At 38.0% G+C, this 136,068-nt stretch overlaps 11 protein-coding genes across 19 annotated transcripts; 9 read left to right on the plus strand and 2 right to left on the minus strand.

Annotated features, from left to right (window-relative positions):
- Positions 1-7,219: 7,219 nt before the first annotated feature.
- Positions 7,220-22,796, minus strand: LOC117147709 (ras-related protein Rap-2b). 7 transcript variants are annotated; one of them, XM_033314705.1, is made up of 7 exons: positions 17,636-17,891; positions 13,508-13,566; positions 13,206-13,341; positions 12,076-12,307; positions 10,206-10,403; positions 9,247-9,339; positions 7,220-9,189 (listed from the first exon to the last, which is right to left on the minus strand). In XM_033314705.1, the coding sequence occupies exons 3-7, from the start codon at positions 13,292-13,294 to the stop codon at positions 8,878-8,880; spliced, it is 924 nt and encodes a 307-aa protein (XP_033170596.1). In that variant the 5' UTR covers positions 13,295-13,341; positions 13,508-13,566; positions 17,636-17,891; the 3' UTR covers positions 7,220-8,877. The 7 variants fall into 7 exon arrangements, with proteins under 7 accessions (XP_033170596.1, XP_033170597.1, XP_033170595.1 ...); XM_033314706.1 differs by having other exon boundaries at positions 13,206-13,338; positions 13,433-13,566; XM_033314704.1 differs by having other exon boundaries at positions 13,433-13,566.
- A 417-nt stretch (positions 22,797-23,213) lies between these two features.
- LOC117147712 lies at positions 23,214-24,604 on the plus strand. Its single transcript, XM_033314709.1, has 2 exons — positions 23,214-23,440; positions 23,640-24,604. The coding sequence occupies exon 2, from the start codon at positions 23,717-23,719 to the stop codon at positions 24,302-24,304; it is 588 nt and encodes a 195-aa protein (XP_033170600.1). The 5' UTR covers positions 23,214-23,440; positions 23,640-23,716; the 3' UTR covers positions 24,305-24,604.
- Positions 24,605-30,924: 6,320 nt separating this feature from the next.
- LOC117148325 (odorant receptor 1a) lies at positions 30,925-32,396 on the plus strand. The gene is made up of 3 exons (XM_033315658.1): positions 30,925-31,430; positions 31,583-32,186; positions 32,300-32,396. Exons 1-3 carry the CDS (start codon positions 30,925-30,927, stop codon positions 32,366-32,368), a joined length of 1,179 nt encoding a protein of 392 aa, XP_033171549.1. The 3' UTR covers positions 32,369-32,396.
- Positions 32,397-32,644: 248 nt separating this feature from the next.
- LOC117148326 lies at positions 32,645-45,439 on the minus strand. 2 transcript variants are annotated; one of them, XM_033315659.1, is made up of 3 exons: positions 45,339-45,439; positions 44,199-44,501; positions 32,645-33,879 (listed from the first exon to the last, which is right to left on the minus strand). In XM_033315659.1, the coding sequence occupies exons 2-3, from the start codon at positions 44,413-44,415 to the stop codon at positions 32,966-32,968; spliced, it is 1,131 nt and encodes a 376-aa protein (XP_033171550.1). In that variant the 5' UTR covers positions 44,416-44,501; positions 45,339-45,439; the 3' UTR covers positions 32,645-32,965. The 2 variants fall into 2 exon arrangements, with proteins under 2 accessions (XP_033171550.1, XP_033171551.1); XM_033315660.1 differs by having other exon boundaries at positions 45,293-45,431.
- A 9,021-nt stretch (positions 45,440-54,460) lies between these two features.
- On the plus strand, positions 54,461-61,533 carry LOC117147562 (flocculation protein FLO11). 2 transcript variants are annotated; one of them, XM_033314503.1, is made up of 6 exons: positions 54,461-54,581; positions 55,110-55,251; positions 57,766-59,324; positions 59,628-59,786; positions 60,166-60,843; positions 60,958-61,533. In XM_033314503.1, the coding sequence occupies exons 2-6, from the start codon at positions 55,238-55,240 to the stop codon at positions 61,185-61,187; spliced, it is 2,640 nt and encodes an 879-aa protein (XP_033170394.1). In that variant the 5' UTR covers positions 54,461-54,581; positions 55,110-55,237; the 3' UTR covers positions 61,188-61,533. The 2 variants fall into 2 exon arrangements, with proteins under 2 accessions (XP_033170394.1, XP_033170395.1); XM_033314504.1 differs by having other exon boundaries at positions 54,461-54,555.
- Positions 61,534-61,954: 421 nt separating this feature from the next.
- On the plus strand, positions 61,955-62,600 carry LOC117148001. The gene has a single exon (XM_033315158.1). The coding sequence runs from the start codon at positions 62,106-62,108 to the stop codon at positions 62,490-62,492; it is 387 nt and encodes a 128-aa protein (XP_033171049.1). The 5' UTR covers positions 61,955-62,105; the 3' UTR covers positions 62,493-62,600.
- Positions 62,601-64,567: 1,967 nt separating this feature from the next.
- Positions 64,568-64,824, plus strand: LOC117148480. Its single transcript, XM_033315856.1, has one exon. The coding sequence runs from the start codon at positions 64,568-64,570 to the stop codon at positions 64,781-64,783; it is 216 nt and encodes a 71-aa protein (XP_033171747.1). The 3' UTR covers positions 64,784-64,824.
- A 3,314-nt stretch (positions 64,825-68,138) lies between these two features.
- On the plus strand, positions 68,139-72,518 carry LOC117148380 (protein yellow). The gene is made up of 2 exons (XM_033315737.1): positions 68,139-68,539; positions 70,943-72,518. The coding sequence occupies exons 1-2, from the start codon at positions 68,302-68,304 to the stop codon at positions 72,328-72,330; spliced, it is 1,626 nt and encodes a 541-aa protein (XP_033171628.1). The 5' UTR covers positions 68,139-68,301; the 3' UTR covers positions 72,331-72,518.
- Positions 72,519-81,271: 8,753 nt separating this feature from the next.
- Positions 81,272-82,194, plus strand: LOC117148413 (achaete-scute complex protein T5). Its single transcript, XM_033315783.1, has one exon. It carries the CDS (start codon positions 81,352-81,354, stop codon positions 81,949-81,951), a length of 600 nt encoding a protein of 199 aa, XP_033171674.1. The 5' UTR covers positions 81,272-81,351; the 3' UTR covers positions 81,952-82,194.
- A 24,914-nt stretch (positions 82,195-107,108) lies between these two features.
- Positions 107,109-108,471, plus strand: LOC117148289 (achaete-scute complex protein T4). Its single transcript, XM_033315610.1, has one exon. It carries the CDS (start codon positions 107,214-107,216, stop codon positions 108,252-108,254), a length of 1,041 nt encoding a protein of 346 aa, XP_033171501.1. The 5' UTR covers positions 107,109-107,213; the 3' UTR covers positions 108,255-108,471.
- Positions 108,472-120,738: 12,267 nt separating this feature from the next.
- LOC117147250 (achaete-scute complex protein T3) lies at positions 120,739-121,806 on the plus strand. The gene has a single exon (XM_033314068.1). The coding sequence runs from the start codon at positions 120,796-120,798 to the stop codon at positions 121,567-121,569; it is 774 nt and encodes a 257-aa protein (XP_033169959.1). The 5' UTR covers positions 120,739-120,795; the 3' UTR covers positions 121,570-121,806.
- The last annotated feature ends 14,262 nt before the right edge of the window (positions 121,807-136,068 follow it).

Consider the following 136,068-nt stretch of genomic DNA (forward strand, 5'->3'; position numbering starts at 1 on the left):
ACTTTCAATTTCCCACAATCTAATTTTCTTGGTACTGATGTTTCTCTCTCTCCCTCTCTTAATTTTCTACCATACTCTTTTTTCTGTACTTGACAGCACAGCTCTACAAAAATGAAATGATAACAGCAAAAAATCAAACGGGAGGCAAGAAAGAATAAGTTACGCATGCGAAGGTTGTCGCGGCAGTGGAGTCGGCGCAAAGACCACCACTGTTCATAGCAATGCATTGACAGAAATATGTACGAACCAGCGTAAGAGTTCGTAGGAGGGGAGGGTATAGTCGAGGAAACAGGAAAATACCAGCAAAAAAAAAAAAAATCTTCTTGTTATGTCTAAATTTTTATATTTTTTTGTCCTTTTAAATGTTTCTGACTATCTTACATTCATCTTGAGTAGAAACTATTTTTGTTAGGCATGTGTTTAAATCGGCCATACAATAAATAAAATACTCTTATTCCTTAAATTTAACTTAAGAATGTAACAATTATAATCTGTAATTGTAGGCTGGCCGTTGCCCTGTTCCAATTGGAACTGTACTTTTATAGCCCACCCCAATACAACCTATAACAGTGGCGTCTTTCACTATTGGAACTGGAAAAAACCAATGAAGGTTGCTGTGAGCTAGCCATCCCGCTCTGTTTATCCATGTGTGTATCTACAAATTTTTCGTCTCTAGGGGGTGGTTTGGGTGTTTTTCGCAACCCCAAAAACGTCAGAATCACACAGACACAGATGCATTAAAAACACGCATACCTTCCAATGCAAATGGGAAATGCGTGTGCTGTCGTGCTCACAATTGGAAGTGATACCTGTTTCGCGTTTCTATTCTACAACCCTACTTGGCATATCCTCCTTTCTATCGGTGTTTCCTATTTTTGTGTTAACTTTAGGCTGAAGCGCATGGTTAAGTTACGGACACTCGCAGTTGGATTTTCATTTACGGCGCCGATGTAACGGTAACACAAAACAAATACACCAGCACACATATGTATATGTATGGATAACCTAATACATACACACAATCTTGCCAGAACCGTTAGCTCAGAAACTCGGAAACTTTTGGGCATTCACTTATGTATACCACTACAAATCTCTATATACACATATAAAGCATAGACTGTCGCAGTGGAAAATCGGAAAATTTGTCGACCCCTACTACTAGTTTACACCCACGTACGCACCTGTGTATTTTTGTTGTTTTTCCAGCTCCTTTATGATAACACACATATACACTCACAAAGAAAAAAAAGGCGCACGCACACGAACGCGCCGCCGCTATTGTGCATTGGTGTGTTTGCCCCTGCGCCGAAAATTTTCTTTGGCGTTTATTTATTATCACACTGCACATGCGAATATTCCGTGCATTTTACATTTGCGCACTGCCGTTTCTAGGTTGTAACTCCAAAACTTCCCGCTCGCAAAGTTCCGCTGTTTTCCCTCACGATGCTTTTCCGTTAGCTTAGTTTTCAGCTGCCTCTCCCAGCACTTTTCCCCAAGTTTCGACGCAATTTTGCGATTTAATTTAGTCGAGGAATGGTATTTAGTACATGACAAGCTATCGATATACAGCACGCGTGATTTTTTCAGACGTCGATAATGTACACGCAATACATATCGCAGTCGATGGAAAGCGGTCACTCTAAAAGGCATAGGAGAAACGAGAATTTGGCGGTCCAACTAATTGTGCTACTTTAATTTAAAATTTACGTTTAAATTCAATTCAGAGATTTTCAGTGTCCCCCTAGCGGACTTTTAATAGTTAAAAAATTGCTTGTATATTTTTGAGTAAGCATATAATAATCGCACTTATATTTGTTTAATATAAGAACTTTAAGTTTTCTTGTGCCGAAAATATGTTAGTATTACTATGCAGGGAAATTTTTTTCCATGGGGTTGCCACGTCCGCTATTACTCCCACATATTTAAAATGGTTTTATATTTATTTAGTTTGTTATTTTTTTGAAGAGTTTTTAAATTTCTCCCTAGCACTCCACCATCTCCGTATCTGGTAAGAAATAGACGATGCGTACTTTCATATTTTAATTACAAATTTTTATGTTTATATTATGCATGCTACAAGTAATATACAACATTTAATCCACCATTTAATCAAACGTAGTTATTAATATAACTAAACTTTCAGGATAACCCAAAATAATTAATACCGACATGGTGAACAGTATTTCTTAAAATAAAAATAAAAAAATATATTATTTGGCAGTTGAACTGCAATTACACGTAAGCCCTTCACAAGGCAGCTAGCAATATTAAAAAAGTAGTGAGCTAGCCACGCCAAATGAAAAACTGACATACAATCAACTTCGTATTTCACACGCGGGAAATTTAACAAAAAAAAAAAATGTTTTAGGGATATGAAATTCTGAAGGACCGGTAAACTAGAACGACCGAAGACGACTAACTGCTTCCTACCAAAAATGTTGGGTTTTTATGTCCGTCGTCGGCACCCACACAATAAAATTCAGTATTAGGATGTATATAGTGATAAAAGGAATTGTTTTTTTTAACACAGATTGCCCTTATGTAAAAACCAAAGAATTCATATTATATAAAAAGAAACCACAAGTTGCTTATCGCTGTGAAATGAGGCTGGTAGTGCGCTTGCACTATGGGGAATTTGAGATGTTTTTTTTGGCATAAATTAATGTATCGTAAACTATTTATAATACGCATACCTTTAGAATTATTTTGTCAAAGTGGTTAAACAACGATCTCGCAATTCTCAATTTTTTATACCGATTTTATATCCAACATAAAGTACAAACCAAAAAAATGCAATCCAGCAATGTGGTGGAGTTACACCATGTTTTAGGTTGTCCACAATCGGTATAAATTTAAGGCTCTTAAAATTTTTATTGAGCAAAAAATCTTTCGGAGTCTCTTTCACGAGCTACAAATTGCGTGCGCCACACTTCCATAAGGGCCGCATTGCTGATTGAGAGGTTGCTACCTAAAAATTTAATTTTCGCGAAAAGTCGCAAGTTAACCCTATATGTTCTAAATAGGGAGTTAATCATTCTAGAACAGACTTACTTAACAAATTTCAACAATTTTTTTGAAACCCTATTTAAAGTTGAAATTTTGTTTAGAAAGTTGGGCGAGGACTTCACTTGCTAAATACACAAATTGTTAAGTTTATACGCACAAATTAAGCAACATATTGGAAAAAACACTTAGTACACACCTGAAGAATGAAAATTAATTTAAAATTTGATGGGCTTAGGCCTTTTGGTTGAAAAGATACTAATTTTCGTAAGCCCTAAAAAAGAAGGTCACCGATGGCGCATTTCTGGTACATAACATAAACCTTTGATCAATTCTTAATCCGTTAAGAAACAAATTTTCAAGATTTGTAACATTTTTAAAAACACAATTATGCCAAAAAAACGGATCATATTTCCCATAGTGGCTTGTTCAGGCTTTGAATTTATCCGAAACTTGGCCCTACTTATCCTTATCGGCAATTCTTCCGGAATGCTACACTGGCCTTATCGGTTCTGCATAATCACAACTGGCAGTGATCTTGAATTCAGTATTTAATCCAGCTTGGCAACTTAAAACAGAATTGGGTCAAAGGGGTCGAGGCGTTTACTATTTCCGTTTACTTCACGATTGGCAATAATATTCTTCTATATCATTATGACAAATTTTGTGGAAATTTGTGGGTAGGATTTTGTATACAAATAAATTGTTTTTACTTTACTACTAATATTTAACTGAAACCAATAAATATTCACGAAATAATTTATGTTGCAATTCATTGCTTCCACACCAATATGTTGAAGGTCCTCTGATGCTAACAGCCCCCACCGAGACGCTTCATAACTGCTTTTAAACGAAGGTCACGCGTTCCATATACTGTGTGACAGTGGAAAAGTAGATTAAGGTCCCAAACGTAGTTTCCAAGGTACGGTTGTTTTTGCAATATGCTATGGGCGAATAGGATTATCCAAATGTTTTGTGAAAATGCCGGCAGGTGTTGCTTGGCTGAGCCTGTGTTTTGTTGGTGCTGGTGGGATTGCCGTGTGCCACTGCCAGTCAACTGTCGGCGACGTTTGCCGTCAATTAAACCTCCAAGCTGTCATCCACGAAACCCACTAACACACCACCCATTGATCCACCACCTACCGACCCACCGCAAGGAGGAAAAGCTCGAGTTAATTGAAAAAAACCTACATTTAAAGTACTGATAGTACGGTAGTACTACGGCTCACACGTACAACCTCCTGTTATAATGTCTACTGTTGGCTGTTCATATTGCGAATACGCCACGTGGACCAGAGTGCGCATGCGTCTGTTTTGATATAAAAAACAAGAGAGAAGTCGAGTTTCCCGACTATCATGTACCCGTTACACAGCTAGTGTGAATTCGAACGCAAAATTTGATCATTTTTTTGGGACATCGATAGAAATTGGGGAACAAAATGAGAAAAAATTTAAAAATTGTTCAAAAGTTTTTAAAATTTTTTATAGATCCTAAAATCTTGACGTTCATACGGAAATGGCTAGATCGACTCTATATAGTCGGAAACGCTTCCTTCTGTCTGTTACATACTTTGAATACTTTATCGCGTTTTACAGCTTCACAAGAGGGATTGGGCTCAATGCGTTTATAGATAAGCCCGCGAGGTCAAATCATTTTTAGACTTATAAAATGTTTAGGGCTGTCTGGAAAAATATACACGTTTAAGCAGATTTATACTTAAAGAATTATACATATAGAATGTCAGCGTTGCAAGTTTCGGATGATTAAGGCCACATTTCTTGAAGTTTTGTCATCAAATATGGCTCGTGAATCACATGAACACAAATTTCGTGGAATTCAATTACGAATTCAACTTATTTATTATATGAATGTAATTAGCAGTATGTTTTGAATGCATGAAAAATACTGATTTAATAATTCTTTTAAGTTCCTGTTTACTTCAATAAATAATTATTAAGATTAATTTATGTGTTTGCAATTCTGTATTACGTTTTTAATACATTTGAAGTAATAGTGCTTACCTTACTTTAACATTTCAATGCTATATTCACAGGGAAAAGAGAATAATCAACTTTTATGAGGTTTTAATGAAAACTACAAATTTAAAAACAAATGAACAAAATATAATTTAATTCCCTTATGCTTCCTTATTCTTGCATTTTTTACGATTAATTGTTTGGCTTTGAATGCAAATTCTATTGTAGACACTATTGATTATTTGCGTCATAACCCCCCCACCCCCCACCCAACACACCACGACCGCTAAACCGACAGATCCTTCGTCATTAAATTGTACAGGATATTGGCCAAGTACAGTAAACATTCCAAGGTCAAAAATTCGGTATGGCAACAGTTGCAATAGAAGCTTTAAGCTCACGATGTGTCAAACTTTCGTTAGGTGGAAAACACTATAGGAAATTTTAGGAACAAAAATTAATCGCCCTTGCATTTATTTCCGGTTCTGTTTTTTTTTTTCATTTATCAATTACATTTATAATTATACACAATGTATATATATATATGTTTATATACTATATGCGTACATGTATTTCCGTATGTAAATATTGATAATAATATATATTTATTTGTGAGACATTCAAATAGAGAGGTTGTGAACCAGGAACCAAAACAATTCCCATTTAAAGGAGGTTTACAAAATGTTTAGGGAGCTATGCACTTGCTTTATGTTTAAATGGAACAGTCGGGAATACAAATTAAGATAGGATCATTAAAAGGAGTCGATTATGATTGCAAATTTTGTTTAAATTTATTACTTAAGAAAGGGGTAAAACTAAATCAATATTAATCCAAATTAGTATACGCAATGCTCACACTTATACCCGTATTTCTTGGTATCAATTTGACAGGTCAACTCGCTTAGATACTCTTTATTTGACTAATTAGATTCTCCTTAAACAATGAAACTATTGGTACTAAACATATGTAAACAACCAGAAAAACAACCGTAAAGAAACAAATTATTTAGCGACTTCGGACAGCCAAAGAGCGGGCTTGTATTATAGATAAAGAACCACTGCGATACACCGATTTACATATACTCAGATTTATGTATGTTAAATTGATATTTTTTAATTTGCTGTATATAAATAATGAAATACATTTTCGAAGTTTGAGTAACACCTCTATATTGGTACTTTCTCAAAATTTCAGTACTTCTCATACTTGCTTAACGATTCGGTATATAAGCATTTACAAATATGTATTGTATAAATATAACGCTCTGTTTAGGTTTTTGTTATCTGTGATTCGAGTGCGGGTGTATATATGTGTGTATATATTTTATTGTTGGAAAACCAAATTACAGTGAAAATATTAGTTCCATTTCACTTGGGACTGTTTTGGTTCTACATCTCAAAAGTAATCTTAATAAACGACTATTGTATATCATACCATAATATTATCATATATATTTTACCAATCTATACACGTATTCATAATTTGCAATTGCTTTTGTCCTTGTCATATTCTTTGGTGTTTCCATTTCGTTTTCAATCTTAACCATTTGTTTCAATCTTCTTCTTTGACCCATATAATAGCTAGCCGTAAAGTGAGAAATAAAAGTCAAATATACACTCATTACGTTTCTAGGTATTGGATTTCTCTTGCCAATTAAAGCTACTTTTTTTAACTACGCATTTGCTTTTGGTTTCGGTCTTAACTTCCACATTCACTTTTCAACACTGACTTCCCACCATTGGTAAAGGGGTCAATTGACGCCTAAGGAAAATTCCGAAATCGGCCTATTTTCCGTATTACTCAGAACATAATAATTTATTCTAAGATAGGATGAAAATCGAACATAAGTTTTTATTAATATAATAATATGAAGTATTGGCATAATGCGCAATAGTATAAAATGTGAATTGCATTTACTCGGCCATTACCTCATGTGTAATGTGTAATTTTATAACCTTGCAGTATGAATCTGTTTTTGTTCGCCACTCACATAGTATAAAATTATTTCTATCGTAGTTCTTTTTATCAATCTTATTACCATTTCTTTATAGTTTTGTATGTGGTATAACACTGTGCTGCAAAATGGAACTATTAATAAATAACTAGGCGGGATCCAACAGATTTTGTAAGTTACGATGCACACATTCCGAATATAGCTACGGAAAGAGTAGCTGAAGTAAGAGTTCCAAAACAATCCTATTTATGGCCATTTTTGAACGCCCACAACAGGCAAGTGCATTCTTCGTTATTTAATTATTTAATACAGTCTTTTTTTTTGCCATCCTTTCATCCTCTCCATTTTCGTGACCATATTTGGAATTTGTTCATAGTAATCATCTGCATTTGTTGTGTCCCATTAATGTAATTTTAAGAAATTTAACAATTAAATTTTGACAATAAGAACAACTCAATGTAGTTTGAGAATCTAATCACTAATCATTGCACAATTTGAAACAAAAGAGAATGCCATAGTCGAGTCTATCGACTATCAGATACCCGTCACTCAGTGCGAGGGAGAAATGTAAATATTCTTTTGCCATAACGAAGGTTGGTGTGCGTGACAATTTTGGGCGGTGTTAGAGAAGTCGTAAGAATCTTCTAGAAGAAACTAACGCTGCGTCTACCTATATAAAATCTGCATTGCTAATCTTAGCTTTCAAACATTTTAAGTTCCTGAGATCACAGGTTTTACTCGGACAGACTGATCTGGCCGATCGGCTAGTGATACTGACTAAAAATCGTAGCGTTCACACGGACGGACGAACAGACAGATCAAAACAAGGTTAGCAAACGATTACTTGAACCTCTTAAATACTTTTCAACGAACCTAATAACGAATATCCTTTAACTCTACGAGTCCCAAAAAATTTTTAAAACTACATATTTAAAATAAATCACTCTTTCCAAAATTGATATAATGACACCACTTGCCAAAGTAAGAAAAGTTTGTATATACAGGTTATAAATAATCTTTAAGTCTTCCCTTTAAAAAATGTTTGATTTCTAATTGCATCTCTGAGTTAACATTTGCGTTTTGTAACTTAAGATAGTGTTCCGTAAAAGAAATGTAAGAACCAGAAACTTGTAGAAAGAACATTTATGCAAAAAAAATTTATTGTGTACAGTGTAATCTATACACAAATAATGAACAAATAATTTTATATATTCCTGTTAAATCAGATAAGACAAATACTCAACTAAGTACTTGTAGAAATTAATTTGTCTTGGGTTATTGTATATGTTTATCTCAGTGATTTGTATATTTTTTTGACGATTTAATTTTTGGTCACACATTTAAGTATTCTAAAAGCTGAGTTTAGGAAACCAGAGGCTTGTGATGTAGGTACTTACGTTATTGGAGCAATAATAGTAAGATGGAGGTACATTTGAGTAGAGATTGCTCTACAATATTGAGGATTTCATTTGTTTAGATTGATAAAATTGGAAATCCTAGGGAGACAACTTTAAAAATACCCCGCTTAGTTATCTGATCCTTCTTCTTTCTATACTTGCTAAATACAATTTTAGAGTGCTAAATCTGCCTAAAACGATTTCGAAATACATTTGAGTCATTGAAAATGATAACGTCAAGCTCGTGGACAAAAATATATTAGAATATACTTTCAGATATCAAGCGATTTTAAACGTTTTAATATCCTTTGCGAACAAAAAAAAATCTGTTTAATGTAACGACATGTAATGTTTTTAAGAAAATGTATTCTAGCTCACCCAGAAAGTTGTCTTCCCTTACAAGACTAGAATGAATAGAATGAATCTACCTCTTGTGTTAATATTAGTTCTGTTGTTTGAGTTTAGAAATACGACCCATGTTGTTATTGACTATTGAAAAGGTGTTGAAAACCATTATGTATTAGACCTCTTTTAGTTTGCCCTGTTTAGGAAATGATGCACGAATTGCGTTTGGCGCCCAAACTTCGCTCCTGGATTCTTTGGAGGTGCTGCAGCTGGGCAGGTGTAGGAGCATGGGATCCGGATCCCCCGGAAGTCGACGCAGCTGCGGCTGCAGAGGAGGTAGAAGCGGAGGTACCACCTCCAGAATTGTGGTGCTGGGTGTGGTGCTGGTGGTGGTGTAACGGGGTGCCGGGTCCATTGTTACCAATCTGCTGCGGCAACGACTGACGACGACGACGGAGGGCCGGACTCAGATTGTAAGTTATTTTTGCCTGGGCCAGCAGTTCCTTGAACACCTAGGGTCGAGGGCATTATATAATCGCTAGGTTGGGTTGACAAATGATTGGGCTCACCTGGGTAATGTTTTCATTACTGGAAGCTGAAGCCTCTACAAATCCATTCTCCCAGTCCACAGTAACTACCGATTCTGTGGTGGCGTACTCAACCTACGAAAAGGCAAATTAACATTAAATGGGGAAAGCAATTGGGTGGCCGAAATTATAGTGTTTTTGTGATTTGATTTCGTTCAAATTCTCAGGACTCTTTTCTACTACTTTGAAGTTCCAATACAAATTTGAAGAAAATTTCGTCGGCAGTAGAGAAATCCTTAAAAACTTAACATGTTGATTGGATTAATTAGTAAGAAAGAAGGCGTCTGACAGCTTTTTTTCTTGTGGGCGTTATAATGAGTATGGCAGTTTTAAAAACACACATGAGCGTAGGCCTCAATAGGATCTATATGCTTAGGAGCAATTTTCTAGCTGTCTTGGTTTTCGATATCTCGAACTGTTTCTAAATTTTTGCAATAAATGAAAATACAAAATTCTATGGTTTGAAGCAGTGCTGGCGATTTTGAATAAAGACAGATTATCATGCTTCTTAGCGAATACAAACATACCCTTATACTCTACGACTAACATATATGATAAGTAAGCTGTAAATATATTTAATATTGTTTAATGAAAGGAATAAGGAGCTATTTTTATCTAACGAATTAAATTCAGCAGTGAAACCAAAAGTGATGGTACTTTATTTTGTGAGACTTTCGCAAAGGGTGTTTTTAGCTTTTAGTCAGCTATGTCACCCAATTTCACATTTAAGATGTTACATTTTTTTGTTTGAAAAACTTTACATAATTGTCGACTTTTCTTTGCCAAATAGACAACATTAACAAGATGAAGGGAGGTGCCAAATGGCAAGTCGAGAAACATAGCAGTGCACTTAAATATGAAAATCATTACGCGGTTTCATTTGACAGGAAATTAATTTGGGCTCGGTGTAATGAAAATAAGGAAATAAAGTTAGAACGCACCTCTCGCTCGGTTTCTCCATCTGCTAAGAGATCGATCTTGTTCCCGACAACCACAATTGGAACCGCGGTAGTGGCCTTAGTCTCGTGGATCTGATCGCGAATTGTGCGCACCTCCTCAAAAGTGGTGGCATCGGTTACGTCGTAGACCAAAATAAAAGCATCCGCCGAGGATATGGAAAGAGCTCGCATCGCCGGGAACTGAAGAAAAGGAAAATACAAATTTTGATCTTATTTAGACGCGTTAATAATATTTAATATTATTATTTAATTTTTACGATAATTTCCATTTATTTTAAATGTAAGGAAAGAAGCTTTTGAAAACGATGCATTTTAAGTGAGGATTACTTTAACAGTTGTTGTTTACCGTTTAAAAAAATGTATTTGAATATTAATGTTCCGTTTTGAAAACCTTATCATAGATTTTATTACCGGTAGATAATGCATATTTAACTACATTCACATAATATAATTTCATTAATATAGCTAAATTGCTAGAAAATACCAGCTTAAATATTAATATACAGAATAATAGAAGCATATAATTATATTTTGTTAACCCATACCATGTTAAAATACTTAAGGAAAATAGCAAGCAGGAAAATCACTTACCAATTAATTCATATAGCTATCGTACTTTGCCAATTCCTGAATTAATATTTACACAAAAGTACTCCCCTGTGTGTCTCTGGTCTAATTAGAGGTAGTTGGTGGCTCCGTAGAAATGACCTTCATCTCTGATATGTGCCCCCTTGCATTTACCCTAATGCATGTTCACAATTGTGGCAGAATTCCCCACCAAAAACTGAGTTCCTATGTGTATAATTTATGAATTGTGTTTGGAACCTTTCCAAGCCCCAGGACAAGGCAAGTTCTGTGCCGATTATGGAAATCTCAGCACTGATAAAGAATGTAAAGAATTATGATTTTTTTTAAAACATTAGAATCTTATATATGTGTACGATTTTAATTAAGTTATTAAAATTTTTTTATTTAAAGGTAAATATAGCCATTAAGTTGATAACACCGAATGCAAATCTTGTAACGCCAACTTTACCATATTTCTTTATATACTGCAATAGTTATACCCGTTACTCGGAGAGTAAAAGGCCGCCTCACCAGTCACGCCCACACTTGCGAAGAATTTTTAAATGTCGCATTGACAGTCTCAGTTCATTTAGTTTTGTTCGGTCAGTCTCTGCTTGATTGACTCTATTTGCAGCATATATATCCAGCATATAGCCAGCAATTATATGTTCGGTATGTAAACTATGTAGAAAGTGCACTACACCATGTAGTCGTAAACGACCGCCCTCTGATGTTCGCTTACATGAATAAGACAATTTCAACACGCAAATTGAATCGTAAGGTTGTAACTTACGCGCAGCCTGTTGAACGGGGATAAAATAATGACGAAGATGGGAGACTTTTCTGTAAAATCAGCCGATTTGTATTAAGGAATCGGATTCGGAAAACTGAATCCAGGTCAAAAGATCAAATATCGCTCTGCGAAATTATTACACAGAAACTAAATCAATGCTGCTGGGACCGGTACAGTCCTTTTAGAGTATTTAAAAACGCTGCTGCAGAGCGATTACGGGGACTTTAGTAGAACTACCAAATTTTCTGGCACAGAATAAGTCAGCATGAATACCAGCTTTTGAACCTTTTGGCTGTCCACATGCAATTTATATGTAGAGTGAGTCTGGATGTACAGAGGATACCCTTCATACCAGTAACTGTAAATTCAATTCAATCAAGTTCACTTTTAATGACTACAAATGATTTTATAACCGTTAATAAAAATCAACAAATTCAAGAAACCCTTGCGGCACTTAAATCAAGGGAAACGTTGAACGTAATTTTTGCTCACCTCGTATGAGCCGGCAGTGTCCAGAATATCAAGGGTAAGGCTCACGCCGGCGATGGAAAAGTTGCCTTGGTGCATTTCCTCAATGGTCCGCTTGTATTTGGTGCTAAATGTGTTGTACAGAAACTGGGTGATTATTGACGTTTTTCCCACTTTTGCAGAGCCCATGACGACGATTTTGTGGCGTGCGTTGGCCGGTCCAATGGCATCATCTACTGCGTTGTTTCTACCAACCCTGCGATTGCGTGATTTTCGGTTGGCATTGAGGTAGGTTAAGAAAGACGAACATGAAACATTTAGTTAGTGCACAGCATTATGAAAGGCTTTGCTCTTCATTATTATATACCCTTTGAGAGGATATATTGAATTCAGTCAAAACTTAGCAAAGCATGGCTAAAGAAATATGTTACTCTGTAACAAGAACTCTTTAAGTCAACGGTACAATCAAGTGCCAAATTTGGTTGGACAATACGTAGAATCCATGATTTTATATTACTCTGCTTTCTTGGTACCTTAGGTGTTTTATTAATATTTGTTTTTTTTAAAGGGACAAAGCAAGAAAACACAAGGAAAAATGTAATCAGAAGCAGTAAGAACTTGAAATATTTGTCCTGACAGGCGAAACAAATGAAAAGTATGCAAACTACGAACATCAGTGACTGCGTTTTTCGTTCCCTTTTATGTCGTCTTTTGAACCCAGTCGAATAATAAGAATGCTGCCTTGGTGCTGAAAAAATAATGCCAGTTTAAGTAAAATGAGAATCTTACAAATGTTCGCGACAATTTTCTGATACAGTTCGCCGAATCATTTTCAGTTTTTTTTTCTTATAACCATTTTATGAAAAAAGTAGTTTGCTATAAGTTGTTAGTTTGGTGGGCTGCAACCAAGGTATGAGTATACTCTGCTTATTTTGATCACGAAATGCTTTAAGTACTATTTTCTAAATTTTTGTTATGATATTCCTTGCTTTCGCTCTCATAAATATGTTAATGTTGGTATAATTTAACTTCGCTTTATCATTCATACATGGCATAAGTGAATATGTTTCTATATTTCGATAGAAATTCAAGTCACCGAGATCATCAACGATTCGAATATGAATTTTTAACGAATATCTGCTGTAATGACTTACTTATCACGCTTTGGCTTATCCTCGGCATTGTCGTCCTTCATAAACGAGGGCTGCAAGCTGAATCGGCGGCGTAAGTGGCGGCCACGCATATTGTAATCCTTGGAATACCTGTGTGGTCTCCCTGATTGTTGAGCTACTAATAAATCAACGACCCTCGCTTAAGACTTAATGTTCATGCTTCGTATGCAGTTTTATATTTGCAGCTTAGCTGGCAATGTAGCGCTCACCGGCAAACTGTTAGTCCATCGTACTTAGCTTATTCTTAGCCTATTTAGCGTTTATTCCTTTGCTTTTCGTCTTACCATTAGAATTTGCTAATATATTGAGAATGCAAATTTTTGCGTTGTATTCCTGTGTTCACCTGCAAATGAAGGGATTGTGGATCAGAGACAAAACAATAACAACACACCTTCCTAGTTTTCTGCTGCTCGAAAAAAGTATTGTTGAAGAAAGACGGAAAATATCAAGCCAACAAAGGGGAGAGATTGACTCCAAAGATCTGTCAAAGATTTAAATACCATGTTGAAAAATATATATATATCAGATACCCCTTACTCAGCTAGTGGATATACGAACTCTAAACTATATAATTTTTCTGGAATATTGATAAATATTGGTAAATAAAATAAGGAAAACTTGAAAAATTGTTCAAAAGTGCGGGCGGTGCAGTTTTGGGCGGCTTGTCGGCATAAGAGTGGGCGTGGAAATAAGTTTTTCGCAAATCAATAGTAATTTACAAAACTAATAAAAAAAAGAAAAAATATCAAAATATTTTGCAAAAGTGTGGACTTGGCAGTTATGGGTAGTTTGTGGGCGTTAGAGTGGGCTTGGCAACAAGAAGCTTTTTGCTTCTATAGTTCCTAAGATCTCGACGTTCATACGGACGGACATGGCCAGATCTTCTCGGTTATTGATCCTGATCAAAAATATTTTTACTTTATATTGTCTAAAACGCTTTCTATTGTCTGTTACACACTTTTCAAATAATCTAATATACCCTTTTACTCTACGAGTAACGGGTACAAATAACGGGTATATACAAAGATGAAATTGAGTACTGGTTGATAAACATGACACTATCGTCACTTTATACTTTTTACTTTTTTTATATAAAACATTTATTTGAATGAATGAATGAATTTGAATGAATCGGCCTGTCAGCTATTAAAATGTCAGATGAATTACCAAAGAATGAGAAAGGGTGGCATAAAAAAATTATTAAAGGGGCGGACTTTCCTTGCCACACTGACAGAAAGTCCTTAGTCAGGAGAAGAAAATGCTGCCTTTTAATTGTTCTTAAACAATTCGAAAAAACTGTTAATGCAATGGGTGAAATGTGAAGATTTATACACAGAAATGGGGAACCTTGTAACGTATTTGCGAATAGACATATGTACGTATTAATGCAGTTGGCTATAGCGAATATTGTGCTTAAATAATATACATTAATTGAATTGCAATGTAGTGAAAGAAATGACGGGAAGAACTGACAAAGCAACAGACAGAAGTAACAATGGTCACAACAAACAAAAACACACAAAGATACTTCTCAGGGCTCCCCTTGATACATTTTTCTTCTGATTTTTGGGCTCACGTTCGGTGAGGAATGGTAATGAATTTGGGCCTTTCACAAGGAATGAAGTCAGATGAAACACAAATAAACAATCAGAACAAGGACAAGCTGAGCTAAATTAAGTGTCACAAAAAATGAATAAGAATGCTACTTTTCGGATGAGGGTGAACACCATTAGACAAAATAATAACGAAATGATTATCACCTATATGAACGAATCCGAAATATAAATATACAATGAATATTTTTATTGTTTAAGTCAGCTCTGAAAATGTTCTTCTCTAAACTCCTAATGATCTTACCCATTATAAGAGAGCATTAACTATTAAAGTGTAAGAGTTTCATTACCCACAGAGTAATTGATGATTTAAATAATTATAAAAGGTGTTGGGTCTACCGATACACAACGTCACCATATGCTTGTTTAAGTATTTCTAAAAGTTTTATAGAGTATCCGGCAGGTGGTTTTTAGGGCTTTAAACAAGGGCTCATGTATAATTACATCCCAGTGTGCGTCATGAAGAGATAAGAAAACGATTTCTGGGTGACTGTGTTAGTGGGGTCAGTGGAACATGCATATAGGTATTCAGCAATGTAGGCGCGACTTGGTGTCTGCCCAATATATGACAAGAAAAAGGCAATTGAAATAAACCCACACATTCATAAACAAAATAAAAGGGATAAAATGGTTGGCAATTCACCGAATGTAATACGACCTTTACTAACACTTAGAAAAACATTTAAATAAAATAAGAACAAACTTTATAATCGAGTCACTTGACTAAAGTACCCATTCACTCGAAAGAGAAGATCTGTTGATAGCTTTTATTACATGAAATATAAAACTGTACCGCTCTTTAAGCTTCCCATCTCTTCGAATTCCCCAACACAAAATTAAGTAAAATTAATTACTGTTACTGTTGGTAACATGTATCTGGCAACAACCGAGTAAACAAACACGTACTTAACTTAAAATGTCACTTGTTACAAGGAGGTGATACTGCTGCGACCTAAGATTAAAAGAAATATCTCGATTTAGAAACCGCGTTGCCATCTAAACAGTGATTTATTAATTATTAATTGCTTTAAATAGATTATCGCAAACATTTTTCTTTATGTGCAGGCAACAAAAGTCTGAGTTGTGAATTCTGAGTCAACGAGCAAAAGCCAATAACCCAAAGCAGCCAAATGACATGCTGGTACACAAGAGCTTCTTATCAGCCATGGGCCATGTGGCCATGTGTGTAGTATGAAAGAGCTTTTTTAGCTCGCCACAGTGGGGCAAACATACAATTTTTGTTGAATGGTTCTTAAAGTCTCCCTACTAACTTTTGCTGTTTACTGAGCAATAACATAATATATTAGATAAGAGCCTTCGTAATTAATAATTAATATCGTATACTTATACTATTTACAATTACTTTTTTCTTTCGAAGCTATGTCTTCGGTTGCTTAGGGACACAGTTGCGGAAAAATTGTCTTTTGTTAACGTAATAGTTGTTGCTCCACTTTCCCTTTACCTAAGCGGTCAGTACGCCGGTCTTTAAAGGTACGCCCTAAGCTGCAGATTTAGCTCAAAGATACAACGAACTACAAAAAACAACTACAACAGTTGAACAACTTTACTTTTTTCAAATAATTGAGTTTTTACTCTCCTTACTCCCAGCGGACTGGAGATCTATGTCCTGCAAGGCTTAAGTTTCCAATTGTTCTCGTTTTAATTGGTGTTTTATGTTGAGTACTAGGGATAAAAAGAAATTAGATTCAGAATTGGGGTGTCAATGAAAAACTTTATTTGCCATAAACGAAATAGTGATATAGCAATCACATCAATCACCTACAGCAAAATATCGATAACTTTAATTGATACAAGTAGTAATATATAAAATTTGTATTTCTTTAAATGATATATCGTATAGAAATTGTGAAATAAATATTAATTTTCCCTGAATCCAACCAATTCCAAATGCTTGAGAATATCCTTGAAGTGGAATTTAATGGAGCTACAAATTTAATGAGAGGTAATCTGCATGGCAGTCATACCAGTCAGTGAGCGATTTAACACGAAACAGATAAGTGTTAATTACGTTTGTTTTATAGTTGGCCTTAATAGGAATTGTATCCGTGTCGAATACGAAATCCATTAAAATGGGGGAATATAGGTCTTAAAGCTGGCAATTTTCAATGAAAAGGGGATAAAACGATAGGGATAATATGAGATGGAACCCTGGCATTGATGAGTAATATGGGTAATAATCGACACTGGCCATGACAATGATTGCGTTCAATGCCAATAGAGCTGTTTATCTGTGCGTAAAATAAACATTTTATCTGATTATCGATTACGGTAACTGAGTTAATGAAATAATGAATACATCGAACATATATAGGGAAATCCTTTGGTTCAGTTAGGAAAAATAATGCCATAATGACCCCTGAGGCAAAAAAAAGAAGGATTTTGAAAATTTGCAAAAGTATAATTAAGGAAAAATCTGAAAATGCTAGTTAGCTAGTAGCATATAATTTTTGGTAAAACAAGTTACTTCATCGATTTAGATATCACCAGTAATATGCTTATTAAATTTTAATTTAGATTAAAAATAAATTATCGTTTGCCAAATTACATTTTTGAAGATGTTAGGTATGAAAAGGTTGTATTTTAGTAAGTCAACTATCATCTATTTCAAGTTTTAATGTGTGCATTATGATACGGTAGAAGAGGCACTACACGTCATATTAATTAGCAACATTCATATCTGGACTTGGAAATGGCATAAGTGAAGTTCATCATAAAGCGCAAGATTTAAAATATTGTACGCATGATTTAACACTCAAATTTAACCGACTCTTTTAGTACCTGTTCTCCGAGGTGGCTTTGACTTTGAAACTTGTAAATTAATTACTTCTTTGGTGTGTTAAATTTTTCAAACACTCAAATCACAGAAACACAAGTAAAAAAAGAATCTTTGCCATGTACGAAAGGAATAACAAATTTTCCCTTTAGTTTTTATCTAGGGTGGTATTTAATTTTCTGCTAAGAGTGGACTGTTTTTGTAGCTGTTGAGATGAAAATTGTTTTGGGGCAGATGCGATGGAACAACACGCTGCGTCGAGTTCCCGGGAAAAACTGACAGGGAACCGAGTGTTACACTTGATGCATGCCCGAATTGAAAGTCAGGTACCGAAGGTCGACACGAAGCTGAATACGGCCAACCTATGGGTGGTGAAAAGGAGTAAAGAAGTTTTTGGGTGTAAAAGCGCCACAAGTGCATGCCAAAAACGAAGAAAAGGCACACGCACAACAAAGCTGAAATATGTGAATTTTACATCCTACCGAAGATGAAGATTTCTTTGACCGGAGGTCATGCGAAAAAATCGGGTTAAAAGGGGGGCAGAGGAGCATGGCGAAGCTTTAGCTGAATGCTGAGCTTTTTCCTAATGAGCTTTCGAGCTAAGTAGATGCAACCGCTACGGGATACACATGGCAAAAGATACATTCAAATATTGCGAAAATGGCTTTATTAATTTTCATAAAGTTTAGGTTCCACAGAAAATTATGACAAAATCATTTAATAAAATCATTAAACTATTAGCCTGGATGAATTTTGCATCCACCATCGACATGGCAGGACCCACACTGAACAAGTTTTTAATTTTTATATTAATATAAATTAAAAGTTATGTAAATAAATTGCTTATATTGCTTTACATGTCTCATAATTTTTTTGTTCTAATGTAAAGCATTTAAATCTTCGCTGTGAAAATTTATTAGATTTTTGCTTTGTTCTTGTGAGTTCCTGAATTTTTTGATTCTATTATTGATTGTGAGACAGACAATGACAACGACAATTGTATGAAACCGCAGCGAAAAAACTTCTGCACACAAAGTTACGGCTGCAGTTGGAAATTTGGCGCACAAAAGGGATAAACAGTAAACAAGCAAAATATTGTTAATGGAAGCAAATTTATTTGAAATTTACCATTGTGTCATGGCAATTTTCTTTGGTGCAATTAGTTTGCTTCGGAGTCATATGCTGATGTGTACTAATGTCGTGCGGGTACCTCATGCCTCCACCTGAAAACAGTTCAATCATAATAAGCCCCCAGTGAGTTTTTAATGATTCAAAAAAACAAATGACAGCTTTGTTCAGCTATGCGGGTCAAAGGCCATAAAAGTCGATATACATTGGTGTATATACATGTATATATATATACATGTGTATATACCTGAGCGCTGACTCTGACGGCTCTTTAATTTACATATTTCTCTGGATGTGTAAACTGTGTCAACTGATGTGTGTTTTGCTGCCTTTACTTCATTATACCCGTGCTGATGTATATATGTGTTATAGTGAGCCTTTAGAAACATGCAAAGCGCAGGCGTCACGGAATCGGCATGCTTTCATCCTAACTTTTTAGTTTTTATAATACTCGAAATTATGCAGACAGGCAGTCGTAGGGACATGGCCAGCTTGACTCGATCAGTTATCCTTATAGAATCGGAATGGCTTCCTTTTATCATTTTAATACTTTTCGACGAATCTAATATACCCTTTTTTTCTCTACAAGTAACTTACTTGGCGATTATAATTATTATGTAACTCAAAATACAAAATGCAATAAAAGGATGGAAGAGAGCAGGAATTTGGTGGCTTGTGTGATGTTTCAATAGTTGGCAGACGTAACTGACAATATCAGAATTACGAGCCGAGTCTCTTTAAGTAAAGAGCTTGGACGTATGTATATGAATCAGAAACATTACAAGGTACAGGATTAGGTACAATCCAGAGCAGACAAAAGCCCTACATGGTTGTTCAATACTTAGACACGGCGTCCTCATTGTATTTTACTATTTTCACCCCCTCGATTTTTCTTTTATTTTCTGCTCTGGGCCTGTGTATTCTCTTGGGCGCATTTGGAAAATATCAGCCTTGCGCTTTGTTGGTTTTCAATCAGATTTTGTTTATCAATGTTTTGCTGGCAACAAAAGCTAATGATTAATAACAAGCTGGCAGCAATAATCCTTGATTCCCCTGGAAATATGTTGCAATTATCGTGCATCGCAAGCAATAAAGTTCATCGGAACCTGTAACCCTAATCTTGAGTTAACCTCTAAAAATCGATGTAATATATTGATCGCTGTTCATATATAACTTTTGATGAAAACTTCATTATTTTATAAATACCAACATATATACACAATGCACATTGTTATATCTTTTGACTATATGAACTATTTAGTTGTCATATTGAGTAACTGTGTTTTTTCTGTTTTTAAGCACTTACCCAGCCCAGTAAAATAGCTCATGGAAAATTTAAAGCAAATCTATTTCTTTTAAAATGGAATAGGCGAGGTTCTTAAAAATAGAGTACCCTCATAAGCTTACTTTTTTAGTTTAAAAGTTTAAATTACTACAGTTAACTTTTCTGATATAAAAAACTAACATATAAGATTTAAAATTTATTGAAGTTGTTCAAGATGCCATAATAATAGGATAAGCCATGGGGCGTTGTAAAAAAAATGTTTGGAAAGGTAATGCTAAGAATTTAAAACGAATTTAGTCAACAAAGAGTAATGTCCATACTTACATATGTAAGTATGCCCAGGTTTCGTTAGATGTTGGAAAACCATCGGTCTTTACCATATGAAAATTTAAAAGCTCTGCATGCAGTGCAATGCAAAATAAAATAGATCGCGGACTAATGAGCGTGACAAGGACAACTTGACAGAGGCGGAAGCAGTCAAAGAGCCGGCGACATGTCGTCACCGTCATCACAAGTTTAACAGGAAGCCACGCCCACTCAACAGGTGCCCAGGTGAATTTACTGAAAGCGGCAACAACAAGAGCATAGAAAATAACATCGCAAGAATATAGATTTAAAGGGTCAGAAACGCTCCTTTATTCATTATTTTTCCTGATCTTATAAGTTTTTACGTGAAAAAAATTATAGAAAGATAATAATTCCGGGAAAGATTTATTATTAGTTCTAGTGTTTTCTTATTTTCAACGAGAGCAGTTTTTTTCGGATCATGTCTTTAGAGGGTGTATAAGAAAAGGTCTGGCACACATGTTATAAATATGCAATTAATTATTTAGGAGCGTGGAATGCTGAAGACAGCGATTTCTATGAACGAGCAGATTAGGTCTCTTTAGGGACTTTGCCGTCGTCGTCCCGTGGTCTAGCCCAATCGATTCGTCATTAGTCATCTGGCCAGCGGGTAGGAGGGACAACTATGTGAAAATCACCATTTGGCCGGATGTGAACTAGCGCTTTGATTTATGTTAATTCTTGTAGTGCCCTGCACTCGAGAACTGTAACAGAACTGTCACAGATTTTTCCCGTTTGTTTTCTCGCTTTTTATTTACACGTAGAATAAAATTGTATACTAGATTCGTTGTAGCATTACCGTATTATGTTTGTATATACATGTACCTTCCTCAGGATCACTAGCCCAGATCTGGGCATGTCCCTTCGTCCGTATGAACGCAGTTTTTTAATTTAATTTAGTTTTTTGTATTGTCAATTTCTATCCATATGCCAAACAAATTTTGGCCATACCTAAAACATAATTCTGAATTTTATTTATGTTATCATAACGGGTATTGGATAGTCGAGTTTCTTGTCTATAGCGTTCTCCCTTCTTGCTACTTCTTTTTTTTTATTTGGCTTGTGACCCAATGACTTGGTTCTCGTTCTTATTTTTGGCTTGCCCCAGACACTTTGGCGTCGACTTTTAGGTTGTTGCACTTTGGTACCCCAGTTATCAAAACTTTGATTGCTCTCTGTATTTTATTTTGACCGATACGACTGCAGGATAGGTCAGGTGTCAACAATCAGCAAACCATTTGTTATTTTCCTGCAGTCAATGAAGATTGATTTCAGTCATAAGAAAGGAACGGAGGGCTACCGGAGAGGTGCTAAATAACTCTGCTCTCTGAGATAAATTATGCGCAATTTCACCTCCTCAAAAAAATCAGCATGAACTTATTCAGCACTTTAAAGCTTAAGTAATACAAACTAAGCTTTCGCTGCTTAAAGCTAAAAATCTATATTTTATGACAAAAAGCTCAATTTTATGAGCATGTACTTTGAAACGTTTTTAACATGCCGTTACTTTTAAAGAAAGACTTGGGCATCTGCATAAGGCGACATATCCTTGTGAATTTACAAGGAAAGAACGATGCAGTCGATCGCGTCGACTTACAGGTACGTGTTATTCCCGCTAGAGGAAGTGCGTTGGAGATGTGTATAGATATGGATGGGTATATTTATAGAACATATACTGATAGAAATTTACGAAACTAATACAAATTCAAATAATATCAAAAAATTTTGAAATGTGTGGGTGTGGCAGTTTTGGGAGGTTTGTAGGCCTTATAGTGGGCGTGGTAATGTTTCAAAAAACTTGCGTCGATTTCGTCTCTAGAATATGTATCCTTAATCTCAACATTCCAGCTTTTATAATTCCTTAGATCTCGACGATGGACAGACGGACAGGGCCAGATCGACTGGGCTATTGATCCTGATCAAGAATATATAAGCTTTATATGGTCGGAAACGCTTCCTTCTTCTTCTTAGATACTTTTCAACGAATCTAGTATATACTTTAAGTCTTCGAGTAACGGGTATAAGAAGTATAATTTGAACAGTATATTGTTTTTTATAAAGAACTAAAGAGGTTAAAGTACTTGACCGGTAAATGAATCTTACTTCTAGTACTTACCAAATCATCCCACATTAAAGCAACTGATTAAATAATGATATTGAAGATTGCACACATTTGTATATAGAGAGTGGGAGAGAGCGATATCTTCCTCCATATGGCTGTCCTAAACCTGCCGACTCACGTTTGCCGGCATGACAGGTTGGGTTGCCCCATTAGCCGAGAGTTTCTTTTGATGAAGCAAACTCGTAGAAGTGTGTTCCTCTGGAGACGTATTCGTTTGATACCACTGCCATGAAATGTAACCCATTGGGTTAGTATGGTTGCGTTTGTAAAGCTGATGTCATCATCATTTAGCCAAAAAACCTGAGACTTATTCCACTGGTCCATCCATAAATAGCCATCATTTGAAAAGATAAAGTGTAATTAAGAAATAGTGTAATTAAGAAATACGTGTTATTCGTATTTCAATGGTCCTTTTATCAAATCAGATTTTTTTTTTAATATTTACATATTTTCCTTCTTCCATGACAAACCGTAAAAGGCAGCGTTTTTAAGTGCAGATAAAGGAAAGTAGTGGATTTAGACAGCGTTTGAAACTCCCTTAGGTTGTGATAAAACAATAATTGAATAAACTAAGAACTGACGATTATATATGTATGCATTAAGCTGTTTACGAGTACCTAGCATAGCCTACTCTGCGTTGGTTTAGTAAATACAATGGCTTTCTTACTTTTTTTTAGATCACGTTGCCTTGCTGAAACTGTCAGTGTTTGGACTTGCCTATCACAAGCCAGATGGCAAAACATTAGAAGTAAAATTGTCTGTGAACACACAAAATCACACGAACAAATCTCGGAAAAAAAAACTGTACAAAATTTTACCGATTCGCTCTCGACCAGATTTAAAATTTTGTTTCGGCCGAACTTCAAATTAGGAATACAAAAGAACGGTGTGTCGAGTGTGTACCAAAATCAAATCGTGTTTAGCTAGCTGGTGAGTCTTATTGGAAGCTCTACATATTCCGAATATTAGTGAAATTTGTCCCCATTCCCGAATCGCATTTGGTTTTACATGACATACGCACACAAATGGAAGTCTTACTTGTAATTGCATATGTGTGGGCACGCTGTTTTCGGAGTAATCGGTTGGGATTAACTTTGAAATTAATACTTTTTTTAATTTGCCTTTTCAGACGTCTGGATATATGCTACTTTGACTAGTCGTTAACTATTTTCAAGTGATCGGAAGCAAACGTAGACTCGATTAACCATGGGTAAAAAGGGCAAAGGAAAGAAGGGCAAGAAGCCCGCGGCAGTTGTGGCTCCCATCGAGGCACCACCATGTCCTCCGTGTCCGGAACCACCAAAGCAGATGCAACCACTTGACGCTTGTCCAGAGTCTAGCGGACCCCACGATGTCCTTCGGGCTCAACCGAATCATTACCCGGCTCTTCTTCGTATTCCGGAAACGATGGCGGTAGTGGGCTCTGAGAATGGATGCTACGATAGCATTTGCAAGCTCCTGAGAGCCGGATTCCGGTGTGCCGAGCGAGTTTTCGTGATGGCCCCTTGGGGCAACTACGTGGTGTTCCGGTATCACAACAATAATGACTTTATTTACTTTCTGTTTGATGGATGCACCTGCGATGTTAATAGGTTCCGCTATCTAGACCTCAGCTGCGGAACTGCCGGATTTCTTTTCTTCGATAATATGCACGACGTCATTAGTTATATTATCCAGTCTCGAAAGACGCGTCTATATCTGGAGAATCTAAACAAGATTGCCATCGATCAGATTGTGGAGGAGTATGGCGCTGTAACGTACACCCAAAAGGCGAAATGTATGCGATTCGCTTAAATGGGTCCCATATGACTTCTAACAAAAGAGAGGAACGCAATCACACGACGAGGATAATACTGGACGCCAGGCTTTGCTTTAAACATTTAACATATTTTGGTACAATCTTTATCAATAAATAATAATCACTTTGGAAGCAAATAAGACCAATTTGCATAGCCTTAATACCAATAGCGGTGATAGCGTTAAACCAAAGCGTTTATTTTACATCTCCAAGTTAATCCTTTTGTAAAGTTTTGCTAGGCAAGTCGAGGTTAGCGTACGATCAAAAGAAGCTAAATAACAATAGTCAACTTACATTATTGCAATATTACTGTGGATAAGATACAAATTGTAAATTATGCATCTGCATAATTTTGATGTTACTCGACTTAAAAGAATAAAGCGGACGATCCCAAGTCCAAAGCCCTCAAATTATTATTGCTTGCTACAAACTGAAAGAAGAAGAAACCCAATAGAAACAAGGTGAACCTTCCAAGTAAGAGGTCAATTTTTGGAGGCCCATGAATTGTGAAAACCGCTAAGTATTCGCAACAAAGTGCCAAACAAGCAAACAAGCGCCGGCCACACGATTTTTGAATATTTATAAAATTAGTCGAATTGTTGATAGATGATGGGATGTTAATTCGAAAAATTTTATTTTTCAAACAGATTTTCAGTATTTTAGATATTATTTCAAAATTAAATATTGTTTACATTACTTGCTATAATGTATATATATTGTTATTTTTTAGTGGCTGCGATTTCTAAGCAATATATTTACTTGACATTTGTCTGGGCTAAGAGAGAAGGCTCGGCTGGTTCGGCCAATGTTTCACCGGTGTGGCAAGTGTCCGGTTTCCCTCACCATACCTCGTGTGCCCCTCCTTAACTCCCGTAAGCACCTTTTAACTATCCACACTCCTGACTAGCCATGTCCCATTTAACATTTTACAATGAGTAGCATATTTGTATGGCTGCGCGGCGTTTTAAGGCGAGATTGAGGCACCGCAAATAGAGTTAAATATATAATAATTTAATATACGAATATTTCAAATTCCATTAGTTAATATTGCACATTAAACCACAAAAAAAATGTATATTTTTTACAAACATCCGTAAAGACTTGTACTAGTACTTTTTTTTGTCCGCAGTGTAAATCGAGGGGAACATGGGGCGCAGATTGACAGACTAAGACGAAGGTATCTATTTTCCGAAAAAATATATATACTTGCCCTTTCACGTTGTCGGCAAATGTCAGCCTACTATTTACATATATAAATGCACACCTCACCCTCAACTATTTGCAGACTCAAAAACTTTGTCATCTCCCCTTTTGAAGCTCCTGCCCCGATGACCCCGCTCGAAACTTTTTACTTCTCGAATAAAAATGATTTCGTCCTTTAAATTATAAGTTTTTATTATTTATTTTTAGTTAAGAATATAATTATTATTTATTATTATTATTATTTATTTATATGTGGCCTGGACTTAGATCATCTCCAAGACTTTTTGCGCTTTGCTAAAAAACAGCAAATTCGCTTCTATTGTTTCGGTCTTGGGTTTCCGTTGATTGAATTTTTGGTTATTGCGGTTACCTTTTACCAGCTTTATGCGCTGCATGCAACATTAGTCAATGACACTCGTCGCTGGATGGTGATGTTGTTGTTGCTTAGTTGCCAGTTTGCAACATCATCTTGCGTCAGTCGCTGAAATGATTATATATATTTGGCATGAACCTCCTCTTTCTTACTATGTGAATATTTGTGTAATGTTTGTAATAGGTTTTCTAATCTATTTGGGATTTCTTCAAAACAAACCAAATAATCGTTATAGATTTTAAATCAATTAATATTCTTTACATACATATACAAACATTGTTTTATTGACAACGATTAATAAACAGTTTAAGCAGTGGTTTCCACCCTCTCTTAAGTAAAAACAAAATTGTGCAAACATTTGTTGGTCAATTTTTTGCTGTGTCAACAACAATCATTAATTAGATGCAACGAAATTACCACTCAACTGCTGCAACATAATAAAAATTCAAATGAGTTGCATATTAGCTAAATGAAATCAAATGACAGGAAGCAAACAACGTGAGCAACAACAGCAACCGCCTTAGCACCGAATATACAACATATTATCGAAGAAATTCAATAACTGCTCATTGTGAAAAATGGCTAACCAGCCACACCAATTTCAGGGGGGAGGGGTGCGCTTTACGCGCTTTTGATCAACGGGAAACTCGTTTGATGCAGTGCAATCGAATTACATTGCTATGAGATGCAGTTGCAACTCTCGCTTACGCTTTCCTTTTCGTGTTGCGCATTTCACTTCTTTCTTCTCTTCTCGCGTGCACAAAGCAGATCTTGGCACAATAAATAAATTAATCGACAAATGACGTATAGTATATGAGGACAGCTTGAAAGTTAAGAAAGACAGAGCTATAACAGAATGATCTGACGAACTAATAAGTCCGGGGTGACACATCTTTTCAATTTGCATGATTTTGTTGTTTATACAGCTCTGTACATTCAGCTTGGGCTTCTTTTCCTGTTGCACTCATAACTACGAACCGTCAAATGGACTTGGCTTGGCCAGCAAGTGAAAATGCTTTCGCTATGCAGCAAAAGCGTGTGACTTTTCGCTTTTTGGTGTCTACCGCTGTTTTTTTTTTTTTTTTTTTGTTGTATTTTCTGATTTTGGTTTTCTGCTTTCGGCCGCCGCTGCAACATTGATTTCCTCTTTCATGGCCGGTGGCCGAGATCCGCAATTGCAACTCCAAGAGCTGCAAAATGTTTCCTGCTCCGCTGCAAGACGTGCACTGCGGGGAATAGGTAACAGAAACACAGGGGCTACCAAATTGTCAACATTTCGCGAGTATTATTCAATTTGCATGAAGACAACAAGGAGAAGACAAGTTTACTTTCGCTCTCTGCAAAACCTCGTCAAGCAATTGGCACATTTCTAGCTTTTTAATGCACGATCACTTCCCTTATTCCATTAGACATCTTTGCACACATTGCACAGCAAAATTCAAAACGAAGAAAACGAATTGAATTTAAATTCTTAATCAATATAAAAAATGCATACAAAAATTACCAAAAAGTCTTTTAGACCAGGGGCGGAAGGTAACCCAAAGTTCGTCTTTCTCCTTGCGAAATTTCCTCTGTCTCGTTAAATTACAGCAAATTCCCTCGCCGAAAATCAACGGCAATAAAGCACAGCGCATCTTCAATAAATTTCATGCAGCTGCCGGCAAGATAAAGCTGTAAAAATTATACAACAAAATCAATTGGAGTTTCAGTTGCCTCCGTTTCAATGTTTTTATTTTTTCCTGATGTTTTTACTTTTTTTGTTACCTCTTTGGGGCTTTCGTCGTATGCCGACATTTGTGTTATATAATAGTTGGCAGAGTAATCATTACGATCGCTTGTTTGAACAATGACCATTAACACTTTACTGCTTTTACCTTTGCTGCACTCCAAAGAATTTCGAATTGAATTTTGCGCAATGACCGTTTACAAGGGATGGGGCTACCTTTTTTAATTTAAGAAGCATTGCGAGAAGCGGAACAATTTAAGACAAGTGAGCGAAATATACCAACTTTTCTGTCGACACGTGCTACTTACCGGCTTGGCAATTACCTGAGTATCTTATTGACTGACTGCCTGTGTACTGGCCTGAGTGACTGACTCATCGAACTATTGTATGTGAACATCTTCAGCATCCAGCGAGTCATCCGAACATCTGCGACATCTTAAATTTACAATTACGATTGCGCACGACGCAAAATATAAGAGACAAAACAGAAAACTGAAAACAAACGATGGCAAATGGCGAACAAAAAAAGAATGTGTTGCAATTCAAAATAATTGTTTATGCTTGGCATTAAAATCGTTACAAAACAAATAAAACAACCCGGTTGCGTTGGTTGTTGAAGTTTTTTGAGTTTCCTACATTAAGATTGACTATTTTCCGAAGAGAGGAAGCCGTGCACAATCCGAATGACAATACAATTTCCCTATTTCAATAGCGAATTCAATGACACGGAACATCACGGATAATAGCTCCTTAGTAGTTTCTGATTAGAATTAGTTTTATTTATAATGACAATATCAGTTTAATTCAAATACCATAAGATATAATACTGATGGAAAGTAAAATACACCTTCCCTTAAATTTAAGTTTTATTTGAAAAGATCAGAAACGGTGTATATAACAAGAGAAGTTTAACAAAATTAAATATTTTTTTAAGTGAACACAGTTTGAGGGACACAGTACAATCGCTTCCTAGGCACAAAACTGCAGTCTCCTCTAGGTTTTTCTACCACTTTGGTGGCATACAGATACAGCGAGACTGAGGGACTTGAAGAGCCAGCATGACAGGTGACTGCTTACAATTTATTTGCATATTAGTCGGAAACTGTGAAAGGCTAAAAGGCTGAACAGCCACAGACCTTAAAGTGGTTAGGCAAACAGAAGCCGCCACCGACAAGAAGACCTAAACTCCATTTTGGGCTTGTAAAAGTTCGATTGTAGATATTTGCGTAACAAAGAAATTGTATTAAAAAAACTCGAGGCGTAGTGTTCCTGATTCCCCAGTAGCGTGAGAGTTATTTCCTCACTGTACCTAAAAAGAACTTTATTTACATAAGAGAAAATGGAAATTTAGATATCTGGCTAAAGATTTGGCCCTTCTACCCATTCAACTATTAACTTTATGAACAAATAATGATTTTTAAAAATATTTTTTTCGTGCATAAGATGATTAATTGAACTCAATTAATTTAATTATATTTATAAATATAATGATCTATTCATTTATTATAATAAGAAATGTATATTAATTATTTTAAAAATGAATTATAATATGTACTTCATTTTGAATGAATTCAATGATATTAAAAATAAGGAACACCTGTTTGCACGAATTATACATCGACGGATGCCAACAAAATAAGAGCTAGAATGCCAAATTTAAAATAGCCTAAACTTATTTTGACTACGAAACTCGTGACTATGGTGGGCGCTTCGCTTTCAAAGTCATTTTGGATGTTCTCATGTTGTTCTTTCCTGTCAAGTTTTTTTAGTTAGTTTAGTTTTTATTAACAATAAATTTCAATTACGCTCACGATTTGGATATCAACAAAGTTTTCAGCGGCACGAAACGAAAAAACAAAGCAGAAAAAGGGACACAAATGGTGTTAAATGGTAATATTGAACATTTTTTTCTTCCGATTTGGCTCTAGTTATCAGAATTTTACACTTGTATCCGTGCACATATGTATGAACATATTTGTAGATAGGTTTATGTTTTCGGCAAGTTCTACTAGAGCGAAAGTAGTCTTATTTTTGAAGTTCTATCAGTTCATAAAATAAATAAAATAGTTAAATAAAACTAAACAGAATACTGTCTCGGAAATACATACAACTGGGTAATTAATCATCTAATTTTTAAATTTTAGATAAAATGTCAAATTCTGGAATGAGTAAAGAATCAAGTATTTAAAACCTACATCAGTAATATTAAACCGTGGACTGACAATGTCGATGATATATATGTATATACATATCTAAAATCAAGAGAGATGGTATTGTCGACTCCCCCGACTCAGCTAGTAGAAATCCGATAGCGATATTTCATAATGTTTCTGGAAAATCGATAGACACTGGTGAATAAAATGGGAAACATTTTAAAATTGTTCAAAACTTGTTCACGCCATTTTGGGGGGCGTGGCAAAAATTTTTTTGACAAATCAATTTCAAATTTCCAAAACTAGAAAAAATAAGAAAGAACATCAACCAATTTTTAAAAGCGTGGGCGTGGCAGTTCTGGGCGGTTTGTGGGCGTTAGAGTGGCAACATGGATCAACCAAAGAAACTAGAATAATTATTCTCAACAAACTTGCGTTGCGTCTATGTCTCTAGAATCTGTATGCTTAATCTCAACCTTCTAGCTTTTATAGTTCCTGTGATCTCGACGTTAATATGGACGAACAGACAGGTGGAGAGCCGGACAGACGGAAATGGTCATATCGACTCGGCTAATGATCCTGATCCTATGGTCGGAAACGCATCCTCTAACCTGTTACATACTTTTCAACGAGTAACAGGTATAAAAAGTAGGCAAGACCAGTAACGTTACAGTTAGCTATGACGAACAGTGTGGTGAAATTAGTAAATATACACATATATATTAAATACGTATATCTCAATAACATAAGGGAATACAAAATATTATAGAAAACTTGAAGGAAATAAGGAAGGATAACTGATAGTTATTTATGCTTTCAGTAGAGGAGAGTAACTTAAATGTGCACAATAATAATCTTGCACCAAGGTGCTAGGCATGAGGGGTACGCTTTGCCCTGGTGCTTCGTGGGTTTTTAGACAGACAGTCGCCTCGAGCGTATAATTAAACCATTTGCTGGCCAAACCAACCCGTTTTACCCCGCCAAGTTTTCCGCTTACCCGTGGCAATAAATTATCTTGTATTTTAAAGACTAATTAGACGACAACAGAGTTTTGTTCAAAGTTTTTCTAGCCAGCCCACCAAACATTTTTAAATACACTTAAATGGGTAATCATTCTTAGTTTAAATATCCTCAGTATAAATTTACTCAGTAAAGGACGAAATGTCAAAGCTAATCGAGGTGTTTCTGGGTAATCTGTGGACGCAGCGTTTTACCTTCGCCCGAATGGGTTTGGATTTACAGCCTGATGAAAAGGGCAATGTTTTGCGATCTCCGCTTCTTTATTGTATTATGTGTCTGACCACAAGCTTTGAGCTCTGTACCGTGTGCGCCTTTATGGTCCAAAATCGCAACCAAATCGTGCTTTGTTCCGAGGCCCTGATGCACGGGCTACAGATGGTCTCCTCGCTACTGAAGATGGCTATATTCTTGGCCAAATCCCACGACCTGGTGGCCCTAATTCAACAGATTCAGTCGCCTTTTAGGGAGGAGGATCTTGGGGGTAAGGAGTGGAGATCTCAAAATCGGAGGGGACAACTAATGGCTGCCATTTACTTTATGATGTGTGCCGGCACGAGTGTGTCATTTCTGTTGATGCCAGTGGCTTTGACCATGCTTAAGTATCATTCCACTGGGGAATTTGCGCCTGTCAGCTCTTTCCGTGTGCTGTGAGTAATCTTAAAAAGTATGAACATTTTAATCAATTGGTGCAATTTGGTATAATGTCATTTTATAGATTGATCTTTTCTATAATTTTCCAGCTTTTTGTAATTTATGTATATATGTATGTACTGAGATACTTTTTTTGTTCTTATCTCAGACTTCCATACGATGTGACACAACCGCATGTTTACGCCATGGACTGCTGCTTGATGGTATTTGTGTTAAGTTTCTTTTGCTGCTCCACCACTGGAGTGGATACCTTATATGGATGGTGTGCTTTAGGCGTGAGTTCACAATACAGTCGCCTTGGTCAACAACTTAAAAGGATGACCTCCTGTTTCAATCCATCTCGGTCTGACTTCGGATTAAGTGGGATTTTTATTGAGCATGCTCGTCTGCTTAAATTAGTCCAACATTTTAATTCAAGTTTTATGGAGATCGCATTTGTGGAGGTTGTTATAATCTGTGTACTCTACTGCTCAGTAATTTGCCAGTATATAATGCCACACACCAACCAAAACTTCGCCTTTCTGGGTTTCTTTTCGATGGTAGTTACCACACAGCTGTGCATCTATCTTTTCGGTGCCGAACAGGTCCGTTTGGAGGCTGAGCGATTTTCCTGGCTGCTATACGAAGTAATTCCTTGGCAAAACCTTCCTCCACAACACCGGAAGCTTTTCCTTTTTCCAATTGAGCGCGCCCAACGAGAAACTGTTCTCGGTGCTTATTTTTTCGAACTGGGCAGACCTCTTCTTGTTTGGGTAAGCACATTCCTTAATGTTGTATTAATATTTTAATTTATTTTATTCAAAAAGTTTATTATTTTACTAATTGATCAATATAAATTAAATTTGTTTGTATTATTTTCTTAAAGATATTTCGCACAGCAGGCTCTTTTACAACTTTGATGAACGCTCTCTACGCAAAATACGAAACGCATTAAAAACAATATGTTTACTGATATATTGTATGTGAAGTCAAAATTTATGACTTAATAAAGTACTTTATTAAATTAGTATTTGTGTACTATTTTTTAAATCATTTTTATTTAGGTTTAAAATTACAATTATCATAACTGGTTTTATGTACAAACACATAATAAATTTATGCTTAATTAGACGAAAAGAATTACATTATAGTTGCGTATAAAATATATATTATATATAAATGTATATATATAAATATATAATATATATGTAGTAGACTACGGGCTAATTTAAAAATTTAACAAACATTGCGAGATTAAAAGCAGACAGACAAAAAAAAACATAAAAAGTATATGTATATACTATGGTAAAGTGCTTGCATTTGTTGACATGGAAATTGGGGTGGCTATTACATTTTGTTGTGGTTTGCATTCATCTCGAAATACAGAGGTGGTCAAAAGTATTTACACAACGAGCTTTTTTTTCAATTAGTTGACAATTGAAAAAAAAGCTCGTTGTGTAAATACTTTTGACCACCTCTGTATAATAAATAAAACTAACAACGGTATTAGAAAGTTTGGGTGCGTGCTTTTTAGGCTTATTCTTTATGACGCTTAACTTAGAGCTAATAAAGGCTCTATTTCTTGAGGATCCTGGACTTTGGGAGCCGGTTTTTTTCGGTATTTCTTCTGCAACTTTGTATTAGACAATTTCGACTTTATTTTCGAAGAAGTTTTATTATCAAATTCGGTCTTTTTCGGCTCTTTTTCCCTGTCCAGCTGCTCTAACTGTTCAAATATGTTTTTGGGATGCGGATGAGAGTGTGGTGCAGTGGCATTTTTGGCCGCATAGACCACCACAAATTGCGAAAATGCCGTATCAGCGGGCGTGTTGATATCGGCAAAATCGCGAAAATTGGCAAACTGCTCCTCTGGATATGTGTACTTTTGTACAAATCCCTCGGATGGTCGACCGTGTCCATTGTTAGCGTCTCCATAGATGTAATCACTGTTATCTTCGGGGTGATAGGGCATTTCCTCCTCCGGATAGAAGGTTCCACCTCTAAGGACACCAAAATCCCCACTTCCAAGTATACTGGCATCGAAAGTCCGCTGCTGAGTTGCTGGCTGTTGTTGTTGAGTTGTCAAGAGTGGAAGGGGTAAGGATAAAGGAGTTGTCTCCGATACAGGCGGGCCGTGTCCAAAATAGGGTCTGGAGTGGCCCAGTGGAGGAGCCTCATGGTAGAAAGGTGGGTAGAAATTTTGGGCAGCCTGCGTATGAGAATCGCCAACAATCTTCGTATTTGGATTAGCAATGGGCCGGAATGGCTCCTCCCCATCAGCATTTTGTTGGGCTGCGGATTGAAATTTTCTGGGTTGAACTCTAGGATGAATTCTAGCTTGAATTTGTGGCTGAAGATGCGTTGTGGGCGGCATATGAAAGTGTTGTTCATGTGACTTTAGTACAGTGATTGGCGAAAAATCATTTGGCTCCATCAGCATGTCGCCTTCCTCTTCCGGAAATTCGTCTGAAAAATTTTAAATGAAGAGGAGAATGCAAAAATTAGTCGAAGTAATCTACTTAAAGGGTTAAAGAGACCCGGATCCTTAAAAAAGACTGTAAGAATCGTTACTTTGCATTCGCCTGTCGTTAAGGATTTTGTTAGCCTACATAATTCCAAGTTTTAATTTCTGTCTTTAAGGCAAGGCTGTCGGGACTGTTATATTCGTTTTAACATGTTTTAATTTTAATTTGAAATATTTTTTAAAACTTTCGGCCGTATGATCGTATGTACAAGTTTGGCTGGTTTAAACCATATTATATTGTTAAAATAAAATTTGAAGACATAATGACCCTGATGGCGATAATGATGTCGGTATAGATGTTTATGGAGATGTCCATGTAGATGGTTTAGTACAATAGGGCATAAGCATTAAATTGAGCGTGTCGTGCTTAAAACAAGAGTCCCGCGCGTATGTTCATTTTATATGTATGTGTATACTCATATCATCATGACATGAGCAAGTCTATTTACTCACTTACAACAAAATTGCGCATTGTGGTCGTCGTCGTTCATGTTTTTTTCCACGGCTCTTCTTAAATTTTTTTTAGTTTTCACTCTCTAGGTTGTCCCTGATTATATGTACGACTGTATTTGATGGCGTCGTGGGCGTTGGCCGTATAATTAACACATAGTTACGTGTATGTCTAAGCAACGAAGCGGTAGGATGCGTGTCTAATTGAGCATAAAATGACCGCCTTAATGCGTCCACCATAATAAATAATGATCAAAATATAGCTTTAGCATTTAAAGTGATCACAGTACGTACAGTAAAAATTGTAAAAAGACGATGACATGAAAACACTCTTCGACCAAGGCGACAGAAAAAAAGAAAATGGCGGGCTATCCGGAAAACAGGGTTAAGCAAATTTGTACAACACTGGTTTATGTGCTTCACAAAAAGTCAAGACCCATTAAAAAAACGGCAAAACGGTATAAAACTGTTCAACACTATTTAGTGAAGTAGCTGATATTAGATAGTCGAGGAACTCGACATAGCATTTATTTTTATTATTACGCTCCGTATCTCGCAAAATTTTCCCACGTACCCCCATTCGTTCCTATTTTTGAAGTACTCCCCCTATTCCGACAATCGGCTTGCTGGCATCATCTATCCCCTGGGTTCCACAAATCGCAATCTCCTGCGGCAACTCATCAGCGGCAGTGTAAGGTTTTCCGGCACATTGTTGGTACAAATAGCACCACAAGTGTGTTAACAAAGATATGATGGCTGTGGCTTGTGATCGTGTCCACTGCTTTAGCTTTTACTCGGCACCTCATGACTTTCCAAATCAAAGGTGCAAAGAGGCAAGTGTCGACACTTTCACAACAGGTTAGATGAAACTGACTTTTGCAGTTGATTATATTTCATGGGTTTTTGGAGCTTGGTGATGATCAAGTTTTAAAGTCTTCAATCACTCAAAGCTATCAAATTGACCTTTCTTCTTTATTCTACTTTCAAAACTAAATGTTTTAAACATTCAACAATTCAAGTCCTCATGCAATATCCCAACAGTCAGTTATATAGGTGTTTCACGACCTTTGGTATTTCAACAGCAACTTGCTAGATCAGGGTGCAGGATTTTCACAATGACAGCTGTAACGTCGATTATTTACGAGGTCGTTACAGCAGCTTGCATACTAAACTAAATGTTTGCAATTAGCTGCTTTTTATGTTGCATTTTAATGAGACTTTTGCCTGTGTCTTTATTTCTATTTGCCGTATTATTACTTTTTTAAGCTCACCACCTTTTTGTCAAGTTTTTCCGCATTGAGGCGAGATAAGCTCGAGGCTGCATGTCAGCCACTAAAGTTGTCTTCATTTGCAATTCGATTGCACTTGACTGGGCCAAAAAGAACCTGGCCAGCTTCGGCATGATGTTTTGTTATGCTATAATGATAATGACTCAGCTCTAAGTCGAGGTTTACCAAGTTTTTAAGCGAAGCCGGCCGGCTATACAGGCGGTCAATGTCAGTTGTTATTGGGATACATATTGCGATTGGGTGTATGAGATATTTGAGGAGGGAAAAATTGTACGTGTTAAAAAAAAACTACTTGGACGAGTCAGCGTGAATCGCTTGTCAAGACTAACCACTCAGTTAGCTTATGCCACCTATTTATTTTCAACGCTCATTTGAATAATAATAATTAATTTCGATTTTCTTGGGCTTTGAACCGCATTGTTACAAGTTTATTAAATATTATTTTACATTACATTTATTAAACTAAGTAAAAACTATTAAAAATGTAATTTTTGTTTTAATGTTCAGCTGTGTACGTAATTTCCGCTATGTTTGTAAGGCCATATAAGATCGTAACAATAATTGCGATCAAATAACGTTTTAAGGCATATGGTAAATGCCTGCTTAAATATTATCAACAAATGTTCTCATGACTGGCTGGATGAAAGGGGAGGCGCAGTTGCTCCGTTTTACAATGTAAGAATTAACAATTTCTAAGTCATGTTTTTGGAAAGCTGGCAGAGACAATGGGGTTCATACGAACAGACAGATGAAAGACCACTAGTGGTTAAGTATATACATGTATACTTTTACAGTTAGAAACACAAATATACTTTCTGCGATGCCAGCCAAAAAAATATATAAGTGCGTAGCTTCCGCACCATTAAGTCGATAATCAATGAAAAGGAAAAAATTGTTGGAAAAAATATCAATACAATTTGTTGGGCATGCCTGTTGTACACTTGAACTTTAAAGTTCAAAGCAAGCGGTTGACATTTAACTTGACCAATAAAGGCAGAAGAATTCTGCAGCGCCAAATGTCAGGCTGAAAAAAAAATCCGAAAACGAAACAAAAGACTTAAGCGCGAACGTGCCTCAAAGACAAACTTCGAAGGGGTGGCAATTGTGTGGGAGTGGTTTATTTATGCCGAGCACACAAAATCTATCGTTTCACATGCAGTTGGCAATTTTTTTATCAACCCGCATTAAACAATTGACATAGAACTCAAGACGTCGAAAAATATTAAGAATGCTATGTTTCACTGTCTTCTGTTTCGTGTCCATTTCAGCTTTTGAAATCAAGACTATAATGGCTAAGAAGAGCCGTAATTGCTCCGACTGATAAATGAGTTTGCGCCAATTTGAATTTGAAAAGCGCTCTAACTTTAGCATTGGGGCTAATTTCTACACACCACACGTCGTTCGGCAATTAGCCGTATTTCAGCCATGAGCCAAGTCAATTTTGTTTTGAACTCGGTTTCGGTTTAAGTTTCAGTTCACTTTTATTCGGCTGAAGTCTTTTGAGACTTCGAGTTACAGATATGTGCCGGGCACGCCAACATGATCGCCATTAGCTTTAGGCTTTGCTTAAATACCAACTTTATGCACACATGCAAAAATCCAATGTTCATTCAGCTGCGTGAATTTTTTTGATAAACAAATTTACCGAAAAAAGAGAGAATACTGCTCTGGCAATGAATATTTTTTTAACAATGTCATGTTGAAATAATTAAATTTTATAATCATAAAATAACTGTATATTATTGCTCTAGTTGTATTACTATAAAACAATAATTGTGTCGTACAAATTTTTGTCTGTAAATAAGTAGGTGCATTTCGAGTCCATGCCCCAACCAAATCTTCCACACATCAGTACATTGCAGTAGGTGGAAGGGTTTACTGCGCTTATTAATATTATCCATTGAGGGTAATTTCCCCGTGTTCAAATGTCCCCGGCTAACGCTTCTACCATCTCCTTCTTTTTACAAAAATAAAATTAAAATTTGATGCAATATGTCTTTTGCCTGCAATAAAGATTGTCATAATTTTACAATACGCGTTTGTGCAAATTTATAATAATTCTTTTCATTACAATTTTCAGGGTCATCATTCCGTAGAGATGTTTACATAAATTTCATGTGATATTTTATATTTTGATTATAATTGTTAATGGCATGGTAAACCTAAATTAAGCCTTTGTTTCAGAAACCATTCTTGAAATAATCTTTTCCTTCTCAAAGACTTTCGGTCCCCGCATTCTCATTAACCGCTCGACTAATGGTGTGTTATCATTATGTTTTATTTTGGCCCCGGCATTGTCATTGAAGTGATTCATTAAGCTGCAGTTTTACGCTAAGCCGAGTTTAGCTCGTAATTGGAGCCAGCCCGTATTTTCCCCACCCGGGGGCCATATTTCCGGCTCACTCAGGGCTATTGTCTTAATGGCTTACAAAGCATAAAGTATTGTAATGAGTGGAAGGGGGGTTTACACCCCAGGCTGGGAATCTTACAGGGGATTGGGAAGTGGCCCTGGAACCTGTTCTATTTCGTTCGTTGCTGAATTTGCTAACAGACATTTTCAGTCAAAGATTTCCAACTCTTTTCCGCATATTGGTCAACCGATCGATCGACTAATTGAACATGACATTTTCCAATAAACAACAATTACCTAATGTCTGACCTTAGGTTGCTGTAAAAATGGCATGATTAGCGGAGCAAAGATGTTTGTCTACATGATGAGCACCAATGTCAAACCCAAGCGAAGAATAACAATGGCAGCTCAGCTCATACACGTTTTTATAGTTAAATGTCAACCACTTGGCCATTAATTTTTTAGTCAGTATCTGAAATAAGTATGATTTGTTGAGGCTTTTCACGGACAACACAATTGCCATCGAAATGTTCATATCTAAAAGGCAATTAAATTTGTTTAAAGCCGAAAGGCTAATTGATGAGGTGTCAGCGTTAAACGCCTTAACCCTTAAGGGTAGAGTACAAAATATATTGATCGAGCTTGTCTATGGCGTTTTTTGTATAGTCTCAGCACTACTTATTAAAAAATTCAATAAGCTTGTCGTGCAATTGGTCTCAATTATAAATGTTTTTAACTATCAAATATCTAATGAAAGTGCCGACTAGTCGCTAACTCATCTAGTTGGCGGTGGCTCTATTAAGATCATTTTTTTTGGCTTTAGCTAACTTAAATAAAATATTTAAAGTTCGGATCCCAATGATTCCTGCTCCTCTTGTATAAGTTAAGATTCCTGGCCGCTAAGCAAAACCAAATTTGAATTTGTTTAGTTTGGAGGGATCATGGGCTTGAGGGCCAATGACACAGTGGTGCTCCGTCGTTGTTCGCAGAGTAATTAAATACAGAAGGTTAGTTGGGTAAATAGTTTATTAAGGCACATGATGGGGTTACAGGGCTACGATAGCGAAAACGTCGGACGGGGGCTTTTTAGTCAAAAATGCATTGCATTGTGTCTAAGATGCACAGAATTGAAGAATTAACATATACAATAAATATTGTCACCTTAACACAGGAAAATTGTGGTGTGACGTAACTTTTTTTGAATATTCCAACAAGACTTTTAGAATAATATTCTTGATTATATTTCATTAATTTTTCGTTCTGCGTACTAGTGGGTTCTCTGCAATAAATCATTGTGGGTAGAACATTGCCAGGTTTTATTGAAATTTTTTTGTCGCACACCCGCTAACGTTTTCCCTATGAAAACCATGATCACATGATGAAGAATGAGTATATATAATTATATATAATGCTAACTGGCCAAGGACAGGCAGCTAGTTAGTTGCGTTTTGTATCTGTGGTCTCTCCCATTTTCCATAATGTTGTTTTGTATTCAATGATTGACTAGCCGACTGGCTACCTGACTGACTGACAATGCATGCCTCACTGATCCGTGTGCAGTGGGTGGCCGATTCTTGGGGCATTGAATTTCATGGGTGCCCAGGCATTGTATTAATTTGGTCGTAGACATATGTATTCTTGTACTGCAAAAGCTAAGAAGCGCATTCATGCGATTCTCTACGCTTATGCAATGTTTTGAGCTACACCTTTGTCTGCTTGCTGCCAGTCAAGCGTCGCCTTTTTCTTTTATTGCGAGGTTCACGTCTGAGAAATCTAGTGGGCGCGGTTCTTTGGAAAGTGAATCTACTTGGTAATGGTATCGATATCCCTACGATTACATGTACCAGGCACTTAAGTGGTCAAAAGCGTTTGTATTATATTCACTTTAGTGACTAAAATAAGCCTTGTGCACAATGTCACGTGATGGGAATGTGTATTCGTAATCAGGACCACATGCCGAGTCCATGTGGCCATCTCTGGCTGTACGTATGAATGGGCAGAACCATAAAAGCGAGAAAGTTAAGCTAGCTTCAAATTATAGTGTTATCCAAAACCAAGTAAAAACAAGAAAGGAAGCTAGCTTCGGCAATCTAAGCTGTGTTGGTAAATTTGACAGAAGTTTATACTCTCTAAAGTGCAATCAAAGCCGAATCCAACACATATTACAATGAATTCAAAAGTATCAGACTGTCTGGGCGAAATCCATAATTGAATACCTATGCTAACTAAATCCCTAAGTCCTACCAAAATATTTTTTGGGAAAAGTCCAATTTTTTCGCATTTGTTTTATGATCAGAACGTCAACTGAATTAAAATGAAGACGAATCAAACGAAGTGGCATGAATTTTAATGGTGTTTTACGCACAAGTATATATATTTCATTTTGAGCTTTGTGTGGCTGAATGGTTAATTAGGTTGCAATTGCATACTTGGCGCATGCTTGATGTGAGCATTTGGGCATTGAACATTGGAAGCTCACTCGCTGAGTCAGCAAACGTTGCCGTACGGCAAACACGTTTTCAGATCAAAACTGGCAGGAACTATAGACCATGACACGTACACCGAACAAGTAGACAACGGACAGTTTTTCACATGAGCAACAAGCGATTTCGCACCATTCATTTCGGTTTTGTTACTCGGGCCAACAAGGTGAAGGTTGAGGGACATTAAAATGGCCCCAAAAGGATGACAATGGAAGAGAACATATAATTAATTAATTTCTGTCTTTAGATATATATATATAAAAAAATAAGTTACAACAATTCAATAATGTAAGCGTAGAATAGGTTTAAAATAAATCTTAGCTTCGTGGGCAATACCAGGATCTGCATGTTATATTATGGTACATACTTTACATATGCCATTTAGTATTCTTTAATCTTAAACGTTAACAAAACAAGTAACTTGCTAAAATATTTTCTTTATCTATAACCGATAACTCCATATAATGTTGTTGCAGTGAAACCCCTACCTACAATTCGGCATTCCTATCTGAAATCCAAAAAATTATTCAGTTGCATGGCTAACTGCTGAACTGCAAACTAAACCACAATGATTTCTGTTCACTTAAAAAGCTTGGCTCATCCTCAGACTCCAAATACATATTTAACTGCAAAACTGATTTGATTTTCTGATTGATTTTCTGTCTGTTTTGTTATGAGTGGGGGGAGGCGATTATTTCAACACTACCCACAAACCGGTCATTATGTTCATAACGCAATTTGCATTCACCTTTCCAAAAGCTGCGTATATTATGTTTGTTGTCTTTACGATTTTTTGTGTTTTGGCTTTCGGGAAATGGAACTTTGCTGTGATTTGATTGATTGCAATAGCCAGCAGTGCGTGTCGAAAATGGCCAAAATGCTCAAAACGACGTTCAAAATATTATCCTATTGGCCAACGAACCGAGCAATTACGTTATATTCGTTTATTTTGTGTTATTTTCCCTGCGAAAGCAAAGAAGACATCATTAAGTTTGAATAAGTCGATTGCCACACTATTTTTTTCAACGAATTGCGCCAAATACCTTCGACACACAAAGGCACGAAAAAACAGCTCAAGTTTACCGCTTGTAGCTCGAAAATCGCATTTGAAATGTTAGGACATAGAGCGAAAGCCGCAGCACGTAATTTATCAGCCCAGAGAATTTTTTTTAAATGAAAAGTGTATGAAACGAAAAGGAGATACTCTTGATGGTGTTGATGTATACTTCATGCGTTAGTAGCTGGAAAACAATGTTTTGCAATTTACAAATAATATCCACAATAGATTGAGTCCCTATAAATTACCTTCACATCAGGAATGTTGGGTAGCATAAGACAAGAAATCAGAACGGAATACAATTTTATCTCTATGCGTTAAAAATAGTATTTTTACAGACGTTACTTAATAAATAATACACATCCTCGACGATGATTACTTGTCAAGTCAATCTATACATAGCCGTCTGACTCCCCATATTACTTGAGTATCTTATAACCAAGGCAAACTTGAAAATTATATTGTATATACATATAGTATTTTCCAATACCATATGCACAGAGTGCCGCAAATTTTCAATTCATTTTATTTTGATGCCAAATCGATTTAAAAAAAAGGGAATGTGGTCAAATGTGACGCGTTTTTTTGTGGTTTATTGTTATATTTTAAATAATTTTGCGCCATTTTCGTTTATTGTAGATCAAAAATATTAAGCTGAGTTTGCTTCTTTAAATTTGGATTATGTAAATTGGGATAATTCGACGATCTACGATCGGTTAAAATGGTTCTACTCAGTTGTTACAACCGTTTGACGATGTCATAAGTTTCCACAAATGAGTGATGTGGCATATGTACCCGCCTTTTGTTTTAATTTTAGCCCGGACTATTGTGTTGGTTGCGATTGCTCTCATTTCCCAATAAACACGAATCTCAATCACAGTGCTCCAAAACTTAGTGTACTTTTAAGTCATTCAATCAGGTCGCCGAATTTAAAAGTTAAAACCCACCATTTAAATAAAACACAATTCGCGGACATAACAAGGACAATAACATCAACATCAAAAATAATAAATAAAATAAAACTCACAAATCGAGTAATAAATCGATTTTAAAGTCGAAGGGAACGTGGCCACGTTCTGAAACAAACTTGCACAACGTATACGTTATTAGGATGCTGTCTCAGCTTTCTTAGCTGTTGTTGTTCCCGAGATCTCGATGTTCATCCAGACAGACAGACTTGCATGTCCAGAGCGACTCGGTTATGAATTACAATTACAAACAAAATAAAATAATTTTTTTTTACCTATTATTCGTGTACTTAATATTTTTATCATAAGAGCGGCTCTCGTAAATTTAATTCATTGTTCAAATGAATGGAAATTATTGTTTGCTTCAGTTGCACTTTAACGCATAGTTTTCTCAGATTCAATGTGATCATTATATACTTGAGGGTTGAGACCTGTGGCCCAAATTGGGGGCGTCATCATCAGTGCGCCGATTGTTTAGATCTGTCCGCTCTTACATATTTTTTTGTTTTTTCACAAGCCTTATACCCATGGCTTGGGAAATTGTCACAAGGTAGTTGCGGTTGTGATGTAATCTGTGGTTTTTAAATTTGCCCCATTGAAATAAGTATTGAGCCTCACACGTAGTTTCAGAAGATTGTTCAACGCTTTTAGGACTATAAGAGACATAGTTTAGGATTGTTGTATTAAAATCAGGATCAGGTCTGTGAGAAAAATATAAATGGCGACATTTTTTTATGGCAGTTTGGCTAAAACACAAATTAAACCCATTAAGACATTTCCCAGGGGAAATATTTTTGGTTTTGAGTGGAGAAAAGTGGTACATAATTATTGGAAATTCGTACGAGACATAAGAGAGCAGACGGAAAGAGTCGCTCGCAAAATGTCAGATATAATAGAAGAAAATTACGCCAGCAAACAGAAAAAGGGAAAATCAGGCCTGCGGTACTCTTTTCCCCTTTCTTTTCTCCTTTACCCTTCTTTCAATCTTTACTATAACTCTTTCAGTATTTGGAGAAGATGTGGCAAGAGCTACGCGAGATGTCTGGGAAAACATACCCGGCATTGTTTTTCGGTGGCCACATTTTCCCATCTTCAATCCCCCTGATAACCTATTTTTGATGTATTTTTTATTACATCGTTTCTGCTGACTATTTGGTTGACTTCCTTTTCGCCTTTTTGTTATATGGCTTGCTCAACTGCAACCTAAAAATTAGCAACTCCAACTGAGATTTTTACACATTATTTAACCCAAAACTGAAATGATTGACACATTTTGTAATAATTTCTAGCGAAATGGGGCACTTGTGATTATTACCTTGAATTAAAATTTAGTCGATTCTGTGGTTGCGGTTACTGGAAATTTATTTATTTCTATTTTTTAAGATTATATGTGAGGCGAGGGTTACGCATATATAGTTTTAGTGCTGTCCCAATGTTATGTCTCTACTTTAACGAAAAACAACAAAGGCTGACTAAGTGAAAGCGCTGCTGCCACAAATCAAAGTCTTCATCAGCGGTAGCTGCTCAACTTATCACAAGTCGAGAGGCTATGGCCAATGGCCGCTGGTTGATGACTTCAAGTCTCATAATTCTCGTGGCAGTTAACAGTTTCACTTTCACAGCAACTAATTAAGTCACAGATACAAACAGATTTAAAAACATACCATTTTTGTGATGGATAGCTTCCTGATCCGGTGCTTTGGCCGTGGTTACAGATGCAATGAAGAGTACTATCAGACAGCCGTAGATAACTGAGTTACTTGATGCAAGTGCTCCGCTGATTTGGTTTGGTGTATCTGCTGATTTTTTTGATGTTTTTTCCAGAAACGTTAATATATTTTTTTGTCTGCTGCTCCGACAGATTTTCTTCGACAATGCCATATTTGTATTTTGTCTTTTTAATGCGTTTTATAAAAGCAAGTATGTTATTGGGAAATACCTTTCTATCAGTAAATTCGTCGCCGAAGCTGCAAAGCAACAACACGAGCAATGAAAACTGCAAAGTGAAATTTCACTTTCGGACTTTGAAGTGGAAACTGAGATCAGGCTTAAGATTGGTTTTTTCTCTTCAGTTCAAAAGCAACTCTGCTTCACGGAAAAAAATAACACAAATTCACGGCCCCACACAAAGGAAGACTTTTTTCTTCAATTTCACTTAATATTTTACCTCCTAAATGGAACTATAAAAACCAATGACAACTTCGATTGCCAATTTATTCGATTTACCCCAAAACATTATTAATATTTTATTGCCGTTCCTGCTTATTTGTAGCTTTGACTAAAAAAAATTATTTTGTAAGGTAGCAGCAACTGCAACAAGTATAATCTAAGTGCAGGATAGCTGTTTCTGCTTTTTCTACCACATGCAACGCTAAACTATAATGCAACTATTTCTTCGACCAGTTTGGCCAAGAGGTGTTTTTTTCGTTATTGTTATTGTAAACGCAACTGCAATTGTAGTTGTGCAGGAAACTATTAGCGCGGAACAGTCAAATACCGAAATTATTTCATTCGATTATTTGTAACTTATTTGCATTTCGTTACAGTTTTGAGTAGTGATTATTTTAATTTTGAGCAGTAATTATAAATGCGGAAATGGGGCGCCATCAAAACATTAGGCACTTGAACAAAAAATTATAAAAAAAACTACTACACACAAATGAAAATAGGTGCGATGAGTTTGTGTAGCTATTCATATTTTGTACTTTTTTTGGTATTATGGTAAATATCTGAACACCTATTAAAAGTAGACACACACATTCTTTCGGGGGTTACGGGGTTCGCAAGTGGGGTACAAAACGCACTTTGTCAACTGGCGGTTTAAATCGCGCTGGCGGCCAAGTAACGCGACGTGTGCCAAGCGGTTCCAGCGAACGCCATCAACGGTCTGAGCGGCGCTTGCGCAGTCGTAAACTTTTAAGCTGTCGTACTACAGGCGGCTTAAAAACAAAGAGTGGTAGTCAGAGAGAGCGAGCAGCACTGGGAGCGAGAGCATAGGTTTTCATGAACAACAAGATAGCTTTCGATCAGCTGAGCAATGGGGTATACTAGATATGTTGAAAATTGTAAATCAGCTAGAAGAAAGCTTTTTCGACTGCATAAAGTTTAACATGTTTTTTTTTAATTATTTGAATATTTATTTTAAGACTTGCGGTTTAAAACAAATAACAGTGCCGCCATTGTTAGTAGATACATACATGTATGCAGAATATTACCAGCCCCCATATATGTGTAACTAAACAAATATTTACTTTTAAATTTATATCTGAGTACCGGGTATCTGATAGTCGACGTGCGCAACGTTTGGGTTGCTTCTTATTTTTATTTGTCAAACTGCGTGCCCCACAAACCAGTAACTATAGTACAACTGTTTTGCCAGCTTTTGCGTTTGCGGCTACCGCTCCTCAATGACTGAACGAACAATAGCACGTGAGGTGACTACGCTCCTCCTGGGCCTTAAATCATACTGGTCCTGTATATTATTAACCTTAAAATTTTTGTAAAACAAACACACAATAAAAACAAAAAACATCAAAGGGCACGCTGGAAGGGCTGCAAAATCTATTGCATAAGATACTGGTCAATCATAGCTTAGTTGGTTAATTAATCGAAGTAATCAGATGTGCCATTGAATGCATTGTCCAAATTGGTATTAATTACCATTATCTTATGCGATAAGGTCGAAAAATTGTTGTTTCTTGGCGTAAAGTATTCACGCTGATTACAAGCTCCATATTCGACATAATTTGACTATTGCCAGTAAACTTGGATAAGATTGACTGCTAGGTTTTGGTGTGTGACTTATGAAATATATAAATAGCTTTAAATAAGTGGTTCCTTACAAAGCTAAGTCCTACATGTTAATGTGGCCACCACTTCTTTAGATAAGGTGACTTCTTGAAAACTTAACTGAATACATTTATACCCACACACGCCTATGTATATCTAATAAAAGGCACACATTTTCGCTTTCTTTACGACTCAAATTCTTTGCAAGGAAACTATTAGACGTTTTTACTCTACGAGTGACGGATAATATAAATATTTATTACGATACCAGTTAGGTGACGTTTTACTTTTCGGCATTTTATTTAGCTCAATATTACAGTCGAGAAATCTAATCCTCACTCAAACTTGTTCTCTGTTGCTAATCTCTTAGTTTTATTTATTTATTTACTTATACTTAAGGGTATGGGAATGGGTTTTATTTGCTTAATATTTTTACATACTTCCCAAGGAGAAGGAGATTTCTCTTCCGCTAAGGCTCCGTAGCCTTGCAGCTGCGAGGCTTACCTTTTAGCGTTAATAGTAAGACGTTTTTAGGAGGGGACAACCAGGGCGTACCTCACAATTCAGGCTTAAAAGCAATTACGCACTCTTTGCAGTTGTCGCCGATGTCGATGTCTCAGTTTGTGTCTGGATTTTCAGACGGAGTTGGTCTGCACCACCGACTTCCTGCTTGAGTCGCAGCAAATACGTTTCCCCTTTATCACCAGATGACTCTTATTTTTTTTTTTTTTTGCAATTTTTGGTCTGTCATTAAAAAGATAGTTTTCTCTTTTGACGCACATTTTTTTTATAAGCTGATATTTTACAGACAAGTTTCAAAATCCAGTTACAATTCTCTTCCTGTAGGACATGAACAGGGGTTGACATGAATCCGTGCATCTCGAGACAAACGGTTGATATCGAAAATCTTCATCATAACCCTTAGTTTTGTATATTTGCATTTGTCTGCCTGCACATATTTATGATAACTAGCAGTCCCGCATTGAAGATATTATTACAATTTTTTGATTCGAATTAACTGATTTGTGGGCTCCTGTTGTCTGTAAGATACTTTAGACTAATCTTACAATCCCTTTTACTCATCGGGGAGCAGGTATAAGTAATAGTAAATAAAGAAAATAACAATAAATCACTTATCCAAACAAGCGCCAATTTATGTTTTTTGTATTTTTTCGTTTGTCAACACTTAACATGGGCTTTAATAAGAAAAAGATACTGTGGCGCCATCCTTTTTAATAATTGAAGCTTAAACTAACTAATAGTGAAGACACGAAGCAACGACGCTCCAAATGTAAAAACCAAAATACATTGTAAACTTAAACTTAATTGTCTATGCTATTTTTATTCCAACTAAACTTGGGAGTCTTTACATAACTCTTAAAAAGTTATTGTAGAGTTTATGCGTTTTCATAAGTCAAGATTTTAAACGATTAATTGACTTGAAAAACATGTTAATAGTTTTGTATAACAAATGTGGATAATAAAATTGTAATTTTTTTATTTTATTTGCTGATTTCTCTTTATTATTTTAAGTTTACAAAACTCTTAGTGGAGACACGAACCAACCATTATCGTGTTTTGATTTCCACGTTATACAGTTTCGAATGTAAGAACCTAAATACATTGTAAATTTAAACATAATTTTCATTTTTATTCCAACTCAACTTCCTACTTAACTCCAACCTTATTATTATTATATCTTATTTATATTATTATATCTTATTTATATATATATATATATATATCTTATTTATTTTAAGTTTACAAAAAAAAATATGAAAGTTTGGAGTGAGCAGTGGCCAGGAACGCAATAGTTACTCCCTGGTAACAATTTAATAAGAATAGCATTTTTACTTTTACAATTAATATAACTGTAACCAAAATACACTGATAAGCGACACGCCCTTGTCGCCCCCACAACACGCAAGACGTTGTCACGCAAACAATTAAAAACAAAAACACCCAAATTTCATAATTTTTCTGGGATACGGATGAATTTTTGTTTTTTGGCAGATCAATAGAAATTTATAAAACTAATAAAAATGATTAAAAAATATCATATTTTTCAAAAGTGTAGACGTGACAGTTTGGGCCACTTTCGATGCGTCATTGTCTCTGGAAACTGTATGGTTAATTTCAACTCTATAGCTGCTATAGTTCCTGAGATCTCGACGTTTATACTGACAGACAGATAAACGGGCAGACGGACATGGCCAAATCGACTCGGTTCTATTGATCTTAATCGAGAATATACTCCATATGGTGGGAAACGATTCCTTCTGCCTGTTACATACTTTTCAAAGAATCTAGAATACTATTTTTTCTACGAGTAACGGGTATCAACATGATTTTGTTATTTAAATGTATTTTGTTATATGTTCTCATCCCAATATAAGTTGAGTATCGGGGATCTGATAGGCGAGGACCCCGACTTTTCCCCTGTTTGGCTTACAAGTTTTTGATGAAGAAGGGACAAGTGGCAATTTGTAGAAAGACACACATTAGTCAGGTAGGCTAATTGAGGATGAGAGTTGTCTTGACTTTCGGGCCCGGTCTATGGTAATTACCTGATTTCTTGGGGAAAATGAAAGCATCGCAAGACCATAAACGACTATTTGGAAATCCAACAGTTTGCTACCAACATTTATTGGTGAATTTTATTTGTATATTTTATTATTCTATTAAATATCACATTTTTTTTAGCTAATGAGGGTACTGGGTAATAATGCTTATGCCAAAACGCAAAGAAAATGGAATTTAATCAAAATGAATGTGACCCCATAACTGTGTCTTTGCGATGCACTTTCCACGCCTTATGTTTTATGAAAAGTACTAATTCGTGTTTGCAATACTCTGACACACAAAAAGTGACTTTAAATTCAGATAGAATACCTCAAAAGGTGAGTCACAATCTGGTAATTCAAAGATTTCAAGGCATGTGCTGGTTTAGACAAGTGGATCACGAACACAAACTCGATCACGATCGCCAATCCACATCAAAGGTTACTCATAGGACATTCTTGAAACTCCCTTAGAAATTACAGTCACAATACCGGATTTTATATGAAGCACGAATTAAATCGAGTTCAACTAGTTAGTTAGCATTTTAAGTCGTCTTTGGGCTTTAAGTTTAACCTTGAACGCTTTTGCGCTCTTGCCGGTGATTAAGTTTGGCAATAAAAAATAGACCAAGTTGATTGCCACGCAAATTAGCAAAATATTAAATAAAATTGTGAGGTGGTTCACTCACAGCAATAATGTCAACGTGGTAAATGTCATCGAAATACATATCGAGAAAGGTAAACAAAATACAAAAAAGAGAGAAAAAAATAGACAGAAAGGGGAACAAAAAAATGTTGTTCACCTTTCAGTTGGGTCTGCCTGTCACTTACAGCCTAAGTTTGTTACATGTTCATCTGGTCGCACCAAACAAAAACAGCCAAGGTCGTACGAATAGCTGCAAGACATTTTTTAAAATCTTTATTTTTAAAATAATTTTTATTTTTATTTAATTACCTTAAAACAAAAATTCAAAGAGAGTAGCTAAATTATTACGTTTACCATAGACATTTTAATAATTCAAGAAATTCAAGATTTTTAATTACAATTTTTTTGAATGAAAAAAAAAAATTGAATACAATAATATGGTCTTAAAAACTAAATAAATCGTGCAAAAAACTCTCAAATTGACACTATTTTAATGTATATGCTTTCTTTTTATGAAAACGTTACCTGAAAATACTTGACATAGTATTTCGTCCCTGGCTGTCTGTTGTAGACACATTTGTATGCAAATGCCAAACGGTGGTTCGTCTTGTTTTTTTCAGGTTTATTTGTTTATGTTTTATTAATTTTTTTATTTTATTTAATTTTTTTTTTTAATCTTGGGTTTAAGTTTCTTGAGATTCAAACTTCGGTCCCCCTCGTTGACTTCTCTAGTCTGCCGCCCACTCCCTTTGCGAGTCGATTACTGAATCGATTTATTGCCAATTTATGTAACTTTAGGGCATCGTTTTCAGTTCGATCTCTGTCTCTACTTTGATCTCAACACTCGCGTTGCGTCGTGACTCAATTTCAAAATAAACTGTTTAAAATTAAACAAATTTTCGTAATAAACTAAACCTTTAGAGCAGCACAAAGGCACATTAAAGTGGGTCACAAAATGAATACAACAAAGTGAAGTAAAAATTAATACTTTACAAGTCATTCATAATTAAATTAACAATATTCGATTTTGAATTTTTTTACTCATTGCTGTATATTTATGGGTGATATGTATGGCTGATTGAAAAAATGACATTCAATTTTTAAGTTTTAATTAAAAAGAAGATTAAATGAAAAGTGATTAAAGATATATATTTAAATGAAGGATATAATACATTTGCAAATCCCTGGAGCAGTATAAAAATAATCAATTATAGTGATATAAATAGTTCGGAAAACAATTTTGGTGGATAAATAGTGCCGTCGTTGACCTTTATAACTGTTCAACTCAATATCCAACCTTCACGAATGAGGAAATCTCACACGCCTACTTATATATATTTCAACTAGAAACTACTGGAAGGTCGTCAAAACTGAACACTTATTTTGATGTTCGACGAAAAAATGTTGTCCAATGATTCATTAAATGGCAGCCTACATAAAATATATTACTATGGTCCTACAACGTCGTCGTGGTTATTAAATTGTTTCTTATAACTCTCTTGACAGGCCAAGAATCGAGGTACATTGAACTCCTGGGGACACTTCCACATAATTGGGTAAGTTGGTAAAAATCTGTGGAATTATTAAATTTAATATGAAAGATCAACCAGGAACCTAAATATAAAGAAGTAACGCAAAGTTCTATGTGATCACAGGAGATTACTTCAGAGTTATAGCATTTGGGGATACTACGTGTTCAGACTTTGTAAGTGGTTTCCACAGGGAGAAGTTTATGGGCAATCCGGTATTTTTGGATTACTCTGCGAGACGAGTCCACACCATTTCCCTCTCCTCGTCCTGCAGTAGCCTCAATCCACTAATATTAAACGCCTCTCTCCCCTTATAACACACACGGCTCTTGCATAATAATTGACAGTTATAAATTTTACTTGACTTAACATGCGCGGCCAGGTTCAAAATAAAAAAAATAAAAATGAGAAAAGCCAAGTCGATAAACAGTCAGGAATGTACATATGCGTAGCATGACAAAGCAATCAAATCCAATATTTAAAAAATTATCTCGGAGCCTCTAAATAAAAGAAATGTTTTTTTTATGTTATAGAGGAAATTCAAGCAACATTTTTTTACCACCCTTCTGTTTTTAGATAAAAGAATAATTTTATTTCAAGTAAAATTCACAAAGCGAAATTTGATCTACGATTGTTTTTTGTGTAGTGTCTTGAGCAGTACCTAATTATTTTTGGCTTTTGTCCAGTTTTCCGGTCAGTTATCGCCCTCTACTCTCTTTAAAGTTCACGTAACTCTTATCGGCAGAGAGAGAGACAACAACTGAGGGAGAAAAAGATCCGGGCAATGGCTGGGTCTACGTGCCAGTGTTGTCTTTTTACATTTTTTTGAGTGGATTGGGGATTGGAGATCTCGGCGACGCCAACGGTTGCAGACCGCATTAACATTCCAAGTTGGCCACTCCTGTTTTTGTACATCTGTATGCAGATATGGCACACGTACATACACATATATATGCAAATGTATATATAAATAAACTTGTATACGTACGCTCTCATGAACACTTGAAATGTTGGATAACAGTTGTTTCTTTTCTTTTTTTTCCACCTTTGGTGCACTGGTTTTTATTACAATTTTATGAGCTTTTACACTACATAAAAAAGTCCGTACCTGTAGTGATTTAATCTTCTTGATGTGTTCCTTTGAAATGGTACCGGATGTTGGTATTTTTTTTTCACCTAAAAATAGGCTTACGAAGCATATTGTAATGCCACCGATGTTGACTATTTAAAATTTCATTGTGAGCTTTAAGTTTAAGGTTAGTCAAAAATTAAACATTTTGATTATCTTTATATTACAATAAGTCTAAAATTTAACAGCTGACTACGACTTCTTTTAGAATTTTTTTGTAATTTGTATACCCTCGCAGAGGGTATTTTGATTTAAGGCAGAACATTTAATTTTGGTTTCAAATTGATAAAAATGGAATGACTTTATACCTCCCATAGAATCAGTCGGGAATAAAATTGAAAATATTTGAAAAGATATCATAAATAGTTTTGCGTTCTTCACCACAAATTGCTTTTTCTGTTTTTTTTCTTTAATATAAAATTCCTGTAAGCTTTGGCCTTCCTGAAGATAGCTTCGATTCATAACTCTTGACCTCGAGTCGCTCCCGACAAAAAAAAATCCTGTTTACCCCAAAAAACAGGACCAGGTTTTAATTCTTAATTTTTGGTTCATTTTCTTGTTGGTTTTGAGTCGCATTTCTTATATGAATGTATGTACATATGCATGTCCTTGTCGTGGACATGTCGGGGTAACTTTATTAATCTGACCTTGGACGACGTACTTACCTATAAGACGATCACTCGAAATTCAAAAAGCTTACGAAGCTTCTGAAAAACACGATTATGGATAAACCGAGGACAACCAAAGATAGTTGATTCCTTAATAATGCATACATTGAGTTATAAGGCACAATCACTTCCTGGTTCGTTGCACTCGATGCAAAGAGGGAAGCTCTCACCTCTTCTTTTTGCCAATTTTGGTATTTGAACGCTGTAGTCTATAGTCAAGTGCCGAGACTATTAGATACCCGTTACTTAGCTACAGGAAGTGCGAAAGAGATTGAGATATGGGTGCCACTGCCTTAGTTACAACCTGGCTTTGCGCTGAGTAGTCAGCCAGTAGAATCTGCAAATTCATCACGTAGTGAGTAAACATGTACATATTCGAAAACTTTTTAGCTGTGTAACGAATATTTATGAGACGAGGCAATTCCTTTAATTTCCCTTCTCGAAAATGATAATTTTATAGATATTTTAAATTCACCAATAACCTTTACATCACACTGAACAACGAATTAATGTGTCAGTTGAATACATCCAGTTTTTTGGTCAAATGTTTTTCTGCCGCACTGTGCGGTGTCGAATATATAGCTATGAATGTACATATATACGTATCCCAAACTATGTCACATCGAGCTTGGGATTTCTCTGCTGGAATTGCATAAATACTCAGTAAGCAAATGAGCAATGGTTAATCAATAAGCCTCACGTATTAGATAATATTACAGTAGCGGAGGAGAAACTTGGGAAACCTGGGTGATGATCTGTTGGATCGCTTGCATACGAGCATGTTGCGTGCCCTGCTAATTGCAGTCGAAGCGGTTAAAAAAAGCGGCCACTGCGGCCAAAGCGGCGAATGTGTAATGCGGTTAATCAACGACGGCGACGAATAACCGTAGGAATAAATAAACGGCCTTGAGACCAGCTGCCAACCAGTTTTGGCTTATGAAATCAGCAGCAGTTAACTGAGATCGATGCGAACGTAGAGCATCCCAAAAACTGCAAGTAAATGTGGTTGGTGCACTAAGAAAAATTTTTGAATTTTTAAATATTAATATCATACTTTCTAAAAAGTTACACATATATGAAGAAAGTTTTAAATTAAATAATAACTACTACTACGTTTTGTATTGTTGTTATTTAAAATAATGTTCTAACGGGATTCATATTCTTTCAAAATGTTTCCACATATATTCACAAGCTTTACAAAATATCCGTTTTATTAAGAGTGAATGAGATGTGGTGTCGTGTTTTTTTAAAGCCAAGACCAGTGAAGCTCAAAATTTCCTAGTGCCTAGACGCCATTGAAAGCCAACAACGATCGACTGCAGGTGTAAATGATTTAGTTTTAGCATGGTCATAACAGAAAAAAGTGTACATATATGCATACATACATATGTACATACTGTATCGTCACTCCTGTCCATCGTTCTTCGCTCCTCTCTCTTTAGCGCATACAAGACCCCAGAGGCCTCCGATCTCCGATGTTACCGATATTTTGAGCCGAAGCTGAAGTCGAAGTCGCAGCCTCTGCCGCTGTCGCTGCTTCAGTCGACGGCGGCAGAATCGCAACGGCATCGGTTTTAGATGGCTGAAGCGTTCATCATTTTGCCATTTCACGTTCAGCTAGCAGCGAAATCGAAAGTGACTGCTCCCCGAAGATCCGAAGATAAAATAAATATAGAGAGGTCTTCAAAAAAAGTTCATGGTACTGCCACAAGATCCTCCCGGCAGGTGTGTTTGTGTGTGTGCGTGTGTCTGTGTGTGTTGGTTGGCGGTATATAATGAGCGTAACCAGTGGTTTAAGAAGTCAAAGCCCAATCGAAAGTTGAACACAAGAAACCGCAAAAAGCACCAGAAAGTGCATTTTGAAATATATATTTTTTTATATTTTTTTATACGTTTTGAAATGTTTTGAATGTTGGACCCTTGTTAGAATTCTTTGTCACTCAAATAATCAGCACGTCCTCATTCCATTAATTGATATACATACATTGTTGACGAAAAAAGAAATAAATGCAAACAACCAAAATAGTTGTAAAAAACGTAAAATAAAAGTGAAAAGTGAAAGTGCAACTCGAAAAAATGTCGAAAGTAAACAACAGCAACTAAGCAACAATAACAACAAGAAAATATGGCCCCGCTTAAAAACACACAAAATACAAAGTGCATTTCAATAAAAGAAAATTCAATTTCCGTCATTACATTTTTGCGCTCTTTTTGTACGCACATTTTTTACATTATTTTTTTTTTCTTTGGTAGAAGCTGAAGCACGCAGTTGACTTTCAAAAGTGTCATTAAAATCTATGAAAAATCGCAGTTAACGAAAAGGTTGCTGTAGCAGCATTGAAGTCACCTAGGAGCAACAAGAACAACAATCACGTATCACAATGCTTCTCAAGGTGTAAGTACAACCAAAATTAAAAAATATTACGAACTATCGGGGAATGGCCGAAAAACAATCTAACCGCCCAAGGTCAAGTTAACGATCTGTAGGGGCTTTAATTGGTAACATTTCATTTCATATTTTATTAGTGCGTGCCAGTGCAACAGATTTCCATATTTTTTCTATATACAGCCTAGGTCACTAGTTGAAAATATTTTGTTATACTATTTAATCGATTTACTTCTTGTGCTTACAAATATAATCTATTGGAACATTAGACTTGTAATGTTTAACGTAATGGTTAAAGTAGAAATTACTTATTCGTCTGCAGCGAGCTGCTAACCTTGGTTAAATATAGTTATGTATGCAAAAGATCGAGCCGGCGAGGTTAGCGATCTCTCTTTCAAAAAGGCCTTTTGGAATACACATCCACACAGATGTGTGGAAAAGATGGCAAAACGACAAAGACGCGGACCTTAGGTTTCATGGCTGGTATAATACGGCTAGTTTCTATTGCAACAGTAAGTGCCGATATATCAGTTTTTTATAAGTGTCTTATTACCGCTTCACTGCTTCTCGAAGACGTCAATGGCCGCCGAAGCTTAAAACACGAAATCCGAATTCCTCAATCCGAAGCTAAAGCTAAAAGCACCGGTAGACACTATATTTCCTTTCCCGTTTTTGGCGAAATGAATCGTCAAATTATAATACAAATTGCATGCCACACCCGCTAACGGCTAAGCAAAAAATAAATCAACAGCACTCCCTTTTAACGGATTTGTAATGCTGATGGAAGTTGCAGAGTCAGAGAAAAACCATGGGTTCATATTGGGAGTGGAGTAGGATTCTCAAAAGTAAGGGATTTGTCTATAAAACATTATTTATAGTACCTTGTAATAATAAGACATAATGAAATTTGTTTTAAATACCGCAAATTTTTATATTATTATCCAACAATATATACGTACGTATTTATTATTTTAATTCTACTAATTAATTATTTAATTCCTATACTTCAATATTATTATCTATTACTGAATAGAACTAATTTCACATTGCGTGACAGAGTTATGCTACACATTCTGTAAGCTTTGTTAACAGGTTATGCTTCAGCCATTTATTGAAGATAATAACCAACAGGAACTTGGAAAAGTTTCTCTTTCGTTGTTAGCTAGAACTAAGCACAAAATATTACGTATTTTTTATTGCGGCCAATGCATTTTCAAATGAATAATATGTTGCGCGCATTGTCACCTCATCCATAACGTGGGCCAACCGTCTTGTCTGAGGGAACAACCCTACACCCCCCTCTGCACAACAATAGCAATGTGGCTATAATTATAACTTTTCTTGAGTCACAGACTTATGGCTTTTGGCTATTGTTGAGCTGTCTGCTTTTGGGGCTGTTGCAATTAAAGTAAGTTGAAGTTGTCTACCTTTGCAGAAAGGTGTTGCCAGCCCAGGTTGCTGGTTGTTGCTGGTTGTTGCTTGCTAGTTGTTTGGTTGTTCGCTAGTCCCCAAAACTTGTTTGAGAAGTGAACGCCAGCAGCCAGACTTGCACACAATTCAAAATGTTAAAAGTTATCGTCAAGAGCGCTCTGTTCGCGTACACAGGAAAAAAATATTCGGGGTCAGGAAAAATTAAAAAATTGATATAGTTATAGTCCATTATAAAAAGATTCGGTCCGATTCCTTTAAATTAAGTTGGATTTATAACATTCTGTTGTTAATGTCTAATTTTAATATCTACCTAGAACCGAGTCCACACATGATTTTCTTTAAGTAGGATTAGTTTCCCTGGCTAGAAACTGAAAAACTTAACTGGCGAATTTCAATCTGGTTTTAACTGGGTTTGAATCAAAATGGGTTAACACCTTTTGTAGTGGAAAGCCGGTTCGCGATTCCTGCGTCTAGTTTCCTGATCGTTTTTGGACCATTTTGCGGTTTACCTTGAGTATCGCTTTCATTGCATTGCATCGCGGATTTAAAGAGCCCAACTATTGTGCGGTGATGCCGGTGGTGCTATATAGCCAACGATGCACGCTTTATAAGACGGCTAAGCATGATGGCCAATTCACTTTGCGTGGCTAACAATATTGTGAAAGGTTTTCATGCCAGATTGGAGATGAGGCAGCAAATCGAAGATTTCCAGCTGGGGCTGTAAAGCTGACTTGCCATCTTAAACTGGCAAGTCGTTATAGGTCACACCGATCGGAAGCCAGATAGAAAGCCTTAAGAGAATATCACTTACTAATGGATTTTATTTAAAGTCTAAATTCTGAAAACAAATTTTATAATAATATCTTTTCCTATGTTTTAATACTATATGTTCTTCCATCGTTTTTAAAAGTTTGTTTTTAGAATAACTGTACTAATGTTAGGAAGTACCACATTTCAGAAAAGCAGTGAATATAATAATTGGTTGCCTTTTTTAGTTTTGGAGGAGACACATTTCTTCAATGCATGGGGGACAGATCATTAAAATAATATGTACATTTTTTAATATTGAATTAATTTAAAATATTTTTACAGATTTTTACTGGTCTTCGTCGCCACCCACTACTTGGTAGACTCAGCGGATCCCCTTTCCAATATACCCAGCGAAAGTAAACCCAAATCGTTCGAGGAGATTTTACCTTCGGCGGTTCCCTTCGAGACCTCACACAAACATCCGGGTGCCGGGGAGAGGAAGGAGGGATTTCAAACCTCCCATAAAATAAGCATAAGGGCCACCGATTCCGCTGACTATTCGATGAATCTGCTGCCTACTAAAGAGCGACCCGAATTGAACCCCGTTTTGAGTGCAATTATCAACGAAGATGTTATGAAGAGCATCGAGGCCAAAAGAGCCATAGAAGAAGAGGAGCTGGCCGAGGTTAGGCGTGAAATTGAGCAGGCCGCCGTGTTGGAGTTGGCCCAGAAGAGGGGCTTTACCACTACCGAGACACCTGCTCTTCTGTTGACGACTTTGCCCACAGCTGGCAAGAAGCTCGATAACTTGGATGAGGACATAGTCGTGGATCCTCACGAAGATTTTATCAACCAAAATTTTGCCCTGGAGAGTGCGGGCAGTGAGAACACCAAGAAATCCCGAATAGAGATTAAAAAGGGACCCAATGGCCAGGACTACGAGTACGAGTATGTCTATTACTATGAAGAGGACGATGACTCAAGCAAGGTGGATCCATCTGCGGAGCCCGAACCGCGTGGTAAGACTAGATATACCAATATCGAGAGGAGCACGACGGCCACTCCGAGTGGAAATAGCCTACAGAGTGGCAAGGCCAAAGGAAGATCATCTGATACCTCTGAAGATATAGAGGCTGAACGCCTTCCAATGATCACTCGGTTTCCCAGCCGTGGCAAGAACATTGAAGTGCCACCAACAGCAGCTCTTGATTCTTTGGAAATCGCTGCCGAGCGCAAGAAGATTAGTGTTAAGCGCCCCAGTTTGGAGTTGGTGGATAGTGCTACATTCAACACGGATGAGAAACAGACCAAGGCAGCTCGCAAGGGTGAAAATGAATTAAAACCAGTAATTGCTATCGAACAGGAGGAGGCAGCTAGAAAGAAAATGCAACATGTTAAGGAGGAGCAGGCAAGAAAAGATAAGGAGACCGAAATGTCAATCGATCAGGAGGATTTTGAGCAGACCACGCCATCCATGGAGAAGGCCGCTCTAGATCTTTATGCCATATTGACCAATGAAAACCTTAATAACGAACAAACTACTGTAATTCCGGATACTGTGGGTTCAGAGGGTTTCACCACTTTTGCAACAGAAACTGCAAGTACTGATGAGGATGAGGCCGGTGTCATGACCACCCTGATTAATGAGATTTCATCGAGTACCAGCACCACTACGACGGCAGCAACAACCACCACGACTACAACAACAACGGAACCACCTACAACAACCTCCACCACTACAACAACCACGGCTGCTCCCTCTCTTTTTGGTGGAAGGAGAGCTGGCTTGAGTGGTTTGGGCGGACGTAATCGCTTTAAGTTAAACAGGGCTGAAGGTGGCAGCACCACCACTAGCACCACTGAGGCATCGGTGGCTACAGAAACAAACAAGACTGGTAGAAGTAAGTTTAAACAATTTAGGACCTTTTAAAATTTTTTTTTCTTATTCATGGGGAATTTGTTAAAATCATGGAACTGGAGTGCTATATCCGATCCTCGTAGAGTATATACTCGTACAAGATAAATTTAAAAGTAACGTGTTGAAGAAAGCATTTTCGACCCCATTAAGATCATTTATTCTTGATCAGGATCGCTAGCCTGGCCATCTGTCGGTACGAGTACTTGGAATTGTAATACCTAGAAAGTTGACATTTGTCAAATTTACAAACAAAAATTAAAATATGGCAAATATTTTCTTTTGCAAGATCGTTTTTCGCGCCCCTCTATAGGAGGGCGTTCTCGACCCGGAGCTCGCACCACCACAGCACCTGATGCCACATCAGTAGCCGCCCCTGCCGCCGAGGAGGGTATAGTGGTTGCTAAGGAAGTCAAGCCTGTCAGTACGTCCTTCGCACGAGGAAGACGTAAGTATTTATTTACTGTAAACTATGATTTTAACTTAAATTAACTTAAAAGTATATAAATTAATAATTTGCCAATACTTTTAGTATATAAATATTTAAAAAAGATTAGCAATTGTGTGTCAAGCACTCTTGAACCTCTTTAAAGAGACAAGATCCGGTATAAATCAAATAAAGTATCTTAATAACAGGGTTTTGGCACTTACATATCTCGACCAGTGACTTTCTAAAATTGCAAAATACTCAAGCTGAACAAGAACTATAAGGTTTTTTAATAAATTTAATAATTACAATCACATCAAATAAGACAAATACCGTTTAAATATATATTATTGTTGGGCACAAAATTTAAAAAACAATACTAAAGTAATAGAATTTTTAGCTCGCAACCGCTTTAGCTTGCGCGTCTCAACCACGACTGCGCGACCCAGCGAGGAATCTCCAGCTGAAGATGACGCCCCCGCCGAATCTTCATCAACCACTACAAGAAGCACATTGAGGGGTCGTCCCGGACTAGGATTACGTGGACGCAGTCGTACAACCACTTCAAAGGCACCCGCTAGTTTAGAGGGTGCCGAGGCGGTAGAGCCTACTGCAACTGCTAGTTCCGAGGACGTCAAGTCCGGATTAACTTCGCCTTCTACCGGGGAATCAGGGCGTCCGTCCCGTTTTAACATTCACCGCGCTGGTGGCAATCGTCTGTTGTCCCGCGGAAAACTGGGAAGATCGGGAGTAAGCACGGAAGCACCCAAGGAAACACAAACTGCCGAAGATTCCGCCGCCGAAAGCAGTAGCCATCTCAACGACGTCAAAGAGGAGCAGACGTCCGGTGACGAGTTTAGCGAAAAGACGAACGAAGCAGGTGATTCCGCCGCCGGCGTTCCAGCGGCTCCTGTATCCGGGTTAAATCGTCTTAGAACACGACCACGTCTCAACGCCCTAACGCATAAGACTGATGCGGTTAAGCCTAAGGCATCCGCAGCCCCCGCCCCCGCGCCAAGGAAGATTAATCCCCTTTTGGCAAAGCGACGACTCCACCTGGGAGCCACTTCCACCACAGGTAACGGCGTACGCTAGGAAACTAGGGCAAAATTAAAAGTTTATAGATTTCCGAATGCTGACATCCCAGTTCAAAACGTGATATATATAATCATATATCCATTTCTTCTTACAGAGTCCCCCGCTGAGGAGGAGCATTTAGCGCTGGACTCCTCCGCGGAGCAGTCCGACAAAGAGGAGTCGTTTTCCGGAGGAAGCAACGAGACGGGCGGAGAAGGCCTCGGTAAGCCGGAGCATGAAACTACGGAAGCAACGGAGGCAACAACTAAGCAGCAGGCCCGCGGTCTTGGACTTTTGGGACAGCGTCGCCGTCTGCCGCTCCGCAAACCCGGAACGATCCTGTAAAACAACAAATTGCCATCTACCCCCGTTTGAATCCTGTAATAATAACTTGCCCAGATTTGCTGCAGCATACTCCTAGAGTTGGGCTGGGTGGCCCACACAAGCGATAATAACATTTAACAATTGTTTGATATATGTACTTTTTTTAAGTTTTCTTCTCCTCGTACTTGCCTTCCAAAAACTCGTTAGCTTTGTACACATATGCCTTTAATTAAAATACTGATAGATGCGGATATTCTTTGCAAGTAAGAGTACCACTTACGTCATTAGAAAAAGTCACCAAAAGGAAAAACATGGAGCGACACAAGAACGAGGAGATCTAAGCCACTCGTAGACCACTAAGCACAAAGTACCCGAAAATTATAACTATAATATGATTGCCAACTTCCCTACGAATATGTTAAACCCAACATTCTCCCCTCCTTTTCCCTCTTATCCAAATCGACGCCGATACACTTATTATATTTTTTTTCTGAGATACAATTATAAACACAAAAACGACTTTTAACTATATATTAAATAAAAACAAAAGGAACAACATGATAATTTATTCAAACACTTTTTTGACTTGATTTGGTAGGGTGCACCATTTGAATAATATTTTTATTGATCTAGCCTAAAGACGTTTTTTTTTGAAAATGAACACCAACTTGAAATACTTCATTCTTTGTCTCAAGTATAGCCTTGATTACTCCAAAGTTATCTACATGTCTTTTAACATCAACTTATTTTGTATATGCTAGCCAAATATTTATCTGGCATTACGTTATTTGTTGATGCCATTTTCACAAAATGATGTCAAGAGTAATGAATGCAGTAAATAAATATGTACCCAATCTGCTTATATGTTCGTTAGCTTTTTATGTAGACTATAAATACGTAGGGAATTGACTAAGAACACGTTAGAGTAACTGCAGCAACATGTCGAGCCGGGTGCCTATTTTTGTTTTGGTTATCATATTGACTATACTCTTATCCGACATAAGAAGTGAACAGCAAAGCGGCGAAACTCATTTGGAGAACGCCAATCAACAGCTTCAATTTATTTTGGATACCATAAGTCAACACGAGCGTCAGAGAGCACAAGAAATTATTGATAACTCGAAATTGGATAACAGAAAACAGCGACCAAATAGCAAGAGATTAAGATGGAATCGAAAAACGACTACCCCAAATCGCAAGGATCTTGGAAAATTGGAACATAGAGCATTTGTTACCTCCTCCTCGTTATCTCAACAACAAACCAATTCGGATTACATTAATGTAAATAATTATTTGCCCACCCCTGCTCCTTGGTGGTTTAACTAACCGTTGACTTTACTTATATTTAGTTTGTATTCTTTGTAGTTCTTATTCGTTGAGAACTAAGCAATACTACCATTTTTTTTTTTGATTATTCCATACATGCTAGCTTATTGTACACGTTATTTTATTATTAAGTGAAAAGGTTTTCAACCAAATACAGCACTTATATCGGTACACAATCCATTATTTTCGGAGCTTTTATTGTGGTTTCCAAGACATTTACCATAGGTCTAAAAGCTTTTAGATCAAACTTTTACAAACGGATTAGCCAAACTTCTGTATAATTCTATCGGATAAACGATTCGGGCCCCCTTTGATTCTTGTTCATTACAACGAACCGGTACCGATCGAAACTTGGAAAACGATTTGCAATTTTAACCTTTGTTTGAGGCGAAATTTGCTTGCTTATAATCGATTCAATTCGATTAATATTAATCGATTAATATTAATCGATCGATATTAATTAATGGGATATTAAGGATAGTGTAGCCCCTTACCTATTCTCCATTGCAGTAACTGAGTTACGGGTGACTCGACGACAGCATTCCCTCTGGTTTTTATTAAAAATGTTATTTAAATTTAATTATATTGAAATATTACAATTTTGAAATATGTATTGATTTATTTTTTTTTTGGACTGCAAACATTGAGAATCTTGGGTTCTAGTTCTTTTTCTTATTAATTATAAATCCGCCTCGCAAGTGCATCACTGCGTGATGCCCGTTTTTCAAAGGTAAGGAAGCAGAGCGTGCCCAAATCACAAGGTCAGTCGTTAGTCATTAAGCTTTGCTAAAAACACCCAGCAGTTGTCCAAACACAAATAAAAAAGAACACTATAGTCAAGTTGCTCGACTAGCACATGCCTCTTACACAGCTAAACTGACTGCGACGGTGATAGTGGGAAAGCCGTTGTTTCCGAGATCTATTGCTCACTTTCGTATTCCATTACTCATCTTAAATTGCTAGGTATGCAACTCCAACGGCAGCCGAAGTGGATAGATCGGATTTGATACTACTTCGGATCAAGAATACATAAAATGTATAGTGCCAAAAACAGTTCTTAACGCATGTTACGTACTTCAAATCTAGACAACCCTTTAACTGTACGAGTGACAGGTAGTATAATTATCTGGATTAAGACGGTTCAGCTTCAGTTGTCAATTATTTTAAGATATCGATTTTACCTTTTTTTTTTAGTTTTTTGTTCATAACATAGCTCGGGTTTCAGCATAGTCCTTCACGGAAAATGATATAGTCGATTTTCTAGAGTATCAGACACCTGCTATTCAAATCTGGTATACCCTTTTACGTTACCAGTAACGGGTATAAGTAATCACTAAATTTAATACATTAATTAAACGATCGATAATTGTGGGTTTATACCATTCCCTCGATTCTTAGCCCTGGACGAGTTTCTGGACATTTTTTTGATTAAGTTTCTAAGTAATTCATTTGAATGGATAAATAACCGTAGTTTCGTGTTTCAAACTTTATACGCCGGACCACGTCAGCTTCAACTGCAGGAAGTCTCATTGTAGTCTTCCCAGAAGAGTTTCAAAATGGGTAATAATGCCATTAACCAGGAGGAAGCCAACAACAGTCGGTTTGCTGTTGCGATTTAAATAGTTTTTAATTGATAACTAATTGCAGCGAGACGAGTGCCAAAACTAGACAGTGGTCGACATGGCTGTGACGTTTTCAATGCTGCAACATGGTAAAATTGCAACTATTTAGCCAGTTAATTGACAGCAAACCGACAGCGATATTAGCAGCAGCAACAACAGCTTTTCACCAGGAAATCAATAATATGGTAGTTTGGCCAAAACAAAATAGAAAAATAAAGCCGGCGTAAAACGCATTTCTCTATTTCAGAAGTAGTTAAAAATGGCACAACTTCTAAAACAAAACAAATATGGCCCAGTTTTAATTTTTTTTCTAATTTTGCTAAATGACAAACATTGATATTTGGGAAATACCCAGCAAAACACCTGAGACTTTTGCTGCCTTTTTGTAATTTTGACTATAAAAGGGGGATTTAGATAAATTTCTCCATCTAGAAGTTCAAAGACAATTCAACAATGAAGGTGTTTTATCAAATTATTCCGGCACTGGTGCTTATCTTTGCCATACTAAGTTCTTTAACTTACGCAAATCCATTAAACGACAATAATTTGGACGAGTCCGTCCAAAGCGGAAATTCCGAATCGGATGAGTCCGGACCCAATGACATTCAACAGGATTATCTTAATGTGGCCAACTACGTCACTGCTTCTCCGCCTTGGTGGTGGAACTAGGAACGGATTCATCCTTTTTTGTACGTTTTGTTAAATTATAGTTCGACATTGTTTTATTAATAATAATATTATTATTTAATATTGTTTTTTAATATATGGCGATATGTTAATAATAATATAAAATATAAAAATAATAATCCAATTTAAGATATGTATTTTTTTATTAAAGGTTTGGATTGATAACTAAATTGAGAGTTGTTTTAACTAAATAAATAGGTAAATCAATGCTTCTACCGTTGTTGTATGAAAATTGCGAAACTGGATGCATTAAACCCGTAAGTGCTACATGTATCATATAGATTTTCATATTTTTTCCACTGCTAATGGAAATGTTTGCCTTGAAGAGATCGGTCGACTATTAAATGATTATCGCCCGATTACCACATTGAGTGGTTTAAAATAGCCATAAAATATGCAACTGACGATGGCTTAAGATAAATACGTCGCAGAGTCACTCATAAATTTCGAACGCAGCCCGCTGATTTACCTACCCCTCGAAGCGAGTCATAGTATATGTACGAGTATATCCACTAAGCTTTTTCGAGCACTGATTTCTTCGCTTGCACGAGACAAGTGCACCACCGCAATTGCAGGCAAATTATGTCTGAGGTAATGATTCCGTTTCGTGCAAGATTACACAGAAATCAAATTACGACAACCTTTATTCAGTAAGCAAACAAAGCCTTTGTTGGCATCTAATTATTCCATTTATGGTTGCTATTTCGGGAGCTAAAATCTGTTTTGGTTTAGTACATCTAGCAAGTTTCTTGGCGACATTTTATATTTACAAATAAAGTTTCAGAATTCAATGGGGACAGTGGAAATTGTCTATTTTATTTATATAAATGAACTTATTTTGTATGTGGCTTAACTTAACGTAATCACTTTACGATTACTAAGGAGGAGCACTTGCCTAATAGTTTTAGCGCAGTGCATGTCATGAGGACATGTGCAATTGTGTGTAAGCAGGAAGTAATCGCGGCCTTCCGAATCTGGCCATGCCAAATAATCCCAGCTCGAAAGGAGGGGACCCGGCGGTCAGGGCCATGGACATTGAACTTGAAAAAAAAAAACACAAAAATAAATAACACAAAACGGAAAATGCTGTGTGCCGCTAATGTGAGAGAAGTTGAGCAACGGGTTTTTCGTTTTGCAGTGAAGATGGATTTCCACACAAGTGTGTGTGTGTGTGTGTGTGTGTGTGTGTGGGGGGGGGGGGGGGGGGGGGGTGAAAGATAATGTCCAGGCTGCCATAAGTGGGAAATAAGGAAAATAAAACATGAAACACGGGTCGGGCAATGTCATGCGGTATTCGGCTTTGCTTTCCGCCCAAGTTGAAGTGATCCTGTGTGTAAATAATGTCGAATGTTGCCGGTCGGTTGCATAAGCGTTAGTCAATTATGCCAAAGAGATCCGATGCGTATTTTTTTTTTTTTTTTTTTTTGGTAGTCTGATTTGTGGCAACTTTTTTTGGCCACTTAGCGCGCTCCACTTGATAATGTTGTTTTGTTTTGTGCTGGGGCAGAAAACTTGTTTCAATTATTGGGAAAAGCGCGTATAAATCATTGCCGCAAACGCTGAAAAGCGAAAAAGAAAAACAGTAACCAAACAGACAAACACAGCATCCCCCCACACAATTAAGCCCAAAACTGAAAAACAAGTCAATTCGAAATAAATTATAGGTTCAACGGCTGCAGCGATCGCATCATTAATTGCGTTTTTAGTAGATACACTATTTCATTATGCAACACACACAATTAATTAATAAAACTGTACTGGTTATTTCAAGTGTGTCTTTTTATAAGCCTGCCGATCGCAATAAATTCGAGCAGCGTTAGCGGTAATTATGTGCAACATATTTTTCGATTGCCACACCGTGTTTTTTTTTATTTTTCTGTGGGTGAGCAAAGATTTAGAATGCGGGCAAGGGATCAAGTTGAACAACTTCTGAGTAACTTCAAATTTTTTTTTAAGAATTCTAAGAAAAAAAAGCATTGTATAAATAATATAAAATTCAAAAAGTACACAAATTCAATAACAGTGTAATTTAATGGTTACATTATTATCTTGGAAATTGTTTTTAGACATCCGAACAAATAATATTACATTTAAACGGAAATCTTTAATTGGTATTATAATATTTTGAAAGGTTTTCCTTATTTAAAGTGTAGATTATGTGATTGAGGATTAATGCAAACCACTTTATCTGCGGAGGTCGTAAAATGTATTTTTACCTATTTGCATGTTTATTATGCGTGTGGCTGGTTGTATTACTTTACTTAACTTTTGCAATTTTTTCTTTAGCAAGCAGGTGCATTTGGGCCAAGAGAGATATGCGATCGCTTTCGGTTCGAATTTTTTACATTTACTTGCGGCGATGGTCATTAGAGCATTACCCACTTAGGGCGCCCCAACATCCAGTTGATTTTCGGGGACCACACAGATAGTGGAATTACCTAAAAGCGCGTTCGTCCCTTTGGAAATCTTATGTAACACTTCATTTTATTTATGTATATGTATGCTCAAAATCACCTGCCAATAACTAGCGGAAACCAAATATTTGACCCTCAGTAAATTGTGAATCATCGGTGCCGCCCAATCGAAATCCAATCCTAAGCAATTGAAACGAGCACAAGTTCCAATTTAATAGTGTACAAGAAACACCTGCTTTAAATACTCTACATATTAAACGTTATAATTACTATTTATTTGGTATTTTTGGATTTTTGCCTGCATGTATTTCATATAATATTGATGATTTTTTTAATGAATTCAACTCAAAAATCATATTAAACAGAGCAGTTTTTGCAGGCACCGATAAAGATGAACACTGTTTACAGAACAGAACTGTCAGAACTGTGCTTTCAGATTTTCCGAAATTTTGAGAGCAATGCATTCTATGCAATTTACTTGTTTAAAATCAGAGCGTCAAATGAACTCACTAAATTTAAATAAATAGTAGTCACAACTTTAAAATAGGTCCTAATATTTAAGGGTACCGAAAGGTATTGTAAGTGATTTCGGCACAAATCAGCGCAGTTTTAAATGTCGACGAAGGCCAAAAATCATACCAAACCCAGCGAAAGGTGTTGCCTGACTCATTAAATTGGGAGATTCGAGTGTATTTATTAAACATGCGTGAAAATCAATCATGGAAGACAAAGCGCAAAGTTGGCCGATCTATGGGAACAGCATAAGCCACCTGATTACCCGAACACTGAACCACCCGAATCACTAAAACCACCGAAGTTGGCGCGCGCCTTCGTTTTCATTTTCATTGGCCTGTCTTCGTCTTTGGAGAAAAAAACTTCATATAAAACGCGGCCGACATATTATGGCCACCAGTCGTTACCGCGCCACGGTCCACAGAAGAGGATTAAAAAAATATCACACAGCCGAAGGCTAGAGAAGAAACCTCCTATAGCTGAACTTATATAAACAAATACATTTTTTTTATTGCCAACAAACACACTTTGGCTTAAGTGTTAAGAGTGATTGTCAGCTAAGAGCTAAGTGCAATGTTCCAGGACAAAGGGTGGATCCTTGTGACCCTGATCACCTTGGTGACGCCGTCGTGGGCTGCTTACAAACTCCAGGAGCGATATAGTTGGAACCAACTGGACTTTGCTTTCCCGAATACCCGATTAAAGGACCAAGCTCTGGCTAGTGGAGATTATATTCCTCAAAATGCTCTACCTGTTGGAGTCGAGCACTTTGGCAATCGGTTATTCGTCACTGTTCCCCGCTGGCGGGATGGTAAGTGGAAGTTAAATATCAAGTCCTTTGGGAGATCGTACATGTGGCATTATTACTTGGGGCATCATTACCACTAACAAATCTGTTTGTGGAGTTGCTAGTGGTTGACAGTTTTTATATATCTTGTAAAAACACCAAATTCATTTCGTTTAGGAATTCAAATAAGAGCTTGCTATTTATTTTAGAATTCGGATAAAAATAAGAACAAACGATTTTTGTCTTTCTATTCTTCTTAGAAAATAATATTATTTAACTTTGAACAAGTACAGACAAATGTATTTTTTCTCCATTTTGGCAGAGGAATAAATATGACAATATATTTTGAGAGCCCCCCTTGTAAAGGTTTTAGCGTGGCGACCTCTCATAAATCCGGTTGGTACCTGCGCGTTATTTTAACATTTTAAACGATTAAACGTTGTAAAATCGAAGCCAATAGCGTGGCATTGGCTTTATACTGTATTAAATTGTATTGTATTACCATCCGAATTGTGAAGCCTTCTTCAGGGTCGCTACATAGAAATGGAAATCCAATCACAAACAATACTCTTATGGCATTAGCTATTAACCAATGATTAGCTTTCAGTTCAACAAATGTGAGAGTGGCGAAATGTTTAAATACGACGGCATTGTTCTGTGACTCACGTTTTATTAAACACACAAATGATTTTGCTTCAAATAATTACACAATAATTACAGCAAATTTTTTATTAAATAGTTTAAACACAAAACTAGAACATTTTACAAAGCAATGAAACCTAAATAAAACTATTGCTAAGATTATATGATCCGCATAGGAATACTTCAGTACGTCTATGAATGCTTTCGATGATTGATTAGTTATTGTGCAGGGCTTATAATTGGTATTTACACAGAAAAACATGGCTGTATCGATTCAAAATGCGATGCTAAAAAATCTTGTACATATGTTCTTAAGTAGACCGAAGCACCCAAACTTGTCTAAAAGTAAAAACACGCTCTTCAAGGATATCTATATGATACTTCTAATGTAATGGCATAGTATTATAAAGTATATCAAAATATTCTGGCCCAGCCTTGAGGTCTCTTTTTAAAAAGATATCTGACTGACTGACTACCTCCAGTCAATGAAATAATAGCCCAGAAGGCCGAATCGGCAAAAAATAAACCCCAAGTTACCGCAAACAAAACATAGTGAAAGTTGTGGCAAAGTGGAACATTTAAAGGCATGCTTCAATGGCCATCGAAGCAAATCAATTAGTCAAAGCAAATCGGTGGTGGCAACAACAGGCTAAAGAATACCTGAAAGTGACAGTTATGGGCTATGATTAATTATAGATATTATCATTGACCGCTCAATTGGGAAACTATTCTATGAAGATTTGAGTAACTAAATTTACATAAGAAAATCCGATGGTTATGGCGACAACAGCTATGGTACATGATTACTGTTTAAAATCAAGTCTGAAATATCAAAATCAAAATTGGATTTCGACCGGGAGTTGTATCCGATGCTGAAACTAAAACACAGAATTGCCAACATTTATTGGTCGGATATCGACTCAGCTCACGTATTTCATACAAATTCATTAGGCCACCAGCCATTGAATAATTTACCGCAGTCAATTGGGCTACTCGATAGTTGATCAATTTTGCTTTTGTCAACGAGTGAACGCATAAGCTATTACAACGATATTTACGACCCATTCCAAGTTGAAAGTTCATCTTAACTACAATAAGATCACAAAAACGCCTACTAAGATTTTACAGAAGATTAGTCGGAAAATCGGTGAAAGCCAAATTTTCTGGTCGTGGCAATGTCACTCGCCTACTATAAAAACATTAAAAGTTCCTAGAAACAATAAGTGTCTTTAAATTCAATTAACGAAGAAATAAAGAAGGAAAAGAACTGGAGCGGAAATCGGTCGAAATACTGCCGATGGCCACATATACATTTAACAGCGATATATGGTATACATATTGATAATGATGTCAGAAAAATTGCTTCAGACGGCTAATGACATCGCCAATTGCACGCAACTTGCAATAGTGCCAATTATGACTGAAGTACATATAGCCGGAGATCTTTAAACATAAAAAAGATGTACAAGCAGAAAAAAGAGCCATTAGCACGGCAGTTACCATTGCTTATGATTCCTTTTGCCCAAAATAATGACAAATAATTATATAAATAATTAAAAGCCAAACTTAAGCGATTCTATTTTACATCTTTACATCTGCATGCATTTACATTTTATCCAGAAAACATTCAAACAGACAGCGATATTGCAAAAACTTGCAACATAGCTTAATATAATAATCCAAATAAAGAAATTAGGCAGAAATTCCAGTTAATTAAATATTCAAAACAAAATTTCGTTCGTGCTTCAAGTTTGGCGCTGCTAATGCTCCCATTTTATTTTTTAGGGATTCCGGCCACTCTGACCTATATAAACATGGACCGCAGTTTGACGGGTTCACCGGAGCTAATTCCGTATCCAGATTGGCGCTCAAATACAGCTGGAGATTGCGCCAACAGTATTACCACCGCCTATCGCATTAAAGTGGATGAGTGTGGTCGGTTGTGGGTTTTGGACACTGGAACCGTGGGCATCGGCAATACCACCACTAATCCGTGCCCCTATGCGGTAAATGTCTTTGACTTGACCACGGATACGCGAATTCGGAGATACGAGCTTCCTGGCGTGGACACAAATCCAAATACTTTCATAGCTAACATTGCCGTGGATATAGGCAAAAATTGCGATGATGCATATGCTTATTTTGCCGATGAATTAGGATACGGCTTGATTGCTTACTCCTGGGAACTGAACAAGTCCTGGAGATTCTCGGCTCATTCGTATTTTTTCCCCGATCCATTGAGGGGCGATTTCAACGTCGCTGGTATTAACTTCCAATGGGGCGAGGAGGGTATATTTGGTATGTCTCTTTCTCCCATTCGATCGGATGGTTATCGTACCCTGTACTTCAGTCCGTTAGCAAGTCATCGACAATTTGCCGTATCCACGAGGATTTTGAGGGATGAAACCAGGACGGAAGATAGCTATCATGACTTTGTTGCCTTAGATGAACGAGGTCCAAACTCCCATACCACTTCACGTGTGATGAGCGATGATGGAATTGAGCTATTCAATTTAATAGATCAAAATGCAGTGGGTTGCTGGCACTCATCAATGCCGTACTCACCACAATTTCATGGCATTGTGGATCGCGATGACGTTGGCTTAGTTTTTCCGGCCGATGTGAAAATTGATGAGAACAAAAACGTTTGGGTTCTATCAGATAGGATGCCCGTTTTCTTGCTGTCTGACTTGGATTATTCAGATACCAATTTCCGAATTTACACGGCTCCTTTGGCCACTTTGATTGAGAATACTGTGTGTGATTTAAGGAATAACGCCTATGGGCCGCCAAATACCGTTTCAATACCAAAACAAGCCGTTTTGCCAATGGGTCCACCGTTATATACGAAACAATATCGTCCTCTCTTGCCACAGAAACCTCAGACCAGCTGGGCTTCCTCGCCGCCTCCTCCAAGTCGCACTTATTTGCCCGCCAATTCAGGCAATGTAGTCTCCAGTATTAGTGTCTCTACAAATTCTGTGGGTCCTGCAGGAGTGGAGGTGCCAAAGGCCTATATTTTCAACCAGCACAACGGCATAAATTACGAGACAAGTGGTCCCCATCTATTTCCCACCCATCAACCCGCCCAACCGGGTGTGCAGGATGGTGGGTTAAAAACTTATGTGAATGCCCGCCAATCTGGGTGGTGGCATCATCAGCATCAAGGTTAACATAATCCTATACACGGTACTTGGGTATATTCTCACACACTCGATTGATGTAAAGAATATTTAAAGACAACAACATAGGGCAACAGCGGTTAAAAAACCACACGACGTATGAGCAAGTGGCAAATCAATACTTTATCTAGGTATGTTAAGCAAAAAATAATAATAAATCAACTTTTTTTGAAGGTTAAGAGTTTACGCAATTTTTTGAGCGGAAAAAGGGAAAAAAATGTAAGTATGCAAAAACTTTAAATATATTTGTACATTTTCTGGACTATTACTACCAGGCCAGAAAGTAGGATGATAGAGCTGTTCAAAAGATCTGTCATATGAGTGTCCTTTGCATCTTCTAGATCAAAGGATTTGCAGGTTCCTCATTTAAAAAACGGAGATTCCCGGTACATATGTACACCTGCTACTATCTCTACTTTCTTCTTTTGGGGTTGTCAGAGCTCTGGTTACAGTTTTTCAGTGTCAATCAGTGTTTTTTTAGAATTTTCCTAATTTTCTTACCTATATTGCCTACTTTTTTGCGAGGGGCTTCTATTGGCCAGTATATATTATGTGTTGCATACTCTTGGTCACAGCAAAAAAAAAAATGCATCGAATGGTAAAAAAATGCTTCCTTTTTTACGCACAGCGGTAGACGCAGCATTTAATTTTTACATTTCGGAAATGTTCTTAAAACAGAGCTCAGTAAATTTATACGCAATATTAGTTAGTGTATTTTAACTTTCGCCTTTCAACTTTGGTTTTTTCGAGTAGTATAAGTCATAATGTATTTTATAATAATTGATTTCGCCTTTTACAAATCTGATTGCTCAGAAATCCGATGAGTATTGCAACATTATGATTACTTGTACATTATAGATATATGCAAATTATATAACTCGACTATAGCGTTCTCTCTCATTTATGCTACGTGGAAATAATAACTCATATTGAATAGTAGTAAATGTACTTGAGAAAATATTTTATAAAGTATAAATTTAATATTTTATGACATTTGACATGTCATAATTGTCAATTTGACAATTGTTTTTGGGTGCATATTAGTTTGAAGAATGAAACATTATCCTTGAAAATATTAGTTTTAAATTGCAGCATCTACAATACATAATGTTAGCCAAAATGTTGAGCTTTTTTTCGGTGCATCGGCAATTATTTATGGTACACTACCAGGCGACCGGACGGTTTGTTTATATTCCCAGTCTCGGGGCAGGGCATTTTGTCAAACTGTCGAAAAACAAACATAGGAACAAAGAGCAGGCAGCATTTATTTACTTTGTGATTACGGACGGACAGTCCAAAAAAGCCTTCTGTGCGAAGCACTTAACGCCAAAAGTGAACAAAACAACACTTGCTCTATTAACACGCCACACTGTCTGAAGGCAGTCGGCTTAACGAGAAACAAGAATATCCTACGTGTGGCTAATTTGCGGTTAGGCCCCTTGATTTACAAAGCCCAAAAATAAAGCCAAACCGCAGCAGTTCATTCAAATTTTTTGTGGCCAAAACAAATATTAAGATAAGAGTCAGTGGGGACTATAATTTGAGTTATTCAAATGCAATAAATCCGCGGAACCAAACGAGCTGCTAATTTTACGTTAGACGCCCTTTAATTTCACGCTGCCATTTGTGGCTTCCGTTTCGTATAAGTTTGGGTCGATGATTTTTTGAATTTGCATTTTCAATTTGAATATAAAAAACCGCCGCCTCAGGTTTGCATCTTTTAAAGTGATCCGCAATCTCATTCCTAGTCAGTCAAGATGGGTAAGATAGAGTAAAGTAAAGAACAGCAGTGACTAAAAAATTTAGTAACCTAATTTTATGCCATCGTAGTTAAGTTTTTCGCGATTTCCCTTTCACGGGTTTAACTTAAAATGTATTTCGCGGAACTCGACGTTTTTTCTTGATCATATATATTTCTGTGGCAAATGCTATTTTTTAAGAGCATTTCATGTAATAAATGAGACTAATAGGAAGAGAGATCTTGTTTGGTAGCAGGGAAAGTTCAACTTAATCGCTCAATTTGAGATCGCTTGGTCCCTTGAGATTCGACTGTAATCGAAATTTTTGCTTTTGATCGGAACAAGACTTAAGACGGGGCAAACAAAAAGACTTTGTTGGTGGTAGGATCGTAAAAAGAACTCAGAACAGAACCATAAAGAAAATTCGGATAAGGATTGTGAGTCTGTAGTCGTACAAAAAAAGATAATTGTGTCTGCAGGTACCAAAAAAGGCAGATATAGTTGGCAGCTGTATAAAACTAATGCACTTGCATTCCAATCTAATCGTGTGCCAAATGTCAAACGAGTTTCATTCATCCGGCAATACCCCTTCCTCTAGATCTTCCTTTTCCTTTTTTTTTTAGTAAAATGCGAGTCAGTTCATTCATGGAGAACCGTGACGATAAGCCCGCCTCTTTATTTTCGATATGACAAACACGCGTGAATAGCGTCAAACGATTTTAGGGCTCTTATCGTCATGGTTTAATTAAAAGGTTATTCTTGTAGGCACGATAACATTGCGGCCGAAAGGATGCAATTGAGTTGTCTGTATTGGGGTAATTATTCAGTGCCTTATCTTAAAGACTTTCTGACCTTCCCATCCAAACGAAAAACCGAAAGTCGACCGCAAAGATCTGAAAAGAGGGATTTGATTTCACGAACACTCACACTCAACCACAAATATTTATTCACATGGCCAGGTGAGAATTGACAAATTTCCATTTCGTCAATTCGAACAGTAAAGCTAAAACTATAACGCAACTCCTTAAATAAAAAAACGAAGAAAAAACGAGTGGCCAAGGCCACTCAAAACCGCTTTCAATTAAATTGGAGCACACTTTTGCTTGTGGTCGGGCGCAAGCTCATCATCACGATCATTGTCGTCATAATCATTATAAGCTGATGCCTCAGGAGTGAAAACGTTGTTGCCCCTGGCGGTGTACCCAAACGTCCCCAGCTCAGCCTGCTTATGACCCCAGAAACAGAAGAGGTAATAACGACGTGTATGATGATCTACCCTGTCGATGATCTAAAATGGTAAAAATCGTAAGCGCTACCGATATTATTACTAATATAAGACTTCGTATACATCATTCTCAAAGAACGTAATATTAAAAAAGCATGTGTTAAAAATTCCTTGTTATCCTTGTTATAAATTCATAATAAATTCTCCGAGAACTAAATGTAAAAATGTATATACAAAGTATTTATTAAATATCCTTGTTCATAAACCGTACGAGCCTTTGAAAGTGTATACAAATCAAAAATAAAAACGCAAGAAATGAAAAGGAATGAAAAACTGGTAGTTGTTAGCTACTTTTACCCAACCGTTGACAGTGGCCAATATGAAGAATACCATGAGGAGCGCAGCAGGGAGAGTGGCTTTTATTAATATGGAAACTGTTGATGGAAAGGCATGGCAGCTTTATAGGACGCGTTATGATCGCGAGCCACTACATCGTGATGGCTCTAGATTATGAAGCGGTCAAACCTCGATCGATCTCATTTGATAACAAACAATAATAGCGGAGGAGCAAATGAAGCAATTTAGTGAGTGTAGAGTAGAACACTTCACGATTGGGAATTGATGACTTCCATTACTGGCGGATAGAAGTGAAAGCGACATTTTAGGTCCTTACACTCGTGGAACAAATGAGGTACATTTGAAATGTCTATTCTTCGGTAACTCTTCGTTGGTTTCACTTGTCGCTTTTATATGCACTTGAATAAATGCAAAAATTCTAGAATGAAGACCTGTAATTTAAACGAGATTAATCAGTATTCTTGCTCTTCAGGTGTCTTAAATTAAATAAGCATTTAATATTCAATTACTGTTACTATGGTCTGGGACTTTTTATCGGAAGGTGCCTCATCATTATTATTATATTATTCATCCTGTAGAATGCAACCATCGACATTCTTGTGTATGCGTAAATCTGGAAAGGGTTTCCGATTTGACGTGCATGCGGCTGTAAGACTTTATATGGACTTTCAGTTAGGGGAAGCTTGCGTGCACCGCTAAAATAAATGGGAAACAACAAAATGAGGGAGATATTCGCCGTTACTGGAGGTTGCTTGTGAGCTTTTTGCCCTCTTTGCCCTTTCTGCAACATTTTGTTAACAATTAGCGCCCATTGGAAGAAGACTCTATCCCAAAAACTCAGAGCCACTTGCCTTTAAAGGTGGTGTGTCCCATTGAGAGCTCCGTATTCCACTTCTCTGAGGTGGAACTTTGCCGGTGGTCCTCCCATATATAGCACATACATATATGTATATACTCGTATATACTATATACTTACGCGTACTTGCCCATATCCATATCAATCATGCCGTCGTTGCCGTATGCTAATGATGGCAATTAATCAATGAGAATCAGTTAAGACCTGCAGCACACGAGGCACACGCAATCGGCCCATTCCCGCAAGAGAAAATATATATAACCCAACAGAGTTGAAAAAATGAAATGAAAACGATATAGTTCAGTGTGTCGACTACCATATACCCGTTACTCTGATACGGGAATGCAAGGCAGATATACAAGTAGAAAAGCGACTGTTTCTAGGATTTATTGCTCGCTAAGTAGCAAGTAGTCGGATAAATGTTTTGAAACCAATTTGCACAGCGCAGTCATCACAAGAATCAAAATGTCTAATCTTCACTTTCAAGTTCTAGTTTATTTTTAATTTATTTTTATTTTATTTTGACCAGTCACGATGTGCATAAAAATTCATCACATTAAAAAACCCTATACTTAACATTTAAATTTCTAAATTTACAGTTCCATTAGCAAATGGCATTGTATGAAGAAATTGTGCAAATTAGTTTGGGATATAAACAAATAACATTGATCTTAAAAAATAATCATGAACATATTTTCTGTGTGCTAAGTGATATTATTGTTCGCGAGACCTAGACGTTCAAACACAAAGGCAGACGGATGGACATTGCTAAATGGACACGCTTTCCTCTACCTATTACATCCTCTCAACGAATCTAGTATACACTATACTATAATGTGTACACAAAATACCATCAAAAATGATCAAGGTCTGCACTCTAACGATGTGCTGAAGTAGCTGCGCCGCAAAAAAAAAGCCTTAATGTGGAAATACAATTGTAATTGCTTGCAGTTAATTGACCCACATACGATTTCTAGGTAGGTAAAAGATTTCATGAGATCAGGTGGAAATATTGTAATAGTTACCCACATTAAATTTGCAGACATGCGTTAACGCCTCCCTAGTTTTCTCTAACCAATACTTCTAGATAATCCAATTTTGTGTTCGCAGCGTGCGACCACTTAAAATGGAACATGAACTCTAACCCTAATTGTCCACGCCCACTTCTAAAAACTAAAACTAAACCATTCTGTAGATAGCAGTACGTAGTAGTCAAAACAAAGAGTTTAACTTTTATATGTATAAACCTGTTTTACGCATGCAAATAATATAAGTTACTGTGTCAGCGACAAAAGGCAACAGGTGAAATTGTCGCCCCAAGTCCATGCTTTTAAATCCCGATCTCTACATCTGTTTTTGTTGCAGCCAAGTCAATGTCAAGTGTTGCTTTGGCTGACTTACTACAAAAGTTAATTGCACTGCACGCACATGCCAAAAGGTAAAAAGAGTCGCGAGCCTCGGCGACAGGCTTCCAAAACCCTGTATATCCACATCACCAGACCTCAAGACCTCAACTTACGACTCTGGCTACGAGGCGCGTGTGTGCAATATCAGGTTTCCGCGTCGACTTGCATAGTGATTCCAGGATGTGCGAAAATAAGATTTAAATTAAGGGATCATCAATTTGCAACAGACTATTTGTATGCCTTCCTTTTAAGATAGTGATAGAAATGCGTAATACTAGTTAAGTCTTGTAAACAAAATACATTTTTATACTCGGGTCCATGTCATGTCAGCCACGTCCGTACGCACGTTAAGAACTTGGGAATTTTTTTGAATAATATATTATTGTCCGCTATGAGTTAAAATATTTAAATTTCGATTTTAAAAAAGTAAAAAATGGTTCAGAAAATGTGCACTCTAGTTGGATGCCGCATTGAAATTATTTGGATTTTTTGCCACAGTGCGGAGCAATTGCTACTGTAGTTGTCATTAGTTCTCCGCACTTGCTGTTGTAATTGTGACAGGAGCAACGAGCACGGATTGCTAAAGGGTCGATCTCCAGTCGAAGGTGCACTTGGTTTTCAGTACTCCCGTGGGGAAAGGGGGTTTTGGCATAACTGTCGGCTGGCGGGCTTTCTGCGATCGTGAGTGCCAGAAGCTGATGTCAGCGCGGCTACCGATAAGCAACCGCTTCCAGGTTTGACAGACGCGTTGATTGGTTTTGTTGGCTGGTGCGCAATATGCGAAACGCTCTTGATTCCATAAGACATGTAAATTACTAAGAGCTCTGCCGGAAAACACAAAAAGTGGTCAACCCTTTTTTATAATTTGTGGACCTGTTACTGTTAAATTAACAAAAGTAATATATATTCGTTTTAATAAATGCAATTTTTCGGAGAAAGCATTGTGCCGAAACACTTAAATAGCGTGACTAAGCTCATGCTCTAAATTCTGTCTTGTTAAACGTCTAAAGATTGTTAGAAAGAATAAAATATTAATAAATCCATAACTACAAATTGTCACATTAAAATGTGCTTTATTAACAATGGATCTAATGTATCGAAATATAAAATGAATTTCCTTTTTCTCAGTGTTTCGCTGCTCTCGATGTTCGAGGCCAAAACCGTGGACCATTCATAAATTTTAAGCCAACTCATAAATACGGCAGCAAAGGCTATCAAGGTGTTGGTCTTACAATATCTCGCCGTGATGATGCCAGAAACTTCTTCCTTTCTGATTTAATGCAACGCCAAAACAAATTGTTATATTGGAGCCGCTTGCCTCCAGCAATTAATCAAAGCTCTCGCACTACAATTAATCAAAAATCGCCATCTTTCTTCGTTGAATTTCAAAAGGAGCTTGGCTGTTGCTCCTGGCCATAAATATTATTGCCAGTGGCGATATAAGAAATCGACCAAATAGAATTGGCGGCGTTAAAACGCTCACCTTAGAAGTGGCATCGTTTCGTTGACATATTCGCGTTGCTCTCATAAATCAGATATTTATATGGAGTGGGAAGTTGGGGGACTCAAAACCAAAATCATCGGCGGCTTTCGTCCTTTCATCGTCCAGAGATCGGCGATCAAGCGGCAATTTGATGGCCATGAACAGCTGACAGTTGACTTTTGATTCATTCAGCAGCAAAATTTAATTCAATGACACCTAGGCGTAGGCTCTACAGTTCTAAACTCCCAATTTTGAAACATGAGTACATACTTTGTATTTGAAATGTTCATTTATCGGCTATAATCCCTGTACGATTAACATAAGTACGGAAATGTACGGAAGCTGTCCTGTAATCGAGGCCTTACTGTGTCGCAAGCATGCCGCTTTAAGAAGTGTGGAATAAATGAAACAACGTCAAGTAATCGGCAGACCGAGTCAATATTAATGACGACTTCATCTTTATTCGGTTGATACGCCATATATTCAGATCTCAGTTCTTCCCCTCTTAAGTTTATCCCGCCACGATTTTTCGGTTTGCTGTCGCAGGGTCTTAGTAGCATTTATTGTACTAGCTAGTCCCTATTAAGCAGAAAAGCAGACGACTTTTAATTCATTATCAATTCACTTGTGGCGCTAAGCGATATTCAAAGCAAAAAATAATAATAAAATTGCAAATTCATAAACCTGGTTGACACTGAACATCGTGTCTCAATGCTTCGCGGAAAATTGATATTGCATCAACACGGATTTTGCAAGGTCGACCGGATATGTTTGATTTTATTAGCCTCTGGACACCTGGTTGAAACCGTTTGTCCTGTGCTTAGATGCCCTGCGATGTCCTTTTCACATGTAATGCTATGCAATCCCCCGCGGCTACAGCAACGAAGTGTTAAACGAGGCTCAGTGTGAGTTAGTGCCAATACAAATCTATTTCGGCACGGTTTCCTAGCGTGCAACCAGAATTCTGACAATGGTTTTAAGAAATACTGGGGACCTCCTAAATGCTTTCGAAATGCTTTCGGCTGAGAGGAACAACAACTGATACGTTGGGCATAAAGGCCCCGGGGCATTAGAAGTGTTAATAGAAAAGTGCCTCCGGCTGATCAGGTTTCGTTGCAGGACCGAATGGATCGCCGCCTGAGGTGTTGACGTGGTGGCCTTGAAAATTCTTCCGACTTTGGATTCGAACGACAATGGGCCTAGTGTTTAAGACAATGTCCAAATGACCCAGGGATCGGAAGGTCATACGTAAATAAAATAAATTGAATTTAATTTAACTTAATAGATGAACATTTAGGTTTTTTAATAGTCTAATATAGCAGGCCTTGGTTATTAAAGAATATTTTTTTTATGAACACTAAAGCATCCCTTTAGTAGTGTATAAATTGTAAATGATCCTCATTTTTATAATTGTAATGACACTCTTTTTTGTTGTATTATTTTACTTATGTAGCTCAAATATTAGTTATACAAATTGGATGCCCACTTTGAATAGGAGATACAGTTTTATACTTCGGAGGTGTTTTTACTGGGGTCTGATGTCTGGACCTTGTTGCCTTTTTAAACCGGTTGGCAGCCGGCACGCGACAGGGCCAGGTTTTCGTTTGGGGACGACAGGCAGCTGGAAATGAGCAAAAACACTCAGAAACTCTTCCCACTCGACAACGGGAACACTCAGGTCACCAACAGCTGCGTTTTTCAGAGAGAACGAGAGATAATATTACTACCTCTCTATTAAAATCAGAGAAAACACTCAGCTCAAGAGACGATCCTTTAGTGGTGATGCTGTTGCACCTTTTCGAGGGGCAGGTAGGTAGTCACGCAGGTGGGATCCCTAGGCCCTGATACCTATAAATAGCCTGAACGGAACGGGGAAGGGCATCAGAACGGAGCCAGCGCTGAAGCAAGGACCATCGTCACACAATAACGTTATACCATCTCTAAAAATGGCTTTGGGCAGCGAAAATCACTCTGTTTTCAACGACGATGAGGAGTCATCTTCGGCCGTTAATGGACCCTCTGTTATCCGCAGAAATGCCCGGGAACGCAACCGCGTAAAGCAGGTCAACAATGGCTTCAGCCAACTACGACAACATATTCCTGCGGCCGTAATAGCCGATTTAAGCAATGGTCGCCGGGGAATTGGTCCCGGCGCCAATAAAAAACTGAGCAAAGTTAGCACACTGAAAATGGCAGTGGAGTACATACGGCGCTTGCAGAAAGTTCTTCATGAAAACGACCAGCAGAAGCAGTTGCATTTACAGCAGCAACATTTGCACTTTCAGCAGCAGCAACAGCATCAACACTTTTACGCCTGGCACCAAGAGTTGCAGTTGCAATCTCCCACTGGCAGCATAAGTTCCTGCAACAGCACCAGCTCCTATTGCAAGCCAGCAACATCGACGATTCCGGGAGCAACACCTCCTAACAATTTCCATACCAAGTTGGAAGCCAGTTTTGAAGACTACCGTAACAATTCCTGCAGTTCTGGTACTGAAGACGAGGACATCCTTGACTATATATCACTCTGGCAGGACGACCTGTAAACTTACCAGATATAAAATCTTCAGATATTGCTAGTCGCACCCAACCATCACACACATCGAACCATTGATTGGCCAACAAGTATTACCTCAGCCACAAAGTATTTATATTCCCTAGAACTACCTTTTTGCCTTATAAATTAGTATTTAAGGTTTTATATAGTTTCTAAGAATAGTTTCTAATGGAAGACAATTTACATTTAAGTTTTTTTTTATATAGCATACATGGAGGACATTAAACTGATATATATATAAAATTTTAAATGAGTTTTTATTATCAAAAAAATAAACGGTAATTAAAATGAAACAAATTTAGGTAAAAAAGGAGTAAGATTCAGAAAAGTTGTTAATGAAGAAATGCTTTAGGAATATGGTAATATGTTTTGATACAAACTTGATCCTGTCCTGTATACCACAGGAAAAGCTACCTTCTACCTGTTATATTGCTTTAAACGAACCTAGTTTACCCTTTATTCGGGATAAGCCGGAAAAAGTAGTCGAAACTGAAACCGTTAAGTATTTACAAGATCACCGACCACTGAAGATAAATTACAATAACATTTTGTAAGCACTTTTGATCGAAAAACGCCGATTTGCATAAATAAAGCTGGATTGAGTAGGGTGAAAAAGGCAAAATATTTACCTGCTGCATTTTTGCATATGGACCGGTCACGGTAATAAGACCCTGAGAATTCACAATTCCAAAGAGATCGATCGATCGATGAATGAACTAATTTTGAGTTATTCCTGCAATGCAGCCGAAACAAGCGAAAAAACAGCGGTCGGCAATTGTTCAGATCGCCCCCGACAACGTAAAAAAAAATTAAAATAAGATCTGCTCAGGCCTTCTGAACCGGAAGCCGCCGCGATGAAACTGCTGCAGATAAAACTTACGCAAGATACATATACTCTAAGAACAAAAGAAACACTAAACGACATTAATGGGACTTTTCTAGGAAGTTCTTCATCATATTAAATGACTACATCACACACTAATCTATTCATTAGCAACCATAAAACACTAATAGAATATGATCATTTGTATACCAAGTTTTTGTCTATACATCATAAACAATAAACTTTTAGATAAACCTTTTCTATACAGCTGAGTCGTGGAAGGTATACTTTTTAATGAACGTAAGCCCTTTTCGTGGCACATATGTCGAATTATTATTTCCGGCCTTTTCTTGTTTTTGCATTGCACATATATATACACTAAAAGGCTTGAAAGGCTGAATACCAAAAACGTAAGCTACACATAAGTGTCGCGGCTATCAGTTACCCGTTAATACATCCATTATAAACGTAATATTCCCTATTTATTTACTTATGCTACATATACATATATATTTTGTATACATCATTAAGGTAATATATATGACATATTTATATATATACTGGAAATTCACTTATTAACCACGCGCTTTGGGTCTTTGAACTTATAATTTTAACTTATTTTATGCATTATATACACGTAAGAGTCGAAAACGCATTCTTCTCCACAAATATTGCATACCCTTGAACTCTACGAGCCACGGGTATAACAAGGGAAAAGGCTGCAGGGGGCTCTCTTCCCTCCATTGGCGGTCTCAATGGGCGACATACGAACGACACAATGTCTTTGCGACAGCAAACGGTGCAAAATCGAACGCTTTTTGTGTGAAGTTAATAATACGTTTGACATGGCTTCGAAAGGGCGATCGATCGCAGAAATATATGCAGAAATATGTAGCAGATTGCTCCAGATCGTCCCGGGGTCTTTTTAAAAGACCCTTTGTGGTTTTGGCCACGTATATGGACCCTGAATTCAGCTTGAATGGGTATATAGTATATATACATACTGTAATATGCAACGTTACGAGACTTGAAAAAGAATTTATTATTATCGTCTTGAGAAAAAAAATAGTTTTTTAATGTATAGAATAGACCTCGTTCCACATTTACAACGGCTAACACGTTTTTTCACAAATATTTTTTGAGGCAGAACTCCCATTTATATGTTTCAAATATAGAGAAACCTGTAGTCGACACCCCCCACAATACTGGGTTTTCTTTATTTTGTATGTTCGATAAAAGGCACTCTTTACATGCTACGCTGGCCGAATAAATTTATGATTTATTAAGGATATTCTACTTACAACAAAAGCATGGTTTAAGACAGTCAGATTCTGACTGATGTCTCAAAAATAATTTCCAGGGAGCAACAAGTGAGTTATTTGTTTAACATGAACGCATTTTTTTGACTCGCAAATGCTGACAGGAATAATGTAATTTATGTTCGACCTTAAATTTTGCCAGATTTCTCTACACCAAAATAATAAAAAAAAATGTTATGAAGAGTTCTTCATTAAAGAGTGAAAGAATTATAATTATTTGCACAAAAAAATGGACTGAGTGGCATTATACCCAAGATAAAAAAGGCCGACAACAAGTTGTCATATAACTTCTTGCTAAGAACAAGTGCACAGCCGAATACGTGGCCGCTCCTCCATTTTCCACACAAAGGTGCACTTGCATTGTTACAGTTTTCCCGGTTTCCAGTTTCCCCTCCCAACTCAAAATGTTCATTTTCCCAACCTACGCAATTAAAAACGCCTTCAGAATTCGATTTTTAAAAAAGGATCCTGTTGCGTGCGTTCGAATTAAAGGATCAAACATCCAATTCTAAAGTTTTCATTAGTTAAGCTGATTATACTTGACAATGCAGCTGAAATGATAATAATGCATTGTGGTCCCTTTAAGTGCACCATTTAAAATAAAATCAAGAACGTTTTTCCTTTGTGCACCAGGCTATCAAAAAAAAAAAAAATCGGAAAATAAACCTATCACATTGGATTAATATTTTGTAGAGGAAAATTGTGGTGAAAGAATTTCTAAACTGTAAGAAAGCAAATTCAATATTTTATTTTTTATTTGCCCAAACTTTTAAGTTTATACTACAACATGCCTATTAGTATCCGGGTTTCGATTTTTTTTGGCTTTTTTCTGATCTGGACCGAGTCTAAGTCTTTTTAAGTCCGGAGGCTCCATAGGCATCAGAACATTTTTTAATGGAATTTACGACATTTAATTGGATGAAAACAGAGCTCAGCTCAGAACGTACATAACTACAGGCAGACGCAGAATTACAAGATCTGCGCGACTTCACGAAGTTGCGTGGTATTTGCCTGTTGAAAAAATGGGTTATATATTTAAATGCATTCGGATTGCACTCACTGCGTGACTGAGCTAATTGGTTGCGATAAAAACACACTGCCAAGTTATATTTGCTAGGTTTAAACTAGTTAAAACTCAGCAAATAATCATATTCGAACGTAATTAAAATGTAATAAGACGTTTTGAAATTGTATGCAAATTTTATTATGTAACGTGTATTTAATATAGTTTACTATAGTTTACTGACTATACTCTTTTCATCGTGCACAGAAAAAATATGGGCTTCACCGCCGGTGCTTGTATTTGTATTCACTTTTGATTTCATATTTATTTCATCAAATTGCCACTGCGCACGCGCACGCCCAAAGGCAGCGACGCAAAGGGAAGATAAGAGACCTTGGTTTGATTTGAAAATTACTCAAAAAATCAAAAAACCTGGGCATCACCCAAGTAAAATATAAAAAAGGTATATAAGCTGCAAAACAGCAAAAACTGGTTGCAGCTGATGCCAATTAAATGTGGTCCAGTCCACATCGTTGTTTCCCATATCCGTGGTCCCGCATCCTCGAACTCGTTGTCATTGCCGCCGCGGTTACTTCAAATGGGAGACGCGCGCGTCCAGCGCCAACATGGCAGTCTTTTTTAAATTTATGATGAAAAAAATGAACACTGTCGCTTTTTTGAACTTTTAATTATACACAGACAGGCGGGATATATTTTTCGGATGCTAAAAAGAATTTCGGAAGATACCATTCGGCTTAACCAGTAGCCAAATACACTTGCTGTACACTTTAATCCCCTCAATGGCAGACTTTATTTAATAAAAATATAGCCATTGAATAGGCATTAACTTCTTTGACTTTTGTTTTAAAAGTTTTCCCGCATTGATATCCAAAATTTTAGGCTGACTAAACAGTCCCCACTTTTACTTGCAGTGCAGAATAGAAACAATCGCCCTTATTCGAAATTCCAAGTTTTTAAAGCCATTTGGCGAGAAATTAATAAATTCGCAGCGCTGCCACAGGATATTTGCATAAGAAATTAAGGCAATGAAATGTTATGACTGCGTTCATGACAGCCGACTTGCATTACTCCGCTGAAAACTCTTTTTCACAGCACCAATATTGCGGCTACTTTGAAGCTCTTCCGCTGAACAGGAGATGCTGCCGCATTGCCAAAGCCAGTTGTTGGAATGTTGCCTCCAGCAGCGGTGAACCGTAGTTAAACTGTATTTCTAGTCTCCATTGTGTCACTGATATGCATATGATTTTCGGGAGGACAATTGTCCAAGACGCAGGACGCAGCGTGCGGCGTATGTCCAGAAAACAATTTGCACGAAAAACAAAGCAAACACATCCTTTTTTGCACGTGGCCCAAGAATAATGCCAGAAAACAAAATTACGTTGCCTTTGTGAACACAACAATAATAACGAACAGTAGTCAACGCAAATTGCATAAGGCTCTGACTGATAGAAGGGGACTGGCGTGAGCCGTTTGAGGCACTTCACAGGTTGCGCTCTACCGATGTGTGGTTCTCATTAACAGTGGTGAGGTCAGGACGATTGTCCGGGGTTTCTTTCTTCCAACAACATTCGGCACTTTCAAGTTAGACAGCGTATTCAAAGAAAGTTAGTGGGTAGCACACAACTATCCCTCGGTTTGAACTACAGCTCCACAACTGTCCTATCTATGTTTATCTCGAACGGGGACGTGGTCCGGTGTAAGCAATATTTCCAAAATCAAATGACGGGTCAGCAAAACCGTGCATATCCGCATTTCATGCCATGTTGCACCTAGTGGTATATGCACCGTTCAGTAAACAGACGAGACTTCCCTTGACTTCATTATTTAGGGAAACCGAAGTCCCTAGCCGACGTGCGTGTGAATTTATTAAAACATCAGCCTCCTTCGCTGATTCTTTCTCTGATCCCTTCGGTTTCCTGATTCCCTCAATCCTCCAACTGGTATACGAAAATTCAATTAAGCAAATCGAACACATTTGATGCGTTTCTACGAAAAAGTCCTTTTTAATGGCCTAGACCTTCCGTTTTGTTCCTACCCACACTTCTTTTTTTTTGAACAGGTGGATCCCTTCAGAGTGGTGTGGAACTTGGAATTAATTAAACCTAAAAAAGGACGGGGGAAGTGCGAAAAGGATTGAAAGGAGTTCATTGTTATGTTGATGAGCAGGGATTGAAATAAAAATGTGCATCGTTCGTTCGATGGGCGTCAAAATCGATTTTAAGTCGATTGCATTTATAGGGTATCTGTTTCTTGTACATATTTATTTATGTTCGTTTTGTATGGTCTACCAAAGGACTTCTCCTTTTATACAACGTGTTTGCTTAGCTATGAAAACCGATATCGATCTTTAGGAATTCCAATTTCCGGATTTCGCAAGGCTTATGTAAATATTTAAACAACGGAACCAATCGATTGTATCAACAAAATGAGTCGTGGGAATCAATTCGATGGCAATGTCGTTAGTGGCTAAAATAGTCCATAAACAAGGTTAGTAGAGGGTGCATAAAGGAATAAAGGGTCCTTACACCGGTCGTAATCATGGCCTAACAAGCATCCTTTTCACGCTTCTGCGGTCCAAGATCAAAGAATTTCAAGCACCTGATCCGCCACATAAGGTGCTAAATGGGGCGTACTAATGGGATCAATGCAGCGCGATTCGAAATCAATTAACGACAAAAAGGAGAGCACAGTAGAATTACCGCAATCGAACAAAGAAATGGATCAGAAAGCCGCAGGATAGCTGCAAAGGCTCATTGAGAACCACTCAATTGGATAATCGTGAATAATGACTTCAGGTCACAAATGTTGACTCGCGCAATAAATGATTACAATTAAAATGTCTGTGCATAAAAGAACGTAGACCAAATTGGGTCCTTAACAAATGAAAAACTTACACATTGCCGACCCGAAAAGCATTTTAAATATGATATTATGCACTTGCTTATGGATGTTAAGTGCACAAGGAAAAAAAAATTTTGAACTAAATTGCAAATTTAATTTTATCATGGTAAAGCCGAGACATATTCCTTTAAATGCATCAATTTCAACGGGAATCAAATGCACTTATTCAGCAAGCCATTACAATCCGCTCACTTGTCACCGAGAGCTCAACAGCTTTTTGGTTTGTTCAGATCGACTTGTCACCATGGCGCGCACTGTCAGTAAGCGGATTCTGCCACGGATTAATGTCGATCACTCCGGCAATCTTGTAAGCCGCCCGCTTTCGGAGGCAAGCTACAAGCAACTGGACAAGATCACCACCCAGAAATGGTGTTTTTTAAGTGCGATCCACTAAAAAAAAAATCATAGTATAGTGTTATATTTGAATATTCTTCCGTTTTTTTTTGTAGATTTAGAAGATATACTTTTAAAACGGGAATAATATAACCTGGTAGGTTTCAGAATCTCATTATTTTATAGTGCCTTGTTCAAGAATCCGAAGGTGCAAGATCGTTCAACGCCTCTTCTCGAACAAATTGCAGTTTAGCGTTTATTGGGCGAGGGTGGGGTCGCGTTGGCGGCTTGGTTCGTTAGCACACTTGCGGTTGTTGTTAAGTTAACAAGGACATGCCACTGAAACCCGAAAAATTGAAATCGAAAAACTGGCAGCCTGGCGAACCTAAAAAAAAAAACAAAAAAAACTAACCGACGCCATAGGGCGGCTGACAACAAAGAAAGGCAACGGCCACAGAACTCGCAGCACTTGTTAGCTCTCGGAATTTGAAAATGCAACATAATTGCGCTGATTATGAGCCACCATAAAATGCCATTAACAAGGCATCATCTCGGCCTTCCGAGAACGCGGTCCTTTATCCAACCGACCCCGCGACCTATGGTCCACCCTTTCGCGATGCAGGGAGAAAGTGAATTGTGATCACAGCAGGCGTTTTTGTTTAATATTGTTTACAAAACGTTTGACTCGCTTGCGGCCACAACTAGGACTCGCACTAATCTTAGGTACAAATCTGGTGTGTTTACATAGAAAATATTTTAACCAATTTCTGAGTGCATTTGCTTCCAGACCTTATTTTTAGAGGGCGGAGGTTATTTTAACCATAATAGTTCTATCGGGACTAACTCTTACCAAATAGAGCAATAAATTTTAAAATGTGTTGACTTTGATTTAGTTTTTAGAGGAGTATCCTTTTTGTCCCCAAAGTCTTAAGTGTAGAGCCAGAAGATGTATGATTTAATTATTGTTTTGGTCCGCTCCCGCTGAGTTTTAAACGCTCTAATGACCAAGTGGAAAATTGTTTAAATGCCTAAACGGTCAAGTTGCCAGATCGTGAGTATAAGTCGCAGCCAGAGCAGCGGATGCATAAATCGATATGAAAATCACCAATTATCTTATGCAATACAGCGACAGGCTCAGCGAGGGAGGAGGCCATATACACAACACAGCAGACTTACAGACATTGACAACTTGTCGCGGTTCGAAGAACCGCATCGAAACGGAACGGAATGAATCGAAGAATCGCAGGCATGATGATATACAATAATCGTCCAGCGGCAGTGATCAGTGCATTGCGCTTTACGAGCAACTAACCAGAAGAAAAACGAGTTTAAATACAATCATTTTGAAGAAATAGGTGATTAAAGAATGCTCTTTCAAGTTAGCGTGTAAAAATAGGCGTATAAAAGGAACCGTAAACACTTAGAATTAGAATATTCAGAACAAAAAACAAAATGAAAATTGGCATTTTTGTAAAGCAAACTTCATTATAACGTTATACATTCATTTGCTACATTTCATTTAAAGGGTGGTCCTATTAGTTTATCATATTTAATCCAGACATATATGTTTCTTCAATAGGTTCTTTACATTTGCTGAGCAATATGTGAGAAGTGTCATCGACCATACCCTATAAGGTCTAGAGGAGCTCGGATTTGATTTGGCTGGTCACTGATGCAAATGGTTGTGGCAGAACGATAACCGATGTCCACCAATACTTAGCTCCACAGAAAAGACGACGAGGCTCTGCCACAAAAGCCCGTTAGTAAGGAGGAGGACGACGATGATGATGATGCTCGATAGCCGGTCAGCGATCTGTCTGGAGTCCCAGAGGACTGGAGAGCAGGGGCTGGCGACCAAAGACTGGACAGAGGAGATCCAAGATCTGTGTGCATTTCCCTCTCAAATATACAATGGTATAATAAATTGAATGACATTCATAAATAAACAATATATAGCAGACTTGGTCCTCTCAATTCCCCTATATTGCTGCCTTCTTCGCTGCGTAGCGTTTAATGAAGACATTAAAAGTGCTACATCGCTTCTTTTCTCACTGTCTTGTCTTGCGATTTGGGGGAGCCATGAAATGGTTGCATTCCTTTTTTTCTTTTTTTGTGAATTTTGTCTTTAAGAATTAAATGCAAAAAAAACTACACCCCGAGAGCCCCCTTAGCATCATCATTACCAACAATAACACAAGCAAGTGCGCCCACCCATATGAGCCATGGGAACATATATAACGTATGTAGCTTGAAGAACAGAACCAATACCAACCGGTAGCCAAGTTAATCCAGTTTCCTGGGTGACGGGGGCCATTATCCCAGGGACTAAGCCAAACTGATGTCTCATTTAACTAAGCAGCGGGACACCAATAACAAAATCAGCAGCCTGGCAAAAAATAAAAACTTTTCAACCAAAATGCAATCATAATAAATGCGGTTGCTGCCTGGGTGGTGACGACATCCACAACACAACTACACAGAAAAGAATAAAATAAAAAGCATTAATAGATTGATGCATCCAATATTATTTTTATAAAATGAAATTCATGGCAATATATGGTGTGTGGTCAGAGAGAGTGGCTTTTTTCGGAGACCCTTATCAAATTAAATCTACTTCTCTTGCAAAACTGTAGCTGTATTTCTTTCTGTGCTGCGACTGCATATCCACAAGACTAAAAACAGAAGACCCTGCAGACAGCAGTCAAGGATCACAGGGCCCAGTGCCTGCTCCATTTGACTACATGCTGGTTGTATTAACATATGTTTATAAGCCCAGAGGATCGAGGTTTCGAGATTGGGATTGGGTTTTTGCCATGCAATCTTGATGAACTTAATTGACAACTTTTCGTCAGCGCTCAGTATGCGAATTATGATTGCTTTTATGCTAAATCAGAAAGTAAAAAAAAGAATGCAAAGTCAATGGAAAAAATCGACTTTATCCGCAGATTAACCCGTGCAATAGGTGAATGCATCGATTTAGTGCTTGAAACTCAAAGGGATGATTACACAAACTTCGTGCCTAAGAGCCTGGTGATTAAAAGCACGTTATCGATTTTTCCAGGATTACTTTTCATATCAGATTCAGATTCATCAGCGTGTGACACGCCCTTACAAAGTGAATTTCAAAATCGGATCAGTCAGCAGGGAGCGACGAAGTCAAATAGAGTAGAGTTACTAACAAACCAACAGGTAATCCCATTTGGTACAATTGCAATTGCTAACTAGATCGCCAAAGTTCCAAATTGTTTGCCGTAAACCGCTTTTCACACACCTTTGAGTCAAGAATTTTAATTACCTTTGACAAATTCGTCAAAGACGGACATTCTGAAGTCAAAGGTCCAGGGCGATTTCTTTTGCGCGTCCGCCTACATATCCGACTTCAATGGATTTGAGTGGTCCGAAATATAAAGACAATGAGCCAGGACACAAAGGATACAGAGCCGCTTGACAAGAGGAGATACAAAGCCATAAGTGTTTTTTCTCTGGATATTGTGACTCACGCCTGAGGCTAGCCAAAAAGTTGACCAGCTGGCAAATGGGATATTTTGAATTGGACAGCTCCTGGAATCCGGCAGGCCGAATGAAAAACAAAAGTGTAATTACCTTTGTACCGAATATATGGGAGGCGTGGTGCAGTAGTCGCCGACTGCCAAAGCCAGTGAAAGCCACAGCGCCACACGTCACAGTGGTCCCAGAACGAGGAATACATGAGTGGAAAAAGTAATTATAAAATTGTTTTAAGTCCTGGCTTTTGCCTTGATTGAAATTTAACTGTTCGTACATGTTTTATATAAGCCCTACTTTGACAATTTACGAATAAATTTTACTAAGTTCCTCGTAATGTAAAATTTATTTTTAGAAAGTATTTAATAGTAAACAAATTTGGTATGCAAACCAAAATGGCAAAACGTTGCCCATGACAACCTAAAATATGCCACAATTTTTGTGTCGTCCTCCAAGCAAATTTTGTAACTAGTAAATAGACTTTTAACATACTTCATACCCACTGTCTTGTGTGATTCGTGATGAATGTGCGATGGGTTGGACGGAATCCAAAACGAAATCACATTAAAAGAATTATGCATTTTCTCACGCTGCGCAGCATTTCGAATCTCGTATTTTAAACTGTCGCTCGCAGCCAAAGTCGTAATTAAACAAATTTCACATTCATTCCGAGAGACGTAAAAGTAAGAACAGGGAGCCACTAAAAGTTCTGCATTTTTGGAGCAATTTGCAGAATTATTTAATTGTCGGTGCAAACGACTTAATTATTTTGGCTGCCATCGCAGAATGCCTGGCGGTCATTTGGCTCTCTTATTCTTTTGATACTACTTTGAGTGCTGTTAAATGTTAAAGTTCTTTATTCTGCAGCCATGAATTTGTGGACTGACTTTTGTGGTCAAGGTTTTAGGTTTCCAACAAACTCGCCTGCACACTGTTTTGCATGCAAACAAATCTGTAGACACGCACATATCCTGGCAGTCGGGCCAAAAACGATCTGACCTGTAAAGTAAAACCCCCTGGAAAATCTACCCATCATTGTTTTCTTGTTTTCCCAGCATCCGTTTTTCCTGGTAAGCCGGTTTTGAAATTTTGCCGACAACACAGATATAGGGGATATGGATGGAGAAGAAGCCAGGCCAACCAAAACCTGAAACAGATCTTAATGAAAATCTCACGCCTAAGAACATTGTTTAAGCTGCATTTAGTTGCGGCTTAGCCGCCAGGATTTCTTGCTTAATCTTAGCGGCGATCTGTAAGGAAATTTGCATCATTTGCGGTTGCGCGTATTACAAATCTCAAAGATCCCAAGCGGATCAGACCACCAAGACACCACCAGACGCATAAAACCGCCTTGGCTTACGTTTTCAAATCACCTGGACGATTATGACAAATGCATCAAGGCATGGTTCAGTCCACGAACAGGGCCAACAATCAAAAACTGTATGGAGTTTAGTGAACTGAACGAAGTATTCTAATCTGAATTTAAATATTTATATTTATATGTACATATATTTATTGTTTATTTTGATGTTTTATTTTATACTGTCTTTCGTCATAAAACAACGAAGAACTCTGCTTTTGATTTCGTTTTTCTCTTAGTATATCAACAATTTTAATTTTTTTTGGTATTCTTTATCACATTTTTTATGCTTAGTATCAGTCTTGTACTTCCTCCCTCGTCAACTTTCTTCCCATCAGGAATCCACTGATTAACCCTCTATCTGTCTATTAAATTTATAAAACAGCTCTGTTCCGAATTCAGATTCAAATTTCTAATCGGTGCAAGCTGCAAAAATCGTTGCACATGTCGGGGCGTTTTCGTCAACTTGATTTTGATTCAGTTCTCCTGATCCCGCTGATATATAGTTCCTGCTCATTCGGATACGACTCTTATGTCACTGGGTTAAGGGTTCATATTTATTTTGCGTGCGTTCAATGCTGCAGATGCATTTTGATTTTGTCTGTCGCACCCATTCCGTTACACTTAAAAAATAAATTGTAAACTCTAAAGACCTTTAAAACATACCTAAAAATTATGGAATACGGATTGTGAATTCCGTAATTCGATTTAGAAAAGGACAATAGCTGTATTATGGAGCATTCCATTGGTACATAAATGACATTAAAAAGAAATATATCAAAACATTTTCAGGTGTATCCCTGCTATAGGTTTTATACCCTTTTATGTCAGCGAGCAGCTGACGTTCTGCCGCCTAGTGTAAATTAATATTTTTTCCATGTTCCTTGCCTGAGTGTTCCTTCACTGTGTATTTTAAGGCGTCTTATCACTCGAGACAGGCACACGCGTTGTACACGGCACGTCTTCCTGTTGCAGTTGCAGCTTGTCCAGGACACGCGTGTGTGTCCTTGGCTACCTCACGGAAACGGACCCAAAATACCGCAGCGAAAGATACAAATACTCGAATTCGTGTTTGTCTATTTGTTTGCACATCCTTGCTCTAGTCCGTATGTGTTTGCTCAGCTTTCTTCGATGGAACATATCAATCTGCGATGAAATTTGGTGGGGATCTAGCTAAAGAGATTTGAGACAGGAATTGAGAAAACATTTACGTCTTAAGGACCACATTACAATGATGATAAAAGGTTTGATTAGCTACACCTCATCTAGCATTGAATACTGCGCAAAAAATTTTGTCTGTGATAATTAAATTATTGCGGCGAATATACGAATATTGAGCTTGATTGTGCCACAATAATTGATTAATATTTTGTTAAAATTTCCGTCCGTCCAAGACACTCATTTTCCATGTTGGAAATGAATTAATGTGTAAAAATGTGCATTAAAAACAATAACATCATAAATAAGTATTTACAACGATCGATCTTGGAACTCCATATCAAAACCCATAAGAACTCGATCCGCCCGCCAATTACTTACCAATCAAACAAGCTTGACAACAATTGCCATTGAATGAAAGCGCGGTGGCCGCCTAATTGGCAACAGCAATGTGTCCTTGCGCTTGACAAATTCCATTGGGTCCGAGACAAAATAGCAATAGCAGACTGGAAGAGTAGCAAAATAGCAAAGCAGCAAAGGAGCCAGCCGACAAAAGCTATAGAATGCTTTTGTTCTCAACCGCAGATGGGTGGGACCGACAAGTGTTTAATCGTTGCTAATTATACCAACTAGACGGAGTCGCAGATCGGGCAGCGATCGAATAAGTTGCAGTCAAAATACTGAGCGAATATTTGCAAAGCGGAAGAATTTTCACCTTAAGTAAAAATGATGGGTGTTGTGTACAATTTCAAACATATAAACTTGAAAAATAATATCTTTTAAAATTTGGCTTCACATGTGAAATAAATTAGCAAACTTATAATTTAGTCCATAGAAAGTAAATGGTAGTTACTTTATTTGCTATTGATATTATTCGAGTATCGTGTTTCTTAATTTAAAAACAAATTGTAACTACCAGGAACACCATTTTTTGCTGTGTGCAGTCTGCGCGTGTCAATGTCAGTGAAGTGGACCAGAGTTGGCCTTGCTGGAATGTCAAGCGTCAATTTAATTATGCGAACAATACAAATTGCAGAGGCTGCGGAAAAATGATTATGTCGCCGGTCGCTTGGCAAGCAGCCAACAAATTACCGCAGCCCAACGGTAATGGTCACATCGGTCTGATAAGGAGCCAAACGAGCCATAATAACTAAAATAACAAAAAGGAGCTAAAGGTTTAAAAATCCTAGAAGGCAAAAATAAATCAACAGTCGGCGGAGCGACAAATTAACACATAAATTCTAGGATATCGCAGCAATGGCTATCCAATTAATAATATGTTAGTAAACTGGCACGATGACACCGCCAGATACACGTAATGCAGTCGCATACATACATGTGTATGTGTAGATATAAGCTAAAGTGAGCTCAAATCCACTGAGGTTGTTCAGATCAAGATCTGGCGACTCGTCGGTCGGCTCAGCGATCATTGATCATCGTCTGTAGTTGGGGAAACGGTTTGGGTTTGGGTTTGACCGTGGAGTACCGGAGGTGCAAGGCTTTGGCGGCAAGTCTTGCAATCACGATCAACCTGCTGCCACGATCAGTTATTCCCCGCTGCTTCGACTCACAGAATGTGATTCGAAAATTTAATTTTAATTAAATTGTTGAGTGCTTAAGCTGCCGCGCAAAAGTTGCCATTTAGTTGGAATCCTCACTTATTCGGGTGTTACTTCATTTAGGGGCCCTTACAATAATCGAGTCCACATTTTATGATAACATCAATGCAACAACAACGGTTTATTAAAGTGACCTGGGCTGCAAAACATTATTCTCTTTAAATAAAATATTTGTAACACTCAGTGGGTTAGTTAAGATCATACACATTTTTGGGTAATTATTTAACGCAAGCTTATTTAAAATTTGTTTAATTTTAATAATTATTTTGGTGAATTAATATGTACACATCCTGCGACATTGTACTGAGACAAAATGAAGACAATACATTAAGATGTATAAAGCAACTCTATTTAAAATATTAAATACAAAAATGTGGAACTATAGATCATAGTAGTAGATCTTTTGGACTTTTTTACATATAAAAGTGGCCCCAAAAACCTCTACACTTGTTCCTTAGCGCCCGAAAACAAATGGATGTCAGACAAATGGAAACGACCATTATCGAAGGGTCCATCAAAGGATATCGGAGGACACAAAGATAAACAAAAGGTGGGCTCCATCAAAGCCCGTTGCACATACAAACAAACAATGCATCGAAACAGCAGCAACACTCGAATGTGGCACTTGTAGCTTGATTGACTTATCAAAGGGAGCCAGAACCAGAGCCAAAAAGAGGAGTAGTTGTTGAAATGAAGTGTTGACAAGTGGCAAGTCGAAGGAATGTGTGCCGTGCTTGAATCAATGAGCCGAGTGATGACAGCTGAGGAGGATCGCAGGTGGGAAGAGGAATTGCGGGTTGCATGAATGAGTGAGTGAGCTTCGCCGCTACGTGTTGCATGCACCGCAGCCCCATATGGAATTGAGTTTTCAGAGTCTGAATTATGTGCACGCATTGTGCGCACGTCATGACAGCCAACTGCTAACCAGAAGCGCAGCCCGAAGCAGGCCAGCAAGCTACCAACATGCACATTCAGATTCAGATTTCAGAGTTCCAGCACTTGTGCAACAACGCTTCACAGTTTCGAATGAAATTTACAACAAGTGCAGCAGGCAGAAATGCTAAGGAGACACGGGACTTCGACAAGGCGATGGAGTAACCGACCTGAAAAGTTGGGAAAACTGCACAGGGAAAAATGGGCGAAAACGTCCGATGGCACCCGGATTAGTGAGTAGGCTGCTTTGCGAACTTGGAACTAGAAAGTAAAAAAATTCTATTATTAGTCCTGTTTTCTTTCTGATTTTAAGAGCACGATCTTCATAATTTTTAGTAGAGTTCGTGGCATGTTTTTTCGGTGTGTAAATCAGAAGTTGAATACGTTGTCGCTTTGTGATTTATGATGTGCTTCAAAAAGATTCAGAGTCAGCACACCAAGTGCTGGGTGAAAACGGCAGCCTCAACGGCAACATTAATTTCGACATCAAGTAAAACGGCATTGATCGACTAAAAAGCTATGTTGTGACAAGCGACCCATAAAAGCACCTTCCCGTACCTTCCTTTTTACTCTTTTTTTCATTTACATTTTACCAACGCAAATTATTTCTTAATTAATACGTAAAGTTCACTCATGTAAAAGCTGGCGAGGTTAACTCGACAATGACTGAACTTTATTTCAATTACATAACTCTATCAATTTGTTAGTCTGAAGGGATTCCGACGGTCCTTTTTCCTATTCCTGAAAGCACTGCGTACAACTAACGTAAATAAACTGATACTCAATAAATACTAACTAAAATAGAATAATGAGTGGCTCCACTTCATTAACATCTTCCGCAATGCGTTTAAAATCTATCATGCTGGCGTGGACTTCCACTGGCGAAACGCACTGCACTCATGCATCAATTTTTCGGCAATCACTTAATCTGTAAAGTAGCAAAAACAGGCTAAACTGATCGCTTTTAAATGATTTTGGCTGCCGCTGCGGCGGCGGCGATAAACGAATTTATTGCAACAACGCACACTATAATTGGACCGAGCGGATCGGATATGTCAAGAGATCGAAGGGACGGAAGATCGCCAGATCTGGGAGATCATGCGCCTGCGATCGATCGGATCCTTAAATTTTATTATTGCTGCTACGTTGGTGTGCCTGTTGCTGCCCGTTTTTTATTTAATTTTTTGGATATTGCCGTTGGTGATCCCATTGTTTCACTACATGACAACAGAGCCATAACAATAAGCGAGGCGATTGAAATTAAGATGCTCTGCAAAAGTGGCCACCACCGGAGATCGGAAACTCATTCAGAATACAAACTTTCGGCGTGCAATATATCACGTTCTTTATTAGCAAGCCGATGAGACAAAAGCCCCTGCTGAAACTTGTAATCGATTAAATTGGTTCGCATTCGGTGTTCCGTAAATTAGTGCGGAGTCAGAGATATTGTCAATCGTAAAAAAATGAAAACAACATAATCACGATCAATCGACGTTAGCGGGGACTATCAAGACTATGTAGAAGTCGTTTTTTGAACGAAAATACCGACAAGTGCCATATGCCATCGCGATGATCAATAATAAATGAGTTCACTTTGCTCGATGGTCAAATCATCGATGGGCAAATATTTAATGAAACCCATAAACTGACACTCGCCTCCTCCTTGGAAGCCTGCCGATCTGGATCTGATCGAATCGCCAAAAGCAATCGACGACAAGCGGTGCATATAAAATTCATCAAAACGTTATTAAAATGTTGGCAAAAGGTACAAAGTTATAAATTTTAAATACAAATACAGGGGTGAGAATCGATCAGCGGCGATCGATAATCTCCAGACACTGGCATACTTGTGCTAACGCTAATTTAAAGGGCGATCGACGAACGGTGTTTTCGCCGGAATAAGCCCGCCGCATAATTTGCATATCAGCTTAATGTAAGAGCAGAATCTGCACTTTGTAAGGACCGGCGTTATCGCGTCGGCGATCATGTCATGAGGACAAAACTGCATAAATGCCGGGCACTCTGGATACCCAGCCTTGGTTTGTAGGTATTGGAGTTTAATGTCTCTAAGGGGAAAGATCCAGTTTTTACCCTAGATGCCACAGGCTGACACTTTAATTTTCAATTACAACAAATTGCCTATAATGTCTATGCTTATCGCCCCAAAGTGTGCGCCCTGTGGTTCTTAAAAATGCTGCCTAATTGCGGTCTAATGACAGCTTCCTTGTCCACCACATCAATTTGAATGGCAGAAGGAAATAAAAAGTGTAAAATTGAAACCTCTCATATCGAAATCCTTGCAATTTAAAATCAATTCATCAAAATCAAAAGTTACAATTGATTTTCGGTGGCTATTCCCTATGACGCTCTTTCGCTCTGAACTTTGTTGGTCCTCCGAGTTCCAGGATCCATAAATAAATGTAGATTAGTCGCCGCGCGTGCAGCACATCCGGCCCAATGCGGTGCAGCCTCATCAAAATGTGCAAAAAATGAGGATGGGGAGGCGGAGGTCCTAAGCTGAAGAAAACTCAGACAGACGATCGGCAGTCGACAATCGAGTGTGCCCTACAATAATAATGAAATGGCACAGGGAGCATTGTCTACAGGCAGAGAAAAAATATTAGGAAGACGATGGAGTAATTACGTGCTGGTTTCAAGGAGATGTATTAATCGGTTGAATAAAATAAGCAGTAAGTCACCATTTTTAGTTAACCCCGATTGCTTTTCTTATTGAAACACCTATTTATAAGTCAATAACTAAATTAGCAGTGCTTAAAATAACCTGTCATTACGGTATGAACACGTTTATTTCTGTCCGTGCAGCCCCCAGTTTCTAGTCTACAGTTTCCTGCATTGATAGTGTGTCTCTGCCGGTGATCGATGTGGAAATAATTTTAAAATATACGGTCGTGCCCTGTAAACGATCGCCCTGTTTCTTAGTCGCAGAATCACAGAGCGCAAGTGTTTAGCTACCTATTTCAATGGTCAAAAGAGAGCTTTGTTTTGAAGTGGTTGTCATTAGGTTGCCAGTTAAATACTTTGGCTTGTAAAGGCACAGAAACCATTGAGCTCCGTGGTCGTCCTGTTCTTTTCGGGAACTGGGAGCCTCAAATAAATAAGTAATAAAGAAAATGTTCTCAATATGTTCACACCTTTTCCGAGACTGATGCCTGCGGCGCCTCCGATCCGTAGATGGAATCCGCGAACTCAGCTCCAAACTCGAACTACCCATAGAAGGCAAACGCCTCCGCACGAAAGTGGATCCAACGTGACCCTACGTTAATCCAATTTAGGCTTATAAATTATGACCACGAATACACAAATAACAAATCGCTTTATTAACCAAGGCAAACATTTATCGCAAAAAGTATAAATATTTGTTATTGCACAAAGCAATTCCCCATCGTAGCCCTCACTTAAGCCCCATTCCCCAAAACCCAAAACAGAATGCTAAGGCTTAGCAGTGCTCGTGTGCTCCGACTACAAGATACCCATTACTCAATTAACCAATTTGGTAATGTTTGGGTAGGCCGAGAGCAGTCGCTAATTAATCTTTTGCGGTTATAGAGTGGGATCGATTAATACTTGCAATGATCTCAAGAAGAGGTATGCAAAAATTCTGCATACCTAATACTGTTTTAGGCAGTGTCTTCGATCTGCAAATAAAATAAATATACCCCTTAACTTTACTAGTAACGGCTATAACGAGTCGCAAAGCACAGGAAAGAACCAATTCATGGTGTGGCGATGACAATCAGCAGCCAAACGCAGGGAAACGAATACCCATCCTTGGGAACGGTGTGGGGTGCAAGATGTACTGGGCACCCAATAGTGAATTTCAAAGGTCACTAAATAACTTATTCTTACACTCCACACTATTTTTTGGCTTTCAAAGTATATGATGTTTTGCAATAGTAGTATTGTGAGCGGATATATTTAGCAAGAGAAATTTTAAACATAAGAGGAGGTTGGTAATAATTTAAGCTTCCATTTACAACTGTAATACTTTTGCAAAAAACTTGTACTTATTTTCTCGGTTCCCAATTGGCCTCAATCGCAAAGACGAAGCTGTAGCTCCCTAATTTCATACGCATAAACAGCCATGGCAGATATATCACCAGACTCCAGGCTCCACGATCAGCGCACGAAGCTTGGACTGGAACTGCGATGAAAATCTTCCGAAGAAGTGGAAACAGTGTAAATGCCTTATCAGAAACAATTATGTGGCAGTGCATGATCGCAGGCCGCATAAACTTTGTGAAGGTGTTGAAAGATTCTACATTGTTTTTTCATGGCCTGCGGACATAAATAATCCATATCCATAATTTGTTGTATAATAATTCTTTCGCGAATTTGTTGTGCAATTTCATCAGTACAAATTTCAAGAATTTTACAAACAGACTCAGCGATCCTCCCCGCTTCGGTTCGGTATTGTTGATTGATGGCTCCAGAGACCCAAGGATCCAGGGGAACTTGGTAGGGGGCATCTCATTAAAATGAAAACCCATTGCCATGTCAACTTCATTTTGTGCATTACGTCAACGAGCGTAACGTTTTAATTTCTTGGCAATCAAACGGACCAGACACCCATCGATGGGATTTTGAACTCGATGATACGCTGCAAAAATAAGCTGCCTACTCTCGCAACGTAACATTTTTCGTGCTACTTTGCCTTTTTATATGGACAAATCAAATTTTTTATTTACCTGATTATACAATATTATACACATTTATGCTCCCATGATTAGGTTTGAAAAATTATGTGAATTTCCCTCGATTTTTCACAATTCACACTCAAGTTTACATCAAGTGCATGTCCTTCCCTTTTTCCCCAGTGCATTGACCAGACAGTGCCTAAAGTTTTTGCTGCCACTTTTGGGGCAACGGAGTAAATCACCTGGACTTTGACATCTTGTGACAAAAGTTCGTTTGCTTCCATTTGGATTGGAGAAGGTTTTTATGGGTCTGCCCGCTTTAAAATTTATAATGTGTGGTCGTTGAATAATTTGAAGCCACCTAAATTGGTGCATGTCTAGATTTTAATGGTTTAATTGGACTGCTGAATATTAAGTTTCCGAGAGCGCAGGAGTCGTAAAATATAAAAGCGAGGCGAGCGAAAAGCCTAGGTTTTAAAATACTAGAAAGAAACCCAAGGTTGATCCATTTACTTGGCGCCAGATTCGGTCGGCTCAAATGCAGCTTGCCCAGGGTAATTTCGATTCTGGTAGGCGTGAAATTCATAGAAATTAACTCGGGTTTGCCCTTCGACAAACGACGGCTCTTTCCTTCTTTTTAACGTCTGAGGTGCAAATTGGTTCGCACCTTTTTTACCGGCCGTCTGCTTTTTTTGCAACATTTGGAAATCGATCTGTGGACCAGTTCGAAAATCGTTTGTGGACGTAGTTAGGCGGGTGATTAATGAGTTTTTAAGAGGCTCAGGCGAGAACTTTAATTGGAACATGGTGCTGCGTAAATCAGCTTAAAACTGGCACTAATAGGATGCCAGTTTCCTCCATTGAGAATTGCAATATCTTCGTCATTCGTTATTCTTCTTTGTTTACTTCCCACCTGTACTTGTCTTGTGGCTCTTCACACCTCCAGAGTTTTGCAAGGGATTAGCACAATTAAGAGGCCTTGAGGTGCCAAATTTGGCTCTAATAGCGCTGCTGATTGATGATACCTACGCACTACTTGTGCGAACGAAACGAAATATTTTGTTCATCACGTTCCATTTGCTATATTTCAATATTGTTTGCAAATAATATGATATAAAACTTTGTAAATTTAATGTATATTAATTACTCGATTCTGGTTATCATAGATTTTCTTTATTACACAAATTTAATAATATATATAATATATGATATATCAAAATCCATGAGTCCCCGTTGGATTCCCCGTCAAGTTTAATTGGTTTCGGAAAAACGTTCAGAAAGCCAAATATGGTCAGGGTTGCCGAACAGCAATAAAGTAAATGGTGCAGATCATCTGCGACATTGTTACAAAATTTTATGCCTTTTTAATTTAAACGTTATATGCACTAGTCTCGGATTAAGCTGCGATGTACGGCCCCGCAGTTCGTGAAAGCGTAGCACAAAAAATTGATTAAAGTTAACTGAGACCCAACTGTGTAGGCCATAAATATGCCGACCAATTGGCACAATTTACATTGGGATATGTTGTGGGGATCTGGATCTGGGATGTGAAACCAGACCATGCAACCATAGAACATGTCGCTATAGTCGAGTTCCTTGGCTATCAGATACCCGTGCTTTAGCTGGTAAACGAAAAATCTAAAGAAATTGGCAAAAAAAGCTTTTTCTATACTTCCCAGCTTTTATAGGTCCGGTTATCTGTACTCAACGTCTAGTATATTCCTTTACTCTACCACTTAACGGGTACCTTCTCTTTATACGTATGTTTGTATACATAGATATATATATATTTTTTTTATTTGACCTGAAACAGAGTACACCGAAGAGCAGATGTTTTCATGTTGACCGCATCTAATGGTGCGTGCTACTGCCTTTTTGTTCAGCGCCCTCTCATTCCCTCCGGATCGTGTTGTGATCATGATTATCATTATTCCATGATCATGATCATCCAGTTTGAGACCGCAAAAAGACGAGACTCAGAAACGTGGCAAAGTGAAATACTTATTCGACACATGAACAGAATGCAATCCTTTGCCAATAATAATTGCTAACATAAGAAATTAAATAAAAACCACACACTTTACAAATACTATTTTAAAGAATGATATAGTTAATTTTTGCTCTCGAATTCGAAAGTACAATAAAAAAAGGTTTGGTAATGCAATTTCCTTTTTATAAGGTAACAGCTGAAAATCTAGGCTTTTCCATACAAACGTTTTAGCCACGTCAAACTTTTCAATTGTTGTTGTTCCCCAATTGTTGGTCCAAGCAGGGAAGCCAAATTAAAATGGCCCACGATCCCAACATCTTTGTTTGCATGACGAACTGGAGCTGAACCTTTGGGTTGAGCAAAGTTCAATGCCGCGGTATCTGTATCTTAGCATCTTTACCCATATCGGTCTTCTGTATCTTTGGTAGTGACTTTAACTTCGGCTCCCCTATTTTGTGGCGTTAAGGCACCGAAAATGCATGTCGGTGCAGAAAAAGCAACCCCTAACAAATGAGCGTGTGTTCATTTTATTTGTGCCCTGTGCCGCACACGGTTATTTTTCAGCTGCACCAGAAAAAGAATGGTGGAAATCGATGTATAAAGTTGGTTGTCTAAGCCCGTATGCCCTGCTACGTTTGTTCTTCTATACTCTTCAGTGTTCTTTCCTCCGCGATCCAATTCGTTCGACTAAATACACCTGCCACGCGTCGCTATGGTCCAGATATCCAACGAGTCTTAAGGGAAAGGAGGGTGCGCGACTCCTGCGCATGCTCCTGCATTTAATTAAATTATTAACTACGAAAATGACTGAGCTAAATAAAGAGGGAGAGATACATCTACGCTTCATCAAGAGCACAACGCAAAAATTAAACCACGAGCGTCACTTAGATTTATACTAAAATTTTTGATGATAAAAAAAATCAACATTTACTTAAAATAGAAATATTTAAATAAAAGAAATTTGACTATATACTCTTGGAATGTACTAATAATAAATTTATATACAAAATATTAAATAATATTTTTACGTGTAGAAATGAACGCGACAAAAGAAATATCTATATGCAAGTATGCATATACTTGTATCTCTCACTCTTTTTCACTTTTTCTTTTTTCGCCGATCTCCTGCTCTCTTCTGCAGGTCCTGGCTACGAAAACTCGTTTAAATTAAGATTCAACATTCATTTTTGCATTTCAAGTTTCGTTGGAAAAACGCACGCGTCGCTCCACCGATTAGGATATATATATATATATACATATTTATATATATAAATATACAGAATGGGTAGGTTATATATCCTGCATCGTTCCATCCTGCTCCTACCCAATTATCGCAAGGGCCCCGCTCTTCATCTCGCTTGCACTTTCGAGTCCTTTTCATTTCCCGTTTTCGCGGTCCGGAACTATGCTTCATATCAAAGTAATTACGCATTTAAATCCTCCAAGCGTTGCACGTCTGGAAAAAGGATATAAACAAAGTAGTCCGAAAAAAAATGTTTACTGGTTGTCGGGACAACATCGAAGGGTTACTTAACTTGCTTTCTGGTGGTTTTCCTGGAGAACAAGTCTTTCGAAATAAAAAAATCATTAAAAAGTTTCCGAAAGAATAAAGGTATAAAAGACTTCCACAAAGATAGAATTAAATTATCAAAATTATATACTAAAGGAAATGGAACTTTTGTTAACTATAAATTTTAAAGCAAGCAAAATTAAAAGATTCCTACACTAGGTACTATTACTATAACATGATTGTTCCCAAAAAAACAAATAAAACTTTGATTTTGAAGGTGAAATCCAATGCCTGTTCAAGGTATGAGTGGCATTTACATTCAAGCGGTGACCGGAATTTGTCCTATGATCAATCAATAGTACCGAACACGCGATTAGACCGACCTTGCTTATGACTCTCCACTTCAAGGAAAAAGGATCGGGTATACGAATTCCACTTCAGTTAAATGTCCGCATACACCATAGATCACACAGTTCACTGAGTGGGGTTTCTAATGACGACTTCAACCCTATTCTAGGCATGTCACCAGCATTTCTCCCGTACCATTTATTAAAATGCTTCAATGGAATTTTGGAAAATGCGAAAATTTAAATAGAACATTGTGCTGCCAAAATTTCTGCAACACTCAAGAACAATGATCGTGTTAATGATGGAAACATAATGGAAACCAACTACCGATCCCTCCGTTACAATGCAAAAACTAAAGAGTGGAGACTCCAAGCGAAGTTCAGCATGCAAAAAAGGTATTGGAAATGGTGAAAGGATTTTATTTATAGGAACAACACAGAGAAGCGCCGTTTGCTGGTCATGGTTGAAAAGGTTTTTTTGTTATCCCGATTTCGGTTTTCGCTTTGGTTTTGGTTTCGGATTCGGTTTTTGATTTTCGGATCCGGGATCTAAAATTTGCCAAATGGAAGTGCAGAAGTGCCACTCCTGATGATTTGGCAAAAGAAAAATGTTGGCAGAAACAAACGAGGGGAACGAGTTGAGGACAATAAAAATATTACACCTGGTCGCCGATTCCGCATCTTTTCACTCGCTCATCGATTGATGATCGTGACAAAATGAACCGACTTTTGTGAACAGAACGGAAGTTACAATCTACAGTCGGCGTTTAGCACGACACAGTGACCACTGGCCACACTTACAACAGTCTGAAATAATCAGATTAATACTTTAAAGAAGATGTATGAAATTTCATGTATGTCTTATATTTCTTTACCTTAGACCGCTTTATGTAATAGAAAAAATAAGAAGTATGCGCACCGTTAAAAATCAAATGTGTGAACATTAAATCATACCCAGAACTAAATTATTCCTAAACGATTTAATATATTAAAAGCAACATCCCAGTAGGTCTAGAAAAAGCAAAGTAGCCACAAACAGGGAACCCCAGTTTTCACTGCAAACTTCGGTCTAGAACTTGTGTCATATCTCTTTGATATACTTAACAAAAAATTGTGAGCCTTTTGATAATTTAATTGGAGAAATAAGTTAAATTGTTTGAACACCTTTAGAGAGCGTACTCCGAATGGCTAATAAGGAGGATCCCAGGATCTTCTGTCGATCCTTGGATCCGACCGGCGCTAATGAATAGAAGCGTGCGTGAGCTGCACATAAAATTGGCGATCGCGACTTTTGCTAAGTTAATTAACACAGAAATCAAATTGCTGGCGTGCCGTAGCAAAAAGAGCCCTCACTCAGATCCCTTGATCGTTTTTCGATACTTCGAGCTGATATTTTGAGTTTAAAATTTGAGTGTTTCTTTTGGACTGTTGAGTGAGAACAGTTTTCCTGTGGGATATTCGAGTACCTGATAAAGAGAAAGAGAGAGAGACTACCTGTGGCTCACTCACTTTGAGTTCCCTACCTGTGCAGGTAGCTCTTGCCCTCACTCTCTCTCTCTCTTTCTCTCGTATTTCTCTCCGATTCTCTCGCCCGTTTCTCTGCCTGTGTGTTGTGCAGAGAGTTGCATAAAGGGTACATAACGCGAGGGTTTAGGACGAAGGGACTCATTCTTGTGTAAGGTGTCAAACGATCAAGTTCAAGCATTGTACTCTGTTCACTTATTTTTTTCTGTTGATCGTTATCCGGAAAGTTAAAGAAAGCTCCGAGTGTGTTAATGAAAAACAATAATAATACAACGAAAAGCATTACCATGTCATCGAGTGTGCTGTCCACCAACGATACGTTTCCAACGACCATCAATTCGGCAACGAAGATCTTTCGTTATCAGCACATAATGCCAGCGCCTAGTCCATTGATTCCCGGTGGCAATCAAAATCAACCCGGTGGCACAATGCCAATTAAGACTCGCAAGTATACACCAAGGGGTATGGCACTGACCAGATGCTCTGAATCAGTATCATCTTTATCGCCTGGTTCCTCGCCGGCTCCATATAATGTAGACCAATCCCAGTCGGTCCAAAGGCGCAATGCTCGCGAACGAAATCGTGTGAAGCAGGTGAACAACAGCTTCGCCAGATTGCGGCAACATATTCCACAATCCATAATTACGGATTTGACAAAGGGTGGTGGTCGAGGACCTCACAAAAAGATCTCCAAAGTAGACACACTGCGCATTGCCGTCGAGTACATCCGGAGGCTTCAGGATCTGGTGGATGACCTAAATGGGGGCAGCAATAATGGTGCCACCAACAATGCAGTCACCCAGCTTCAACTTTGTTTGGATGAGTCCAGCAGTCACAGTTCCAGCAGCAGTACTTGCAGTTCCTCAGGGCATAATACCTACTATCAAAACACGATCACTGTCAGTCCTCTGCAGCAACAGCAGCAGCTACAGAGGCAGCAGTTCAATCACCAACCGCTGACAGCCCTCTCATTAAATACCAACTTGGTGGGCACATCCGTAACAGGCGGAGATGCAGGATGCGTATCCACCAGCAACAACCAGCAAACCTGCCACTCGCCAACATCATCCTTCAACTCCAGCATGTCCTTTGATTCAGGCACCTACGAGGGAGTTCCCCAACAAATATCCACCCACCTGGATCGTATGGATCATCTAGACAACGAATTACACACGCACTCCCAACTTCAGCTGAAATTTGAACCATACGAACATTTTCAATTAGACGAGGAGGACTGCACGCCCGACGACGAGGAGATTTTGGACTACATCTCTCTATGGCAGGAGCAGTGACTCAATCCTCAAAATTCACCTCCACGCCCTATTTTCTTCTAGTCAATGTTGAGTTGAACCAAGTGCCTCAAATTGTAAATAACACTAATACAAAAACAACATACCCCCAATTTTTTTCTTACTTTAAGCTATTTTTTTACATTGTTAAGAACCACGAGACCAGTTTCAAATCTATATATTTATGAAATAATTATAGCATGGAAACGAAAATATATTTTTTTGCTAATACAATTTTATGTTAATTAGTTTTTGGTCGAAAAATAAAATGAAAAAATTAAACGAAAAACCATATTTAAATTCTTTTCTAAAAGGGGATCCATCTTTTGATCAGGTTTGTAACACATGCGGGTACTACTTGCATTTATAATGCCGATGGGACCATGTGCAGCCGTTATGTACAGCCTATCCACGTCGTCATACGATCGCCAATTGAGGTTGCTTTGCAATGGGCTTATATGATCACTCTTACATCCGAAGATCGTTAATACTAATTACAGATAACGCAAAACACAGATCAGCCTTTGGTTTTAGGTCAGTAGTTTCCTATTTCTTCAGGTAGCTTCTACAAATTTCAAAATATCGCAGGTAAGACAGCGACCTCAGTGACACGTGCCACAATGTAACTAGTAAAAATTTTCACAATTATGCCTATGAAATTCAGGTCATATTTTAAATTTTAAAAAAGGAACTGCCGTGGCAACACGACATAAAACATTATTTTTAATACAAAAGTGTCGAAAAAGCAATAAGAGGAGTTCGTATTTATGTATAAATGACTACTTAAATATAAAAGTGTGTTAGATTTTAACGGATAATTTATAGTTTAATAGACAAAATATTTTTAACCCAATCAACACTTTTAAGACTTTCCCTTTTGAATTTTCTCAGCCTAACTATAATTCCTAGTATTTCCAATATAAATGTATGGCCTTACAAGAAAGTATTTTATCCACTTTTGGGCATTTTACACTTCGGAAAAAATGAAATGCAAACACCTTACCCCAAACAATAACCAAGTTCTTCACTCCCACGCACCGTTGAGATGTCACTCCGTTGGAATAAACCTCTTCCACTGGCCAGACAATAAATCACGTTGCATTAGAAAAACAAACTCATGGGAGAATGCGACTATAGACTATATTTTGACACATTAAAGGGCATCACAGACAAAGGACCTCATTGTCCTTAGGATCGCTGGATGCTCCAAAGGAAGTGATAAGGGATAGGGGATCTTTTCTTTCAATGTCAACGCTGGCACTTGACAACTCAATGCAATTGTTTCGAATCATGAAAATGGGTTCTGGAATACCATTATAGTCTTTTGCGAGACTCTGTAGGCAAGGCTTAACGTTCAGCGCCGGAAGAACTTTCACCTTTCCCAAAGAACCTAAAGAAAGGCAACCTTTTTTTCAGCTGCGTTATTTTTTCTTATTTGGTTCTGATATAAAAACGCAGTTTAATAGATTTCTCGGCGCCCAGGCCAGCAACATTGTGGCACAAAAAACCAGCCGCCTGCATTAATCAGACCCCAGATATTTGACTAAATTATAGGCTCGTCCAAAGTTTCGAGGACTCAGGACGGCAGATTGATGGCTAAAGACGCAGTTTTAAGTCGCAGCTAAGCTCATAATTCAGCTCTTTAAGAAGTTGTTACTTGAAGCATTTATTCTTACACCGCAGGCGCGATGCAAACGCCCTGATAGCCAACAGAAAAAACGAAGAATGGCGAACAAGAAAACTCCAAAATAAGAAGTACAAGGATGGATTTAGGAATATAGAGTATAATCTTATACTCTATATACTTATTCAAAACATAGGTTTATTCGGTCAACCTGCTGTAACTTATCTGAAGCATTAATATAATCAATGCAAATGATATATGTGTTTTAACGCGCAAGATTTATTTGTATTAAGACTCAATATATTTTGTACAATCAAATTGATTCTTAAGTCCTCCATTTCGCATTGGCGATTGGCTTACAATACCCAAAAAGTTAGAGTATCAAACAGAACAGAACACAAGGCAATCAAAACAGCACAACTTTGCAACGTCGTTCAGCGTTACCGATTTATTTGAATTTCAATAAGCCCCAACGTTTTTGGAGTTCATTATCCTGTTATGTCGGCATTTTCGGCCTTTCATCTCGCGCATGCAACGAATTTAAACTGGGGCGTTATTAATTAGCGTTATGAATTATTGATACACAACCCTCGGGGGAAAATCGCCCACACCGCAGGTAAAAAACACTATGCACATAAAACAATAAATTCAAATACAGAGTATATATAAGAATATGCATGCTTAGCACATTTTTTATATATTTTACTGTTGGCCCCATATAACCTAAAACTATCCGCCAAGATATGATTGGGCTGATATCTTTATTTTTCGGAGAGGATGCATAAATCGCAAGCAAACGTGCCACGTTCATCATCTGGGGAGCCGAAAGGGGAGAAATATGTTCCAATTAGCGAAGCCAAATGTGACAGGCCATCCACCCAGAAGAAATCAAGGCAGCGACTCAGTTTCACAGGACTCGCGGCTCGGACAAAAGTTATTTGAGTTGTCATATTAGGCCGTGATAAATGTAGTTACATACCAAATGTGATAACTCTGCCCCTGGCTTTGGATTCCCCGGACCCTGGATTAGGTAGGCGCCTAGTTTCCCTTTCCCTTGATGATGATCCGCAAACTGTCAGAGGTTGTTCGTCTACAGCTTGATCATTGAAAACGTATTTATGGTACCAGGGAAATTCCTTGAGCCTTTTTGCGCCAGTTTAAAGAGCCGTGGCCCTGACTTTTTTCTTCGCTGACCTGGTATCCCGAAGAATCTAAAATTTCACCTGCCGGGTCAATAGGGGATTACCTGATCGTAAAAGAGGTACAATAAGCGCGCGCGTGCCTGGACAATTGGTAAATCGAGTCCAATTACTTATCACCCTACCCCATTTCTGTACCTTTAAGATTTTACAGGTTTATTTGAAAAAATTCCAGGATTAATATAATAATTTTTACAACATTTGACTGACCTTTTTCTTTTTTCTGAAGGCACTGAAGAATTAAATATATCTTTTTATTATATTTTAACAGTTTATTTGCTTTAAATAATGAAATGATTTAGTTTACTCACTCATTATTCTGTAACACTTCTCAGTCTACATGCCGAATAAAATTTTATTTTCGCTCACAGAAGCACCTTCTATTTGCGATAGTCCAGTAATAACTGTAACCACCCTCTAAGCAATTCCTCCCTTCAACACCTCTTTACAAGTATTTTATTATTTATGCTGCGACCGCCAGCGTCGTCTTGGCCATCCCAATTAAGTCTCTAAACCCACGATAATCCCAGAAATAGTCTGGAAATAATCCCATTAGAGTGTGCTATATAAACACTAACAACTGTTCTAATGGACGGTTATCCCTCCTGCATAAGACAAGTAGTTCCCTAAACCTAATTGCCAACAGCACTTAAAAGGATCAGAGAACAAATTCACACCAAACCATGACAATGCTGACACTCCAATATTTGGCCAACTACGTGGAACTCTCCCTTCGAAGCCCACCCAGAAAAAAGACGATCTGCACACAGATCTCATAGTGAAATTCCGCAACACGTAGCGCGATACGTCAGTGAATTTTTGTGCATTATGTGAAATTTGTCGATTAACAAACACCAATTTGTAAAGTTAATTAATTACACGTAGAGTAAAATGATACACTAGATTTCTTGAGACTTGACCGATACCAGTTACATAGCTATTGTGTAGTGCATGGCAAATATCAACATTTAGTTATTTTTTTATATGCATAAATGCATGTTTAATCTTAACATATCTTTAGACAAATTTAGTATACCCATAGCTCTACGAGTAACAGGTATAAAAATCCATTTCTCTTAGCTCCACTTCACTGAGCTCTTTTATTTGCATAAAATTCAAAGGGGGGCAGAACAAAGGTAGAGGGGATTCTGCAGTGGAGGTTGGTTTTCAGTTGCCCAAAAGGGGCCGAAATGGGCGGAAAGAGCTGAACTGATCGATCGATGATTTTGTGTTTTTTTCGGTGGGGACGGGATAGCTTGCCATAAATCATCATCTGTAATTACCCGTTGGCACAGGATGCTGCGGCATCTCCGCATAAGTCACGCGTACAAAGAAGCCCCGATGCCAAAATGCGAAATCCAATGCTGAAGGAGTTCAAGGGTTTTTCGGGGAGTTTAAAAGAAAGGATTGCACCATTGCACCAAGCAAACATAAACAAGGCCTTTTGATATGCATATTTGATCTGATAGTTTGCTTTGCAAGAGGTTTTGATACTTTTGTGTCATTATCGACACAACCTTTCACTCCTCAAATATTCAGACTCATAGATACTCAGAACACAAAATCAAACATAGAATCCGAAAAAATACGGTACTAGACAAACAAATGTGCGTCAGGTTCTTCAAAACACCCTTTTTATATTTTCTGTGTTTGCCAATAGGGAACCGAAACGTCTTAAAAACCTCAATATTGAATAATTTGCACAAATAAAATACTGGCGCTTGCGCTGAGATACTCCCAGAATTCTAAGAAAGATCTGCTCTTTGGCATACTGTGATATACTGTGCACAGGAGTATTTGCTTTGCGTTTATTTAAAACAAAAAAATTGTCACTCATAGAACTAGAGTCTTCTAGGTTTGATGGTAAGTATGTAACTGGGAGGTTTAGGGAACCATAAAATTACATCATTTTCGTGACGGCCTTATCTCTAAGTCAATGTGGTACCCACACGCACGCGCTTAAATAATTTTTAAAGATTAATTTTAGGGTATTCAATCTTCGAGCTTTGTGAGGATATCTCTTGCCTTTTTTTTTTTTTTTTTTTTTGGATTTGTTGGTTTTGCTGGCTTGCGAACTTTTCGTTCGGATGGAAAAACGAAAAACGCAGAGGGCACCAAACTGGCAGGTTTTGATAATTATCAGGTGCCTTAGTCTTTAGTTTTCTGAGCCCCAGACTCGCGTGCTTGCCCCATTTTTAACGATTTCGATCAGGCTCGAGTCATTACAAGTTTTCGGCCCATAAGAGCGGGCGAAATTATCATTCATAAATAACATTTATAATAGATTTTGTACATAGCTGGCAGTGCAAAACCCAGACAAATCGAGTGAGTATCAAATAAGGGCGTACTATCCACCTACCGAACATTTCCTGCTGTGCGAAACGGATTTTCGCTCAACTGTAGTAAAATTATTTTTAAATTTGTGTCAATATTTGGACTAGCCATGAAAGAATTCATGGCCAAAAATTTAGTTCTGGTCGCAAGGTCACCTCCGTTTTGAATACAAACATCTGTGAGGTGAATTTACTCCTTGGCCAGCTGTCCAGTTTAGAGATTCGCTTTGCACAGTAGCCGATCTTTTTTGCTACTGTATCCTCTAGGCATAGTAGTGCGAGCAATTTTCATGGCCGTGGCGAATTTCCCCTGCCCAAACAATAAATTCTTTGGCATGTGTCCCAAATATTCCTAAATTGTATTTGCAGACGACCGCAAACCTTTGATTCCTGGCTAATGGCCATGATCAAAAGGTAATTGAAATCACCTTAATTCGTTGGCTGTCGACCACCCAAAAACGTAATTGAACCATAATTTCGATCCCATTTTAATGACTTTATTTATCCAAGAGTCAGCTGCTCCCAGTAAAGAATCTCTCGAGATTCCAAGCCTTGTGAGATTGCAAATTACATTTTAATCAGCTCTATTGTGTATAATTAAAATGTGTTTACCGCTTTTCCTGTGAGGTCCACTTATTTAAACCCTTTAATATTTTTTTTAACTAGCCCATCGCTTGGCTGAAATTAAGTTATCAACACTAAAACATGAATCTTCTACCTTCTCTCATTATTTTGGTCGGGGTTCTGTGGATTGGCTAATTGGCCAACGATCGCATGACAGCAGCGCGTGTCCATTGAAAGGAAATCGAGGATGGCATTTAAATAGCCCACGATCACGCAAAAAGCCCTGCGAATCATGAATCAATGACTATAGGCAACAGAAAATAAACTGGGGGAGAAAGCATGTCCTTGGGGCCAAGCAGGGAAAACGAAAAACAAACTTTTTGTTTACAAATAATTTAAAAGTTTGGATCGCTTTAAACCTACTTTTTTTCGTCGATTTTTAAGACGTGAAAATGGTAATTAAATACAGCGACACGTTCCAGCACTTTACGCTCTAAAATAACGTAAAAAGAAACTAAACAATATCTTGGAAGGGACGGGAATTCATACCTTGAAGTAAGATCCTAGGATACCGATATACATGGATGGTGTAAATTTCCACAAAGTGCAATGACCAAACACAAAATACAAGAGCCCGAAAGAAATATGAAATTATTATTCCTATAAAAGGACTCCTCTAATCCCTGGATCGTCCTTTTACCCCCGTCCCCTGATGTGCTGTAGTAGATAAGGTAAATGAAAAATAATAATAAAAAACGAAAATGAAAAAGGCTATTAAGACCGCAGGTTCGGGAAAAATGCGGCGTCATGGGGTGATATCTATATAATATAGAGATACAGTGATGGTAATAATGCAGTCCTATGTCATAAATTTCATTGACTTTATCCAGGAAGTCTGTCAGCTTGTAATATTTAACGCCATTGTCCTCCAAAACTCCTTTTGGGGCTGCTGTCAGATTAAAGTTACCCCCACACGAAAAATCATGCGGGATACTCATGGTTTCGGGTGTAAGTCAAAATTATACGCAGGAGTTCCTACCTATGCACTGGGGTACTTTATTTTTGTACGTGCACACAGTATTTGAATGTGTGTGAGCTGGCTCAAAGGAAACTTTTGAGGTAACGGCGCTATACACAAACTATACGCTAACATTCTAACAGCCATATGCAATTCTCTTTCATTAAACCATAGCTGTGTTTGTGGTAAAGTTCGAAACTTAAGCGATAGGCTAAAATACTTCCTGCCAATGAATGCTCAGAATCCGAATGAAAGTTTTCCACCTCATAGAGCACAAGCACTTTTATGACCATTTGCTTTTCCTCGCATATCCTGGGGGCCGGTAAAGCGGTAATATGGTTCAACGCCAATTTACACACATCATGCATCTTCTTAGCTGCAACAAAACGATTAAGCATTCCCAATCCCCATCCCAATTCGAATGCCAGTGGAAGTGTAATACGATATGCAACGTTCTACTTCAGCTTTAGAGTCCAAATCTTGGCGAAATATTCCCTAGGGGCCCGGCGAAAGGAAGTGATCCGCTCCTTTAAAAGGTAGTCTCTGTTCTCCCCCACTTTTGCCCCAAAACAAAAGACTGCTTATTGTATTGATTTCGATACAAAAAGAGGAGAACCGATACAGATAAGACAATATACTGACTTCGGATAATGGCCCTTGGCCTGACCCGCTTTGTCTTATAATTGGATTTAGATTAATTGCGTCTTGACCAGCGAGAATCGAAAGAAGAAAAAACTGCACATGAAAAATTACATCAGGAGAAAGAGATAGAGAGACGCCTCAAAACAAAAAAAAAAAAAAACACCAAACAAAATAATCATAATTCCATTTCCATGGAAATCGAAATTGTAACAGGAGAGTGCCAGATTAGAAATAATCCCATTAGGTATCTCATACCTTGTATCTCGTGGATTTCTGCGAATTGTCGGCGTGTGCTACTTGTCTTAGGTATATTTGTTTTTATTTTTGTTCGGTATGCTCCCCGCCCGCTGGGATTTCAGTCATCCATCCATATACGAACCGCAAACTCATTCGGTCTTATTCGGATTTCTTGCTTGCTAGGAGCCGTGCAGCCTTTGCATATTTTTTACCGATCGGTAAATCTCTTAATCATTAATTAGCGTTAGATCAATCTGATTCTTTTCATCCTTCTTGGGTTCTCTGAAAGCATCTTAAAGTCACTGTGTTTTTTTTTTCTGAAACAGGAGACAACATCGCACGGCACGGCAGTCATGTTACTTTTAATGATAATTGCCTTCTCACAACTCATTTTTCACAATGATGAATGCGATTTGCACGACCGATTTGCGTTGGCAATAATGTTGCCACTTGTGGGTTAGTTTATCTTTTGCAGTATTGCAAAAATATTTTATATTTAATTAATATAAAGTTATTTTCTCAATTTAAATGAATTAAACGACAATAATAAGATACTATCTTTATTTTTCCTTTTAGGTCCCGAAAAACCAATGTAACGATTTTTATCAGTCCAAATTGTTCACTTTTAACGTATTTTACCTCCACCTTTACCAACAGAGATTTAAGAAGAGGGGCAAAAAATTCTCAAATAATAAAAGCCATCCTAATTTTTCTTGATGGTCCGGAAAAAACGGGCCAGAACGCTACCACCAAGGATGCAGCTCCCTGTCCTCTTTTTTACTTTACTGCGCCATACACCATTTAAACATTTTTTACTTGTTAGCAATTAATTAAATAGATCGGCCGCTGGCCGAACAGCTTCGACTGACTTTTTAGTACCGTCTCTTTCGCTCGCAGTTGAACCCGTTCTTCGGTACCATGGCCATCCGTTAATTGCGGCGACAGCATTCAATTTTTATGGATGACGCACGCCCCATTTGCATACCCTGCCTGCCCCTTTTCTTTTACCCCAAGATCAAAGTCTGGCAACGCTGCGGCACGCTTCAAACGAAGGGTCCGCCAAAGGTTTAGTTTACCGTCAACCCTTTGCACGTTCGTTTCACACCGCTTGAAAACTTATTTCGCTGTTTTTGCAATTTAAGGTAATTATTGTGTACCTTTGGGGTAATTTTAACACCTCGACACCATCGACAAATATCATCTGGAAAGCGGGGCCTTTACGCATACACAAGTGCAAAAATATATACATACATATATATAGTAGCGGCTATCGTGCCACCGAAATCTCAAAAAAAAAAAACGCCAAACGTTTCTTAGAAGTGCAGGGCTTTCAACACCTTCGATGCATGCCCAACCGAAAGACCACATCCTATCCTCCAGCCCCTTATTTCGATAACCTGACCACCTTAACCCTGAATCCCCATGGACCCCGACGCCCTTAACCCACCATGTACGCACTCTTGCCCAGTTATTTTTCACACCTCGACAACATTTTTTCGCACTTGGTGCGGCATATTCGGTTACCACAGCAATCAAGCACTGCCGCCACCGCCAAGATATCAAAGAACACTGTTCAAAAATCTACGCAATACAGCCATGGCTTTACACATTTTTTTGGAATCTCGACTGTCGGCAACTATAATAGCCAGCTCATGTAGTCTACTATTGCCATTTGAGATTTGTAGATTACAAAAAAACCAAAGTTTTAATAATATCGATAGGTAAAAAAAGCAGAGATGTTAATCATTATTCAGAAAATGGTTCTAGATATTTTAATTTTATATTATTTTTAGCCGCGGTGTACGTGCCCCGCACCATCTTCCACTTGGTCAGATACTGACTGCCCTTTTTAATAACCGAACCTTTTGCCGCTTTTGCTGCTGATTTAGCTGCCTGTTATCTCACTCAGTTCCATCGGATGCGCGGTTTGACTTTGACTTTGGCTACGGGTTTGCTTTGGGTTTCTCAGCTTTTGGCCTTTGGGGCAACGGAGGAGCGAGAAGTCGTATCCTGTGTGCCTGTCAGCACATTCGGCGGCAATTATTGCAAGTAGCGTGCGTGTAAATTACCGTTATTAGGTGTGATCGTGCGAAACTGTGGATCAAGTAAATAGCTTCTTTCGAAATCATCCATTGATCCAATCCAAATTAGCTGCGTCAGCGCTTTCCTTTTAAAATAAGACCCAGCAATATCACAAGTAAAAGTGACAATTTCCGCTTCTTGATCCCGTCTAGGAGATATGACCAAAAAGAACACCCATAAAAAGCCAAATTGATGTGATGACAGATGATACGGATCTGTGCTCGAATTTGGCAGATTTCACGCTTATGATATCGCCAGTAACCCACCGGCGATCCAGTCTATCACGTTTTACACTTGCCTCTGGCGTACGTGAGAGGAATCCGAATAACTTACTACGGTTTCGATTTCTCCGGTTCGGAGGTCACGGTTTTTTAGTTCGGTAGCTGTTGTTTTGAATTCTAATTAGTGGTAATGAACGGAGAGCACATGAAATATATAATTATTTTCTTTGTCAACAGTCAACAAATTTGTATACTCCCTTTCAAGACATAAAGGACATTTTCACCTAGTAAGGATACAACAAATAAAAAATTTAAAAATATTCATTTGCTGTTTGTGACTTATACTAAACATGTAAAAGCATAGACTAGACCTCATATAAAAACAATTAACATTTTTTATATCATGTATTGAATTTTGTCAACCTAATTTTGTCAACCAAATTTTGTCAGCTAATTTTCTAATTAGAATCTCCTTGAGAATCCTTTGGACAATAGAGGTCGCTGTACAGCAACTTATTGGAATAGTGAAACTATATAGAGACCGCCACTTTATGGTACACTATCTGATTGGAAATCTGGGAAACCGGGAACCTGACAACCCTGGCCAGTTGTTCATTATTTTATATTCTCTGCATCCCCCAAAAACGAAACTGGGATCAATACTATTCTGATCCCATGCGGTTTAATTAATCACTGAACATTATAGGGCATGGTGTTTGAGGCTTATTAAATTGCAGCCAAAACCTTTTTTACTTTTCTATTTTTTGGTGGGTGTGTTTGGAGCATATCAAAAGAGTATTTGAAAAGGGTTTGCTTCGAACCAAGGGAAATACAAAGGCGTACCAGTGATGACGCAAAGATTTTTATTCTGGATATTATAAATGCATTAGAAAACGAATTCGGTAGCAGCTTTTAAAAACCAATTATTAGGTAAACGATGTGTTTTTTTGCTTTATTTTGATTTTCAGCGTTCATTCTTGTGGGATCTGGGGGACTTTCCTCCAATTTTCTGATCTCCTTTAGGGCAGCTGCTTATGGCTTTTTTAAGGATTTTATGCATTTATGGGAGCAATCTCGTTACCCGACTTATCCGTCTTCCCTAACGGTATTGCCTTCCCATTGCAACAAAGTTGCAACTTGCGATTCCAGAAATTTGGTTCAGATTCTGCGCCTTACAGATTTATGAATGCTTAATTGCAGGGGGATTGTTGGCAAACGGAATAACTTTACTTTCTTGGACTGGGCATAATAAGTCACAAGACTACAGCAGAAATTCTGACGCTTAAATACCATTTTAAAAATTTTTGAATGCTTTCCGAAATACTAATTTGATAGTTTAATTTATAACTTTTAATTTATATAATATTAAAGCAACACAAATGTTAGATTTTGTAAAATCAAAATATTGCCATTAGATTTCCAGAAGTATTCCACGAATTATTTTATCTTTAAAAAAAATATTAATTCAATAATGCAACACTGTCAAAATACTTTATTTAAAAATATTTTAAAATTGCATAGTGGCCTTAACGTACTTAATACGATTTATTGAGTTATGCAAATTAATTGAATTTAGTTTGCTTGCTCATGCAAAACATATATTAACCAGTCAGACCTATAACTTATATTTGGTCGTGTGCACAGCCCAAATTTAGATGGCTTTCTTGTATCACGAGCGTTAAGGATTTTATGAAAGGGTATAAGTGTTTCGAATGTAACTTTGATGCCAACTGCTGTCAATATTCAATGCCTTTGTGATGGTTTCGTTTTTATTTGTCTGGCAGTCCCCCTTACTTATTATAGTGCGCTTGGTATTCATGATACAGCACACACTTGTGGGATTTTGTCTGCGCCGCTTTGCGATATTATGTATCATTGTTTTGAAGCTTATGCTAATGCACCGGACTGATCGGAAGCACGTGTCAAATGCAGATGGGCAGAAAAAATATTAATGAGGGTTCATAATATTACAGGATATAAAAATGGATACGCAGTTTTAAAGACAGTGAAAGTCCCACGACATGGCCTTTTAAGTTTGTTTCTTTTGCCTTCGCAGCATTTTCTTTCATTTGATGGATCACATTTTATATCAAATTCCCTTCCAAGATCTCACTCTCCTTTATATTTCGCTTTCAATGCAAACGACATTCGACAAAAGTGGAAGTGCATTCAAAATCTTTTTTTTTAGCCATGACAAGGATCTTGCAGATCTGAGATTTAAGATTTTCCCAAAAGGAAAAAATGCATTATGTAGACCCAGGGACACAAAGGACAAAGAGTGTGTGGGAGAGGGAAAAGGATGGGTAGGTAGGCACACAGAGACTGAGTAGGAATAGAGGCACCCACCACAGAAAAAGAACCCCTAGAAAGAGAGAAAAAATGTACGATCACTTGTGCAAAGGACTTAGGTCCCGGTTTTTCGAGGGCAGGTAGCCAGGATCCGACCCCGTACCAACCCCTGTAGCTCCTCTGCCGAAGTCGCTGCCTCTGTCGCGGCGCGATTACCTCTGCCACTGGCGGGTATTTAAAGCCCTAGGTCAGGACAGGAATTATCATTGCGGAATCTGATTCCACGCAGTCAACATCTGTAAACTAAATCTTAGAAAACTCTCGCAAGGATTACCATGACGAGCATTTGCAGCAGCAAATTCCAGCAGCAGCATTACCAGCTGACCAACAGTAACATTTTCTTGCTGCAACATCAGCATCACCATCAAACGCAGCAACACCAGTTGATTGCTCCGAAAATACCTTTGGGTACCAGCCAACTGCAGAATATGCAGAACGGTCAACAGTCCAATGTTGGACCCATGTTGTCCTCCCAGAAGAAGAAGTTCAACTACAACAACATGCCCTATGGCGAGCAATTGCCATCGGTGGCCAGACGAAATGCCCGTGAACGCAATCGCGTGAAGCAGGTGAACAATGGATTCGTCAATCTCCGCCAGCATTTGCCTCAAACTGTGGTAAACTCGCTGTCCAATGGAGGACGTGGTACCAGCAAGAAGTTATCCAAGGTGGACACACTGCGAATCGCCGTTGAATATATTCGAGGACTACAGGACATGCTTGGTGATGGCACTGCTTCGTCATCTCGTCACATCTACAATTCCGCCGATGAAAGTAGCAACGATGGCAGCAGCTATAACGATTACAACGATAGTTTGGACAGTTCGCAACAGTTCTTGATGGGAGCCACCCAGTCTGCCCAATCCCACTCCTATCACTCCGCCTCGCCCACGCCGTCGTACTCCGAATCCGAGATTTCCGGAGGTGGCTATATCAAACAGGAACTACAAGAGCAGGACCTCAAATTCGACTCCTTTGATAGCTTCAGTGACGAGCAGCCAGATGACGAGGAGCTGCTCGATTATATTTCATCTTGGCAAGAGCAGTGAAGGGATCTTACTGAAAGTCCCCCATACAAACAAATATTGTACAAATTGTAAATACCCAAAATTGTTGCCTTAGTGAGTGAAAAACCAAGTCCCAAATTTTACATTAGCCTCTAAGTTGCCCCATCTTTTTTTTTATTATATTTTAACACAATGGAAGACAATGATATAAAACCACATATTTTTTTCATAGTTATAAGTTTGTTATAAGCATGGAAGACACTAAACTAACTACTTTTAAGCCCAAAATAAAAAAAAATATTGATTAATTTAATTCCAAATGCTTTTTACTGAAATCACTTACTCATACAAATTTTCAGATCGAAATGTAGGGTAATTACATCGAGTTGTCGTTTTCATACGAGCATAAGAGTTAAATACATTTTTAAGCAATCTACATTTTGAAGATTTGCTTTGACTATATATGTTATGATATATGTTTTTAATTTATGTATTTTTATATTATTATAGCTTAGCTGGTTTGGACTCGGGCTTTATAATGGTACTAGCGATAGAAATAGTAATTTCACAAAAAAGTTACCCATTTTATTTACCAAATAATTAAATTACTTTTGGAGCGTGGACATGACTCACTCGAAATTCGTAACCAACTTAGAGTCCAGCACCTGACAGGAAACAACAGCGAATAATTTCATGATTGGTTCCCCAACGAGCTACGATTCGGTCGGGCATTGTTAACAGCGCGTAAATAGCCCGGAAATAGGCAGTCACGCCTGAGAGGATGAAATTGTCCTAGTCCAAGGATCAGTACTTGAAGACTCGCAGGCTCAATCCACGTGGCTGGCGCACACCGCCAAACAAAGTTTTTCATTAAGCTGGACGACGTCGGCGAGCCGTGAAATGCACTTCCGCTAACCCCGTAGTTAAAAATTGGAAAGTAAACCCACCCCAAGGGTGAAATATTCGGGCCATTAAACGAATATGCAGGAATGTCATCTAGGCAGGAGATGCCACACCCATTATTTAGCATACAATATGCAAATGGCCAATTGCGCTGGACACGTGCGTAGGGGAACGGCATTCAACTGGGACTGAATTCACCAAAGGAGGATGTGATAAGAACAGGACTCTAAATAAAACAGGAAGCATATTGCACCGCCAAAAACTCAAAGATGTTCCTCAAAAAAAAAAAAACGGAAGAGAAAAACGAAGGTAGTGGACGAGGACAATGGAAAATGTAATTGGATGTCAGCTTAAGATAAATCCAGAAAACAAGACCAAGACGAAGGAGAGTGAAACTCTCTTGAGGTCCATTGTTGCCGGATATAAAAAGAAGCTTAAAGCGGAAATCAGGATTGTGAATTCAGGACCTGCCAGGTCAGGATCCGATATAGGTGTCCAAATACAAGGCTAAGCTACAAGTGTCCTTTAACAGGCTAGACTCAAATTTTCATGCAATCTTAGGTCACTGCTTGCACAAAAAGATATCTTTTTCGCTAACTGATCCTCGAATTTCCTTCTGGGTTCATTCTCATATGACAGGGATCACTGAACTTCTGCAATAAATTTGTATCCTAAGCCTCTCAGACCCAGGAAGTAACTTATTTTAGTCCTTGTTGCAGGAAGTGTGTATTTGCTTAACATTTTCGGCCGGACAGAAAAGTCTATGGGCTTGGCACTTTATTTATTTTTGTAGATGCGCCCCTTGGAAATACGAGCCAATTGTTGTTAGGTTGCAATTCAAGGAAATTCTAAACCCGCAGGCACAAAGGCCACGAAGGACACGTAGAACACTTGTAGCTCTACTTGTCTTGTGCTTCGACTTGTACTTTTTCATGTTTTTGTATAATTGGAGTCTGAGTTATGTGTCTTTATGACGGCGTCGCAATACTCTCCAAGATTTATGACCGTTGTGTCAAAATACGATGCCAGGAGTTGTATTTTTATTTATTTAGAACTGTTCTACTCTTACCGGATTAAATCCAACCGTAAGACTTCGCACTCAACTAGGCGTCAAGTGGCAGTAGTTCCAACTATAAATCTCGAGACAGACTTTCCTTCTCTGGTACCGCCTTTATGAGGCTACACCAAATTCTAACATGATTGAATAATATGTGCTAGCTCTTCAACAAAATTCGAACAAAGTGACCAGGAGTTCAGATAACAGAGATGTAGTAAGGCGGATCTTCAATACCCCATCGCTGCTACCAAAACATGTGCTGGTCAAACTGAAAAGGAAGCCAGTCCATTTAGGATAGCAAGCCATTACATTTTGAACTTGCGATCCTCAACACGCATCGAAAATTATACACCTATAATCAAAAAGTGCACATAACATTTCAACTACTTGATACTGAGGAACAACGCTTGATTATCCAAATTGCAGGTCAACGGATTCGCGTGTTAACCAGCGATCCGAAAACAGCGTGATTGGTGTCTACCGTTCTCCACCCTTAGAATCTATTGTTGATTTGCGTCATTTCGCATTTGTGCTAGAGTTATTCGCTCCCTGCGCTACCTTGAGCGCAGTGTGAACTGGGGGTAGCTAAATGACTTTACAGCACTCAAATCTCGGGCCCGTGGTGGAGACTGACTTGATTGTTGACATGATGGGAAACTGGAGTGAACTAACCGCAGGACTAACAATAGCGCATATCAAACAATGCTGCACGTGTCCGATTCGGTTTTCTATATTCTGCTCTTTCCTATTGACTACCCGGGACCAATAAACTATCAGAGGCAATCAATGTCAGAGCAATCAATGTATAGCAAGGAACGGCCAGATTCTGAATACCAGACTCCCAGACAATGCGATGCGCTATTAAAGGATCCTGCGCTGAAAAGACTTCGCTGGAATATCCAGTTAACAATTGTCCTCAAATGAAAAGTGTTTTCATCGTGCATTCGGCTGCTGTTTTACCGATATCATCATCGAGAAAAGAAAAGTACGCGGCTTACTTCATACGCATACATATATGACACACGAACTACGACAATTTTATAAGTTTTCTCCTGGCGGGATATAAGCATTGGATTTATAAAAACAATTGAATCCGATTCGCAGTGGTCGCTAGGAATTTCCAATATTGGGCGTTGAAAATTATCTACCTGCTACTCCATGTACATGTCTTTGGGATTCTTTTACACTTTGTATTTTCCCCTACCCGTCGAAATTGGCAAACGGACAAGTGAAATGTCGTGAAATCCCATGGATTGCCGAACACGTGTTTCCTATTTAAAAGGGCGTAAAAAATGTCACGGACAAACTAAACTGAAAAACACAGCTTTATGGCAATGTATATGTATATATTGGAGTTAAGTCTGGGTTTTAATGGGCACGTGCTGTACCCGGTTTTTGTTGTATAAAGTATAACATATCAAAAATATAAAATAAATAAATATATGGTTATATATATATATGGTTTTACCATTTTTCTCACTGTGTAGTGTGAGAAAACAATCCGCAACTTACATATTTCGGCATTTTGGGACTGATTACGTCACACCAAAAGAATTTTGTTGCCCACACCCCTTTTTAAGGTGAATATAAATAACATTTATTTATTGGTCTCCCATTAGAGCTTTCTAGCTTAAATTGTCTTGACTCTGAAAGACCTCTAACCGAATACAGCCTTAAAATTAGTAACAGAGTAGGATAAAAAGGATTAATAATAAAAAGGCAAAAGGACTTACAGTCTGAGCGCAAAATCGAGGTAAAGGTTAAAAATAGAGGTTTTATGTCTTCAAAGGCAAACCGACAAAAGGCGAAGAAGGTAAAGCAAAAAATGTCAACCACAATACTGTGGTAATCGATCCACAATCAATATTCTTTTTTCTTTTCATTTAGAGCACAGGGTAATCATCGAGATGATGACATTGGCCATTCTGTTCGCTGCCCTTTGATCTTCCCGATTTTGTCTATTTTTTGCTCACCGATTTTGCAACTGCCTCCTACGATGCTATAATCGATTTATTAAAATAAAAAGCAAGGCAAAACAAAAGATTGTCAGAATGCGCTTTGCAGTAGTAGTATTGTGAAAACTCCAAACGCAAACCGCTGCCCAAGACAGCAAATTTGTAATGCACATTGAGGTCCATTAAGACGTAAAATTGTCACTATTGTATTGGCCATTGTCAGCGTGGCAACAGCGCACAGTCAGAAAATCATTGTGCAACATCAATGGAATTGGAACATTTCGGGCTAAGTTGCACTAGGAACTGTAAGGACATCACAGAGATATACACAGTGAAAAAAAATATATAAAAAAAATTTTATATTATATTTCTTTCTTTATATTATATTTATATTTGAGTTATATATATAAAAGACCTTTTAGCGACTTAATGATCAGGACTCGGAAACAACTCGTTTATTAACTCTTCCGCTTTTTTTTTAAGTGTACCCTTAGGAACTGTCGGCGGTCTTTAATGCGATGGTGACAGCATCTAAAGCCATGCGTATGTGAGAGCCTTAGATCAGTCGAGATTCCGATTCCTTTTAAAAATTTTCGCTCTCGTTTCTGCCGGTATTTATGTAACCGAAATTTCGTGCATCGCATACGTAAAATGAACTAAAAAGGAGCGACAGTAAAGCAGAGCAAAAATACTGGGCGTCCACGTTTTACACCCCAAAAAGAGCAATTCACTGCTCGGGGAATGAAAAGATACATATATGTGTATGCCTGCTATAATACAGTCACACAATATCTAAACAATTAAAATTGTTGGAAAAAAAGTTCTAAACCGAAAGCGTTGGGGTATGCATTTTCAAAAATACAAGAACATCTTAACAATAAATATAGCAAGATTTTATTATTTTGTTAAACTAAAAACTATCTGGTAGATAGCAAGTGATTTCCAGATAATTCGCGACTATCTTATCAGACTATGCTGGTGACAAAAATGCTTAGGAGAATTGTATTTTCCTATCGCTATCAAGTTTATTTTCCTGCTAATTTTGTTAGTTTAGTTCAGCAATTACGACTAACAGCAGGCGATCGGCGACCCTGCGCACAGCAGGTACCTTAGTCCTTTTTGAAAATACAATTTTGCTATACCTGGTTCGATTTCAAATGAAGAACACACGCTTCAACATTTAGCTGCGCTTTGCATAGGACATAGGTTTGTATCAAGGGATAGCGGGGATTATAGGTGGGACTCTTGTTATTAATGGTGCAGCCGGATCTTAAATCGCTCGGGATCAAAGCGATTCTATGAGGCCAAGGCGTGAACAATTATGCCCAAAACATTTGGGTCAAACACTAGCCACACCCAATTCCCAATGCTTCCGCCAATTTAGAGCATTCAATTCAGGGCATCGCAGCAGGTTGTCGTTTTTTAATTGAGGTTACCCAACGCAAGTTCCTGGAAGAGGAACAAGTGCTTGGGCAGATTTTCATTCATCTACAACATCCGTTAACTCTAGCCCAACCCGCATTAGTTCTGTACCGTTCTGCTTTTCAATCCGAATTAATTCAAAGAAAGCCAGCAAGACGACGCAAATTCGACAACTTAGATAGATAATTGAATAGCATATACTCGTACATGTCTAAAACGGTTTCTAATCTAATTGCTTATTTTAAATATATCAACAAAATAACCTCTTTAAAAATATCCTCTGAATTACTACACCTACCACGACTACTCTTTGGCTATGGTTGAAATACAAGACAAGCGGAAGGAAGTCCAAACAAAAATAATAATCATCAGGCCATAATTTTCCCTACCTAACACAGAAATTTTGTTAAACCGTCGAGGAAAACCACAAAAAAATGATCGTGATAGCCCAGCTGAAGGGACCAAGTGCACAGGAGTGCAGCATACAGAAAATTGAGTTGTTTCCTGCGACTTAAATTGCACATCACGACCCTGCGGCGTGGCAAATATGATTATTGATAAGCGTCGAAAAACTCCATTTCCAGCAACGCATTTTATGTCAAATTGCAGGAGTCTCGCATTACCACAGCGCTAAAAACCTACACTTTTTGAACAAATTTTCGAGGCGAGTCAGCGTAATCAGAGATTTCCAACACCTTTCTCTCTCCCCCATTTCCAACCGAATTAATTATGATCCTCCGGTCGACAAGCGTTTCAAATGCGCTTAACAGCTTTCTCTGAGACTCTCTTTACGCATGTTTCTGTGACTCCCACTGGCCACGCTTGACCTAATGGGTTTATGCCCTAAGATCAGCACGTATATATAAGTAAGACCGCAAAATGTGAAATAGCTAATTTAGCAATCAGCGAAAGATTTTTGAGGGAACGATGCTGTATTTTTGGATAATCCAAGGTAATCAAGTTAAAAAAATATATATACATTCAATATTGCACTAATCCTCTAAAATATCTTTGGTATAGCCTCTTTATCACGAGTACAAGTAAAGAACAATACTGACAGATTCAAGTATTTCGATTGATTTGGTAAATACCAAAAATGTGAGAGAATGGAACGAATTTGAACATTTTGTCATAATGTCACGATTGAAAATTGAAACTTTTCTTGCTTTCAAATCAAGTTTGCAATTGTATAAGTGAATGCTTTCACTCTACACACGCCGATTGCCACCACAATCAGGTCTCAATAATAAATTTCTACTGTCCAGGAACGCAAGGCTTTAAATATTTTTCATATAGCAGATACTTTGAAGCGACAGATGGACCGGGACTACAAATGTGCCAATGTCAGCCGAATGCATCTTTATCTCAATTCACTCAGACAATGAAAACTAAATAACAATCAACAAACGCCCACCAAAATCACGGTAAATTGAATTGAAACTATATTCTGTTGAGTTGCATTGAATTGAAATAAAAGTGACAAAAATTATTGTTTCCCTTGCGAGGAAAAGCCCGAGCCAGACGTACCCAAAGGCCACAAATAATAAAGACACCTACCGTCTGCTGTCAAACAAATAAGATGTCACGCATATAAAACGCGACCAGCAGGAAAAACATCGAAGGATATGTATACATTTGCAGTTAAAGGAGACCACCAATGCGGAGGAGTGAGTTCCCTTTTTTGCCCTTTGTCATGGCTAGATATAGGCATCTATATAGATAGCCGTTTTGGTTTGGCAATGCGGTCAAAACATTGTCCACGAGAACAATGCCATTTGGGACCGCCCAAGATTTCTCGGTCCTCAAATACCTAAAATTACCTTGAAATGAGCAAGGAATGAGCAAGGAATACGCGATACCTACGAGTTCTTAACTGCTATTAGCATGCAGGGATACTATAATGTAGGGATGAGCCACGCAGGACACCAGGCTAAGCAGTCCCTAATTGTGCCTTGGTGACTGGGTTGCTTGTTGGCCAAATATTTATATACAATTAGCGAAACTGGCACGAGCTGGCCAGCTGCAAAATTTGTACTCGCATCCTCAGTTCACAGTGCAACCAACCACCTGGAACTCAAGAATACTCTCCGATGGAACATATCAAGGCCTTCTTCTACCAGCATCTCCAGTCACCAACCAACGCTAAAAATAATACGTACATAAATACAAGCCATAAGAAGCAAGCCAGGCAAATTTTATGCTGGTATCTATTAGTATCTCGAATATTCGAATTCCTGGTAATGTCAATTGATCTCCGTCCTCTTCCTGCTTGAAAATCCGAAATCCTTTCTGTATTTAGAATCGGAACTACAAATGCATTGAACTCTTCCGTTTTTTCCTTGAAATATTTTGACATTTTCTGTGGTTTTTTCAATCCTTTCTCATTCACACTTTTCGGCGAAAAACACGGGGGCTGTCCTAACTTAAGTGGCTTAACCATTGTCTTCCGGCAAAACAACACCACTTTTTGGGATTCATTTCACACTGAAGCTTGAAAAAGAGATTTCTGACCCGTCGCTCGCCAATAAAATTTTTAACTAATTTTTCTGCCCACTTTGATGAGCATCCGCGCATGCGTGAACAAGAAGTCGCCAAAGCTCGTTAGTTGGTCTGGCAATTTGCGATTTTATTTTGATTTGTGTTGGCATATCTTGCATTCATCATGCCCATGTTGGAACGAATGCAATGAAGCTGCCGAGAGCGAGGGCAGTTCTACAAGATGTCTTCGACTATTAAATCATAATATTATTTAACATTACAAAATGTTCCAATTGAGTAATACAATTATACAATTTGGGTCAGAACTTTAATAAAACCAATAACAATTTACAATAGTATAGCTTTCTTGATTTCACACACTATTTTAAGATTACCTTACCACTTACCGAATAAATCACATTCAAATTTGTAGGACTTGTGACCTGTAAAATACAAAATAAAACATTGAGGGATAATCAATATTAAGATATTACCTATCAGGTTCAACAACATACAAGAAATAGTTATAATGGTGTTTTAAAGTATAATATAAAATAAAAAATACATGCAAATCGCCCAAAACTTGTATGCATCTATTGGCATTTCAGAACATGATTTTCATCTAACCTCCTTGAAAACCACTAATTAAAGCGCCAACAGGGGGAATCGGTCAAACACTTTCCTTTACAACTTTCGAGCCAATTATGTAATAGTTGGTTTCCCGCCCTTGACATCAATAGCGGGACCTTTTAAGAAAACCTCGCTGAACTAAAAATGTGAACCAATCAACACTGCACTTCGGCTCGGCGGCATTTTGCCATCTAATTATTATCAGAGGGCAGAACGATCTAAGGTGCCGACTACTAAAGGCAAGAAATTTAGGAAAAATGTGCTGGAATGAGAGAAAATGAAATGCAGATCGAGAGATGCTCTAATTAAAATTGAAATGAAGTGCCCAAGATGCAGAGCAGCGAAGAAGGTCCCTTTTCTGGAATACCTGGACTCTTCTGGGAGTCGATGGCAATAAATTGTGAGCCCAGACCTTTAAGGGTGGTCCTTCGATGGCACGCTCGTTTGGCCTCGGCTTAGGAGTTACATATAATCAGGACGAGGCACAATCTAAAAACCCAAGAACGGTAAGATATTACAATAAAAAACGCATTTCTTTTTGTGCGTTCCCTCATAACCTTTACGGGTTATTTCCCACTATTATTTTTGGATGTGATGCCAAAATGCATCCAAAACTCTAAAAATAATCCCGCTCTGGCGCAGCCCACACACGTCTGCGGAAAATAGAGGTTAAGGATTAGTATTTCCTTCTATCAGGGATCTACCTCTCCTATTGCTAATATTATGGGCTAATAGGCCACATAGCGTGTAACAATCGGAGAACAATAAACGAATGCGTTAATTTTGCCATTGAAACGCAATTGCGCGTATTAATCAATTGACAAGCGAATCGGGGCAATCACAAATTCCAAATCCCAAGGTCCAGATCACGGAGATCAACTCTCTTAAGGAGAAACTGATTTCATGCCCGTAGGGTTCGAGACTCGACATTAAACAACATGCGCCTTGTTATTGTTATTACAGCTGCGATCAATTAACCAAACAAATCGAGACCGGCTATTTAGCCGTATATATACGGTAGCTGTAAAAACAAATAACCCAGGGCAGGGCAGCACGATGCAGATCGATTCCGTTCGATCTCCGCCATATTCGTGAGTTTTGGCCTAATTAATTGCCAATCATAAAGGCAGTGCAATGCGGTCGTAAACGAATCAGTTTTAAATGCCCCAAGTCGCCATTCTCTGCGCGCATTTGTACAGTTCCAATTATTTAAGTTTGCGCCTCGAAGGGAAGGTCGTTCCGCTTTCATGCGAAATGTGTGTTTGGCAATTAATTAAATTAAGTTTTCAGCGAAAAGGCTAAAGGCGTGAACCAACAAGAGCAGTACTTGGCAATCCGAACAGATGACTCTCTTCCTTACGTACATATTTGATTTTTGATGAAGGTATTTTAAATGAACTAAATAAATTTTTGAGCTAGTAAAAAAAAAGAACAACAAAAACTGACGACTGATCACACGTTAATTTTAAAGATTTTATCGATTTTTTGTCTTTTAGCTTCAGAAATACCTTCAAGAACGACTTGACCCCTCGTAAATAAATTAAATGTATGAAATAAATAACTTAGTAGTTCCAGGAGTCTTCTTTTACCCAATGGTGTCAGCGTTTATTCACAGAGGGCATCCCCACAGGAAGTGATTGAAGCGTTTTTGCACTCCCAACTCCCGACTCGTCAACGTTAACAACAAACAGCGATAACATTTTAATTGCACTGATCTGCAGATCGCTTGATCTTCTGGTCAGTTTGTTAATGTCTTTTGGCAGCAGCAGAAGCAGTGAAATCGTATCGGACCACTATCAACAGAGATCGTGTTGAAAGGCTCTAATAAAGTTGCACGTTCGCTGCCTGTCTCCTTATCGCAAAGTTACTGAGTCTCCGGCGTGGAGTTCATCGATCTGTTGCAATTATTTATCGCTTTGAATATCTTACATCATCTTATGGCCATTCGCATATATTAATAACGAAATTAACCAGCCACACCAACTTGGCACTTGGCTAACCCTAAAGTTAGCGGCTTCACGGCTGCTTTCCTCCTCACATGTTGCTTCCCTTTTCATTAAATGCGGCAACATAAGAAATCGATTTAAGCCTCCTCTTCTAGAGGAAGACACTCATTCATATCTTTGACGTCTACATGCAAGTTTATCAGCCGGCAATGAGCTTGGAAATAAGTCAGGCAGATAGGAGATCCCTGCGCGATTGTGATGGCTGTGGATGTGGAACTATCGCATCGAAAGTGTCCATCAGATAGCAGACAAGCTTGAAGATTGCAACAAACAAATGTAGGACACGTGAAGGGCGATTGGACCAATGATCCCGCGATTCAGATAAAGTAGGAATATCTCTTTACAGGACAAACAACTACATTACTACAAAAACAACACATTTATAACATGGTTAAATCAGCACATATAAAATATAGCTTTTCTCAATCCAAGGGCGTAATCTGAGTTTGTAACAAAATTAAACCATCATACGAAAATTTAAAACTTCCATTAACAATGATCTATAGTCATAGTCTCATGGATTCAGGGGCTGTAACACGTCAAAAAATGCAGTCGATGATTTAATCATTGAGCAACGATCTTTAGATCTTCAACCGGACATCTTAGTTACACGCACGAATGTACGTCCTAATTACCAGTCAGTTACAGTTCCAAATAATCAGCAATACGGGATCGACAGCCAACTGAATAATGTATGCAGGTCTGAAAAGCTGGAAAATGGGCAGCCGTATTAACGGTACGCTCCCATGATTCCATGCTCCAATCGAAATCCCCAAATCAATCTTATATGCATATTGAGGCAAAAAAGAAGACTGCAATCAAAAATCAATTCATAAACATTTTCAGCGTCCAGCCGGGAGACGAAAAAGAAGCCGAGGCATGGGCTCAATCAAATTTGTTATAAAACTGTGAAAGTCTGCGACAGCGATCGGAAACAGGACTCAAAGTCAAAGGCACAGATATATGCGATTTGCATGCGATTGAGGCAACATTATGCAAAAGATCGGATGCCGCGCTCATTGCTTTGCATACAAACCCCAATTCTGCGATTCTGCCCTGTACTTTTGCAATTCCCATTACCAAGTCCAACCGAATGCAATTCCGAACTGAATCAAAGGAGCCCAGAATTAATATCAGTGCCTGGCAATCTTGTGGCTGCAACCCCGACACAATTCAATCATTTCGCTTCGGAGTCCCTGGCAACGTGGGACGACCGACGAGGTCGCTTGATCTTTAGCGCTAGATTAAACGATCAGCGGAGACAGCCACCGAAAGACGTAGTCGTCCTACGAGTTTGACAGTCTACACAGAAAACAATTTTGCTTCATAATGTTTAATAGTGATCGCCACAATGTGGGACATAATAAAATATCAATAAAACAACATACAAATATACATATTTCCAAGGCGTGAAGCAGACTATGCACTGAAAATATCTGATTGAACATATCGTAATGTTTTTATTGTCGGTGTGAAAGTCTGGAAAAAAACTGAAAAACTCAGATTGTACTTGCTATTTCCCTCCAGCAGCAGCTTCTTCGTTCACCGATTGTGTAGGTTGATCTGGGATGAATCGATCGTGGACCCAGCAAATTATTTCACTTGCGCCAACCACTCGAACTGCTGGTGGTCTCAATGTACAACTTGATTTCTGTTTCCTTTGCTGTACTGGCAGTTTGATTTGTTTAAATTTAATTATGCATCGATTGTCGATCGCCGATCGCAGCGTAGGTAGATCCGTTCCCGGTCCCCGAAAAAAACGACGAGACATCTAAAGGGAAAGGACAGGACAACAGAGCACAGGTGAAATTATGATGGTTGCCAATGTCATGCCGTTTCTTCCCGATCTTGATCAGAGTTCTCCGATTTGATTATCATCGTCGACGTGCTGATCGTCAAACCGCCAAATGATGATCGATGCCAATGTCTTCTTGGCCCTTTCATGCTTTCTTAACCATTTCTGGCACAGAGCGATTTACATTTTGTACTCCCATTTCTTTGGGAACGTATGAAGCGATCAATCAAAAATGGAAACAGCCAAACGATCGATCGCCAAGGGAAGCTGTGGCAATTCAAAGAAGATCCTGTGACAGAAGACAAAACAGTTTATGAACGTTTGATGTGAGCAATGTGATAAACTGCGGTTTAATTTCATTGTATGCATACCGGACATATGCATGAACCGCAGAACCGATCTCATTCGAGTTAGTCTCATCCGATTCGGGTCATAACGATGTCAACGCGTGATGTACAGTTTGTTAGAATTTGAATTGTTCGGAGCGCATCGTAAATTGTTGCTGAGGATCAGACAGTTAAGGATGGGTTAGCTTTGAAGGGCCAAAGTAAAGGCGACTTTTTTTTGCTATTTAGCTTTTATCTTTGATAAAAAATTGTATCAAAAAATGTTGACACATGTTAAATAGTAGTGCGTTAAACAAAAACTATTTAACCATTATATTTAAATAAAAATTTCACCGAGGCTGATCACCTGAAATCATACTTTTTCACACAAGCGAAGCTGGTAGACCGATTGATTGATGGTTGCCAATCGATTGGGTGACACAGTTCTCGAGCATTCATTTATTTGTCATTTCCGCCCAGTTAAAGTCCAATGCAATGTAAACTACTTGGTTATACAAATAGCTGGGATAGATAGTGAGCCATGCCACAGAGATATCTTTTAAAAATTATAAGACCCCATATGAGCATAGGCATTGGCCGCAGATAATCACACCCACATTAGGGATATCAGTTGCTTATATTCAAATTCACTTGAACAAGACAACATAGAGTGTTTGAGGTAGATTTGGTGCGACGTTTACGTTTTATGATTTCATTTTCGAATCGGTGGGGGTGGAGTACTTTTAATGGCAGTCCACTGATATCGCCGTGACCCGCGTGCCTCGGTTACTTCGGTGGAATTGTTTGCACTTCGTTGTCTCTTTATAATGTAAATATATTTCCATATATGTGAATTCGGGAACTGTATCGGGAATCGGTTAACTGACTGCGTGGGTGTTATGAACTTGCATAATTGTGCCGACTGGTGTGTCAACAAAAAAGACCGACCCGCGGCGAGTCAACATTTGCCGAGTGTGTCAAACGCGCGTCGATCAGTACACGTCGAAGAAACGGCAAATTTAAATCAATAATTCCACATGCCCAGCGCACGCGATAAGCTAAGCAACGTTACTTTAGCTCACTTCGCATTGCAGCACAGCGAGTACTCGAATCGACGGTTCTTTTTGTTAGCAAACCGAGGTTTAAGACCGACTTTACCTCCTCGGCACGTCATTATCATTAGGACCCGACCATATATCACAAGGTCTCTCCCTATCTTGATAAATGACTCTCCCGCACCTAAATTATAGCCTCCCAAATCTCCATAGTGCAAATAGCCGCCAGCTCCTTGGGGCTACAGACAATTACTCCAAAGTCTCCATGTGAGACAGATTGATTCTGTCCGAGGGCATCGGGTTGCAGGGATCCCGTCAGCCGAGATGGTGTGCGGAGTCCAACGCTTCCAGTCTTCCAATCTTCCGTCGATTGAGCGATCGTCGATCCTTAGACTCCCGGCATTTATTTCTGGTTAATAACGCCGAGCCTATAGCTAAGGCAGCTGGCCAACATAATTGAAATGATGATCTATACCTAAATTTTGGGAAGTGAAACGGTCCCAATAAAATAACAGAATTTTTGAAATTTGAGGATCATCGATTTTGTAGGTGTCGTTCATTAAAACGACTAAAGCTAAAGGTGCAAAAGGCATTTCAGCATTTGTATGGATTATCATTGGCAAAATCCGAGCCTGTATATTGTTTATCACTAGACGGAATCCATAAAATCGAATAGCCTATCTGACCGGAGATCTCAAATGTGACTTTTCATTACCGGGTTTTAATCAGCGCCGGCGCGTCAAGGAGGCCGCTCACGCCTTTTGTAACGCCCATTTCCACATGTCTATATAAGCTGTATGCTATAGTGCAGCATGCCAGCCATATACCAAACAGAAAACAGCGTGAAGCCTGCAGCTTGTTGGACATCATCCTTTAGATCAAGGCATTGTAGTTCTGTTTCGGCTCCGAAAGAT

The sequence above is a fragment of the Drosophila mauritiana genome, chromosome X, assembly GCF_004382145.1.
Source record: "Drosophila mauritiana strain mau12 chromosome X, ASM438214v1, whole genome shotgun sequence".
NCBI classification, from domain to species: domain Eukaryota; kingdom Metazoa; phylum Arthropoda; class Insecta; order Diptera; family Drosophilidae; genus Drosophila; species Drosophila mauritiana.

What these genes read in the sequence shown, in the direction of transcription:
- LOC117147709 (XM_033314703.1), bottom strand. Translation starts at nt 13,294, where the DNA reads ATGCGTGGCCGCCACTTACGCCGCCGATTCAGCTTGCAGCCCTCGTTT. An exon ending in ATGGAGAAACCGAGCGAGAG is followed by an intron (nt 9,340 to 10,205) that starts GTGCGTTCTAAC and finishes GCCTTTTCGTAG; the next exon opens with GTTGAGTACGCCACCACAGA. An exon ending in GTAATGAAAACATTACCCAG is followed by an intron (nt 9,190 to 9,246) that starts GTGAGCCCAATC and finishes CCTCGACCCTAG; the next exon opens with GTGTTCAAGGAACTGCTGGC.
- LOC117147712 (XM_033314709.1), top strand. Translation starts at nt 23,717, where the DNA reads ATGGGTAAAAAGGGCAAAGGAAAGAAGGGCAAGAAGCCCGCGGCAGTT.
- LOC117148325 (XM_033315658.1), top strand. Translation starts at nt 30,925, where the DNA reads ATGTCAAAGCTAATCGAGGTGTTTCTGGGTAATCTGTGGACGCAGCGT. An exon ending in GTCAGCTCTTTCCGTGTGCT is followed by an intron (nt 31,431 to 31,582) that starts GTGAGTAATCTT and finishes TTCTTATCTCAG; the next exon opens with ACTTCCATACGATGTGACAC. An exon ending in GCAGACCTCTTCTTGTTTGG is followed by an intron (nt 32,187 to 32,299) that starts GTAAGCACATTC and finishes ATTTTCTTAAAG; the next exon opens with ATATTTCGCACAGCAGGCTC.
- LOC117148326 (XM_033315659.1), bottom strand. Translation starts at nt 44,415, where the DNA reads ATGGCATTGTCGAAGAAAATCTGTCGGAGCAGCAGACAAAAAAATATA. An exon ending in AGCTATCCATCACAAAAATG is followed by an intron (nt 33,880 to 44,198) that starts GTATGTTTTTAA and finishes AAAATTTTTCAG; the next exon opens with ACGAATTTCCGGAAGAGGAA.
- LOC117147562 (XM_033314503.1), top strand. An exon ending in AACAAACAAGACTGGTAGAA is followed by an intron (nt 59,325 to 59,627) that starts GTAAGTTTAAAC and finishes TTCTTTTGCAAG; the next exon opens with ATCGTTTTTCGCGCCCCTCT. An exon ending in GTCCTTCGCACGAGGAAGAC is followed by an intron (nt 59,787 to 60,165) that starts GTAAGTATTTAT and finishes TAGAATTTTTAG; the next exon opens with CTCGCAACCGCTTTAGCTTG.
- LOC117148001 (XM_033315158.1), top strand. Translation starts at nt 62,106, where the DNA reads ATGTCGAGCCGGGTGCCTATTTTTGTTTTGGTTATCATATTGACTATA.
- LOC117148480 (XM_033315856.1), top strand. Translation starts at nt 64,568, where the DNA reads ATGAAGGTGTTTTATCAAATTATTCCGGCACTGGTGCTTATCTTTGCC.
- LOC117148380 (XM_033315737.1), top strand. Translation starts at nt 68,302, where the DNA reads ATGTTCCAGGACAAAGGGTGGATCCTTGTGACCCTGATCACCTTGGTG. An exon ending in TGTTCCCCGCTGGCGGGATG is followed by an intron (nt 68,540 to 70,942) that starts GTAAGTGGAAGT and finishes TTTATTTTTTAG; the next exon opens with GGATTCCGGCCACTCTGACC.
- LOC117148413 (XM_033315783.1), top strand. Translation starts at nt 81,352, where the DNA reads ATGGCTTTGGGCAGCGAAAATCACTCTGTTTTCAACGACGATGAGGAG.
- LOC117148289 (XM_033315610.1), top strand. Translation starts at nt 107,214, where the DNA reads ATGAAAAACAATAATAATACAACGAAAAGCATTACCATGTCATCGAGT.
- LOC117147250 (XM_033314068.1), top strand. Translation starts at nt 120,796, where the DNA reads ATGACGAGCATTTGCAGCAGCAAATTCCAGCAGCAGCATTACCAGCTG.